This window comes from Athene noctua, chromosome 7, assembly GCF_965140245.1.
Source record: "Athene noctua chromosome 7, bAthNoc1.hap1.1, whole genome shotgun sequence".
NCBI classification, from domain to species: domain Eukaryota; kingdom Metazoa; phylum Chordata; class Aves; order Strigiformes; family Strigidae; genus Athene; species Athene noctua.
Window position 1 is genome coordinate 2,634,900 of NC_134043.1, and position 142,775 is coordinate 2,777,674.

The 142,775-nt window shown below is 44.3% G+C and overlaps 2 protein-coding genes across 8 annotated transcripts; one reads left to right on the plus strand and one right to left on the minus strand.

Moving 5' to 3' along the window:
- The first annotated feature begins 55,823 nt into the window (after positions 1 to 55,823).
- Positions 55,824 to 69,589, plus strand: MMADHC (metabolism of cobalamin associated D). The gene is made up of 8 exons (XM_074911057.1): positions 55,824 to 55,855; positions 56,122 to 56,171; positions 58,711 to 58,855; positions 59,101 to 59,318; positions 61,753 to 61,858; positions 62,379 to 62,509; positions 65,545 to 65,631; positions 66,966 to 69,589. Exons 2-8 carry the CDS (start codon positions 56,163 to 56,165, stop codon positions 67,158 to 67,160), a joined length of 891 nt encoding a protein of 296 aa, XP_074767158.1. The 5' UTR covers positions 55,824 to 55,855; positions 56,122 to 56,162; the 3' UTR covers positions 67,161 to 69,589.
- Positions 69,590 to 78,906: 9,317 nt separating this feature from the next.
- Positions 78,907 to 120,457, minus strand: LYPD6 (LY6/PLAUR domain containing 6). Of its 7 annotated transcripts, none has more exons than XM_074911375.1 (5): positions 120,369 to 120,457; positions 92,511 to 92,671; positions 90,922 to 91,020; positions 83,728 to 83,858; positions 78,907 to 82,238 (listed from the first exon to the last, which is right to left on the minus strand). In XM_074911375.1, the coding sequence occupies exons 2-5, from the start codon at positions 92,626 to 92,628 to the stop codon at positions 82,053 to 82,055; spliced, it is 534 nt and encodes a 177-aa protein (XP_074767476.1). In that variant the 5' UTR covers positions 92,629 to 92,671; positions 120,369 to 120,457; the 3' UTR covers positions 78,907 to 82,052. The 7 variants fall into 7 exon arrangements, with proteins under 7 accessions (XP_074767476.1, XP_074767472.1, XP_074767478.1 ...); XM_074911371.1 differs by lacking the exon at positions 120,369 to 120,457 and adding an exon at positions 119,811 to 120,072; XM_074911377.1 differs by lacking the exon at positions 120,369 to 120,457 and adding an exon at positions 119,415 to 119,505.
- Between the last annotated feature and the right edge of the window lie 22,318 nt (positions 120,458 to 142,775).

Here is a 142,775-nt window from a genome sequence, read left to right on the forward strand (position 1 = left end):
TTCATTGTATAAAACAGAGAAAGTTTAGAGCTGGAAAGTCAGTAAGAAGCAGGATGGAGACCACCCCCTAGACTGTTGAAAAAAAAGGGCAGCAAGGCTATCCTTGGCAGTTGGAGGCTCTCAAATTGCTTGTTTGGAGGTGGCAGAGTGGCCTCGTGATTCTGCCACGGTCACCACTGCCATGAGCTGAATATATTCCCTTTAGGGAAGAATATAACAGACAAGGCCAAGACTTAGTTGAGGCATTCAAAAGACCAAATCCATTGAAGTCTGAACCCAGCAGAGAGTTGCAGAGGTCATTGCTGGGCTTTCAGTGCAGCCTACGCTGTGGTGAGCCCGAGGTTTGCTGCTCTGCGGGGAGACCCACATGGGCACCTGCTATTTCCAGACCTGCTCATGATTTTCCACTTAAAAATGGCTTCTCTGGAAAAATAATCCTCTTTTTTTTTTTTTTTTCTTCCTTCCTTAATGGGAAAATGTCAACTGTGATTTTAAAAACGCAGTTGTTTTATTGCATGGGAAATTTTGCAATCAGTATGTTTGCCTCCATTTAAAGCATTGTCTCTCAGCCTTCAGTTTAAACAACTTCAAGTTGAAATATCAGTCATAAAAATGACTTCCTGATATGTTTCAAGATATTTTTTTAACTATAAAAAATATTAAGTCAAAGCAAACCGACTATTCCAAAACCATTTTGACATATAGCTTCAAAATACAGCGAAGGAGTACAGTGAAAATTTAGAGTGCTATTTTTAAATGGAATTCAACGCATTTTTAAAACGTTTGAAATGTATTGCATACAGTTGGGCTTTTGCTAAGAAGAGAAGTGAATGGAGAGCTGTTTCACTTCAGGTTTTGAGGTGCTTGCCTTGGTTTTGCTCAGGAATGGTGGGCTTCTATCTAGGTGCCACCAGCATGTCCTGGGGAGACCGCATTCCTAAGTGACCTCAGGAAATACATTTAGAGACTGATTTATTTTTAAAAACCCACAACAAACCACACACAAAACCCCAGCAGCCACTGTTTTAAGTACTTTTTTCCCATTACCTATTTTTGGGGGTAATAGTTGTCTCTCTGTGTCTCTCTTAGTCACTCATATCCTTTGGAAATCTCTTCACCACCCTGTTTCCCTGGTTAAAAGGGTGATAAGCTATTTCCAGTAATTTGTGCTGGGAGAGGCGGGGATGGGTCTTTAAGGGTCAGGTTCATTTCCATGAAACCCCTTCCAAGCCCTCTGCAGGAGTGAATGGCTGGCCCCAGGATATCAGCCACAGCACTGCCCCAGCCTCTGGCTTCGCCTTTAAGCTGTCTTTTATATATATATATATATATATATATATATATTGATATATATACATAAAGTAATTCTGATTAGCAAGAACTTCCCATTTTTTCTATATTTCCTGGGGGTCTTTTATAAAAGGAATGAAGCAAAAATTATTTCAGCAAGGGTTTTGCAGTAAGAGTGGCTTTGCTCCAGATTTTGTACTTTATGAATTCTGGCTTGGAGCAGGACTTGGTGCTACAAAGACACAGTTGTGCATGTAGAAACCTCAGCAGATAATCCCAGTCAGGACACACTCATTCAATTGTGTTTAGTATCATTGGTTCTATAGATAATTAATAAAGCAATCAGCTGGAAGAACCCATACGAGGTATGGATGGTATAATATAAAAAAACTCTCCCACACGACTGGCTGAGTTGGGGTTTCAGTGCTAGAAAGGTATGAGAAAGCCATAAATGCCTCTTATTTATGCAGAAAGCAGACAGCCAACCTTCAATAAAGAAAAAACTCAACTGACTCATGAGGGCCCCAATATGCTGCAGCCTAGACCCAAAAGAAACCCCTCCAAAGGGACACCAATGTCTTTGGTGATCACGGCACATGTCCATGGAGACCAGCCTCCCATCTCGACTGGGCTACAGCGGAAACCTCCACAAATGAGGCGGCACAGAGGCAGCAGCATCCATCAACAGCCAATTCATTATACTAAGTCCAGAGAGGATAATGAAACCCGTTGAAATATGGGACTAAAGGCCAAGGTTGGGTTTCCCTGGAAACCATAGCATTGTATTTGCAAACTTTTGTTATTCGCAAATGTTGCCCACGGTATTTTGGCGTCTCTGGTCTGCCAAGAGAAATGTCAGAGTCTGCGCCTGCATTTCCCCCCCTCCTCCATTCCAGCCTCATGTGAAGACTACCGTAGCTTCAGTAATTTTTTACTAAAAGGATAATAAAGGTGGTTGGTTTTTTTTTTTAATCTTTGCCAAAGTTTCCCTTTTATCTTAATAAAGACACTGTTATATATTTCTCATAAATATCTTGGCCCAGATAATATCTCCTTGGCTCTTGCTGATCACCAGGAGAAAATAAGTGACCTCAGTGGGGCTGTGATTGATAACGTTGGTATTTATCAAGAGAAACTCCTACGAGTCTTATTTTCATTTTTACTGCAGCCCAGCTGGGGTATAAATCAAATAGATATCAGGACTGTTCATCCATCGTGATGGATCTTAGTGCTGCTGTCATCACAGGGAAGGACATCCGCGCGGGGAGATTTGTGGGGATCTGTCTACTTCTGCTCTGCTGACAAGCGAGTTGTGTCATCCCTGATGGAAATGTTAGCATGCAGTGGGGATATCTGGAAAAAAAGTGGTTTTGCTCACAGTAATAAATTACTTAGCCAGACTATTCATATTGTCTAGTCATAATTTTCAGTCTTTTATCTTCGTGTCTTTAAATGGCAAGGGAATTTCAGGGCTTTTTTACACATGGTTCTTTAAACAAGACAAACTATTTTTAGCGACTGAGCTTTACAAGAGGGAGCAGAGTGAAAACGAGATGAGCTTCCCAGCACAGACTCGGCAGCATTTTTAATGTTCAGCAACACTTATTCTTCCTCATGAGGACACACAGCCCCCCAAAGTGGCACCAGCCAGCCGAGTATACAGAAGATGCCTCTGCAACCTCTGTTCTATCAAACCCACCGTGTGTGCCGCCTCATCTCCCTTCGGTGGAAAGTAAAGGTGATTTTTGCTGTATTGTGTAGATAAAGAACCGCCTTGGGCTCAGGGATGTGCTCTAACAACAAGCAGCCCCAGCCCTATGTGCAGTGGGAGTGGTGGCCGCCTGCTAAAGAATGGAAAATGAAGATAGAACTATGTAAACATTAAGCAACGGGTTAAAATATTGTCACCTTTTATGAGAATGTACCTAAATATCTTCCAGAAGTTCTCCTGAGCTGCTTTATTTAACATGTTTTGGCTGCTAGCTCTCCCCCTTGACCACAAAGGCAGCTGTCAAACCAGCCACAAACAGGCTGGCTGTGGGGTGAATGACTTCTCTGCTAGCACTCAGAAATGCAGAAAATATTTAGCATTCATTACCAATGCCTGCCCCTTCTTAACGGGAAGGAAATTCCCTGTTTCTTCTTCTGCCACATCTCTCCATGCCACGGTAAGGACACTGCCTTGCTATGAGATGCACCAGCCCCTTAACAGGCCTCTGCAGCATGCGAAAGTTTAGCAACATTAAGATGGAACCCCATGGCAGGCAAGTTGTTTCTGTGTCTATTTGGTTTTATTTTCAAGCTTTTTTCCTCCACCCTCTTTTTCAGTGTGGGAAAAATGGGGCTGTTTCCATGCCCATAGCTCCCACTAGCACCCTGCCAGCCAGCCTCACTCCATGGGGCACAGATAATCCCTCCACGCAGCCTCACCCTGCAGGGATGAGCTTATTTTTGAAAACAAAGGAGAAAAAATAAGGGTTTTTGCAGATTCCCACACTGTTCGTATTTTCTTTGACCCATCGTGTTCTCATTTTTGTCTTCCAGCAGGTCCCACCAGCCATAGCAGCCCATTGCCAGTTCTCAGACTGGTTTTGCTTTACAGGAATCACCAAGGAGCTCAGCAGCACGTGTCCTGGGAGACTTTCTGGTCCTCGTTTTTAGGTTTGGATTGCAAGCAGTTGTCTGGAAACCTGAAGCTGTCCTCTCTGGGCTTTGGGCTCTAACCCTCTATGCACGTCACTCCCGCGTGCGTGGGTAGCTCCTCTCAGCCAGGGGTGTAAAACTGGTTGGAGGGAAGATGGTGGCTGTGCTGCAGCTCCAAGAAGAATTTCCTGGGACACTCTCACCGCCCAGAATCCTTCCAGCTCCTCCAGGATGGGGAAAATCATTTCAGCTCTGCTCCAGGACTTGGGCAGGGTGTTGAGGATGCAGTTTAGAGTCCTCCTCTCCAGCCCCAAGGGTAAGGGAGCAAGAGGTGTAAAATGACCACACTGGGGCCATAATATCCCAAATTTTGGCACTGGAGAGCTTCTAACCTCTGTACACACACACATACCCCTTGCCCCACCAGGGCTGCTGGGGCATCTCAGCCTGAGGAGGTTTGGTCCCCCCCAACCAAGCAGTCACTCCGTGTGCCAGATTCTACCAGGGAAAACTGGAAGACTGCTGATGGAAAAGGAAGCACCCAGGCTGGCATGGAGAGGGATGTGTGGCAGAGTTGTGCTCAGCTGGCCACGCTCCGTGCAGAATTCCACATGGATCAGGTGCCTCTGCAGTTGCGATCCCCACCCTTTGGGGGACACAGCAAAATCCTTACAAAGAGCAGGGGGTGCTGCTGGCCCAGGAGGGATGGGTTCTCCCTCCGAGGCCAGGACATGGGCTCACCAGTTTCTGTAGGCACGGATGGAGGAGGGGGGGGCCCTTCGAGACAGCATCTGCCTTTAATTGCCTTGTTCCCTTTCTTATCTCTGTGCCCGTTTTCTCTTTTATGCTTCCCTGTTGTCTCATCCCACTGTTCATCTTCCTCCCTCACTCCTCGCATCTCCCTAGGCTTGCATCCCCTCTTTCTTTCATCGCCATTTCAAATGCCCCAAAGGGGTTTGGCTTTTATTTCACCGTGCCTCTTGCTTTCCTGAATGCCCTCCCCTGGGAGTAACACCGGGGTCTCCTCTTTCATTCACTTCTGAGCTGAGTTAAAAGAAACGGGACATTAAACCCTCACAAAGCCACTAACACCCGGATTTCTTTTTGATCTTGACATCCGCAAGTCATAATAGAACCAGAATCAAAACAGTCCAGAAATTTGGCACAGAGAGGACTTGGAAGGAGCAGTTGAAAGGAAGATTTCCAGGATTTTTTTTTTTTTTTCAAATGAAGGTTTTGGGGAAATTTTGCTTTGAAACAATGTCTTGCATATAAAGCCATTCTACCCTGTCAAATGATTTCCAGTTTCTTGTAAGAAGGCTTTGGACTGGGAAAGAAAAAAGAGTAAAGGAGATGCTGAGCCTTATTTACCATCACTGCATTCATGTAAATACACACAAAGCCAAACCACCTTTTCACTGTGCATACAGCCCATTTCTGTGGTCCCTACTCCGGGTCCCCCCTGGGTTTAACCCAGCAAGACGGTGGGAGACCGTGGGTCCCGTTCCCCTTCCAAGAACAGGGAATTTTATTTTGGTTTTAATGCATCTAACAAGAGGTTCTTGGCACGGGTGGCCCGCATGGCTTTCATTCCTGTGGTCTATGAACATATACACTCACCGAGCTGTTTACACTCTCTGTCCAAAGATATTTTTCTGATTAACCACCAGCAGTTATTGGGATTTATGTTTGCCCACATGCACAGCTGGGAAGAGCAAACAGCAAACGCTGGAGGGAGGCGGACGGGCACCCTCTGTGTCTCTGCTGTAGGATGCACAATTCGAGGTGAAGTGGCTCCTTGCTGCCACTTGCACTGTCTGAAGACACGACAATGATCTTTTTAGTTGTGTTTCACCACTGGTTTATTGGTCCCATAAATTCCCGGAAGAGGGTAAATTTGTATCCATGTGGATAATGCACCTATCTGATTCAAAACAGTAATTGCTGGGTATTTTCCTCAGCGCAATCAAGTATTTATCAGGAGTGGGTGCTTCTGCACTGAAAATTAGATATTAAAGGGCATCGCATTTACAAAAATCAGCACGCATTAAATAACTTTTACTTCGAGCCTGAATATCTGCTGTTACATCTGCCTCCAAAGCGTGTATATTTAAGGGTGCACACACATCACCTTAATTAGAGCTATCAGTAGGAGAAACGAGGCTATGTGGTAGAGTCCCCAGCAACCATTAACATTTCATTTTCATTTAAAGCACATCGCTTTGTAATAAGAAAATTAGATAATGATCAAAAGTCCAGCTCTTCTTTCAATAAAACCTCGCTTGTTTTAATTTCAACACCTGCCCCCCTCTTGGCGGAGCTGACCTAAGGGGAAGGGCTGGGTGCATCCCCCAAACCTCATGTTCCATCTTCATCCACCTCCCTGGTTTTGGGACATTTTTGGGAGCCTGCACTCCCACAAAGCCAGAAATCCCTTTCACATAATAAATATTATAATTTTATATTAAAATATTTATATCAGCTATTAAGCACTCACCAGACTCCAGCACTAATTTGCGTACCAATGTCTTTATCACATCTCTCCCACCCTTTGCCCCTGTGCCAACACTCATCAGGGTGAGAGCAGCAGCTCTGATCTCTGCTGCCATTCACAGTCGAGTCATTTCTTGCTCTTCCTTCATTTAACGCAAAGCCTTGTCATCAGGAGCAGGGTAACAAATCGCTTGAGTTCTGGGTGCGCGTGCCCACGAAATGAGCCATGCATCAGTCCTGAAGTCCGAGCAGAGCTCACCGTGGTCATTGGCTTGTCCTTGCTCTAAAATCACTCTGCGTGAACTTGATCAATATTATCAGCCAGTTTCCTACTTACCTGTTTTACCTAAATCACCAAGCCAACTTTTTTGATACGCAAGTTCCCCGACCAGAAAAAACACTCCTGTAGTTACAGCTGATTTATTCTTTCAGGGGAGGTGCCATACCCAGTGAGAGCAGAAAGAAAAAGCAGGCTCTGACTAGTTATATCTCATTACTTGTAACTAATTCAATGCTTTTCCAGCTGTAACAACTACCTCCAAATTATTGCAATGCATTTTCCAAAACTTTAATCTTGTACGCAGCTCCCTGCACTGCCAGAGACTTTGCAAAGCTTTGGTGCTTGGGCAGAGTTCGACCTGCAATAAGGATTAGATATAGAAAAACAATAATGAACCTAGTTCTTCCCACTGACACCAACGTACGTTTTCCTGTGCGAGTGATTAATAAATACAGGATACATTTGCCTTTGATGTGTCCGTTGTACATGTCTGGGCACCTCAGGATGGAAGCTGTTGTCTCTGCTGCTGGATGATATGCAGCCTTTTGTCCCATTTGCCATGTTTTCATTGATGAAAGACCAAAGCGTGCAGAAATCAACGGCCTCATGCATAATACAGAGAGCAGCGATTAACTCTTCGCTGCGATCCTCTGTCTCCCACCGCCGCGATGCTGACTGACTACAAATGGCTCTCTGCTGGGGCCGAACTCTGCCAATTCTCATCATCGATCAGGCATCCTACACCCGTTCAGTTTTCAAAGCTGCTCAAGGTGTCTCTTGCTGTTTTCCCCCTCGCTTGGCTGACAGACACGCATGGAAGTAACTACGTGTCCGATCGCATTACATTCCCCAACCACGCTGCTTATTATTCTAGCTGGGTTTGCAAATCTGATCCGTGGTGCACAGGTCTGGAAGTTCAATCTTGTAAAATTTGATTTTATGAGACCAAGCCTCATCTCAGTTTATTCCCCATCGTTGACAGACACGGCTCGAGGAGGCAGGGAATTCGTCAGGGTCACCACACTCTCCAAACTCCTTCAGAGCATCCGTGTGGTCATCCCAGCCTCTCACTGTCAGCCTCCTTGTTCCCACACCATCCTCCTACCACTGATCTTGGCAATGCTGGAGTTGGGTTCACCATGGTGCAGCGAGGGTAGGGGCTCCCCTTGGGAGCTGTCTCTGAGCAGGCAATGCCCACGGTCTCTGTGAGCAAAGCTGTCCCTAAATCATCCCTATAGTGGTTGATCAAAGCAATAAAAATAATTGCCTCTGTGAAGCTGTCTTCTATCATGTGCTAGACAGAAGAAGGGATGACTGTTTAGGTGTTTTGCTTGTATTGCTGGTAGTTAAATGGAGAAAATGTTAATAATAATAAAGGCAGTAATGACCAGTAGCAGCATCCTTTGGCATGAGAATTTCTCCGAGCCAGGTGAAGCCTTTATCAAACTGGACCCAAAGGCCCCAGCAAGAGGAGGGCTTTGCAGCACTCCTTGAGAAGAAATCCACAGAGGAAATGGATCCGGGACCCAAATTCTTCTCTCTGATGCCTCATGATGAAGTTTCGTAGCTAATGACTGAGCTACTGCTAGTGGTGGGATACACCCCTGAGCTCCTGCTCTGGTGGGCTGCACGTTTAACGTCCATAGGCATGTAACCCTCAGCCCAGTACTCATAGAGTCCTGTCCAAGCACAGCTACTTCACAGCTTGTTAAAGATATGATCTTCACCAGGCTCAGGAGGAAAAATTGAGAATCTCTAATGCTTTTAAAAAAACTCACATGTCAGTTTGTTCAGTGAAAGGATGCAGGGATGGTGAGCAGGAAGGCGATGGGGCCCCTCGCTCTAGATTAGACCCAGATGGCCTGCAGAGGTGAGGGAATAGCCTTTGCCTTCTTAATGATGAATGCACAAACCCCTTCTGCAGCTATCTGAACCGTCGTGTTGTGAAATGTATGGTGATTGATTAGGAGAGTATTAACCTTGTCATTTGTAATAGGTCATCTGGTGATTTTATCACGTTTTAATCCGTATATTTTTTTTCATACCAAGTTCCTTCCTAAGGAAAGCATGTAGATGGGAGAGCTGGGGATGGATGGGGGTCGGTGTTCAGAGAGTTTGATGATAATTTTTTTAATGCTTGCCTTTTCTGAGATGTTTTTTTGGTAGCTCTGATGATGGGGCAAGATGACCATTTTCCAAGATTTATGTGACCAAATTAGTGATGCATATTTACTGATGACTGTGAATTCCCTGTGTCCTTGAGGTGCTGCAGGTTTAAGGGAACAGACCATAAGCAATAAGTTTTTAGGCTCTTGCTCTACCCAAATCCATGAAGTTACGAGTTTGCTGTGCCTATCTGAGGGTAAAATCAATTGTAGATTTATTTTGTGGCCCGTGAGTACAGTAAACTTTTCTGGTTTATTCACTGTCTTATTTAAAGAAGGTGACGAGCTGTGAATACCCAAGTTAGACAGTTACTTAGTTAAGTAAAAAAACATTTTTTCTTTGGAATAGATTCGTGAGCCCAATCTTACAGGCACCTGGTGAGACTTTTGAAAGCACCAAACACCAAATTTCCCATTAATAGATCTTCAGGAAAATTCCTTCTTACATCTCCACTGGAAACACTCCAGACCACCTCTGTTTCCCGCTTCTTTTTTCCTTCTCTGTGCTGGATTTTGCTTGTTTTCTCAGACCTGAGACTGAGCAGTTTTCATACGGCTATACACCCTGACATGATGCTCAGTTTGAAGGAAGGATGTTGTTTAGGTTATTTATACCCTTTTTCCTTGACTGTGTTGTCTAGAAGGGATGACTGTGGTCTCAAGCCCAGTTTTGGTCCAGGAAGCAATGTCTTGGCTGGAACAAGACCTAAAATGGGCTAAAATGGGGATAATTTAGTGGGTTGGCAACTGTGGCTGCAGAGTCAGACTGTGCCAACAGACAAGGCATGCTCTGCTTGGCTGGAATGAGGGGTGCAGCGAGAAGAGGGTGAATTGGGGCAACCATCAAGTCCCACCTACATTTCTGTGTCCCTTAGTGATGTCCTGATGTTCAGGTTAGCAGGTTTCTTAGATGGAACGACCACTCCAGGAAAGTGCTTAGAAAGGTGCCAAGCACAATGCTTGGGTTTTGATGAAAGTAGATTAAAAAACATGAAGAAATTCTCTTTCTAAGAGAAAAAAATGAAAAAGAGGGAGTATCCCAGCCCTGGGAAAAGAGAGGGGTCGCACCCTGAGCTGCCTAAGAGGCACTGGCTCTCTGCAGGCACATCAGGCGGTCAGAGGCGCTCACAGGGTTGTTGCTGTTATCTGCTGCGTGTCTCTCCATCTGCATTACAAAGTGAAATGAGCTGAAATGCTCCCAGAAGGTTACATCTGTAATTACTGGTATCTGCAGGCCTGTGCCCATGGGGACAGTCCCGTTATAGTCCAGCATCCTGTGCAAGAGGAGCACTGGACACTATTGCCCTCAGATGGTGCTTTCTGGGCACTGATCTCAAAGCACGGTGCAATTTTTTAATGCCTTTGGCATCAGACAGAAAAGCAGGGCACATCTGTTCCATGCTTGCACCTTGGAAAGTCGAGACATTTTTAGATTAAACAAATTTCTCAAGGCCAGTGAGGAAATTTGTGGGAATGATGATGCACTGAGACGCCACATGTCTCAGGAGTGAACTTTCTGGGATTTAGGGCATCCACTCCCTAGAGTGGTGCTCCATGTACTGTATTGCTTGCTGTACAGTGACTGCAGCCTCTCTTCATTCTGTGGAGCAGCTAAATTTACCTTTGGGGGAAAAGCCAACACCAGCCTCTTGTCCCAGAAGAAATCATCTTGGGTAACTACATTTAACCCAGGCTTTCCCTTTGTTTCAGTTCAAGCATCACTGAGAAAAATATGTCTGTATAAATGGGAGGTATTCACATAGTGTTAATTTTTAGATTTAACAATAGTGGAACGGGAACAAAATAAACCAAACAAAAAACAAGGGGAAAGATGAAAACGTATTTCTAAGACATGCCTGAACCGGCTGCACCTCTTAATAAGATTCAGTGAAATCAATACATTTAAACAATATTCTCTGGCCTTGCCTGAACAAATATTCAGAGAGGAAAGTGGGGCAAGGACGGCTGCGGGCTTTTCTTGTCTTCAGATCACTGCTGCAGAATTAGCAGAAATTTCCATTCTGAAAAAAAAAAAAAAAAATCGAGCTTAGGCTTTTAGTTGATAAAAACCTGCCACATTCAGGAATTTCACATCCTTGTCAGGATAATAAACTTGAAATTCCCTCTCTGTGATGCAGCATTTGCTCTTTCTAAGGGATTATTCTCATTTTTCTGGGTTTGATTTCAGTGAGATCAGGATCAGGCACCTTTGACTTGAATCATCGCTACGGTGGTGGCTCAAGGTCTGGTGTGGGCTGGAAAGGTTAAACACCAGAAAGGGTGGGTGTTCCCCAAAATTGTCCAGAGAATTCCAGTGCCAAAGCCATCCTGCCACCGCTACAGCAACTGAAAGAAGAATTCAAACCAGAAAGCAACACTCTTCTTGGATTCTTAGCAACGTTCTTTGTTGAGCATATACACTTGGAAAAATCCCTCCAAAATATTTACTTTCAAATATTTTTAACTACGCTACAGTGTTTTATAAAAAAAAGCTAAATTTATCCCTTCGTGGTTGTTTTGCAGTACAGACTGACTCAGAGTTTGCTAGTACAAGCTGAGTCTGAACTGCTGCTGGGTTGTGGTTTATGAAGACTTAGCTCTTACCTGATCTGTTGCTCCTATTGAAGATGGAGGCTTTATTAGCTACTGCTGAAAATGTGTTGGGTTTTTTTTTTTCAAATGCATTTCATTAAAATAATTTTAGACACAATAAATAAGGTAATTTACATGAAATTTGATTAAAAAAACACCATTTTTGGAGTCTGGGAGAACACAGGACCGGAGGGTGCTGCTGATGTTGCACATTTGTTATTATTGTTGCTACTTACAGGCTGGATTGTGAAAAACAGATTTTTAACTGGGATAATAGAGGCTCAGCCCCAGACAGAGCAATGCCTCTGCCTTTCCCAGGAGCCTGCTGCTGCGCCGCCTCCCAAGCCCCTTGCTCAGTTCTTCTGACCTAGTAGAAATAATTGCTCTCACAAGAGAATACAGGCGCTTACAAAGCATGCTGGAAAGTTTAGGACTGGAAATACCAGGAGAAAATACATCATTTACTCTGCTACCCGCTTTAATGTGGAGATATGATAATTCAACCAATCGCACTCCTTTTGACAACAGATGTATTTTGTCAAGCTAAAAGAAATAGTCATAAAAATATACCTGGTTTTTGCTGTCGGCCAAACATAATCTCAACACTAGGGGAGATTAAAAGCCAGAGAGCAGTAAGAGCGAGGTCCAAAAAGCATGAGTTCTCTGCTAGTGGTACAAGTGATCAGCCTTGCTGGGAGTCAGTTGAAATGGAGTTTGTTTGATCACACAGTCTCTGTGCACTTGTTAGGGCATTATTTGCACCTCTCTGCCCATACCATCATGCTGTGAGAGGCCATGACCCGCACCTGATTCAGCCTCCTGACAGAAAATGAGTGAAACTTCATTTTTTCTTAAGTTGGAGCCTATGCCTGTAAGCAATCAAAAGAGAAAACCCAATCCAGGCACTCCTGTCCAAAACTAAGATCTGAATCTCAACCCTTCTGCAGTCTGTGGCTTCAGTCCCTTCACATTTCTTGTAACAAAAACTGTTAAAAAAAAAAAAAAACAAAAAAAAAAAACAAACCCAAAACCAAATAAACCTGTTAAAAGAGATGTCTGGGGTCACTGCACGAGCTGTCACACCCAGTCAGCTCCGACATGTTACAGCAATGCTTATTCATGGTCCAGCATGGACCAGCCCAAAGGCTGGGACAAGGTACTTTGCCAGGAGTGATTGATCCTTCCAGTTTTTCTTGTACCTAAATCCAGACTAAGTTCAGCAGAACTTAAAGAAACACAGCTACAATGAAGAAAAGGATACGGGAAACATCTAAAGCAGAAATCTAGTTTTAAAAAAGGATATAAGAGAGAAAAAGGTATATTGCCCACCACCAGACTGTTGTCTGGCCAAGGGCTAAGTCAGCACCATGTTAGCGTAATAAGACCATGCAGGGGCTAACGCCCACAGAGGTGTCACAGCTTTTATGCCACCATCCCTTTTTCAGTTCATCCTTTCTCATCTGGAACTGGCCTTTTTCATAGTGAGGCTCAGAGCCAGAGGCTCCCCCATGGCAACCCAGCAGTCCCCGGGGCAGTGGGACAGAAAGCAGCATCATGGCATCAACCTACGATAACGAGAACAACCTCCAGGGAGATGGCAGTGGAAAGCAGAGCAGAAACCCATGACTTCTCTAGTGCTCTCACATCAATTACTTTTTACTCAACTTTATGAAGCCATTGCATTTTTCCCCTTTATTTTCTCCTCTTGATTAGCCCACATCCCACCACTGGTCCCGTCTCCAGTTGCCATCTGTGAGCAATCTACATTCCCAGCCTCATCATTAATTTGTGTCATTTCTTGAAAGCAGTGCAATTGTATACTCATGGTAAGTATTTCATTCTGATTCAGGAGAGCTTAAAATGCCTCCATGTGTGCCTGTCTGCGCCGCCCGGCTCACACGGCCAAGTGCCACCAGACCACAGCCCTGGCTTCTTTTTATGGCTTATATGAAAAAACCTCTGCCGCACTCTCCCCACGAGCCACAGGCCTTTTGGAAGCTCCCAAGCTATGCCCAATTTTTCGCTGTTCTCTCCCTCCCCCATACAGTACTAGTTTTTCATGAAAAAAAGATGTCAATGACATTTTTTTACAGAACAACAACAACAACAAAAGAAATAATTTTCTTTGGGAAGTTCTCATTTTGGAAAGAAAACAACGCTTTCGAAACTTTTATTTTAAAGACTTTCATTGCTCATGTAACTCTGAAAATATTTGGCTTTATTTCAAATGCAATGAAAACAGTTTTTGAAACATCCAGACTTACAGTAAAACAGACATTCCAGCCTTCAGACAGCTCTGGATCCAGAAGGTCCTTAGAAACATTGGGACAATCCACTCCAGAGACACTAAGCCACTGGTTTACCATTTCAGTGGCAAAATAAGGACATTTTTTGGACATCTCTTTGCCCCCAGACCATGGGGTTTGCTATATGCATGCAAACAATTGATCCATCAAATACAAACCCCACCTCTACATCAGGATCTTGGACCCCAGTGCTCCTCTGTGCCTGGAAAACGAATGCAGGGTAAAGTCTATCCTCAGCATATAACTTGAAGAATCGGTTGTTAGACGGGTTTTACTGAAGAGTCATTTCTGTAGTGGGATTTCAGTCCCCACGTACACAACGGGACATGGGACAATGTCTAAGGAAGAAGACCTCGTTCAAAGAGCACTCAATATTCACTTGCTGTGACAGGTACCACCGGCTTCTCTGCCTCCTGCTTAAGAAATTCACGTAAAATAAGAGACAAAGGGCTGCGCTGCTGCCTTTGACACACATCCATATGTGCCACATGCCGCTCGCGTTAACGTAATTAAGTTAATTTGACAAACTGCATCAAGCAACAAGCGCAGTTGTCTCAGAGCCTATTCACTCTGTACGGTGACGACTCCCCAAACCATCAACATGACAGAAGAACTGTGTCTAATTAACACTTCCTTAATACCTCAACAAATAACAAACCTGCTGTTGGGAAAAATAGTTTCACACTTCCTTATCAAATTAGGGCAAAATCACTCCTAATGAGCTAAAATCAATTAGTGCGACACCAAAATGAATGTATTTATGCTGTCAGCAAGAGCTATTTGCATAACAGTTTGCAAGGGCAGGGAAGATGCTATAGCTTCTCAGTGCTGCTAATGAGGAGCTGCTGCGGGAAGGTGCTACCAGAGAGAAAATAGTTTTATGCAACTTCCATAGAGCACCGGCTGGCACCCAGGGCCAGAAGGATCACAGGGGATGGGCAGGATTTTGTGCTTCTAAAACCCCAAAATCGCACATAAATGGGGTCCAGGGGTGTGTCCTCCCGGGGATGTCCCTGCTGCTCCTCTCTGTCGTCACAGCATGCACCGCCCGTGCCGGTGACGGGGATGGGATTTCTGGCACCGCCAGCATCTTCTCCACGTGCTGACGGCGGACCTGGTTCTTCCCTCATTTAGCCAGAGAGGTAAACGCCTCTTCAGTGCCTCTTCTGCCCACACAGAGAAAAACAAACGGCTGAAAATGATACATAACAAGACAAAAATGCCGTCATGAAAATCATCCTTAGTTGTCGTTAATCAAATTAGAGGACTGGTTCACGAACAAATGGAACAGAGATAGAGAGCAATTGATTTTAATCATATTTATTTTTTTTTATAGCTACTTAAAACATCTCGTTGCAGTTCCGGCAAATACAAATGTATTCTTGACCTTGGAGTTAATTGCTTCTAAGCTGTGCCTGTGACTAATGCATATGTGCTCATGTGTCTCTGCCTCTTTCTATCTCAATGCCATTATAGTCATGCACGTAGAAATATATAAGAGGAAGAATGACACAATATGGGCTGAAATAACTGCATGTAAGCTAGTACAGCTGAAATCTTTAACTGTAGCAAATTATGTCATCTTTTTCTGAATTTAGGCTATCATCTAGACAATAGTTGGATGGTTGAATGACATCCTGCAGAATCACAGAATCATCGACGTTGGAAAAGACCTTGCAGATCCTCTCGTCCAACCATTAACTTCACACTGACTGTTCTCAGCTCCACCAGATCCCTCAGCGCTATCCCCGTCAGAAGAAAGGATGCACGAGTGGAACACAGGCCCACAGACATAAACAGAAAGAAAGAAAAGGCAGGCAGGGACCAGGAGGAGAGTAGGAGTGAGTGTGTTTTAGGAAAGGGAGCTGAAAGGTGATGGCACACCTGGCTGGGCAGAGCAGGGATAGGGAAGGGACACGGTGCGTGAAGCCATCAGAGCACAACTTCCCCTTGCAAAGACTCTACGAGGATGGAGTTGCCCTAAGTCCTTCTGGTCTTCTGCTGAAAGACCTTCAGTGGAAGTGAGATGAGGACAGATCTGGTCAGGTCTCTGCAAGAATGGCCATAGGGGAGGTCTGACGCAATGTGCCATGGGCAAGGAAGAACAAGGTTCATCTGGAATTGCTTTTAGTATGTACATGCACATGTTAACAGCTATGAGATCTACTTATTTTTCAACATATTTTCTTCTTTAACATAGAAATGGTCACATCTATAGCTTGGGAAAATTTAGTCAATACAAGGCAGGATGTTTTCTTCATAAAATAAAAACAAATTTTCAAACACGTGGGCAGGGCGATGCTCTGTGGTGATCCTGAACTTTTCATTTTCTCAATATTTTCCTAGGACAAAAATATTGTTATGAATGCAAACCCATTATGTACTTTATTTCCCACACTTACAGAATGACTTTTCATTGCTGGTTTCATTTTACTCGGTCAGTTAAAAAGGTGTGTGCACTGGGGAGTGTTTTAATCTCAAAAAAATGAACCAAACAATCCCCATTTATTTAATGTCCTTGGAAAACGTCCGTATCAAACATGAAAAGTAAGCCAAGCTCCTCAGCAGGGGACACATCCACATGGGCAGCTTTGGAAAAACACTGGGATTCTTGCTGAACCCACACCCAAAGAAGGAGTATTAACCGGGTTGGGGTAAAGCCTCTGGCTGCTGCCAGGTGCTGGTGGGTCCTGCCCATCGCCTCCAGGCTGGGAGGGGATTGGGAGTAACCCGGTGTCAGCCAGAGCCCTCCTGCTCTGGCCGTGGCAAAGCAGACACAGGAATTCCTGTCCTTACAACTGTGCAAAGCTCTGCCCAAAGTATACACAGGTCACCACGCTGATTAACTGCTGATTAATTGACATGGGGCTGCAGCATCGCTACTGAGTTGACATTGCAGCATCCCTAAAAAAACACATTGGAGGTCACAACAGAGACATTTTCCCAGGAAATCCTTCTTGACCCCCTCCCATCTTTTAGGAATACACTTTTTACTCCATTTTCTGTACTTTTCTCTGCAAACAGAGCAAAGACTTCATTCTCCCCACCGTAGGGTTTCCATGAGCGCGGCTGCTGCCGTGGGGTCTGCCCAGGAGCACCCAAGCCCCGGGCGTTCCACACGTGCTGGGACTGCAGCCCGTAAGCTTCACATAGCTTCACGCGCTCTCCGGCATCATACATCACCCCCCGCCACCCCCCCAGCAATTTCAGCTGCCTTGTGGGAGCCCCACCGCCAAAGATGGCAAATCCTCTCCACATGCAGAGAGCACATCCATCATGTGGGAAGCACACAGGTAATGGGCAGCATGGGATGGGTCCCTGGCTCTCACCCAGCAAACCGCAAACGAAAAAAAAAGCCATAATATTTTAACTTTCTGCTCTAGATGCACTCTGTTAGGGTTTGAGGCATTAAGCATGAATCTATTTCTTATCTTTGCTTTTTATCTGGCAGCCACAGGGAAAGCATTTACTAATGCAAGCAATGCACTCAGAAAAGTTTTAAACAGACTTTCTGAGGAAAACGAAGACTTTGTCATGTGTTAGCATTAGGGATTATTGTCATTAGAAATTTTTGGACAGAGAGGAGTGTATCTGTGACTGGGATATTTTGGCCAGAGCCGCACCAGAAAACCCACACTGGAAAAGGTGGACACCCCAGTCCATGACGCATCCAAAGACTCTTGTACAAGTATAGAAAACTCCCCAGATCTTCACAGATAAAATTTCCAGATGGAAAAGGAGACATTATTTGTCCAAGAAAACAAAAATCAATGGTAGCTTATTGTAGAATTTTATGCAAAATAAAATCTGATGAAACAGATCTTACCTCTCATATCACTCCCTGCTCTCTTTGAAAGCTGTTTTCCACTTGAAAAAAAAAAAAAAAAAAAAAAAAGTTCTTATATTATAACTCGGCCTAATGTATAATTTTTACATTACAACCAGGATATTTGAAAGATCATCTGAAATAAGGTTGCAATGTAATCGCCCAGAAAGGATGGGAGTTTGCAAGGTCAGTGAGTAAATGAGATGTGAGCATAAAAGCAGCTAATGAAGCAAGCAACTACTAGTGAAAAAGGGAAGAAAAATCCCTGAAGGACTGAAACCGGAGTGTTGCCCAGCCACATGGGGTCTGTAAAAGCAGGGAGAAAATGTGGGTACAAGGTGGACCCTGGGAGCTTCTCTCTGGAGCGAGGCACCCCCAGGCCATGGAGAGCATCCCCCACACCTGGGACATGCCTGTCTCTTGGGGCAGCCTGGTGAACTGCTGGGGTTTCAACCCCAACCCCAGATTCAGGCTGACACGTGGGTGATTCCCCCAGCCCTTCCCAAGGGGGGTGAGTTTCCCTTCAGGCTCCCCCCAGGGTGGGCCGGCCTGGCAGCCAGAGCCATGGGGTAAAGGAGCCCCAGGGGTCCCGCAGTGAGTAACCCAAGGTCAGGTGTCCCACGCAGGGATCACAGCTGGGACCATTGCAGGAGGGGCAGTGTCTGTGTGTGAGGGGGATGCCCTGGGCAGAGTTCCCTGCTGGGGAAGGACCTCCCGCCTCCCTGGGACTGGGCTCCAGGCAGGTCTGGCTTTGGTAAACGCGGGCTCTGTGGGGATTCAGTGTGTGGCTTCCTTGGTCTGATGTGTTTGGCTGGTTGACTCAGTTGTCTCCCATCCCTTCTATGGGAGACTGCATGTCACCATTTATCCCACCTATTGTTGGTTGTGTGGTGTCGTTGTTGGGGTCAGGGGGATTGACGTCAATTATGTATAATTTGATTGACTTGTTTGTACCCCCAGCGCTCACCCATGTACTGACCCTTTTGTGTCCAGTACAATTTGGTTATTGGTTCATCTTTATGCTGGCTGTGTCCTTTATGCTAGGCCTGATAACTGGCAAAGCACCTGGAAAAAAACATCAGCTACCTCTCAGTAGCTTTTAAACACCAAAATTATTTTACTTTATACATGGAAAAATTAGCAAGGGGCAGCTCCTTTGCTTGTGCAAATGAGCTCCCAGGGACCCACCCCCAAGGCAGGACCCACTCGCAGGGTAAATACCTGGGAAAGATGGTGCTGCTGGCATTAATGACACTGAGCATCTCCTGCCATAGTAATTAACACAGGACAAGCATGTTGTGTGCCTGTAGGTGCAGCCATTCTTCAAGTGAGTAATTTATACAGGCAGGTTCAAGTATATTGTGTGTATTTTCTCACCTATCACCTCCTGAGGGGAGCACACAAGCCTGGTTTATAAGGAAGTGCTACACAGACACCATGCGGTGGGCAGAGAATAATAGAGTATTTTTTTAGCTTTCCAGCCTTTAAATAGTTCTATGGGGCAGTGAAAGCACCCTTGCAAAACTAAATCCCCTGTGCATCACACCCTCATAGTGCGTGGGGATACAGGAGTTCTGCTGGAAGATGCTTGGCAGCTGCTGCTGCTCAAAGGTGCTTTGCAAAACCTTGCAGATGTTTTGCTACATGCTTGCCTGGCACTGAGTGAGGACTTGCTGAATGATTCACTGTGGCATTTTGCAGAAATTTTATGCTTTCACATGCATCTTCTCCCCCAGGAATGCTCCCGGAGTACTCCTGGACCTGTTGTATCAGGCTTATCTGACAGTTAATTCTGTATTTATTGTCCCACCTTCCAGTCATTCTTATGGTTTTTCCAAAAAATCTGAATCTCTGATGCATGATGCACAAATCTGATCATCAAGTTTGAACCTCAGATATAGATCTTGTTGTGAGGCTGAGATGTACAGTGGCAGCTGTGGCTATGGTGGAAAGGGACCTAGAACTCATACAGTGTCCAGAAATTAATATGATGTGACTAGTCTCAGCCCTAGAGGGTAGAAGGAGGAAAAACAAACACTATTGCAACTCTACACTCCAATCATCTCAATTATAGGGGGAGGACTGCTCTTCTTGCCAATTCAGAAGGAAAAACGAGACAGTACAAATGCCACAGCCAAGAGCAGGACATGGAGAGCCCGAGTCAGAAGCCAAGTCACAGTAACTAGTCTATATGTTTAAAATTCCCCAGTAAAATCCACTTGCCATCACGATAGCCTCAGAGGTGTTGCGTTTTTTATATTGATGCATGTTCAGCACGGGACCAACAGAACAAAGCAAAATGTTTCTTTTGACGAGCTTTCTGCTTTTCCAACCTCTTGGGAAATACCACAACAAAGCTGCTTGAAGACATTGCGATCTTGCATTACGTTGAAATGTCATGGACTACCACAAGACAAATATATCTTTTGTGCAATTTAAATGGCAATCAGGGAGCTATTTTTTCTGATTAATATACAGAAAGTTGGCGGTCACAGCAGGGGATTGATGAGGCTAATCCGTCAATGTCCTTGATAGTGGTATGCTTGATTGCTCCAAGCCAGTGGAAGTGCATAATGACGAGGCAAGGTGGTGATCAGAACCAGGGTACGTCGTCCCTCCTGCTCGAGTCATTTGGATGTTTGCACCTCAGCTGATGCTACATGAGCTATTTGGATGGGCTCTCAAGAGGGCATTGCTAATGAAATTAGGAGCAGGAGAGGATCTCTACGTTTGTGGGAGATCAGACACAGTCCGGAAAGACAAGAGATGAAATTTAGGATACTTGTGTGTCTTTGGTAAGAGATATATCTAAAAACACTAATAGCTCTTAGATTAACTTGTCCTTTCAGTGCTTCTGCAGCAGGTACATGCCACAGGCAAGTAACCATAATTAAATGTATAAACAGCTGCCTCCGTTGTCCTTTTATCAGGGAATTTGCACCCTCAGTGGGGAGCAGGAGAGGGAGGTTGAAGGGTTGCCACTGGCCACCCTTCCCTCTTACACTCTGTGGGACCAGATGCTCATGTTCCCAGGAGGGTCCTGCCAGGAGCAGCCAAAGCTCTGCAGTTTGCTGGCTCAGCAAATAGCTGTCACAAGAGAGTTTAAACACCAACTGAGGGCCAAGCCTGCATTTTGTTCTCCATCCTTTGAAGCCAGGTGCAGCTCTGCCTGGGTTTCTCAGTGCTTGTAAAGGTACCGACAGCGTGAGCTATGGGTGTTTCACGCGCGCAGCTGGGGAGCACGCAATGCATCACACTGCAGTCGCCCACTGCATCCCTGCTGAGAAATGGGAAATTTCATGGCTTATTGAACACTGCAAATAGTCACAGCAGATAAGACACAGCCCCAAATTATTTTTTTTCAGTTGTTGCACATTGAGAAATTCCTGTTGTGCCTCAGCCTATGAGCCATACTTGTTTTCCTTCTCTCGAAAGGCAGCTGGCTCGGTGCTCTGAGCTGAGTTGAAGAGCGAAGCCCCCCATGACCACGGAGAGGACTGCGGCACAGCCCTCCACCTCCTGGAGCTCTCCTCACCTTCCGAAAGCCAAGGGCCTCTGCACTGGCAGCAATTCAACAGCCCCATGTTTGATAGCTGACCGCGTACCGTTAGTGGGGGTTGTACCACTAATTGTGGCATCTCCCGCTGAGGGCAGCTGGCGGAGGGTCTTCCCATTTAGCATTTCATTTTGAAAGCTGTGCACATCTCTGCAGCACTCGCAGGCTTGTCTGCCTGCTGGGGGGCTTCTCTGGGTGCAGCACAAGGATTGGACCTGGAGTTTCCTGAAGGCAGAATTTACTGTCACAATACCAGTGATATGTACAATGGACACATCCGTGTTTCTTCCCATAGGGTGAAGAGAAGGAGTCGTAACTAAAATAGAGCTGTTTGTAATTTTTGCTCTTTATGGCACAAAACTTTTCTTGATGAATAGCCCCAGTTCTGCTTTACCTTCTGACTCCAAAGGGTGGCTCAGGCATGTCCAGATGATGCTCTCTTTTGTAATCTCAAGAGAAGCAGCTGACCTTGAACCATCTTCTCCATACGTTGGTGTGACTCTGCCCTCCTCCGGAGGCAGATCACCTCCAAAGTACAGACAGCAAAAGCTCCACCAAAGCGCCAAGGATTATTTCCCACTGTGTTAATTTTTATTCTAAATGCTGTAAACAAACCAATGCAGGAAGTTTTAGACCTAGATAATGAACCGAAATGGCTTCAGCCATGCTGGGTAGAATTTATTTGAAATAATATGTAGCCAGTGATAGCAACAGTGCAACTAACACTTGTGCAATTCCATCTCATTTTTTCTTCAGGAAACAAAAAGTTCCTAGATTCAGACATCCTTCCTGCTCCAGCAGCACATGGGAGGGTGGGAAGGGGTCACCAGCCACCCCAGCATGTTACACAGCTCGGCTGCCATTTCAAGCTAGTTTTTCAGTGTTGCAATGAAACCATGAAATTTGACTCGGTTTTCCAGCAACTAAATTGCATGAATGCTATCAGGCATCGCATACTTTCCTCCACCCCTTAGGGCCATTGATTTTGTGGCATGTTTGGTCATAATGGACACTGCCAAGGAAGGGAAGGTGCAGTCGTGTCCCACAAGTGCTGGGGAAGCCGTGGGGTGGCACAGGGTCTGCGGTGGCACCCAGCCCAGCACGGGGCATGCATCCAGCACCGGTTTGCACAGGCAGGGTGGGACGCCGGCTGTAGAAGATCACTCACCATCTGCTCATTTGCTGGCATAGAGCAATTCAAAGGGAGCTACAAATTTGTAATGACCTGAATATTTCAATGCCGGCACAATTCTAATTAGTATGGGCTAAATTGCTTTCAGATCTTTTTCTCCCCTGTAAAGCTCAGCCTTCTTTACAAGACAAATGACCATTTTTCTGAAATACCTTTCTTCCCCTTGGATTGCAAACCAACCAGCCCTAGGGCTCAGCCTCCAGCAGACTGCAACCCTGCCACCTTAAGATAGTTTCGGAAAACTGCAGGCTCCTGCTGGCAGAACCAACCCTAAACCCCGGTGTGCACTCCTCCGTCCTCTATCCTCCACCCTCTCTCCTTCTTCCATCTTCCACTCTCCAGCCCCCATTCTACACCCTCCGTCTTCCATCCTCCACCCTCCATCTTTCAGCCTCCATCCTTCACCTTCCATCCTTCATCCTCCATCTTCCACCCTCTGTCTTCCATCTTCCACCCTTTATCTTTCAATCTCCATTTTCCACCCCTCATCTTTCACCCTCAATCCTCCACCCTTCATCCTCCATCCTTTACCTTCCACCCTCACCAGCCTCCACTCTCCATCCTCCCAGCTTTCCCAAAGCACAGAGCAGGAGGGCAAACCACATGTGGGGGATGCCTCCTTCACACACGTGACACTGCACACCCCTGACCTGTTACCTGCTGCAGATCCTGGCACAGGGTTTTCAGACCTGACTTTCTGCTGGTGGAGAGGGATCTTTCCAAAAACAGCCCAAACAGAAGAGTTTCGCTTCGTGCTAGAGGAGCATCCCTCCCAAATACACCCAGCCCCTGTTCCTGCACATCTTGCTGATGGCAGGCACTTTTCCTCCAGGACTATCAGTGGTAGCTGAGCTCAGTGGAGGGGACATGGTCCTCTCGGTGCCATACTGGTAGCGGCAGTGGGTGACACTGCCTGTAACCACACTGCAAATCAAAACTTGATGGGACAGACCCAGTACATGCACTCAGTCAGCTCAGATGCTGGGAGAGGAAAAATGCAATTCCAGTGGCCCCACGGTCAGACATGTGCCTTGTCCCAGACCCCCCAGGGCTGCAAGAAATCCATCTCCCTTCAGACACTGCTGAGAGCAGATAAAATGGATGGCTTTTACCCACAAGTATGCACAGGCTGCTTCAGTGGCTGGGTGGGCAGTCAGGAACTTGCTCAGCTGTTGTCATCAGTGTTTCTAAGCCCTTTGATAAATTAATGCAGTGATCTTGATTATCAGCTGAATATCTAGCCTTATTTTCACTTATTTTGCAGGGGGAATAATAGTTCAAAGACAAGAAACAGTGTAGGACACAAGTGAATGAAACCGCTGCCCCAACTTTTCTCTGTGGGCAGGAGGAGGGAGATGTCCCCACAGCACAGAGCTCCTCATGGCCAGCATGGTCCTTGCTCCAGGTTCAACAAACATGGGAATTACCAAACATCCCACGCTGAGTCCCAGGAGGGACCCTGGGCTGAGCACTCAGCCTCAGAAATATTGGTATGAAAATCAGAAATATAGGCAGAGCCACTAGGAAAAGCACGTGGGCCACATCCCAGGCAGCCCTAGGGAGGCTTGTGCTGCAGAGATACCGAAATCCTTTCCAGACCTTCCTGCAGAGGCATTTCTCAGTGCTGCTTTTTTCCTCCTGTGCAGCGTGGAAGCACAATCCTCCTTGTATGAGTATTCCTGTACCAGGAGAAATCATCCGCCGGCAGCATGGGAAGGAAAGCTTTCCCCCAAAAAACCCCGCTCGTGTGTCCCCAGGCAGCTCACCTCCACAGCTGGCAGTGTCCTCAGAGTTTAAAGCTGTAATATAAGAAACAGCCGTAACAGCCCCATAGACCATAAATATGATCCTACAGAGCCACAATTAAGCACATGACCGATCAGAAAAATATTTAATGCTTGCAACAGGTTTTCCTTCTCAGCTCTATTAGATAAAGAGATACTGGTGGGAAAATCCAGGGAGGCTGTTGCTGGAGTTCAGCAAAAGGGCTAACGAGACAGCAAACAATGTTCCTTTTAGGCCCTAGGCTTCAGGAGTCCCAAATTCCCAACATTAGAGCTAACACATTTTCAATTACTTCCCAAGTCCCAGCCCTGAAGTCTGTTTACATTTTGGAGAGCAGCCAAGAGGTAGCTTAACTTCAGTAACGAATCCGTGCCGAAACAGGACGCCCTCCCGGAGGGGCTGTCCCTGGGTTATCGCTGGGGCTCCAGCCCTTGTCCTTGAGCTAATGGGGGACACACTCGGCTCTTCCAACACCCAAACCTGGTGGTGATAAATGCATGTACAGCCATGTAGCCCCTACCCCAGCCACCAAGTGTGGTGGTAGGAAGGATGCTGGGCACAAGGAAGCAGTGCAGCCAGTCCTTCAGATCAAGCCATGTACCAGGGCAAGCAAGGGCGGACTGATGCCAAAATGTAGCCATGATCCTTGGAAGTTCCTGCCTCTGCAGGGGAAAATTTAATACAAGTTTTGGGTTGGGTTGGTTGGCTCTTTTTCTGTGAGGGTGGTGAAATATGACTTCATTGAGAGCGAAGTTAGATGACCTTCACAATCACATCTACCTGAAAGGAGGTTGTACCAAGGTGGGTGTTGGTCTCTTTTCCAAAGTAACAAGTGATAGGATGAGAGAAAATGGCCTCAAGTTGCACCAGGGTGGGGTTAGATTGGCTATTAGGAAAAATTTCTTCACCAAAGGGATTGTCAAGCACTGGAACAGGCTGCCCCGGGAATTAAGCGGTTGAGTCGCCATCCCTGGAGGTATTGAAGAGACGTGGACTTGGTGCTTAGGGACATGGCTTAGGTTTACAGTTGGACTCGATGACCTTAAAGGTATTTTTCAACCTAAGTGATTCTCTGATTCTCATATAAGGAAGAGGATGGAGATACTTCGGAAACAGAGGAAGAGAAAATCCAGTTTAAAAAAGAAAAAACAGAAAAGAGCTTCAGCCATCTCACAATTCAAGCTGATGGAGTTCCTTCCAGTTCTTGCAATTTTCTTTCACGTTAGAGGGAGCAGAGCTGTTTCTCACAAATCTTACCAGATCCTCCAGACTTAAGTAACGGTCACGACCAATTGGTTTTCTCCATAAGTTTTCATGCCTCTGCAATTCATACTACCTTCTGATATATGGAGGTTTATGTGTTTTCAACAAAAAAATTTACGCATTATCTTTGTGCAGAAGCAGTTCTCCAGCATTTATGTCCCATGGCAACACGGGGTCTAGCCAGTCATCCAGTGTTTTCCCCTGGGATCTGGAGCCATGTTCCCCATTGTTTTTTATACTTCACTGTATCCTTGGCTGACTTCGGTGCTGAAGTTTAAATATTTGCCAGTTTGTAGGGAAATTCAAAGTTTGTACCTCTGTAGTGACTATGAGTTTGCATCCCTATGTTTGCATGGACGTACTACTTGTCAGGGTACTTGCCATGTAAAAAAGAGGTTTCTTCCAGACCTGGGTTATGTTTCAGCCTTTTCACTTACGTATTTTGCATGTATTAAATAAAGTATTTATTTGCTTTGTCAGATGCTCTTATCTTACTCATTCTCCATCAGTGTTGCTCTGGGTGCTTTAATCTGTTTATAAATGAGAGGACTGAAAGGCTTATACATTTGTTGCTCAAGGTGCTCATCTAAGATGTCAAGATATCTTCTCAGGTGTATTTTAAAAAGTTTCAGTGTACAGGAAGTATACAGGTACCTTTCCAGAGTCTCAGGTGAAATTTTGACAGAAAAAGGTGTGTGTAGGCAGCCAAACACAATGCTGGGGCTGGATAACCCAGAGTATGATGAGGTGCAGTATGAAATACCCTAGAGGAGGGAGCTGATACAGCAATCTGAAATCTCATACTTTAGAGACCTAGGTCATCTAATTAATCCCTGCTGTCAGTGCAGAATTGCTCCTTATATTTTCGGGTCCATCCTCCAATGTACCGTCAAATAATACAATTAATTGGGGCTGTACACAAAGGTATCAGGAAGGCTGTTTTGGGATATCCAGAAGCAAGAACGATTTCTTCCTTCCCTCATGTTTATTGATACGAGACCAGTTTCTAATGAGTGGATTGAAGGGTGCTGTCTGTCCCACCAGCTCACCATCAGCAGAGATGGACACTATCCCGTTTACAGCCCAGAACTGCATTTAGGCCCCAGCTCATTTCAGATGTAAGGCTTTTTTGGGGACCAAATCCTGCAAACAAGAAAAAGATTCCTGTTGTGATTCTTTCTTCCGGCATCAATTTATACCCATCCACAATGTCTAAGATGACCTTCAGTCTCTCTGAAGTTTTCCCTGAGGAGCAAGATGAAGAGACATTTGCATGCCCGACCCTTTTTTCCTGACATTTGCTGGCATGTAGATAGAGCTTCGTTAGTTCTACGTTATGCATTTGATCTTACGATTTTTATCCTTGGCTTTGATTGCCCAATAACACTGGAAATTATTTTGAAGGCTACAAGGGGGTTCTTCATAAATAAGAAGCCTGCCACCTGACCCTCATTATTCTCCTGCTCCTTCTGCAGCGCTTCATTTTACATACGCAGAGCATGAGTGAAAATATAAAGGGAAAAAAAACAGGAGAAACGATGTCATGCAGACAAACGCACACACCTGCTTCAGCTTTCATGTACGGGGACGCTGGTAGCCCTCAGATGTCTACAGCAGCTTTGCACGCCTAGTTGTTACAGCACGCTGGCGTGATCAATAGCACCATTAATCTTTTATGCGCTGCCTTCTTTCATGCCCACTCCACAATTAAAAACTCAGAGAAAAAAAAATAAAGACCTACCAAAAAAAAAAAAATAATCCCCCAAACCAAGCCAGTGGTGGGTGCATTTGGGAAGGTTTTGGTGGAGCTGGCAGCAGCCCTGCCTGCGACCGCGCCAGGCACAGCACAGCCCGAGCTTGAGCAAACGACACATTAGTGCACTAACGGCAGCAATTATTGTGTATCACGCTCTTTAAGTATTATTATAAGTGTTATTTAAGAGACATGCTGTCCTCAGATAGATCCCCATCTCCCTGCGGAGACCGCTGGAAGCTGAGGGGAAATGCACTGAGTAGAAATGACTTTATTAAATAATCTTAAGATTTAATAGCAAAGCACAGTATGTGGAAGAAGGAAGAAAAGGGCAGGGTCATGACACTAAAGGCAAAAAGGATACGAGTAAACAAGACTGAGATCTTGTGGGAGAAACAAAGCCAAGGAAATATGGGATGTTTTGATGGGAACATTTTCCAAATAAAATAAATCAAATGCTAAGTTCCTTCTTAAAAGCAAAGCTCTCATCTGACAACTTCCAAATCAAAAGTAAACTGGAAAATAAAATAACCATTCATGTTTTTAAAATTGAAATGTCCCCGAATTACAGGTATGACACGCAGATGCTTGCAAGCCCCATACAGACAGCGAGCCCTCCTGGGGCACTGAACCAGCAGGGATGCTCTACGCGTGAGCAGCATTTCCAACAAGTAGTAACGAGAGAGAAAAGCAGAGTGAATGCACTTTAGTAAAATTCAAAATCTGTGAAGGCTTAAATTATTGCCACGCTAAAGCCGGGTAGGGGTAACACCTCGCGTGGGGCTGCGGCTGTGATTTACGTTCCCTGATGCTGCCCCAGATGGAGCTTTGGGAAGAGCTGGGATTTTGTTTTCCTGCTAGTCTGAAAAACCAGGAGGGAAAAATTATTTCAAGTTCATTCACTCCTTCATTGTCGATTTTAAATTACATTTTTTTTCCCCATGAAAATGAAATAGTTCCATCACAGCTCCTTGTTGGCATTTTAGGATTAAAACAGGTAAATGAAATGCTGTCTTGAAATCAAATATCAGAATGATGGACTTGGGAAATGCTGCAGTGATCTTGACAGGCTTTTCTTTTTTTTCAGCCCGCAAGAATATCTTGGTAAGTTACAGAAGACTTGGCAAATAACATTGATGGATCTGATTTTACATTTTCTCTGAGGAGGAAGTATTTGACCAACAAATTGCATACAGCTCCACTCGGGAAGATGCAAAGACCATGGTTCAAAGCTGGGTGAAAGTGTTCCGTCTTGCTGCAGAGAGGCTTCCTACACCTGCAAGGCAATAAAAGGGGAAAAAAATGTCACATATAGGGAAAACCAAACATAACAAACAACACAATTCAGCCTCATTTTTTTTTTTTTTTTAGTAGAAATGGTTATGGCAACACTACCTGAGCTGCTGTATGGATTTGCTTCAGAATGGAGAGGAGATGCTCCTGTGGACCAGAGGAGGTCCGTGCCTGATGTTGTCCCCACCACGCACACTGGCCTCTGCATCCCCACAACCTTTCCCAAAACACCTGCAGAGACATTCATTCGGCATATATGCAAACAACAATCAGTATTTTCCCTGCAGGAAACACCAGCTGCCTTGGTCTCTGCTGCCCTCGGTGATAAAAGTTTGGAAATATTGGAAGCTGCAATAAGACGAACATCGTATGTACAGCAACGTTTTATAGTGAAGAATTAGACATCGGGACTTTTGAGAAATTTGCATTAATTTATTTGAAACACGGTACAAAAAGATAATGAAGGCAGTGTGCTGCTATGAGCCAAGATGGGCTGGTTTGCAGGATGGAGTAACACCACTCGGAGTAATAAAAGCGAGGGAGGGAGAGAGCCTTGTTTACAAATATAGCAAAGGTTGGATGGTTTTTCACGGACCTGTGATTTTACTGTCGCTCTTAGGTTAGGAAAAGACTAACAACATCCAAGGGCACTATTTCCAGCTCAGGGCTTCAGCTAAACTGTTAAAACAGGAGCAAGAGGAGCAATTTTATCTCCTGCTAAAATTATCATTATTTGCAATTGGTTGCATTCAGCATGGAGCTTTTAAACCTTATTTCCTGTTGTCGTGAGGTCCCTGGCTGGGCTCATTTCAGATGCATGGCTGTATCGATCCCCCCATACCGACCCCCTCCTGCGGCTCTGCTGGACAAAAGGGCTCATTTCATGCCCAGCTGCGTCTGCTTTAAGGAGGACATTCCTAAAGGGGCTCCCTGGGGTCAGCCACGCACCACTCGAACTGGTGTTTCTGGGGAAAATGAAATAATTCGCAATATATTTAGTGATTAAACCTGGGAAATAGCTATAATCTATCTCGGGCTTTTATTTTAGAAGGGGGATTAAGAAGTGTTGTCAACCCTGTTGGAAAACCCTACAGCAGTATTTAACAGGGGGATAACTCCCACCCTCAGCCAGCCAGAGCAAACTGGAGGTCGGATGGGAGAAATTTGGATCAGGTTTCTTTGTCCATGTGAGCCACGTTGGGCAAGACACCTGTGGGTCTGAGTGGAGCGAGTCCACCTTTGGGCACTGCAGCCGCCAGCACGTTTTTGTCTCTTGTCTTCAGCCAGGCTCGACGTGCACTGCTGGAAATTTTAATAAATTCACAGCCCTAAGGAAAGGTCTCAGGTTCAGGCGCATCGTTTCTGCTCCAACACCTTCTGCCTCAGCCACAGGGCACACGCTTGGCACTGAACCCGCTTCTCCGTGCCCATGCCAGGGCTGAAAACCCTTCTGCTCCCAGAAACGCCTGTCCCCCATGGGCAGAGGCTGCAGGTACATCCCAGCACCCCCCCAAAGCCTGGCTCCATCCCCACCGCCTCTGCTCCCGGGGGGGTGACTTGGAAATACATGGGCTTGAGACAAGCCCAGACATCTCTGCAATAAAAATATATTTGTGATACAAACATACCCTGGCCAATGCAGGATAATGGTGCTCTCCAAAAAAAAAGGTTGCATTTTTTTTGCTTCAGACACAAAGCCCCTGTGTTAATTAAGCAAAGCTGTGAGTGACCACGGTGGGCTTAGCAGTGTCCATCCTTCGCAGCAGCCCCCACGGCCCCCACGTCCTCCACCATCCAAGGTCAACTCACGGCGTTCGGTCGAGTGAAATGAAAACTCCTGCAAATGTCAACAGAAAAATCAAAGCGGGGAAGACGTTATCAGCACTGGCACAAATGAGAGATTATCGCATTTCTGCGGCAATAACCTAAAGATAAAGGCAAAATTCAAAGCAAGCTGATAGTTTCTGTTGCTGTAGGAGAACCAGTGCTGAATAAATTCATCTCCGGCAATGACACATGAAGTGAGGCATGACCTCCAGACTATCTGAGTGCTTACAACAACACAAGGACACTGATGAATTTGAAGCAGACGTCACTTTGACATATGAGAAAATCCAAAGGATTCTGATTACAATATCCCGTGAAGCCATAATTAAGGCCTTTACGGCAACAAAGAAAATTGGATTACATTATTTCAGTGCTAAACAGCCAGAAGATTGCAGGAAAGCCAAGAGTATAAAGCGTAACAAGCCATAGATGTCTCTGACAGAAAACAAAGACATGAGCAATTGCAGGATAGTTTTAAGCAGTCTCGTGTTATATGAAATGATACAGGACAAACCCGTGAGTGGCAGAAGAGGAAATCACACCTTCATTTTCTCCTGGTCTCTTCATACTCCATTTTTCATAAGTAATGTGCATTATGCAAATCAGAGGAACTCTTAAATGCAATCCACACGTATTCTCATTCCCTTCGATGCCTGCGCAGTAAGAACCGAGTTTTCCATCACTGCTTTATTTAAATGAATACATCATCTATACCACAATGCAGGGGAGGAATGCTGAAAATCCCCGGTACGTACTGCAACCGCCTCAACTCTCCATCCTTTAAAATGCCAAACCAACTCTGTAAGAACCAGAATCACCTGAATTAAACTCACAAGTGAGAAGCAGGCATGGGGCAGCTCTGCCAAACTTTGTCTTAGTTTAAAACCCTTTTCTTCACGCTAATAATAAATGGAATCCACGTGACAGGGAGGAGCTTTTGAGAACCCGCCATGTCTCCTCTTCATTGCTTTTGTCCATCGAGCACAGCAATATCTCTGCTCCCTCCTCTCCATCGTTTCAAAGACGGTGGTTCATGGTTAGCAGTTCTCATTTTTAGGTTTGCAGCAGTCCAAAAGAGAAGTGATTTGGATCTTACCAAAACGTCCTTGTCTATGTGTGTCCTTGCTCTGAATGCAAATCCAAAACTCAGAGCAAAGCTCAGCCAAAACCGCTGATTTTCCTTGGTTCTTTGTCAAAGCCTTGTCAAACTTCACCAACATTTTGTCAAAAATTCCTCCCAACCCTTGTCAAAATGTTGGCTGACTTCAGCACAAGACGCTAAATTACAAAATGATCTCAAAAGTAGGCAAACTGTGTAAAACCATACCGAGGCACCCTTTTTTACAACAAACCACCCGAGTGAGAGTTACGTTTTATGTACCACGTTGCTACCGCAGTTCTAACTGGCTTTAAACCCCCCACATTTTATTTTTCCACCATGGTCCCTCAGCCCAGGTGACCACCTTATCGCTTGGCCCCCACATACTGCATCCTGCTGTGCCTCCAGCTGTGTCCACTGAGGAACATGGATATTGGAGGCATTACGACATGTCCTCACCACAGTTCAGCTACAAATCTCGGATACCTAAAGTAAATAAAACTATCTATTCTTGAGCCAGAGAATAAAAATCATATTGCCTTCAGTTATACAATAGATTTACTGTGCACTTCATAAAACATGAATATCATTTGTTTTAATAAAAGGAAACCCGCCGGGGAGTTGGCTTCATCCCGGCTCTCAATCCATCGTATGCGGGTCATGTTTTGCTAGATTTCTCAGCTGATGGTACATCAGTCACATCCCATCAGATCACAGACACAGGTGTCAACATTCTGTTATATTGTTTTTTCTAGTATTCTCCATACTCTCACACTCTTTCATAAAAAATATGAATGTGTCAAAGACTTTCCAGATCTATATTGATTTGCGACAGATCATAAACATTTCATCTCCTTCACTTCTCCTCACTGAGCAAAAAGAGCTGTGAAAAATTTCATTCCTACTGTGTTTTTTTCTCAACAGAATTAGTGAATATCCAGGTTGGAAATAACATCTGAAACACCCTATCAAAAAGACATTAATTTTATCAGGCTATTTCTAGTCTGATGGCCCCATTACCGTTCAGATTTCCAGACTTTATGTTACTGGGTTTTTATTTTGTTTGCTTTTCTAAATGGGACTTAGATGAAGCACGAGGTTGTATCCGTGTGGGGTAGGGGGAGAAGGTGTACAAAACCCCTCTGAGACCCCCAAGGTGCCATCTTCTGTGCTCCCACAGGCCAGCACTGCATCTCTCAGGTCTCAGCAAAAATTAATTGAAAGTCTGTTCTTCCCACTTGTTTCCTTCTGTGGAGCATCAATTCAGAGATTAATTAAAAATCAGCAGAAGAACAGTGTTTTGGGAGGAATGAAATGGTATATGAATTCTGGCTGAATTTAGCAAATTCAGAAATGGCAGAATGTTTCCTCCTGACGCTTCATTTCAAAATGGCAAGATTGATTCACTTGAAAAAGAAAAGAGGTTAAACAGCAAGATTAACTAACCCCAAAATACCCCTCCCCGATTTAATCTAGGATATAATGAGATGTTTGGGGCTGACCCTAAAGAAAAAAATATTTTATTCCACTTGAATCTACTTTCTCTCAATTTGGCTATTAATTTTTAAAAAAAATCCATTATCTATCCCGCTTTACTTTGCTTTCTGTATGAGAAAACTTGAGTTACCTGGAAATCTAATTTCTTTAAACATTCGCAAGTCATGAATTTTTATGGTGTAGAAAATTTTGAGGGATATAAACCCCACCCCCAAAACCACCAACGACAGAAAAACAAAGCATAGCCAGAAGTGCTGATTTGGAAGTCAAATAGCTTTGAGAAAATTGCATATGACATTAAATCAGAAGTAATGTCAGGATATCAAATGTTAACCTCAAGCTATATTGGAGTCAATTAAAAAAACCCAATCTACTCTGGGTTTATTGGATTGCTGAAAAATGTCAGAGCTGAAGCCGTTGGATCCATTCACAGTAAAGTATGTTGAACAAAACAGCCTTGTGTGTTGATGAGCCATAAAAGTATCTTCTTTAATATCTATAAATATGAAATAACAGGAATTTTTCTCTTTTCCTCTTCCAGTATGTAGCCCGTTCGGGCCTGCCCCTGCAGGAGCTTCCTGCCTGGGAGCAGGGATGCAGCATCAGCTGCCAAGGCTCATTCCCAGTTTTGGCGAGGTCAGTGTTTGGGACAATGAGCAGTGGCCATCAGCAGCATTTCCACCCTCTCAGGGCATGGGGTTGTTGCCTAGTTCAAAGTACAAGAGCCCCAGGTGAGCAGCAGACCCACAGCCTCTGGGAAGCCTTCTGGTCACTGACCACCACCAGATGCGGGGACATCTCGGGCACTCAGCATCTCGGAGAAAAACTCTTCCAGGGACCTAGTACCACCAGAGGTTTCCCTAACACCAATTCTCTCCTCCATTAGATATTTAACCTGGCCTTTAATCCCTGACTCAGCCCATTTTGGTTACTGGTTAATTGTTTGTTTGTGGTCACCATCATTAAGCACATCCCTCCATGGCAGCCACACTGGCCACACGGTGCACAGGGACCAGAAGATCTGACAAAACAGATTTCTTCTACCGCTCTATGCCTTAATTTTCCATCCAAAATTCATCCCTGCTTTTAGATCCCATCCCATTTACCTTCCACCCTGCACCCCAACGCGATGTGCAGAGCAGCGCCACACGCACAACGCCCCCCTCCAGAATCACCAGCCTCCCGCAGGACCTGCCCAAGCCCAGATAAGGGTCTCCCAAGGAGAAGGAAGGTAATTGCCATCGCTTTATGATTCATTTAATTACCTCATGTTATGAGGATGATTATATTTGATTCACACAAAAGTGACTCAGATTACACACAAAATTATTAACCGATAAAAAGATAATATATTCTCTGTAATTATTTTGTTCTCAACCTATATTCTGCTCTCGGGAAGAACTGCAGTGAGCTAAATCTTAACAACAGTCATTCTGGGCAGGAAAACTGGGACTGTCGCATTCCCTTTTACACAGACCCAAGATGAAGGTCTCCAAAATCCTGAACAATAGGGCTAGGAATGATTCGAAGCAAAGAGCAGCCTTCTCCCACGTTTCCATGAAGCTTTCAGTGCAAGGGCACTGCAGGGAGGAGGATGCTCAGAGATGGGGTGGTCGCACTCTTTTGGCAGATTTTTTTTTTTTTTTCTATCTCAGAAGCACTTTCAGGAATCCTTCTGTGTATAGCTGAAACTCTTTCAAGCTAGTAAAAGATCAGTTTGACTTTTATTGCTTCAGTTCATCAGTGTGGTTATTCCCCACCCCCGGATGGCATTTCTAACCTCTGCCTTTCAGCGCTGTATCCGAGAGCTCTGCTGCGCAGCAGTGTTTGCCTGCACGTGTGCAAGGAGCCAGCAGCCTGACAGTGGGGAAGAGCAGGCCACAGCAATTGGACTCCTCTTTTCTTTTCTTTCCTTTTCTTTTCTTTTCTTTTCTTTTCTTTTCTTTTCTTTTCTTTTCTTTTCTTTTCTTTTCTTTTCTTTTCTTTTCTTTTCTTTTCTTTTCTTTTCTTTTCTTTTCTTTTCTTCTCTTTTCTTTTCTTTTCTTTTCTTTTCTTTTCTTTTCTTTTCTTCTTTTCTTTTCTTTTCTTTTCTTCTTCTCTTCTCTTCTCTTCTCTTCTCTTCTCTTCTCTTCTCTTCTCTTCTCTTCTCTTCTCTTCTCTTCTCTTCTCTTCTCTTCTCTTCTCTTCTCTTCTCTTCTCTTCTCTTCTCTTCTCTTCTCTTCTCTTCTCTTCTCTCTTCCCTTCCCTTCCCTTCCCTTCCCTTCCCTTCCCTTCCCTTCCCTTCCCTTCCCTTCCCTTCCCCTTCCCCTTCCCCTTCCCCTCCTCTCCTCTCCTTATTCTATTCTATTCTGTTCTATTCTATTCTATTCTATTCTATTCTATTCTATTCTATTCTATTCATTTCCACTGTTATTTTCTTAGTCCCAAGCAGATGTGAGATGTACCCAATCACACCAGTGCATCCAGGGACGGCACATAGGCTTCAGCTGTGGTTTTTGCAAGGAGACACCCCTGAACACCAGTGAGCTGAGAGAAACAAGCACCTGGCACAGCTCAGCTGGGAAACCTGGAACAAAAGGAGGGCTTTAGTACTTTACAGCTAAACAGGAAGGTGGGGAGTTTCCCCTGACAGTTTCCCCTGGGGCACACTGCCTTCGCCCATGGTCCTAAGGATGTCTGATAGGATGTCTGATAGGGCCGGGGCACACTATCCTGGGCTAGCGGAAGGTGACCCTGCACATGGCAGGGGGGTTGGAACTAGATGATATTTAAGGTCCCTTCTAACCCAAACCAGTCTAGGCTTCTATGATCCTCATGGGTGGGGACTGTGAGGAGTGTGGGCTGCATGGCACCTCTAGGGATACCCCCTGGGCACCCCAAAAATGCCTCTGTGGAGCACCAGCTGTGCCAGGCACTAGATAAAATTGTAGCCAGTCCCAAGGTGACAAGTGAGGATGACACTCGCAGACCTGTTCCCCCCAACAAAGAAAGGATACATGAGGGAATAAGGATGATAACGTGGTGCAAATTATATGCCAGAAAGACAGAAGATGATGTAAAATCAAGAGTTTTAAGCTTTTTCATAACATAAGTTACATCTTAAGAGAGCTTCTATTTTATATTCTATTCTCCACCCCTCTGGCAGGTGAATAACATTCCACCAGCAGCCGGAGCAATTGCTTCCATGGAAGAGCAATTTTAGGAAAGTACTGCTGCATTTTATCAACTTGCAAAAGTTTGGCCCAAGTGAGAGAAGTTGACAAGAGGTCACCAAATGTGTTGCATTAGCACAGGCCGCAGAAATCTCCTGTAAATGAAAGAAAGGTTCATCTTTTTAGATCTACGCCCTTCACATCATGTGTCAGCACCAGCACTGTATGCATGAGAACGGACCCAAAAATGTGCATGACAGATCATGACATGAGAGGGGAAAAGGGGTTGATGGAATTTAAAATGAGATAACATGACTATGGAAATGGAAAAAAATTAAGCTAAAAATTACCTTGTAGGTTTATTAAACTTCCTCGTGATTTTGGCCCGCAAAAGGATTTGGATAAAGAGGTTTTGGCCCCCAAAAGGATTTGGATTCAATTTAAAGAAGCTGATGGAATTCACCAGTGGTATAAACAACAGTATGGACTTACCCTGCTATATTCCCACCAAATATCTACCCTAAGATGTTTATATTTTAAATTTTAGATATTTTTCCCTTTTTTTCTCTAAAAATTATTTATACATTAATTTTATATTATAAACAAATTTACATTTTGTTTCCAAATCCCAATATACAGCATGCAGCAATTCCTGGCTCGTGCTTGTAGCAAGAGATACAGGGCAGCAATTGCACTCCCTTAATCTGCCAAATGACAAAAGAGTTCCTCTGCAAGAGTATACCGAGAAATATGGGCAGATCACAGGCTTTAGGCAGCAACATGGGTTTAATTTGATGCACTGTTGTGCAATCATGGTACTGGCATAAAAAGACATCTGTATTGCTCAGGTGTACCTCACTGGGAAGCAAATGACATCATTTTCTCTTCCCTGCCAGTGCACACGCTTTGCCCAAGCATGACTTGCCTCACTTAGAGGGGAGAGCCACCCGCCTGCCAGCTAAAAAGGGAAAATGAGAAAAGAAAACCTGAGCAGACATTACCTGGCGTGACAGCAGCACGTTGTGCCCACATCCCGGTGAGAGGATGCAGGGACCGGCCATCAGACCTGTGCAGCTGAGTCGTGGTACACAGCAGCAGCATCAAAATTCAATTTTATAAAAATACAAAATATGAAAGCCACTTAAACACTACTATAATATTGGCATGCTTACCAAAAAACACAATTCATTCCAGTTTCCAAAGCCTCTAGGCAGGACATCAGGCCAGAGGGCTGTGAGATTTTCCCTGACGTTCAGCTCCAAAGCCAAGCCAGCAAGTCGGGCTGTCTGCAGGACTTAAGGTCGGGAACAAATTGAAAAGCACTAATGGAATATTGTGCAGTTTGTTCATATTAGGAGCAGTCAAAAATCATACATAATGTAACAATGTACATGCAACAGCAGGCTCACACGAGATAATTTAACCATGAGGAAATGGTCTTTGAAGTGGTCCCTGATGAGATTTTGCTTGTTCCTAAGAGAATCCAGATGTATTCCAGAACAGCATTTTAAAACCACTTTCTAAAATTACACCCCCTCCCAGTCATTACAGTGCATTATGGTGACACTCTGCAGTTGGGGTTTTATGAGGAAAATTACTTCCGAGTCATATTTTTCTGTTAAATGCTCCCCCTCCAGTACCTGAACCCCCACTTTGACGACTGCAGACATTTCATTACCCGACGTACACATTCTCCTGGCTTTGAGTTTTGCAGAAGATACATCTTGGGCCAAATTCTGCCTTCTGTTATCCCTGGAAAGCTCATTAAAGCTATTAATCTTGACTTCATTGGGCTTATGGCACTGTAACTGAGAGTAGAAGTTGGCCTGAACAGTCATGGTTTCACCCCAAAATGTCAACTCATGGTTTCTACGGCTGCAGAGCGAAGCAAACCAAAGGGTACCAGGCACCCTTCCTCTCTCCACCGCTCCATGAGAAGGGAAATTAGGTGCGTTATTAAAAGGGCTCCCTAATTTTGCACTTTGCTGGGGATCTCCATGTGAAAACACAGAGCAGACAGCCCAGGAGGTTTGCAAGCCAGGAATTTTAAGATTTGTTCTTTACATTGCTTTGACTCAAACGCGATAGAAGCAATGGGTTGGATGTACCAGCTGGCTTGGACTGCTAGGTCAAGGATGCTGCAGTTAAACAGAGAGATACCCAAACAGCCACAGAGGCCAGATTACTCCAGCCCAGGCTATGGCTGTGTTTCTTATTGGTATTTTAAGGAAGACACAAACAGATTCCTTGTACATATGTGGTGTGTTAACTCTGTCTGGATGCCAGGTCCCACCAAAGCTGCTCTATCGCTCCCCTCCTCAGCTGGACAGGGGAGAGAAAATACAATGAAAGGCTCGTGGGTCGAGATAAGGACAGGGAGATCACTCATCAGTTGCCATTGTGGGCAAAACAGACTTGACTTGGGGAAATTAGTTTAATTTATTACCAATCATATCAGAGCAGGATAATGAGAAATAAAACCAAATCTTAAAAACCACCTTACCCCAACCCATCCCTTCGTCCCGGGCTCAGCCTCACTCCCCGTTTCTCTCCCCGCTCCCGCCAGCAGCGCAGGGGCCGGGGAATGGGGGCTGTGGTCAGTTCCTCACCCGCTGTCTCTGCCGCTCCTCCCTCCTCAGGGGAGGACTCCTCACCCTCTGCCCGCGGGGTCACAGCCTCCTGGGGCACATCCCCCTGCTCCGGCGTGGGGTCCCCCCGGGCTGCAGGTGGGTCTCTGCTCCCCCGTGGCCTCCCTGGGTGCGGGCACAGCTGCCTCCCCGTGGGCTTCCCCCGGGGCTGCAGGGGAACCTCTGCTCCGGGCCTGGAGCCCCTCCTGCCCCTCTGCCCCACCGCCCCTGGGCTCTGCACAGCTGCTGCTCTCTCAGGCTCTCGCTCCTCTCTCCGCTACAGTTGCACAGGGGGTTTTTTACCCCTTTCTTAAACATGTTCTCCCAGAGGCGCTACCACCGTGGCTGATGGTTGGCCTTGGCTCCACCGGGCATGGGGGGACCTTCTAGAAGCTTCTCACAGAAGCCATCCCTGTAGCCTCCCACTACTAAAACCTCACCACACAAACCCAGTATAACATATAATTAAGACCTGCAACCTTGCCCTACCATGGGAGAGTCAAGAGAGAGCGTTGCTGTCACCCCCGTGACTGCAATGACAGCTCAACCAACCCTGTCCCCACCACAGCAGTGGTGGCAGGACCTTCCCATGGGATCTGCAAGAGAAGAGATGTGCCGGGAGTCCGTATTTCCCATCAGGATAGGGGTCACAAGACCTCCTTGCCTTTCCTTTTTTTTTTTTTATATAAAGATTTGACCTTCAGAAGGAAATTCATGGGCAACCCTAACAATAACCAACTTCCCCCATCTGTGTTAAGTGCCAGGGAAAGCTATCAGGCAAAGAAAATTGATTCCCTTTCAGAGACAGAAACAGACTCAGAGAGGGATTTTATTTCCCTGTAAGGTTATTATATTCAATGTTAACATTATTTAAAGGGTTTTGAATGGAGCTGTACTCTGCAACATCTCATTATGGAGTAAAATCATCTTAATGATTACGCTCCGCCAATACCCACTGCTTTATGGGGTGCTCTCATCACCATTAGAGATGCTCTCTGTCCTGGAGTGACGTACATCTATCACAGCAGCCTTGCAAAGACAGGGAAGAAAAGGAGACAGTCACTGTGCATTAATTGTTAGCGTTTCTGTCTGCAAAATCCCCCAAAATGGTAACGATTCTGTTCAAACACGTGGGATTTTGCATTTTCCTGCAGTGCTTTTTAGCACTAGGAGCCTTGAGAGAATTTCATACATTAAACATAGGTTCTGTGCTTAATCTATTTGTACTGGCTGTTTCCTCTCCATACGGAACCTGTCAGGAGTTTAAAATAATCTGAAATGTGGTCATTTATTTCCACACTGCATTACTAAGTGTATGAACAGCACTTATCACCCAGTAACACACCTGCAGTGCCGGCACCTTTGCATTTGTGGAACTAAACACATTTATACAAGTGAATAAGTAACACGGACTCATACAGCTTTTCTTAGGCTTAACCAGGAGAGCTGTTCCAATATTTTTTTTCCCCCAGAAAAAGTCTTCCAAGAAACGAAATAACTTTGGATTTTATAAAAATATGTCTGGATATGTCTGCATTCACAGTGAAAACTCCAAATCCTCTGACAAAACGATGCAAATAACCAAAATGTAAGAGACTGGGAAAAAATGCTTTGACAAAATGCAATATTCTTTATTAAATGTGGTGTCTGACCAAAAGCACCCGCAGCAATATGTCTCCTTGGGAGGAAGGTGTGAAGGGGTATTTACTTTTGCACTCACACTTTGTAAAACTGTTAAGAGGAGAAATTATCTCCCACTTCTGGAGCCAAGAATACAAGGTGCTGGTAGGTTGAAAAGGTTCGCTGTTCACTCAAAGAACAACGTTAAATACATTTTTATAGTGAAAGACGTAAACTCAATAGATTAATCTTCTCATGAAGGAAAAGATTAACAGATGACTTGGCCACGGTATCAAATGTATCTAATACCCACTGCTCTGCAGTCTAACAGGAGAGTGCTCTGCAGCCTAGCAGGCAACGTTATCAAAAGTTACTGTAGCTGGAAGTCAAAATTTAGTCTGGTATGACTTAAATTAGACGGATTCATTTCCGACCTTAAGTGCACTTAATAAAGGGAGCGATTTCCCCAGGATCGTGGTGCATCCCGTGCAGCATGAATCAGGCATTAAGTCTGGGTCAGCCTTCCCAAGGGCTCGCACCAGGGGCCTCTTGCCTCCCCAGCCCTTTTAAAAGCAAAGAAGTCCTGGCTTTCTCAGCTTTTTCCTGTTAATTCAATCCTTTTTAATGCAAGCACGCCTATATTTACAATGAACAGGGGAAACATTTCTGCACAGGCGTTGGTACTCAGTGGAAACACAGTTCTGCGTCGCATTGCAACTCCCTTTCAAAGATGGTTTACAGCCCTCAGCAGGAATACATCCAGTGCTCCGTGACGCTACAGCAGCCTTGGCAGGTCACACCTCTCCACAGACACCCAGCAGTGGGGGATCCCCCATCCCCAGACCCCAACACCCAGTGTTTTCCCTCCCCCTTAGGCTTTGCGTCCCCACCAGCGGGGGTGGAAAGAAATGGCTCCAATTCTGATGCGTTCCTACAGACAAACAGATCTTTAACTTTTTTTTTTTTTTTTTTTTTTTCTTTTCCCCCCAGTCTGCTATTAGTGTGATTAATGGAAGGAGAGAAAAACTGGGTAAGGAGAGGAGAGGAGAGGAGAGAGGTGTCCTGCTCCTCTGAGCCGCGGCTGTTCGGCCAGCAGCCCACCCCTCCAGCTTGGAGATGGATGAGGCTGCTGCATGCTGGGAAGAGAAGCCAACTGGCCAAGCTGAAATCCCATCCCAAAACCGTGTTTAATAATTATAGCTGGGTTAGAGCACCAGGAGGCTAAATCACACATGGGTTTTGAATTACTTGTGAGTTTTCCCCACTCTGTCCTCCTCATCTCCATCAGCAGCAGCAGTACCTCCGTGTGGAAGCATCCCAGCTACTCACCCAGCCAGCTCTGCAGACAGAAAGCAATTTGCCAGTCAACATATGCATTAACCAGAAAATCCCCGCGGGCAAAATTCCTACATGAGGCTCAATGAGCCGCAGATACCTTAGTGGAGTCCCCAAGCCCTCCAACAACTGTATTTTAATAACTTTAATAACCCCAAAAGTGTGAGCTAAAGTTAAAGATTAGGTTTGCAGTTTTTATTGTACTTATTTGGGTGCAGGAGTGTTTTGAATAGCTTGCGATTGGCTTTAGTTGTTTTCCTTGTCAGCATGTTGGCCCCAGGTTTGCAGTTCGATGCTCAACTCAATCGCTTCAGTTTAACAACTTTTCCTTCTCCTAACTGCTTAGTTTTCAAAACAGTCCTAAATTGCAAACTGGAAGAAAGAGAAACATAGGGGTTTAATGGGCATTTAAAGTTCAGAAGGAGGGGGTCCCTTCTGATGACCACTAGCAGGCATGGGCAGATAGTCATTTGCCATATCTCCTTTCGCAGTGGTCCCCATCGCCCTGCACTGCTCTGAGGGAGGCAGCCTCCAAACACCCAGCACTCACCGAAACCTCAGCCACATTTATGAACTGCTGCCAGCCTCCTCCACGCTTGCCAATGCCTCTTCGTTTGCAAATCAAACAGCCCCTTGCGTATGGGAGATGCAGGACTTTGGACCCATCGCAGATGGAAGATGCCCAACCATGTTGGCACGGAGCAGCCAGCTCAGCACTGGTATTTTGTGCTGGAGGAACAGAGAGGCATGGCCAAGCACACTGCTGCACGTCACCATCCCCAGCCGTGCTTCCTCCGGTGTAGTTCCACTTGTGCAAGAAACTTGGTGCTTACAAAAGACCTTTTCCTTCCAAGCCTGTTTCTAGCACACCAGCACTGCCGTTATCACTACAAACAGAATCACAGAATGGTTTGGGTTGGAAGGGACCTTTAAAGGCCACCTAGTCCAACCCCCCTGCAATAGCAGGGGCATCTCCAACTAGATCAAGTTGCTCAGAGCCTCGTCCAACCTGGCCTTGAATGCTCCCAGGGATAGGGCACCTACAAACTCATTTAACCTACAAATGTTACCAGCTTCTAAGGAATTCTATCACGTGTCCATGTGGCACGCAGAAACAGGCAAAGCAGAAGTAAAACTGTAAATTATCTCTTTTCTAACGTGAACATGTTGAGTCACAAGTTAATTAACGGTACGTTACATGAGAAAACTCCATAATGAGTCTCCAGCTCTCTGAGTCAGACACCCACAGGTTGGAGGAGGGAAGAAAGAGGGGGAGAACGGCTTGCAAAAGGATGCCCTGAGGAGCAGGACCAGGAATGAGCGGCCATCCACCCATCATATAATTCCCAAGAGTTATATACAGCATGATGAGAGATGTCAATGCTTAAAAAAAAAAAAAAAAGAAAAAAGAAAGAAAATGCCAGAACTCTAAAAGCAACAATTTGCCAGAAAAAGCAAAACAGCTGAGAAGGAGTAATCTGATCCACATTTTTTTCTCATTATCTTCATTAATTTTAAATACCAAAACTTACAGGAAGGCAAGCACTAAAAAAAGAAAGATTAACTCTTTCTTTTCTGTATGAGTAAAGAAGTATAGATTTTCCTAGGGATGTTTCCCTTTCACTTGAGAGGATGGGACCAGAGACAGCAGGCTGCTGAAGAAGAAGACACCCATGACAAGGTGTCTGAATCTGAGAGCTATGCCAGCTCAGATCCCATCGTGGGCTCTGGCCCAACACAGGCACATGCCTCTGGATGGGGAGATTTGGGAAAAGCCTCACTATCATTGGACAGTTCTTGTTTCCTTTCATAGGGTGGTTAAGAGGGAGGATTGAGTGCAGAATCTGTCCTTCATCCATTCACCATCCTCCTTTCCTTTTCCCTGTCTCTCCTCTATACCTAGCCAGAGGGTCACTGCAGTTTGATTAATATCATAAATTATTGGGGTTTATTCCGTTCTGCATTTCTGACAGGTGCTGGGACAGCTGATCCTGAAGGATTTGCCACCTTTTGCAGACTGGTATAAAACAAGGATGCCATCCGTTAGTGGAAACACCTTGCAATAAAGATAAGGACACTTGGACCACAGTGGAACCTGTCACCTTTCTGTGGCACCAAGTGATAGGTGTCAGGAGTCAATGCCTCAAAAGCACCAAATCCACTGGGTGCACCAAGTCCTGCAGCCTCCACCCCACAGACGGCGGCTCCAGGTCCCTCACCAGCCAAGCAGACGTGCAATGTCCAGACTTACAAGTATATCACCAAAGGGAAAAAAAAAATTCCTGAAATTCTTATTGCCAAGAAGCTGCTTCACTGGCAATTTGTAGAGGCATTTCTCTTTCCAGCTTTAATCCCAACACACACCTCCTTACCCTGTACTTCTTGTGATGAAGATGAGGCCCAAATGTCTCAGACAGCAGAAAGCAGCTGACTTTCATCTCCCCAGCAAGCACTGGCCTGCCCCTGTGTCTCCAAATTTTCATCAGATTTCTCTTTGAGCTGGGTGACCACTGTATTTCTGTAAATGTACAGGGCTCAGAGCCCACCTCAGTTTCTTTTCCAGCTGAAAGCCAAACCAGAGGAGCTCCATGTCAGACTGCTTACAAGTCTGGACAACCAGAGTCCTCACCCTGCAGCCTCCCTCCTTTCCAGCTGGTGGCAACGTCCTGATCAAAGCCACGGTCACACAAGTCACTTTTTGCTTAAAATTCAGAAATTATTTCCCAATTATGAACCGAAGCTTTTTGAGTCCCTGTTTCCATGTCCCTCGATTTGTAAGTGAAGAGCGTGGGGTGAGCAGCAAGGACCCGGTCCTGCTCTCACTGAAACACCTACTCCTGGGTGCTCTGGCTTTCAGCTGAAGTTTCACTTTTTCCCACCAACAAAACCATGATGAGTAAAAGGCAAGAAAGAACAATTCCCGTTCAGTATCTGTTTCCATAGAAACACCAAAATTAAGAGAAAGGGAAGAATTCTAACATCACCCAGTCCACGCACCTGCCAGTGCAGCAGTGAGCACCAGTTCCAGAGTTTCGAGACCCGCTCACACCTGAGCTGACAAAATGCACCTCTGTGGAAATTTTACTGATTTACTGACGACACTGACTTGAAAGCTATCCCAACCAGAGTTACGTGTGGCTGAGATCTAATCAGGGATCAAACGCTTCATGTGACCATCTCCCAGGGGTACTCCTCCGGCTGTGAGGAAGCAGTGACGAGCACAAGGCACCCTCATGCTCAGCTCTTGCCTTCGGAGCTCACGTATATATTTAACTGACAAGATGCATAAAAATCACTCACTGAGCAAGGCAAACATGGGAGTTATTTGGACAGGGTTAGCAGGTTTGCAGTATCCAGATGGAACACACAACTCCTCCAAGAATGTGAATATCTTCTCTCTCTTTTTTTTTTTTTGAGTAAATTAATTTGGGCCACGAGCCAGACTGTGTCAAGAGGAACGCTCACATAAGGGAAGCAATCACACTGCGGCCCTTTGTCCTAATAAACCATCATCGTATTTCCCATTGCCGCTGGTTTTAGAGCTAGAGCAAACAGAAAAAGCAGGTTACGGCCTGCTATCCGACACCAAGGTCCAAGGATCCCTCTGGTTGTGACAAGATGTGTGCTCCATCGATGGCTAGGAAGGAGGAATTTCATCTTCTCCTTTGCCTCTCATGTGAACGCTTGGAAACGAAAACATATGCGCCAAGAAATCCCTGAAGCATTAATGAAAACTGGATGCTACTTCTTGTTACTTTCTAAATTTGATATATAACAGGAACACCAAAAAATGTGCAAAGGAATGTTCTTCCCCCCTCCACTAAACGACAACAAGCTTTTCCCTGGTAGTTTGCAATGCTGTCTCCATTCCATAAAAACACAATAAAAATCACAGTGAGAAACACTAGAAGAGATTGACAGAGTAAAATAGGAACAAAGTATAAAGCCGAAAGCATCAGGGGTAAGCTCTTAAGTCTCTTCTTCCTAATCTTCCCAATGATCTTCTCCGCTGTTCTGTTTTATTACCTCTTAGAAGGGTTTTAGCTTTAATATATATTGGAATTACTGGGGAAAGGAAACATTTTAAACATTTAGGCATCCTAACTCTTTCAAGAGAGGTTTCTTAACCTTTAATCCTCCTTCCTCCACCCGCAGGCCATGCAATATGCAAGGCAAAAGGTCAGTAATGTGGACAAAGGCAAAAGTCTGAGTCTAACCCACTTTTCTTCTACTCAGGCTATCTGCAGTCAGTGCACAAACACACATCACTGACTTTTATTACTGCTAAGGGCTGATGTGCTCAGTTTAAATACTGGTAAGTATTTAAATCACTCGACATCCATGCACGGCCAAGCAGAAGAGCTTGTGGGCTTACCTGGGTTAGCTAGAAGGGATGGAGAGGGGCACGGCCGGCTGACTGCAGAGCTGGATCCTCTCCCCAGGAGCTCACCGTTGGCCAGGCAGGTCCTCAGCTGATGTTGCCTCCACCTGCACCCTGGGGTCTTTTGGGGGTGACCAGTCTGTGAGCAGCTCTGCCCTGCTGTCCCCACCCCCAGAGCTCTCGGCCAGGCTCATTAGGGGCAACGACTGTCACAAACCTAACGATGGATGTGGGGTCTTTGCTGAGATGCCTGCCACTGTCCCCTGTCACTGTGGTGCACTGAAACATTTGATCTGTGTTTTGGGATGGTTCCTGGCATGCATTTTTTAAAGTAAACATCAGCAAAATCAGCTCCAGATCCTTAAAGGCTGGGCAGCTCGATAGGAATGCTTAGCACTGCCACGATAAATATCCACAAGGCGCTCCAGGGAGCAGTGCTTTCATTTCCTCTGCCCTCTCGCTGATGGGTGACAGTCCTGCCCTGCACGACCTACGGACACTCTCCTACATCATCGGAAAGACCGGAGGGACAGGCAAGCTTGAAACGAGACTGCCAGGCAATAATGTGCTACAAAAGAGACAGGCATACACTACAGCCACCCTGCCTCAGTGACCTTTCAAAATACATTCGCTTTATCAGTTCTATAATGTCATCCCCTTGTGCCCATACCTACAAGAAATTTCATTTTCTCCACAAGTCATTTCACTCCCAAAAAGCTCTCAAAGGAGCAGCACAGACATGTGAAATAGGTGCAGCCGCTGGTGTAAACAGGGACAGAGCAGCACAACCCACCAGCTGAAGGCAGCTTGCCAAAAAGCTGCTTCTTGGTGAAAAAGTGAACACAACAGAAAAAGAAAAAGCTTTAAAAGAGATTCAGCCTTTCTGCTGGTTTTCCACACCAAACCGATTTACTCAATTAAATATCTGGCCCCAAATCATTCTTCCCCCAAACTGATTCACTCAAAAACTTGTTTATTTAAGGCAGAAAGGATGGATGAAGGCTGGCAATTGGGAGCACAAGCCTCTCTTCTCCTCTCTCTCTCTCGCTATACATTGCTATATAGGTTGATCAGAACAGGCTGTGAGCAGCTGAGCTGGGTTTGCTCCCAGGGGATGCTGCAGATGAGTTTCAGCATGATGAAATGATGATCTTACCATGACCTAATGGGACTTCTTCGTCCATCTATGGAGAAACCTCTAATGAGCTCATAGCTCATATGGTTTATCACCATAGTTGGTGCTGAGCAGCTTTGGAACTGTTGTAAGATGAATAAAGATGCGAGTTTGAATATTCAAGTACACAGAGATATGCTTGATGATGCCTTTTGTTAGACACCCCAGCCACTGATTTATACTCACTGTCAAATGGAAGCTAAAGATAGCGTTTGGAAGACAGCATAAAATGTTGGGTCTGCTGTACGGAGCTTAAATAAAACTATATGTTCAAGAAAATTGTACACACATAGCTGTATCTCTGGGTCTCTCACGGTTCATCTACAGGTTTGGAACAAATATTAATTCAACTCCAACTAAATGGTACTTCAGTCAAAGCTGTGGCTGTTCAAAGTTGTGTGTTGACAGTGGCCTTAGCCTGTTTGGGAAGTAACTGGAGAGGCAACTAAAGATTCAGCAGGGAATCAGTAACACGCAGCACCAAAGATGCTTCCAAAGTAGCCCTGCAGTTTGTCCCAACGAGACCCATTTGTTCTGATCAGTATTCAGCCAAGAGGAAAACAGGATCAACTGATCATTTACACGACTGGTTTTCTTTTTTTTTTTTTTTTCAGTAGTTTTAAAGATCCCGACAAATAAAAATGCAAAACGATCTGTACTAAGCAAGCTTTCAGCTATGCTTTGCAGGCTTAAATTTGAAGCGCAGCATGTGAACAAGTAGCATTTTATGGTTTCATCATACGAGCAGGGCATTTCAGCTAACTTTAGTCTCCCTTTGATCATCTTACATGTCTCATCTGTTCATATTATAACTTTTGAAGAGGATGTCTGATGTTTTCTTCTGAAGTTCATGTAAGAAAGTGAAGAGCCTTTATTTTAGGTTACCTTCAGAAAGGAGGTCAACATATGCAAAATGTAGGTATTGGTAATTTATTTTAGTGATTTCAACGTGAGAAAAGGAATCTGTCAGTGACAAGTTAGTAAGTTGTTTGTTATTCCTAAACTGGTTAAAAAGAGTATTAAACCTATCAGAAAAGCGTTCTGGAAATTTCACTGTTTCTTATTCTTTCTAAAGAATAAATAGGTGCTGTGCTGTGGAATTAGGCCAAAAATGCATTAGCAAACCAGCAAAGTAGGAACAAGAGTTTGGTGACAGAAATATGTAATAGCACCTAACCAGATTTGTCAGCAGGAGCATTTTGCAACAATAAAGATGCTCTTCATGTTAATAGAAAATGCAATAACTCGAATGATTATTAATTCCTCTTGTTGTCTCTACCCAAGGCTGCTCTACAGTAACAATTTTACCCCCAAAGCACCAGACTGATGCTGGGGAGCCTGGACAGAGAGAGTTCACACATGGATTCTGTCTCTCTCAGTCACTCATGGTAAGAAATATTTGGGGAATTACTAGTATGCAACATATTGTTTATGTTTTATCCCAGTTTTCACTAAAAGCATCGGGAGGTCTTCTATTGACTTTAACGGGCTCTGAATGTGGGTAATGAAAATCCTGATGAGCCTTTGCAAGGTTTTCTGGACTGATCCATGAAGCTCTGGGCACTATTTACCTCCCTCTCTGCAGAGGTTGTGGATTTGCTCAACACACAGGACAAAAGCGGGCAGGATTTTAAGCATCACATGGCAGCAGCATGCTTCACAGTGACTGATTTCCTCAAGCTTCCAGCCAGGAGGTTTGGTTAAGCTCTCCAAATTTTTATAGAAAGGGCCTCCAACTCTCCTGACTTACATGTCAAAAGAGATACTTTATCGCAGCATCCATCATCCATAGCATCTCCTCAAAGTGGGAAGTTTTGTGATATCTGGTTTTACATACTGCCAGATGCTGGGCTGTTTCATTCCCTGCCAGACAGGAACAGAGTCTCATAACTCACAGGCAACACACGATGCCATAAACCTTTTTGCGAGACATACTTCATAACCATGAGGGTTAAAAAGTATGACCCCATATATTTAAAAAACAATAAATGAGGAATCTAGTGGAGTAAGTAGCCCATTAGGCATGGCACTATGTTTAAGCATGAATTTTGACTTCTCAGATTTTCTAAGAGAACCTTTTCCAGATGGAAAAATAGATTTATCAAAAAAGAAACACCCTATAAAAAGACAGATTTTGACACAGTTCTGATGGGAACCTGTCTCCTTACCTGCCACCTAACACATCTGACATGCAGACCCAGAGCCAAGCACCTGAAAGACCATGTTTCGGAGCAGATCCATGGCTGAGGACCACCACGGCCAAGCGCTGGGACTCGGAGTGCTGCCAGCCTGCTGAGCCTGCTGTCTTTCCCACCAGGAGATGGAGGGGGAGAGCTCCATCTCCTCCTCCTCCTCCTCCTCCTTCTTGCAGATCTCTCCATCCAAGATGTGGGACCTTGGTCAAACAATGCTCTGGTGTAGTCCCGATGTAAAACAGCCCCTTTTCAAGATCAAGTTCAATGTGGAACAAATTCAGGTCACACTAAGGTTTGTCCAGGCTACTTCTGGCCTCCAACCTTGGTGACAGTCTCAGCACCAAACATTTGATGTCTAAATTCTGTATCTGCTCTCACAAAGGGGCAGATTCAGTGTGGGAGCAACACTTCCCTGTCGTAAATGCAAATATCTCCCAAAACACCCAACCTGCAAACACTCCCCGTTCCACTTTCCGGGCCGCCCAGGTATGCTGGATGCAGCAGCATCCCAGAGGTGCTGGTGGAAGTGATCCCTGGAGAGAAAGGAGATGGGAATCCCTCCGCTCCCCCCATGTGTGTGTGGAGGGCTGAAAGCGCGAGCAGCTCATGCTGCCACCCCAGGAAAAATATGCCTGTTTAATCTCTAGCAAGCAAATTATAGAGGTTTTAAAGCTCAACCTCTCCCTCTTCAAACCAAACATTAAATGCTACAGTAAGAATTGAGATGAATTAATATCGGCCCTACAGCCTCAGCTCCATTTGGGCAACCACACATCAGGGCTCCTATTTGAAGGGGGTCGCCACATCTGGAAATGGCACATCCCAGTTTAGTATGGTTGATAAATTTCTGTCTTTGGTAAAAATGTAAACTGGTAGTTTACAGATACAGGGGAAGTTATGCTAGTAAAGGATTTCCCCTAAAGCTCCCTAAGCTCGAGCAGAGCGAGCCCCAGCCAGTTATCGGGGAAATGCTCACTTCCTCTGTCTGTTCATTCGGATGCACATTCAAACGGGCAGGGGAGCTGGATGAGACACAGAGTAACGCCCTGAGATAAAGGAGGAAATCCCTTTCAGGTTCACAGAAACAGATCTGGGGGGGATGTCTTTCCAAAAAGAAAACAAACCTTGCTAAGACTTAGCTTGTGCATTTGCACCACTTAGTAAAAAAACCTCTTTTCCCAGTGGTAGTGAACAAATCTCCCAGCCTAGTATCTGGAAATGCCAGAAGAAAGAGATTGTTCGTATAAACACATACATTTCCAGGGGAAGTTTACTCTTCCTATAGCCAGAGGATGTTTACTTTGCTAGAAAAAGAGTATGTTAAAACCTTTCTTCCCTTCTACTTCATCACCATTCCACTGGCACTTAGGAACAGACATTCCTCATTTCAAACACAAGGTTTAGCAGGTCAAGTGAAGGGGGAGCCACGGTTGTATATGCAAGAAAAAATAAATACAGGGAATGAAATGAATAAACAAAGAGGCTGAGTTAGAGCTTAGGGACCAAAAGTTCCCCGACCGGGGCAGTGACACAGGCAGGCAATGTGATGGCTGAAGACTGTCAACTCAAAGAGCACGAGCTCAGGGCTAAGCTCTGCAGGTCAGACCCACGGCGTTCCTAAATGTCACAGGGACCACAGGCTGAGACCCTCCTCCCTCCCTTCCTCCCTCCCTCCCTCTGCCATTGCTCATAAAACGTTTCTGAACCACCGGGAATGTGACCAGCATTCTAGGAGAGTCGGCTGGCTTTTGGTATGCTCAGTTACTGATTCGCTGCGAGCAGGTTTTAGAGACCAAAAATCAATGGCAACGATTTTAACTTTGGTTTAACAAAGTCCTAATGAAGTTTAATGGGTGCCATTAGGTAAATTGCAAGCGCCAGCACTATCCATCATTGCACAGAAATGGAGATACTTTAAAACGCATTTTAAAGTTTCTTATATAAGTACAATGAGGATAAAGAATATCTCGTTATTTTTATGACCACTTAACAAGCTCCTGCAGTATTCAGATAAGCACCTACAAACGAAAAAACGCCGCTCTCATAATCAAGTACAATTCCACTGCCTCCAGATTAATCACATCTGATTAACTACAGGGTGAACTGGGCCATGAAAGCAGCAAAGACCCACGTTTAAGGATGAAACCCTGGTTTGGGGAAAATAGGTAAAAGATGCAACTCTAATGATTATGGAAGTATTCCAAAAGCCTCTGCTTGGATAGGCTTAAGAAAATTCTGCCTTTCAGCTAATGAATAACTGTGAAGACAAAGAGGTTTTGATTAAGTTCTTGTTCCTGCAACAAGTGAAGAGGACAGGAGAACTGTCTCAAGGTTGGGCTTTATATAGCAGCATCCGTGCTTCAGGAAAAGTACAGGGTTCTCTGCAGAAATCAAGACAAACTTCCCTCATACTGAACAGGACAGGAATCCAGGTCCATCACTCATAACTCAAGTAAACAGATTACAACAGCAGTGCCACGGAGCTGAGCAGATACAGGAGATGCCACGTCTATCTGTACCAGTGCAGGTGCTGGCTGACAAGCAAGGAACTCTCCAGGAGCATTGGATGCTTGGGTGAGAGGAACCCTCTGATTTTCATGAACTCCCGGTCACAGGAGAAGTCACATTTCCATGCTGGATCTCTGGAGGTCTCCAGCCCAACCCCAGGACCTCATCCCATTGACTTTTGAAGGCCTCCAAGGATGGCATTTCCACAACTTCTCTTGGCCCTGGAAGAGCAGAGTGGGGAACGGTTGAAAATTCACTCTTTTTTTGTCTTTAGGCACCAAAACAGCTTCCCAGAGGCACCTTTGACTTCTCTGCTTGCAGACCAAGAAATCCAGCAAGTCTGGGGATGGGGAAGAAGAACGACAACTAGGGCTTAGAGTTCAGTTTTCCGGCAGAAGGTGGTGGCGACTGGGAAAGTTCCCTTTCACATCCCTCTCATTCTGAAGTTGCTGCTGCTGCTGAGACTCTTCCCCACGCTGCACCCTATTCAAACTGCCAAGAGGAAGCCACTGTCACCCCAAAAAAAAAGACAGATAAGGAAAAAGAGCATCTCAGTAACACAACAGGAAAAGCCAGTCATGCACTTCAGGTTTCACTGCTGAAATTGCTGCAGGTTCCTGGACAGAGTGTGAGTTTCTTCCATCTTCATGGAAAGAAGTGTCCAGTTAACTGAACCTATGTGTATTTTTCAGAAAAGACTTTAAAATAAGGAATTAGGTATCATCTTGTATGCATTCCTTCCTCTCCCCCAAACTGAGAAAAGTAATCTCTGAGGGAAGAATTTAATCAAAGCCAGCTGCTAATTACTTTCCTGACACCAGGGGAGAAGAATGTTGGCATCAGAAGGATCTGGAAGATTTTCATGATTAATATTTGATAAATCTGTAATTGGATTGTTTGATTTTGCAGTCTCCTTTGAATAGAGGTAGAAACTTTATTGAAACTAATCTTTATGAATTCAGGCCACAAACTTCAGGGGATGATAACTCATTGATTGATTTGAGTATCTTGAAGTGCTAACCCTGGAGAGAAGATGAACTGGGATTGCTTAAGGACAAGTCAATACAGACTGAATATAATCCAGAGTGCTTTCCCATTAAAGGAAATAAATTACATTCTGTAAAGAGTTAAAGCTGAATTTCTCCAGCTTTTTTTTTTTTTTCTGAAGTTCAGAGATTTGACATGAATATTTAATTTAAAAGCAAATGAGAATTGTGTTAACATTGAATTAATAAAATAGTTGAGTAGCATGCAATGTGAGCAAAGGTTCTTATGAAAAAATACAGATATCAAAATTGCAACATTATATCAATCTAATATATCATAGTTTAGAACTGGATATAAGAATTTTCTCTTGATCCTAATAAAATAAAGCACTAAGGACATTGTAGGGGTGAATATTATTACTATGAACAACAAAGCCAATTTCTTGCTCTGATTTTTAGCTACTGAGTTACGTATTGAAACCTTTAGAACTGGTTTATGCTAATAAACCAGCAGCAAAGAAAATAAAATAAAATTGTCCAGAAACATGTGGTCTATAACTAAAGTAAATTAAAGGCCATGTGCACATTCAGAGGGATCTGAATGCCAAATCTTTTATTTTGAAGGCGAGAGATTAAAGTTCCCTTTGCTTAACCAGCATCGCTGCTTTGAACAGACAGCAAAGAAATGGCAAAAAATAAAAAAGAAGAGTCTTAATCCTAGTATTCCAACATGGCTTGTGTGCGTTTCCCCTCTACTGCAGAAGCAAACAGCAATACAGCTCTTTTATATTAGCTTTAAAGAGGATTTGGGTTTGGGCACCTCTCCCCTGATATTTTTAATTCAGCATTTAAATAGTTGCATTAGTATGCACAGCACTTTCCACATATGCAAGTAGGGAGGTTTTTGCCTCAAAGAACTCATGATCTAAATTCAACCACAATATTGAAAAAATGACAAAAAAGCTACCTGAAAACAATACTGAGTCTTAAGCTAGCTACAAAGCTTTCTCCCTTCCCCTTTCCATCGCTGCCAAGATGTATGAGAAGGCAAGATACAGAGGGTGATCGCCTCTGTAAGGCAAACAAAAAAGGCTGAACTTGGAGACAAAGATGATGAGGTTGTTCAGCACAGTGCCTGTGGAAAGCTATTCCAGACCCAGAAAATTGATAAAGATAGCTTTGTTAGAAAAGCTAAAAAGACATAGCTTATGAGAAGTCCTGGATTTGGTAGACATGGCATGATGGCTAACGTGTTTGAAGCGGATGAGGAAAAAGACAAATACAAAGATGAAAAAGAAGGAGCTAAGATGATGCTTCCTACAAATACACTTCAGGCCAGAGGGGGACAAAAGTGCCGTGTTCCAGGTGACGTTAAAAAAAAGAGGATGGCAATTTGAACGCATATTATGGACTGGAAAACCAGGACCATTCTGCAAATGAAGAGGGAGGATGAGCAGGAGCTCTACACCTGCACAGGAACATGGCTTTGGAATCAGTGCTCCAGCTGAGCCTCACTGACTTGGGGGATACATTCAACACACGTTCTGGGGGTTAGCGAGCGATTCAGCACAACCCACACAGCCAGTACGGCTCAACACCAAACACAAACTGGCTTTGTATTGCTCGTTCTTCTTGGAGCGACAAAGACTTGTCCCCAAACACATCTTGGAGCACCTTCAGCCGCGGACGGTGAGTAGAGTGGAGTAGCACCATGACCCCTTCTCTTTGCTGCGGGCACTGGAGAGTTTTTCAGCGCGGGGCTTCCAACCCACTCCTACCGCCAAGCCGCTCCGACGCCACACAAAGGAGAACGTGTCAACGCGTACATATGCAATTGCGTTAATAACTTCTGCAGTTAATTAACTTTATATAGCAGCGAGTACAGAAATTAACAGATATTTAAGAGCTCTGCCCATGGAATTACCTCAATCGAGCTCATAATGGAAAAGTTTATTTGAAATAAAAGCTGCCTTTGTAAGCAAACCTCACCCAATAACCAGGCCCAAGGAGAAAAGGTGGAGAAACGAAGCCCTTTCTCACTGAAGCAGCAAAAAAACAACAACAACCAAAAAAAAAAACAACAAAAAAAAGAGAGAGAAGTCTTTAGTTTATTGAAGAAGGACTTTATTTTTATTTTGTAAAACAGTTATTTTTGTAGAACAAGGGTACGGGGGTGGCTGTCAACCCGCCCCTGTGGCTCGACCCGATGAGAAGGCAAAGCGAACACCGTCGAAGGAGAGCACTAACCCATTACATAGGACACTTGGCATTTTATTTCCCTTTTAAAGCTGTCTTTAAATCACTGTGTTTAGGGGGGAGTCACTGATAAAAACCTCAGTTCTACCAAGGCACGTTTTTATTAATTATTTGAGGGAACTACCTATCGCCCCTGAAAACCGGGTTTGTTAGAAGCGGCATTATGTTCCAGTTCTGACGGACTTTCCAAGAAATCGCCGGGCCCAGCGGCCTTTCGGTGGCTGAGCAGCTCCCCCTGCATTTTTTTTCCAATAACAACACTCCTTTTTTTATTCACTTTCGACTTTACTGTACTCTCCGGCCCCAGCAAGCCCCAGCCGAGCGCTGGAGCAGGGGGGGTGTGTACCGGCAGCCCGGTTTACACTCCGTGACTGACTCCTGGCGCACCCAACGGGTACTGCGCCGCCGGTGACGGGCGCCCCGGTGCTGACACCACGATCCTGAGGAACCCGCGCGGCGGCCTTTGCGGGAGAAACACCCGCTCGGGTGCGGCGGCACAGCCCGGCGCTGCCCGGCCCGGCCGCCCTGAGGAGCCGCCTCACGCTGCCCCCGGCCCCTGCCGCTCGCCGCCGGCCCGCGCCACCGCCGCATCCCCGGCCCTAAGCAATCGACCGCCGAACGACTCGGCCCGCCCGCTCGCTGCCCGCTCCCTCGAGGCGCTTAATCGAGGTGTCGGTGGATCGGCTCGCTCGGCTTGGGGGCGGGCGCCCGTCGCGCGGGTGCGCCGGGGGACGGCGGCCGGCGCCATTTTGCAGGAAGAGGTGAGGGGGTGCGGCGGCTCTGCGGTCTCCGGTGCTCCCGCTGGGTTTCTCGCTCCCGTCTCGTCCATTCGCCTGGTGGTGGCGGCTTTAACCGCCGGGCTTGTAGCGAGCGGGGTAGCGCCGCGGTGCTTTGCGGGACTGTTGTCGGGGAAACGGCCGTGAGGGGCGATCGGCCCCGGCGGGCGGTGTGAGGGGCGGGCGGTGTGAGGGGCGGGCGGGAGGTGAGGCCGGTGCCTCGGAGGCGAGTGCTTTCGCTTCTCTTGCAGGGGCAGCCGGGCCTGCCGCCGAAGGGAGCCCGCCGTCTGCGATGGCCAGTGTGAGTATTGCGGATCGCCGGCCCCCGGGCTTCAGCGCCGTCGCGGCTCCCTTCGCCGGCGGTTCGCGGTAGGGGGGTGGCCGTCAGCCCGCCCCTGCGGCTCGACCCGATGAGAAGGCAAAGGAGAGCACTTCCCCCTGTCATCCGCGACGCTTGCGTTTTATTCACCCTTTAAAGCTGTCTTTAAGTCACCGCACTTAGGGGGGAGTCATTGATAAAAACCTCAGTTATACCAAGGTACATCTTTATTAGAAGGCAGCGGTATCGTTATCCTTCCATCAAAGTTTTGGAAGCCAATTTCCGTGGATATTGTGGAATAATCGAATTGAGGATTAAGTAGGATCTGGTTTGTTTGGGTTTTGTTAATGTCATGAGTTAAGATGAAACGCACAGGTTCACCAGGGTACTTCCAGACTGAAGAATGAAACAGGCTTTATTGATTTAGTCTTCCTACGGAGACATGAATAATTTATTGATTTCAGCGGTGTTTTTTCACTTGTGTAATGCTAGGTACGTAAATATTGGCATAAGTGAGCTCAGTCAACATACCTGTAATTAGCACTAACATCTGCATGTTAAGTGATCCTGATTATAAGAAAACGCTCTTTTCTTGTAATTATGTGTCAGCTGTAATTGTTTACATCTGGTTTATCTGTAACTCAATCATTATGCAAAAATTAATTTCATTTACTGGTTTTACATAATAGAGGAAAAAAACATTCAAGTGGAATCAGAAGACTTTTGTTGTTGTTACAGGCACCTTTTAAACATAGAGGTGTTTTAGAACAGACAGCTTAAGGCCTTACCTGTAAATGTTTTAAGTCAGAAAATCAAATATGCTTTTATGCTTTTGAGTTGGTAGAACTTATTGTATGTTTACACAGAGGTGGTGTGTGAGAAAGTGATGCTTACTGGCTTAGGTCCTGATACTCCAAATAGAGTTCTTATCTTAAACATACCATTTTCTCACTTTTTTTTAAGTAACCTTTTTGCACACATATTTTGTGGTGAACACGCGTAAACTTTTATAGAATCAGACATACAGCACTTAAGGAAAAGCCCTTTCTGTCAGGTTTCTCAAAAGAATTTCTTTTCCTTACCTGGAAAATAAGGTGCTTCAGTGAAAGCACACGTGCCATAGCAGGTGGGATTTATATTTTCCAGTAATGCATGCTTTTGTGCAGCTGTAATCAAGAGTATTAGTAGTTTTTTTGCTGGATTTAAGTAGACTTTAATTTTTTTAAAATTATACTTCTGTCTCTACGTTTTGAGATATTTTTCTGTTATGCGTGTGTAAATGTGTTGTGAAAGTTGTCAGTCTATTTTTACAGAATAAAAAAATTAGATCAGGCTTTCTAGTTTAATCACTTCACCTGGATATTTCATGTTTAAAAAAAAAAACCAAAAAAAACCAAACCCCAGTAACAGTTGCTCATATTACTACTTAAGATACTGTCACTGGGTCTCACAGTTAATAATCCTCGTGGTGAGGAGCCGTTTGGTTCTGTGGAGCCCCGTTGCGGCGACCATTGCGTGCTCAGGGAGATAGCATTGCATCATTTTCTGTTTACTGTGTGGCTGAATCAGTTTGATAGAATCATCAACAGTTGAAGGTTATGTTGACAGTACAACTCTGTGGTGTGAAGCAGATTTTCTGGTGTATTCCGAGACTACAGAATTCATAAAGTCTTTATGGCTTATTGGCATTCTGACAACCATACTGATCTGTTTGCAGTAAGGTTTGTTTGTAAATATATCAGTGTACAGAGTTTGCGAATCTAAATAACACTGGCTGTGCTAACTTCAGTTTTGCATTTGTTAGATGTCTAGGATTTTGAGAGCAAAGGAAAGAGGCTGAAATTACCACCCTTGCCTGTTTTGATAGGCGTATCCCTGCATAGCTCAGATCTGTTGAGCTGTGTCCTTTGAGGGTGGAGAAGTATGTGTAAGCACACACGTGTGCGTGCTTCTAGATGAGGGTATCATTCCGGACTCATCTTGTAGCTACCTTGTGTCTTCCTCCAGCCTTTTAAGATGTAGAAATATGAGCTGGCTAATCTCTGTGCTAGCCTTCAAGGCAAATGTCGTGGATATCAGCATTTACTTAATTAACCATATTTCTAGATATTTCTGATAATCAAACCCATGGTTGAATTGTGACAATCATGGAAATAATGACATGCATGGAAATAATCATGGGACCAGTCCTCATCCGTAACTTAGTTTAGGTTGTGGGGTTTCAGTGGTGCTCTTTAAACTTCCCAGGGTTTCTTCCTCACATGAGGAGGCCTTTCAGTAAGTGTTTTTGAGGCTTTTCCTTTAAAATACTGTTAATAGTATAAATGTTAAAGTAATAATAAAATACTCTTAAAACTTGATTTTACAGAAACACTGTTGATCATAACTAAAATTGTAATTTAATTATCAAAATTGTAATTTAATTATCAAGTGAGGATTTCTCTTGTGGCCCACAAAGCTATACTTAAACTAATACTTTTTCTATCAGTATGTAATACTTATTTTGTTTTTGTCTTCTCAGGTGCTCTGTAACAGAGCAAGATTGGTCGCCTACCTCCCAGGATTTTATTCCTTAGTCAAGAGAGTTGTAAATCCCAAGGCTTTTTCTACAGCAGGTTCCTCTGGCTCAGATGAGCCTCATGTTGCTGCTACACCTCCTGATTTATGTAAGAAAAAGCAAATTAATTTTCTTTGGATTCGTGTGCTCTCAACTTTGCACCCCATATAAATTTGGGAATTCTGAAGTGTGCTTTTTATGTCAGGGCCCTTTTACTTGTGCGTTGTGGTTACTTTGGTTATATATGATTATGATCAAATACAGACATTTATATGGGAGAGGGTTTGTTTGTTTGGGTTTTTTTCTTCTTTCTTTATAGATGTGATGACTATAGCATGGCCTTGACTTTTGCAGGTCCAAGAACTGTGTGGCCAGATGAAGTAATGGGTCCGTTTGGTCCTCAGGACCAGAGATTTCAGTTGCCTGGTAATATTGGTTTTGACTGTCACCTAAATGGCACTGCTTCTCAGAAGAAAAGCCAAGTTTCAACAAGTCTGCCTGATATATTAGCAGAGCCTTCAGCAAGTGAAAGGCATGAATTTGTAATGGCACAATATGTAAATGAATTTCAGGTAAGAACAGGCTTCTTCTGTGTGAAACTGATATTTCTTGTCTAAGAAAAACAACTAATCTCTCTCCTTCCTGAAAAAAGATAGTGTTGATTTTCTACATGGTTTTGAAAGATGGACTTCAGCTGGGGTGAGTGAGAGATTACACAGAACCTGGGTGAAGTTTTTTCTTTTAGGAGAAGGAAATATTTCAGGGGGTGTTTTTTTGAATAAGCAGTGCTTAGTGAAAAAAAACCATTTTAGTAGTGACTTAATTATATGGATATGGGAAAAGAAAACTTCTGTTTCAGAACTTGCTGTTTACCAAGTCTTACCACCTTTTATCAAATGGAACTGGTAGTTTCTTCCATATTTCATTTAATGGATCTGGACTTAAGTAGTTTGGACAGTGTTTAAATCTGCCTGCGTAGTTCTGACAGCCACTGAAGTCACACAGGAGAAGCAGATGAAGGTACCTGAACCTCAGGTCTCACCATGAGACTGCGTTTTGGCAATGGCAGAGCTTGCAGCGAGTCAGATGCATTATTAACAAGAAGCACCTTGATAATTGCTAGCGTGATCACAGCATTTCAACAAATGTTTAGTGCTACTGGCTGCTGACTCAACTTTGCAGGCTCTTGGAGTTCATGACATGCTCAGACTTCAGAAGTCAACTAGCACATCTCCATTGTAAAAATGCTGTATAGTGTTTTTTTGTAAATGTAGCATCGTATTCCAAAGTGTTCAGAAAACATAAGTTTCTGGTGAGCTCCCCAGGTTCTGTTTTCAGCTTGTGTGGATCATACTTTCCGTAAAAAGCCCAACAGAAAATTCTAGTCCAGGTAGGCTGCTTTCTAGCAAGATTTCTTGTATAATAAAATGCCTGGTGTAGCTGTTCCTGCCCAAAATGGAAAGGTGAAACTGGAAAGAGTATAGACAGGTTTTGCAACTGGTATTCAGAAAGCAGTCAACAAGAGTCAGCTCTGCTTCATACCAGCGGTGTTTAGGAGAATCCATGCACAGTGTTTAGTGAACAAAAATGCTTAAACTACTTTAGGAGAGGACCCGCATTTGAACGATGGGATCAGCTGAATACAAGAACCTCCCGTAGGTTGCTGCAGCAAGCAGGAGAAAAGCTCAATGCTGGTGAAGCTCACTCCAGCCCTTGAACTGGTCAGAGAAATGGTACACTGTGTGCCTGAGATTCATATACTGGTTTTATCTGGGCAGACTAAGTGGGCCTGCCGACCTGTCAATATCAGAAAGTGGTATTGATCTTTGGAAAATGGCCGTAGTCTCTTGATGGTAGGATGTCTGGTAAGCGTATGGACTATGTAAGTGGTGTTTAGCCTGCTAGAATGGAAGTAGTAGGCAAGAAATCACGATGAACTAGCTTAGTAAGAGAAGCATCCTATAGTTAGGAAGAAGGGATTTCCCAGCATAATGCATGGCTTGTTGGGCTTAAAGCAGCAACTGATCAGTCCCCATGCCTGAGATCATAATGCAACGCATGGAAACATGTATTGAAACTGCAGTTACTCTCTCTAGTTTGTCTATTGTTATGTTTAGTTGCTGATTATTTGGTTTTGTTTTTTATTTTCTGTTCTTGATTGTCAACTTCTAGAATAAAAACGGTAGCCACGCTGTGTTTTCAGTGTAATAGATTTCTCTAGGGACAACTTTCAGATGCAGACTGTTAGGTGGGACTTCGTGTATTACTCAACATTGTACTATCAGTCTTAGAGAAGCTTATTGAAATTCCTTGTAAATTTTGGCATAGTTAGAGCTAGGAAAACTGATTTAAGGCGTTCTGTGCCTATTTCTATTCCAAAGGAGGCAGCTCTTGTTACTGCCTTCTTAAGGGCATTTTAAGCTTAAATGTTATATATCTAACATACTTTGTAGTGTACCCATAAGAATCTGGGATTGCTTTTGGTTTGGGGTGTGGTTTGTTGTGGGTTGTTTGTTTTTTTTTTTTAAAGAAACTATAGAACTAAAAAACTGTTGTGAATAACAACGCTATTATTGGAAAACTCTGCTTTTCAAGGCGCAACAGCTAAAGCTAAAAATACTGATAGTTCACAGCTCTAGAACTCTTGTGTAACTAAATTCTGGCTTGGGTAATGTGTCTGAAATCTACCAATTGCTTTTGTGTTGAGTAATTAAGGCCATAGTTTCAGAAGATATTTTTCAAAGGTTTCTGTATTGCTTAAGGCTTTGAGATAATACAGTTACAATAAAATAAAAAACTTAGTATTTCTGTTTAGCTTTGATAGATAATACCTGTATCTGTTTCACTTTTAATATTTGAAAGATGTTAAGTCTCATTGCAAATCATCTTTCTGTGAATCTGCTTGAGTGTATCGGTGGACATTTAGTCACAAAAACAGTCTGGTGTACAAAGTTATTCCTGTTGTATATTAACAAATTAGAAAGTCATAATTTTCATTTTTCTCAGGGGGCTGATGTTCCACAGAAACAGCAAATAAATAACGCTGAAACTTACTTTGAAAATGCAAAGGTAGAATGTGCAGTACAAGCTTGTCCAGAGCTGTTACGAAAAGGTATATTTTCACTTTTAATGACAGCTAAGAAGTTATAACTTTTAAAATGTAAAAAATATGTAAGTAGACACTTTGATGTAATAGATGCCACAGGATGTGTAGTAGAAAAGGGTAATCCGGAATTAATGTTTTACAAAAGAAAAATACATACTGTAAAATGAAAACTGAAACTTTACTGTTGACATTACTTAGTATTTCATATAAAATTCAATGCCATTTAAATTGAAGGTCAGCTCGGGCGGGGAGTAACTTTCAGCTGCTTCTTTAGTGTCAGGTAGACTCTGGAGCTAATTCCCTATCCAAAAACCAGTTTGTGACAAAATCATTTTTTTTGGCACTGCTTCTTAGTAAAATAGCAAATTGAAATTAAGAAACTTCTGAAACCATTGGGTTTGTATCTTTCTTTAATTTGTTCAAGAAGGAAATAATTGGATAGGGTCAATAATTTGTCTAAAACTGAGAAAGCCATAAGTAAAATGTAAGAGCAAGCCGTAACATGATGGTTTAACTTTTTTTTTAGACTTTGAGTCAATATTTCCAGAGGTGAATGCCAACCGCTTAACAGTATTAACTGTCACCCAGAAGACTGAAAATGATATGACTGTATGGAGTCAAGAAGTGGAGGATGAGAGAGAAATGCTCTTAGAAAATGTAAGTAGCTGACAGTAGCATCACTTTATTTTTGTTTATAGATTAATCTTTTGTGATCTACCTGTGTATTTCAGTCCATTTCTAGCTCTGGTAGTGACATACTGTGTTACTTTTTTGAGCTAATCCTCTGTTCTCTTACTGCTAAAACGGAGATAACTTTTTTTCCAGCTTTGTAGCTTTTTGACTACTCTATATGTCTCATAGAACTATTAAATTCTGTATAGTGGAGTGAGTCAAGAATATGTTGAAGTGTTGTAAAATGCTACAATAAATTATTAAAGACACTTGAATCTTGTCCTGTTTCAGCTGAAGGCAGCTACTGTTTTTTCACCTCATTTCAGATTTAGTATGTTGCATTTTGTAGGATTTCATTGCTTGCTTTGTTTTTCTGTGACCTAGCTGAGATTCCAGTACAGTCTGTCCACAAGCATGTCCTTACTGGTAAAAAGTGGTTGCTCTGTTTTTTTGGTGTGTCTTTTGGTTGTTTTTTTTTTTTTTTCCTCTGTTTTGATGATGTATATTTAATGCTTTAGGACTGGGTATCAGTTATATGTATTACATCTTAACCATCCTCATGAACTTTGTCTTCTTGATCATTTGCCACTAGAGGTCTCTGAAAATCACTTTATTTCACATTTTTCAGATTTTTTTCTGTGTGTACTCCAGCAGGTGTCAGTGTTCACCACCATTGGCTGTCTTTTCTTAGCACCTCAAAATACAGTGTTTCTGTATATTTGTATAATCTTTCTAAAACTAGCAAAAATCATCCTGTGGGATTTTCATCTGTATAGCAAGGCTCATATTTATGTTTGGAAATAGCCTGGTAATGTCTTTTTTCAATCCTGTAAATTGCAAATGTGGCCTTGGTAAAGCAGTGTAAGGGTTATCACAAAAAAAAAAAAGGAAGAAGCATTCTGAAGAATCAGCGTAAAGATTACATAGAAATTAAAATTCCCTTCATTTTAGTGTGTTCTTCTCTTTGAATTATTTATGGTCTGTTGGTCTTTGGCATTGTAATCTGGTCTAATTATATGTTAATTGGCATCTTTCTTCCTTGTGCACCTCCCTGTCAAGTCTAATAGAGTCACTGTAGGGGTGTTACGATGTTGGATGTAACCTCCTGGCCTAAAGGTTACTAACAGCAAATTCACAAGAAAATGGTCTGTTTGTTTGCTTCATACATGGTTAGAAGTAACCTTAAAAATACTAATTTAATGTGAGAGGCTTGTGCAAAAGTAATGAGGGTTATGTACAGCCAAATCTAAGTGTTTACAGTAGTGAATCTCAAGTGTTTATTAACCACACTCTAAGTCATTGCTGAGGAGTTGTTACAACACTGGATCAAAAGATGTACTGTTTTCAGAAATGTAATGCCTAAAATGGCTTATTTATATTTGTGAGTTAACTGTATTTCAACTGTAAATTAAATTAATCATCACAGGCATCAAACCCCAAAGTACAGAACAGATTACTGTAAAGGATAAAAACCTCATTTATTTTGGACTGTTAAGGGCCTGAAGCTGAATAACTGTAATAACATTTCTGTAAATTTGAAATCTTGAGCTCCTAAGAACACTAATCACAGAGAACAATCCAATTTTTAAGTAAATAAAGTATTACATTTATTCTGAAGTTAGAAATACTTATTTTTTATGACAGGGAAATTTCATAATTTTGAGGAAGCGGTGTGAATTCTGTTTGTGCTCAGTGCATTCAGCTGTTTCGATTTTTGCACATGGACATGTTTTTCTCAGTGCATGGATGGTTTTAGAACCATCATGTATCTTGACTTTTGTGGGTTTTGTTGTTTGTTTGTGTTTTTTTTTCTCACTCACCTTTGCATGTTTCTTCTGCAATTTTCTATGGGCCCTGCTGGCCCTCATAACATAAATTGAAAACTGCTAGTCAAGGTGATTAAAAGAACATAACTGAGGTCTCCTGTTCTTGCTGATTTATCTGTGGAAAAAATGTGCTGTGTAATCTGTATGTCATGTAATTATTTTGTGCCCTGTGTTGTGATGTCAGAATACAGGAGCACAGCTTTAAATCTACCTGGCTGAATTTTCTTCTGTATCTGACAGACAGATAACTTCAACTCAAGACCAAAGATTTAAAAAAAAAAAAAAAAAAAAACCAACAACCAAAACCAAAAGCTTAATTTCTCAAATTAGCTGATGTGAGAAGTTTCCTACAAAAAAAAAAAAAAAAAAGATTCTGTAAGAGAAGGGAGGTTTTGGATGATGCGTTACAGAGCTTCTTGGCATGTTGCTTCATTAAAAATAGTGTTTTCAGGAACATCAGCTGGTGTCCCCCAGCGTAACTGAAACATGACCTACAACTTTGATTGTCAAACAGTGGGAGCATTTGAAGTCGTGATTCATCCTGACCACCAGTTCATTACAACAAGAGAATTGGTGTAGACGGTGTAAAAGTCATGTGCTTATGGAACTGTTTGCTATCATGATGCAAAACTATTATAAAACTTTCTTTAAAATCATTTGCAGTTAAACATTTGTAGTGCAGAAAGAATTGCCTGATACTGTCCTGTTGGCTGAGATAAGACCTTACAGCAAAACTCTGGTTTTCGTATATTTGTAAAAATATATTTTAATGCTACAGTTAGTGTCAAACTTGTGGAGTTACTCGGGGAAATAACACAGAAATACCTGAAGTAATGGTTGACTTCTTAAAGAGGATAACAGGTATGACTGCAAGCTGCATGAATAATCAAAGCAATTACGTTATTCCTTGCACAAGCTGTTAATCCATTACTGACTGGCACAAGGAACACTTGTAAATCTCACACGATTGGAGTAGCCTAATGTGTGCCATTAATTCTAATCCTCTTAATGTTATTAATATTTTTATTGAAAGTATGCTGAATTTCTCATTTATTAGTAGGGGCCCAAAGAAATCTGTGCTTGTTCATTTTCAGAATATGTGTGTGTGTGTGTATATATATATATATATATATATATATATATATATAACAAAAATCTAATTTGATACCCTTCTTTCCTTTTATTTTCTTTAAGTTCATTAATGGTGCCAAGGAAATTTGCTATGCAATTTGTTCTGAAGGCTACTGGGCTGACTTCATTGATCCATCCTCAGGACTGGCAGTAAGTTATGTGCGGGTTGGAATATGCAATAGATGCTGTTGTGTTCTAACTAGCAGTGGGATCTGTATTCTTTATGGGTTGAATCCAACTTCTTCATATTTCCCAAAAGCTGTTACCATAGGATAATTCCTTTTATAAATTAAGATTGGATATTAACCCTGAGCCAGTTCCCATACTGTGTCAGCTGTCATTGCAGTTGGCACTTTGGAGAACATTGTTCAGCAATGAAGTTGAATTTTAAATAACTGTAGGAGTTTTATGCCCAAGAGCTCTTAGTCGCTGCACAGGAGGCTGGGGTTGCCTTCCAAAGGTAACTTGGGATTCCTGACACCCATCTCTCTAGATGGATGTTTTTAAAAATTCTCCTTGCCCTAGTTAATATGTTATGTAATAGAAAAATGAAAAGCATGTTTCTGTTAGAGTTGGCATTCATTTTCAGATTACACCAGTTCTCTGAAGGAGCTGACCATTTCTTACCAAGACATCTGTGAAACATAATCTTCATACTTAGAATTGAGACAGTTTCCATCAAAGTATGAGTGTATGTGCATTTTTGTCTGAGAACTAAGCATTAAAACCATACCATAGTCGAACAGAATCATGGCAAAGCTCAGTTTATTGGGTTTTTATTTTAAAGCTCTAAAAGGCAGTGATTTATTGTGTCAACAGAGGCAAATAGGTTTAACAGAGGATGTTTATAAGGTGAACAGGCAGTTGAAAGGTGTGTGTACTGCTTAAAAACTTCCCAGAAATTCCATGCATTTAAGGAATAGTTACAGATTGATGAAAGTAGGGTTCTATCTTTGAGCTCTACTTCAGTAGTAACGTCCTTACTGATACCCTGTTTAGTCAAAAGCCTTCTCCTGAGGTAAAGCAACTGGAATACCCGTTTCCAATTTACACAGTTTTTTTTGCTCTTCAAAGCATCTTTATAAGGGACTCATTGGAAAGGTTCTGCTACTTCTACAGGCATTAAGGATAGAACCATTCTGTGAAATAGCAAAAATAAGACACGTATCTTTTCAAAGCCCTTGCCCTTGAGATATTTTTTTTTTGTAGGTATGGTTGATTAGACAGTCCCTGATACATCTTCAGCTCTCTGACAGTGGCAAAAGAACATCTTTAAACATGGGGTACCAGTATAACCAGAGGTGCTCTACTTAGTTTCCTGTGTAGATTTCATGAATAAAACTATACGTAAAATTTCCTCCAACAGATGTACCTGGCACTTCTGGGCTTAGGTTTTGTTTTAAAAAGGGGTAGTTCTGACATTTTAAATGCTCTTGGAAATGTTCACGTGAAAAATTCCTTTTTTTTTTTTTTTTTCCACCTAGTTTTTTGGACCTTACACAAACAGCACTCTGTTCGAAACAGATGAACGCTACCGCCACTTGGGATTTTCCGTTGATGATCTTGGCTGCTGCAAAGTTATTCGTCATAACATCTGGGGTACTCATGTGGTTGTAGGAAGTATTTTCACTAATGCTGAACCTGACAGCCCTATCATGAGAAAACTAAGTGGAAACTAACAGTCATTGGGGCTTCACAAGTTCTTATGACCTTTGCATTCTTTTACTTGATGATTCTCTCTAAGCTTTGTCAGGAAATGCCACACTTAAAAGTATTCTTAGATAATAAAATAGCTGTTATTTATTTTAGTCTTTGTGAATGTGTGTTCACCACAAGTGACTTAGAATATTAATTGACAACATTCAAACAGATACCTTTGTGCCACATGAAGCTGTGAGTTTCCTTCATCTTGAATGAGTTTGAACATACATGTACATAGTTCTCTGCATATCCTTTTTTAATACTATCTTAAAAGCCACACTTCTTAACCGTTTTGTCTTTCAGCATCTGACAAATCTGTGCTCTTAGTATTAAAAATCCTGGTACCACTGAAGTTTCTAGGAATTTTGCTGCTTACCAGAATAAGTGGCAAAAAAAGTGGAATAAGTAACAAAACTGTTCTCCCAGAATATAGAACTTAATAAAAACTGCAGAAGTTAATGCTGGACTAATCACTCATTTGCTGTTCTAAAATGAGAATAATGAGATAAGCTTTCAGTGGTCTCTACCTACAAGTAATACTTCAGTAGGGAAGTGTTCACTTGATTGCTACACCCAAAGACTCAGTAAAGACTCTTAAATTACTCTAGAATCAGTCATCTCAGTGTGTTTTGTCTTCATGTTGCTAGGGGTTTTATTTTCTCAGTGTTAGCTAAATATATTTAATTAGTTTATATATGTAAATAATTTAAAGCTGCTTTTGTAACTTAGGTCATTAAATACATTGGGGGGAAAAAATGATAACAGGGAAATGCTTCAATATCATCATTGTTTTCCTGTACTTGGATGCAATTTAGACTTGTCTGCGTGGAATTTTGAAATGCCTGCACAAAGAGCAATTATGATCAATTATTGCAATTATGATCAATTATAAAAATATTTCAACAGGAAGATTTCAGTAAACTAGTCAGTCTCTTCAGGTATCATAAAAACAATCAGGTCATTGAAGTTACTGGAGGGAGAATAGTGATGAAAATCCGAGGCACCTGAAATAGCAACAGTGTCAGCTGCCTCCCTACAGAGACAGACTAACTAACTAGATTTTAATCTCAGCGCAGTCAGTTATCGGGGCCATTTGTTAAGACACCCCTGCAGTAGCTGCGCCACTTCGTGCATCAATGGGAATCCTTCAGCCTCGACTCCATCAAAACGTAGTGCAGCTTTTGTCTGGACAACAGCTGCACAAGGTGACGATCCGAGAGGTTTAGCTTCCTCTCAGATAGCTAGGGATCGTAATCATTTTGTCATTTTCCAATGTGAACTAACAATTCTGGATTTAAAACTTGTTCTGAGTTTGTATACTACTTCTATTCCTTACTCAGGGTCTAAGCCAGTTACCACCAAAGTCTTTTCATTTGCTTTGATGAGTTTAGAACCAGATCCTTTACCAAGTGCCTGTACCCATCCTTGTTAATGATTGCTGCAAGCCCAAAACTTTGCCGGATCACGGAGGTGGGAGGAAGACTTTCCACTGGAGAAGTGAGTGTGGTCTCCCCTAAATTCACTCACAGAACCAGCAATTCGGAGGTTATTTTGCTTGCCTGCTGTCACTGTCATCGCTGGTGGCTCTAGCCTGTGCACATTCCGAGGCTGAAGTAGGACTTGTTCGTCGCTTTGTCATGGAATTTGTGCTGCATTGCCAGAGCCCAAGTTCTTGACCTCTGCTCTGCTATCCAAGAAGGCTGTATTACTTCAGAGTCTTTTATTGATTTTTTTTTTTTTCTCATTCTCATCAAGAGGATTAAAAAAGCTTGAGAAGCTGCACTGTGTCTTGTCTGTTTGCAAAATAGAATTATTTTGCAGAACAGAAATTAGCTCATTTGATGAGAGGATTAGTGTCTCGCTGGACAGTGGAGTTCACTCCTGGAGAACTTTGGATAAACATTAGAAAAATAAATTCTGTGAAATGGTTCACATATATTTTAACTATCTTGAAGACTCTTGATGCTATCTTTTCTTCAGATGACTTTGCTGCACTTATCTTTCTGTGTTTTTAGAAAGGGTGGGAGCTGTCAGGCAGCTATTCAAATGCTAGTTTTTGAGTTCATGTTTCTTCAAGTTTCATCCTGTAAAAGGCTTTTATAGTGGCTTTTCAAATGGCTTCAACCTGAGGCAAAAATCTCACTGAAAATAGTGGGAGTTTTGCCTTGACTTCACTAATACTGATGTTTCGTGCTAGAATTTGAGAGGAGGTACGATATTTCCCGATATTTTTCTAAATAAAATCTCATACACATTGCTTCTCAGCAGACTAGAACTGTTCCAGTTCTGTTTCCCTCACATCAGAAGAGCTATACTGTGTATTAATTAACTTGCTACTATGAAATAAAAGTTCTTGAATACAGTGTAACTGTACTTCTGATAATAAAAACCAAAACAACTTCCAGTGTTACAGCATTAATTCCTTTCTAGGGTAAGGAAGCAAACAGATGAGAAGAGCTGTTGTATGTAAGGTCCCATCTGCCTCCTTAGCAAAGATTGCTGCTGTGGGAGGAGTGCTGTTTTTCTTAAACCAGGAAAAATAAGCCAGGTAGTCAAATGGCTCTTGTTTAGAAGAGCAGCAGTAGTGAAGAACTCTATTCTCCTTCCACCAGCAGCCACCTGGCTGGAAAAAACATCCTCAAAACAATCCTAAGGGTCAGAGATACCTCCTGGGGGAAGAGGGCCCCTTTTCTGTGCTCGCCATCTTGGCTGCAGGCTTGATGCCCTTTTTTGCTAATTGTGGTGTCATTCAGCAAGAGATACTCTGGTTCCTAAACCTGCAGGAAAGCGTGGCTGTAACTTTAGACAGCCCCGAGCAGCTGATCCAGAAAGGTGAGACCACAGGACTTTGTCAGGGTAACGTGCATAAAACTTGGGCCATGAGCTTGTCTTACTCTAAAAGCTTCTGCCCAGTCAGGCTAAACTAGTTGCAGAAATCTGGATATATAGTGGAAAAACCACATGAATTTGGAAGAACTGAGCCTGTGTTGATGCTATTGCTCAAGCCATTTGAAGTAAGTACAGTGTGGTGATACGATTTTTGTGATTTGTATGATCCAAGACTTCAGAACACGCTTGCTAAACTGTTTTGTTGGGTTTTTTTCTCCCCTCAGGCAGCGGTAGAGCAGCTCTCGGTGCAGTTTGCCTGCAGGGTGGCAAGAAATGGGAAAGCTGCTGACTCAAAACACGCGTGGAGTTGATTGTCGTGGATGCGTGGTCTAAAATGTCTGAGAGATAAGGAGGTTATTATGTTGTGCTACAAGACACTCAGCATATATATTTCTGAAATCAGGCACTTCAGATAACTTATTAAACCATAGTGTTACCACTTAAAAGCTGCCCCTGTGACTACATGCATTAATTCCCTCCCTTTGAGCTAATACTGGGTGGACACTGATAACAACCCTTGCATCTGATGGCCAATGACTGTCAGAGGTGCCTTGTTGGTATCGGGGCAGAGGTGTGGAAGGCTGGCTGAGGGACGAAAATAAACCAGATCTGTGTGAATTAACCGGCGAGTGGATAACTTGAGGGCTGAAATGCCTCACTGCATCCAAAGCAAAACATCCTGTGTATGGATAGCTTTGCCTAATCATTCTTCTAGCAAAAATAAGAGAATTTCACACAAAATGTCCACACATTTCTGGATTTTTTAAAAGAATCTTTTTCTTGCACAAAGCCAAAATCCATACACAATTGTTAAATTGGATAGCTGTTTTTACCACATCAGTATTTATTTTTTCAGTTGACCTGTCCCTGTGCACATAAAGGGTCAGGAAAACACTCTGGTTTAAACTTCCCTTTTTAAACAGCCCAATTATACACTGATTTGTCAGGACCCACTAGGAAATCTATAGAGACAACCCAGAGCTCGAAAAGTTGCATTTTCCCAGCTTGTGGCTCCTGACCAAGTCTTGCTGTGTAGGTCCGGAGCACAAATTCAACCAGTATGCTTGAGTTTACCAACTCCTGCTGAAACTGAGGTATCTGCCCGTTATCAGAGCGCTTTGATTAGCTCCAAACTCAGACTAACACAAAATAATGTCAGAGTGAATTACTTGCTACAGAAGACCAGGCAGAGTGCAATAGTTCAGCTGCTCTGGGCCAGACTTGTGTGTGCTATCGGGGGGGAAAACCCCTCACTAGCATATCCTCAGGTGGTCTGTATTGTTTTGCTTTTTAGCATCAATACTTCATTGTACATCACTGTTCTAACTGGATGCAATTCTATGTTTTTAATTTATTTTTTTTTTTAGCATGAGGTGGAAGCTGCTGTGTTTAGCTAGGCATGCCTTGAAAGGGAACGTGATGGTTGGTCTGGAAAAGTATCCTCTATGCAACTGCTATGTCAGGAACGAGCACTAAGGTTAGTCAGAATTTCCAGCAGAGGAAACTAATTACAGATAAGATATTAATACAGAATTCCTGCCATTTATTTTTAAGTGATCACCTCCCCTTTTCAAGCATAACTTTAGCAAGGCTAATTTTAATTGCAGTTAGCATGGTGAAGTACTAAAGTTTTGACCCTGCTATTAATGGCCAGAGAACTTCCATCAGCCATCAAGACCTCAGCTACACCTGAGTACTAATTACTGCCACTGATATGACCTGGCTTTTTGTTTTTTTTTTTTTTACTTTTTGGGGCAGTTGGCCAGCTGTTTTAAATTATTTCATTGAAGCCAGCAGGCCTGCTGTAATTTCCACCATTTTAATGCATCAAGGAAGGTTAAACATTGCCATGCATGTGTGCTTTCTGCTTGCTGTTCCAAGCAGGTTGGTTGGAGCCTTTTGTGCCCTAAAGTTTTCGTGCAGGCTGGCACTGGTGTAGGGGAGCTTTTCCCTGAATCTGGAAGTTGTCCAGGAGCTACATGCCCATATGCACACACACACCCGAGGCTCACAGCAGCTGCTTGATGACAACAATAACAGCTTGTATCAGCTGCAAGAATAAGTTATGTGTTGGATTTTTCAGAGGATCCTGCTCTGTTATAATTCTCTTTGTTTCCAGGGGAATAATGGCATCTGACAGCCTTTGTCAGGAGCAGATCTTTGCTGGCAGATGCATGATATATTCCCCCTTAAGTCTGTTTTGGGGCTGCAAGTTTATTTTTGTCGTGTGAGGGTTTTCTGTGCCCTGTTAACATGTAGGGTTTAACCTTAGAGTACATACACCAACATGTGCCCCAACCAGGTGACTGACTGAATCATTTGCTCATGATCCCAACCTAAACATTACACTTAAACACAGAAACTTAAAGTAACAAATTCTAGCAGCAATACAGCAAAACTGGATTTGCTGCAAGACACCAACCAAACCCCATTTTCTAGTTAAACAGGAAACCCACTCCTTAAGGGGGAGGCAGGTTTTTAGCAGGTGGGTAATCGGGGCTCAATGTGCTGCAGCTGGTTCCCCCCAGCCCTGCCTGGGCTGTCCTCCTGTAGCACAGCCCTGCAGTGGGGCCTCTGCTGAGCTGCCGAACTCATCCTGCCTCTTCTGAGAGGATTTGGTCCATGATGTATTGCCTCGACGTGGGTAAGTTGTGTCTGAGATGCTCTTGGCCTTTCAGCTCAGAATACTGTGAAAATAATGTAAATTGTTGTATGAGCGCTTGGGTCTCAAGACAGTGAAGATCTTATAAATGTCCTACAGGTTTTGGAGAGGCTTTTTCAGGGCTTGTGCTGGGGAGGGGGGAGGACATGGCTCAGGAGAAAGGCAGTCGAGTGTGGTTACATGAATTCTGGCTTGGTTTGCAGGCGGCTGCAAACCTGCTCTCCCTCTGAGCAGCAGTTTGAGAAAGGAGACCCAAGTGTGACATCTGATGCAGGCTTTGCTGAGAATGTGGTGTGATGATAGGAGAAAAAGCCTCGAGATATTTAGTGAACTCAAGGGTTGCTAAAATACTTGGGTGGGTTTGTACCAGCTGGGGTTTCCCCGAAGGCTGACTTCGCTGCGGAGACCACACGGCTGCTGCTCAGCGCCAGAGCCTCCAGCTGATAGGCCAGAGTGGTGTCTTAGCTCAAGAAAACCTGAAGTTAAGAAACCTTGAACTGAGTAATTTACTAATTTGAACAGAACTGAAATGCTGGAATGGAGCTCATGAGCTCAATATAAATGTGGTTATTTATTTTCCAGGACTGCTTTGTTTACTTGCAGGAGTTAGATATATTTTTATTTTGTCCAGAGATCTTTGCTCCCTCTAAAGGGGAGTGTTGTGTGGCAAGTGTGTTTTAAATCCAGAAGTACATAAAAGTTCAAGAATATTGAAAAATAGAGGTTGGTCATGAATAGTGGGATGAGAAGATGCAGAGGTGCAGGAGTGAAGTATATTTGTGTAGAGGTGTGGAAAACAAATTTAGTATGTGAGGGGAGAGGGCAGGATTGTTGCTGACTTGGTGCTTTGGAGTCTGGGAGAGATCAGAAAAGTTTGGGATTTAGAGACAAAAGCATAGATAATAATATTAGTAATTCTTACTTGCAGGAATCAGAGTAGGAATCAAAGGAACCCTGGGTATTCAACTCCCTCCTGTTATTTATGACAGTCGTCCAGGGCAGTGCATGACTTTCAGCTCAGGGATTTCCCTACCAGCCAACATCCTCCTGGTTGTGCCCACAGAGTCTGGGTGATGGGAGCCCTGTTCCTGCCCCTTGTGCTCCTGCTACTCCTCTCATCCCCACTACCAACACAAAATGTGACTATATCCTTCCTAAAGGCGCTCAGCAGAGCACTGTTTGTGCAGCTGTGACTCTCTGCCACCATCTTGTCCCTTCCCAAGGTGACATGTCCCATTTAATGACCCAAATATTCCACAGAATGGGAAGGAGGCCCACCAGCATGTGGGGTTTGATCTTTGCAGCCCTCCAAGGCTGCTGCTCTTCCAACTAATCTCATTAAAGACATGAGAGCCACACACCTCCTGTTGCTTTTGCCAGTTTTCTTTTTTTTTTTTTTTTTTTTTTTTTTACCAAAAACCTCAATAATCACTACCTAGATAGTGAGTTGTTCTATTTGGAAAACTATTTATATTAGGCACTTAAGTGCAGGGATCCTGGGCTGTGTGGACTGTAGCCTTTCGTTACAGACCATGCATGTTCAGCAGTGGTCTGTGACCAACTCCTTCTCCACACTCATGTCCTGTCCTCATTTTTCTGAAGATAGATATATATATATATATAGGTGCATGACATATGCTGTATATAAATATCTATGGTACTTATAGACAGATGGAGAGTAGTGTGCTTGCCTGATTCTTACAGAGTTGAAGTTTTACATGCATGCACAGAGTCAGAGTTGCTGAAAAAAATCTATCTTTGAATGTAGAAATCCTTTATAGAGGAGGATTTTCACAAACAAAACTAATAGATCAGGTTCACTGTTAAGCCACTTTGGCAATTTTAGGATAATTCCTTTCTCCACCAGCTTTTTCTTACTGTTCAGGTTTTCTGCTGGGTCTGATGCTGGAAAATTGCTGTAGACTCCCTGAATATTTGGTGTTGGAAGGGGCCTCGGGAGGCTGCCAGGTCCATCCCCTGCACCCTGCAGGGTCAGCTAGGAAATCTGGGAGTCTGGAAAGACCCTGAAATGTTCATGAGCAAAATGTCAATAAAATTAACCTCTTCCATCCCTGCTCCTGCCTACCCACTGGAAAACAAGGTTCTGAAAAAACTGTTGAAAGTGTCTTAGTTAAAGTTTAAGTGAAAAAGCATCTATTATCCTCAGAATTCTAGTGGAATGAATGAGGTTTTCTGCTACACACTAACAGTGACAATAAGAAATAGATGGTGTTTTTTCTCTTGACAAGTGTTGCTGCCATCATCCATCAAGGAAAGAAACTGGTTTCACCTGGAGAAAAGCCAAAGGCAGGTGGTGGAGCTTTGAGCCTGGCACCCAAACCCACAATCCACATAAAAACCAAGACTAAATAATAGTTGCAAACTGACCGTGGCTTTTATCTTCTGCAGGTTGCTACGGTGCCTTTAAAATAGTAGCCCTTCACCTTGGCAATGGCAATTCTTGCTTTAATGTTTTTTTTTTCAGCAAGGCTCAGGCTGCTATTTCAGGAGCTGCACAAACACAAAGGTCTCATCGGTGTGGAGTCTGACAGGGGAAAACCTAACAGGATTATGAGACTGAAATTTCATGCAGCTGGGTGTTATGCTTCACTGAGAAACTAATCTCTACTGCTAAAACTGCAGTGTCTGGCAGATTGGAAAAGCTTTAAGAAAAGCAAATGTAGTCTGAAGGTTGGACTTTGGGGAGGGGTTTATGTCTAAAAGACCCACAGCGCTATCCCATAGAGACTAAGGGATGACTGGTAGAAAATGTTGTGAAGTGAACTTCCTGGAATACATTTCCCCTGGAGAAAACTCGAAATTTTGGTTAGTGGGATGTTTTCTGGTGTCATTTCGGTTGTGAAAAAGCCATGTATGGGCACACATGTTGTACCCTACCTGTGCTTAGGGTTGAGAAGTCATGAGTTGGGTGTGAACAGTAAGAAATATCTGTTCCAGGTGGTCAGCATGGAGTCAGTAAAATCAGCCCTGTGGTGTTCTGCTCGCTGCGACACCTGCCATGGGCTTTAGGTGCAGCTCTTTTATTTGGCTGTCCAGATACAGCACTGCATGGCACACAGTCTCACAGCAGGAGCATTATTTACTTTTTTTTTTTTACAGGAAAAGCCTGAGCAAGTTAGCTCTTAAAAATAGTTACCTACTTAAAATATTCTTCTTCCAGCACCCAGCAGCGGAAAGGACTTGGCTGGCAGCCCCTTGCTGCTGTCCCAAATCAATGCTTTTTGGGTAGGAGGTTGGGGTTAGCCAGTTCTAACACAAGCCGAGGTTTAGCCTGTCTTTAGGAAAGCTTGAAGCATCTGCAGCACAACTAAAACCTAATTTCACATTGGTGAGTAGTGAAATGGTTATAGACATCAGCAAAGCTGCCTTGCTCAGGTTGCTTCTTGGCATAGAAGAACTCGGGGAGGTTTGGGGGGTTTTTTTGACAGCTTGTTATCACTTTCTTTGCTTTTCCAGTATCACTAGGCCCATGTTGGGTTTTTTTGCCTTTATTGTGAATAGGGTCCAGCATCTTGAAGATACTCTGCTCTTTTTTTAGCCTGACTTTTGTATGGTTGAGCTCAGTGAGAGGAAATGCATAACTGTGATGTGTCTAAAACCTGGGGAATCTTAAGGGATAGGAAACCTTGAACCCTGGAACTGTGTATAAGGTGAAACAGAAATATTTAAAATGCTTTCAAATATACCTGGCTTCTGTCAGCACTGGCGTGGCCAGCAGGGACAGGGAAGGGATCTGAGCCCTGGGCTCGGCACTGGGGAGGCCGCCCCTCGCTGAGGGGGTTCAGTGTTGGGCCCCTCACCCCAAAAAGGCCGTTGAATGACTCGAGCGTGGCCAGAGAAGGGCAACGGAGCTGGGGCAGGGTCTGGAGCACAGGTCTGCTGGGGAGCGGCTGGGGGAACTGGGGGGGTTCAGTCTGGAGAAGAGGAGGCTGAGGGGAGACCTCCTGGCCCTCTGCAACTCCCTGCCAGGAGGGGGCAGAGAGGGGGGATGAGTCTCTGGAGCCAAGGCCCCAGCGCCAGGCCCCGAGGGAATGGCCTCAAGCTGCCCAGGGCAGGGTCAGGCTGGCTCTGAGGAAGGATTTCTGTGCAGAAGGGGCTGTTGGGCGTTGGAATGGGCTGCCCAGGGCAGGGGGGAGTCCCCGGGATCCCTGGAGGGGTTGAAGAGTCGGGCTGAGCCAGCGCTGAGGGATCTGGGGGAGTTGGGAACGGTCAGGGGGAGGGTCATGGCTGGGCTGGAGGAGCTTCAGGGGCTTTTCCAACCTCAATGATTCTGTGTGATTCTGTGCTAAAGGAATGACATTATTAGCTAAGGCTGGGTAATGTCTGGTTGATGGTTGGCCAAGGAGGACTCCAAGTGGATGTCGGGGTTAATGTCAAGGGGAATCCCATCCAGAGACGAGCAAAGAGCATTTGATAAGTGAACCAAATATCTAATGAGGTTGGCATCATAAAACATGTATTAGGAAGATGCAGCAAAAATTGGAAGCCTGTTTAGACACGTGGCAGGGAGTGTGATGCCACGAGGTGTGCAAGGACTGACTGATTCAGAGGGCTGGTTCCAATCTTGGTTTTTAAAGTCAGACTTGCTGCTGTTTGGGCATTGCCGTTTCCAAGGTTTCCACCTTCAGATCACGAGGCTTAACTTACTGTTGCCCTTGATTCTGTAATATCTGTATTATAAGAACATTTGCCATTTCCTTTACAGCTACATACGTATAGGTATGGCGATACCATTTACCAGACTGAGTTCAAATTGTTGGCAGTTTCTGGTGGGAAGAGCACATCGTGATGCAGAGTCCTGTCCCCAGCCTTGAACAGGAATATACAGGAATCTCTGGGCATTAGTGAGACACTTAGTCGGGGCATAACCTTTGCTGGTTGCTTGAGCCTCTTTAAGGAGGAAAAATTCTCTCAAAAGCTTTGCTTGGGCAATTCAAACTGGTTTTTGTGGGACTCTGCTGGATTTTGGCTGGTAATGGAGAAGAGGTTGTAGGTGTCAAAAAAAAAAAAGAAAAGAAAAGAAAAGAAAAAAAGGTATAGGGGGGTTACAGCTCCTGCACTCAGGAGGTTCAGCATCACTTTGGCTGCCTTGGTGCTGGGTGGGTTTTGCCCTGAGTTGCTGAAAGCTGGGCTGGGCTGCTTGACCTTTGCCCAAGAACGCAGGCAAAGGCTGGGGCTGGTTGAGGGGAGAAGAGCTACGCAGTCGAGATGAGTTGTTTTTACTGACAGTGAATTCAACTGCTTTCCAGAAATTAAAGCAAAGTGTTGTTAACTAACAAACATGTGCCTTTGGCTCACTGCGCTGAAAATCAGTAATTCTAGAGAAACTCTGCAGGGCTTTGTGCCCTGGGGTTATCCCCTTCCTGATCCTCAGGACCGGTGCTTCCAGAGGCGCCTCTTGAAAAGCAATAACAAAGTCTCGTCCTTCAAGGCATGTTTGTAAGCTCCAAACACCAAACCACCACCTATTTTAGGAAGGGTAAGTTCAGGAGTCAATACACTGTAGTTAATGGTGCTACTGTGAATTGTGTTTATTCAACGTAAAGATGTGGGAATTGGGTCTGTGCAGAAACACTGTGGGCTGGCCCCAGCTCCACATTATCCACACGTAACTTTGAAACCTTTCACTAGCTACGTGCAGTTGTTTATGTCCAAGTAATTGTTGGTTTCAGGAGTGGAAGTTAGAAATAACTGCATGAAAACTCCCAGAACATCCTGGGACTAAATTAGTGGGACAGCAAAATTATGGAAAACTTAAAAGCTTTCCCAGAGTGGGCGAGGGAAAGGAGGATCCCGGGCTCACAAACTAAACAGGAACCTCCTCAGACTTGTTTTATTAAATGCCCAATATAAAACAATTTGTAACGAAGAACCATGGGAGCTCAACAGGAGGAAACCATGGGGAAGATTCATTAGCTACAGGGGAAGTTAAAACAAAATGCTCTAAGTACAGCTCAGCTTTATTTGTTTGGGGTTTTTTTGCTACTAGGACATCAGAGAAAGGAAGAGGGGACAGGGAAGCACACAGCAGTGTCTCAGCACCGGGGGTGACCCCACACCAAAGAGCAGGGCTGTGATGGCAAGTGTGCAGTTATCAGCCACCTCACACGTGTGAATATTTAAAACATTTATTTATACAAAGGTATGGCATTTACAAGAGTTAAAAAATTAGACATTTAAAAGCAATATCACTGTATATAGAGCCTAAAAATAAATAGGGTGCAGCTCAGCATTTATGTGCTTTAAAAAAAAAAAAAAAACAAACCAAAACCCCAACAGCTCCACAGGCAGCTGGGGCACAGAGACCTGCTCCAGGGAGGATCCTGTGCGGGTTCCCTGCTTGGTCTCAGTCACCTTAATTTGCTTTTTTAAGCTCAGTGTCCATAATCCTTGAGTAAAGCTGGAGGCTCCATTTGAAGAGCACAACTGTGGCACTGCGGTGGGGGAGAGGGACCAGCCCGGCACAAAAACTGGGACTTTCTCCAGCTGCAGCAGCGTCACGGTCAGAGCAAAGCTGGTGTCGTGCTTAGGAGCAGCTCCTACTCGGGTATTTGCAAAGCGCTGGTCTTGGCCTAACAGCGTGGCTGCAGCTGGATACCCTCCCTGGGATGTGGTACTTACTTTTCCTAGGCACGGCCATCGTGTGTCTGAGCTGAGACAATTTAACCATCCACCTCAGCATACCCTGAAATACCACTTTTTCCTCCCTGGACGACCAAGGGAGTAGAAGTAACGGGTTTAATACCTCTCCAACACTGATAACTAGATTTGATCAGCGACATCCCCGGCTTGGTGGGCAGAGCGTGCTACCAGGTACCCAAAAAGGTCTCTGCTCTGTCTGAGGTCCCCCTAAACAGAGTGTGAAGATCATTTCTGTTAGTGAATCGGAGCCAGCAAGCACTGGCACCAGGGTCATCTCACTGCAGGCACCTTCATGTGGTGGGAGTGGTCCTAAAAGTCCAACACCTTGTGAAGAAATCCGGCCATTCCTGCAGGTGGTTATACATATCTAGCTCAGAGTTACCTACCACAGGTTAGGTTTGTTAAATAACAAAGAAACTGCAAAATAGATGGGAAATAGAGGGAGACAACAGATGGAGAAGCCAGAAAATCCAGCCAGAAACCCGACCAGGGCAGCCAGCTCAGGTCAGGAGGTAACATCTGCTTCTTGCTGCTGGGTGGGAATCTTATGGAGTGACTCCTAAAGGCACGTGCTTCGCTGCAAAAGCCCGAAGTAAAAATGTAAAGCCTTAAAAATGTCCAGTTGAGCTGCTACCACCAGCGTGTGAGCCCTGAGACAATATGGCTCGAGCTCACCTCAGTTGACCCCATAAGCAAGATGGTTGTGGGTATTCCCAGATTTCCCACGCGTCGCGCTGGCTTCCCACCACCTCTTCTCAAAGTGCATGTCCTGGATCCGGCCCAAAAGTGCTGCCAAAACGCTCAGCCAGTGCAGGAAACCTGTTTAACCCCCACCACAGGAGAGTAGCAAGATCCTTCCAGACTTGAACTCTTCCATTTCACAGAATAATAATAATAATAAATATTGCTGTTGTAGAAGTCATAACCCCTCCCACCTCATTCTCCCCCAACCTGTAAGCACCTCTCCCAGCTCTGCTGGAGGGAGCTTGCAGAGGAGGGGGACAGGCTGTATAAAGACTGCAAGGTTGATTTTTTTTTCAAGGTGTCCAGAGATAGGTTTAACTTGCATAATATAACAGATTGCAACTACCCTCTTAATACTGCGAGCAAGTCACAGAAGATCTCAAAGGACAGCAAAATGTGAGTTGAGGTCAGCTAAGCCTTTCCTCAAAAGTGTTGTTTGATATAAAAAGCTAAAAATAGGCAAGAAACAGTGCTTGGAGTTCAGTTTTCACAATGACGTATATATAATTTTTTAAAACACATCACCCAGCAAAGCACACCAAAGCACAGCCTGCTTTCCTTCCCCAGAGGAATCGTCTGAAACTGAACTGGGAGCAGGTGCTGCTCTTGGTCCTCCTTTGCCTCCAGTAAAGCAGAGGCCACGACGCTCAGGACAGCCCCCTGCATGCTCCGAGCTGCAGATTTCTCACTGTTAATGGTGTCTGACAGGGATGCTGCTAGGCCAGGGCTTGCCTCTCTCTCAGAGCATCTACAAAGCACCTGGATTCCAGCGTTGGGTTCCTTCAGCTGCCTTGCACTGTATAACTCACTGGAAAAAACGCTTCAGAGCCTAAACTTACTGTAACTTGATAAAGCACAAGTTACCTCTGAGCTCGAGTAGCCAAAAATTAGCTCATAAAAGAACAATTTAGGACTATAGTTTAAAAAAAAAAAACCACCCAATATATTAAAAACGTTTGGTTTAACTTTAAAGCAAGTCCATGATACCCTGCTTTTATTACTGACCTTGCAAACCAAAGTTGATTCACTTTTAAAAGTGATGCAAAACATTACATATATATATATTTATGATAATTTATATATTACAGGCTTACCCACTTGCAAAACAACCATTTTGCCTGGCAATAATCAGCATTAAGAATCTTTTAAACGCTTTAGAACCTACTCAACATACAAAAATAAATATTGCATACATGATTTCTGAGCAAAACAAGCAGCACAAGTCACCAAAATACAGCTGCAGCTAGTAACAGTCCATACTCGTGGTGGGAGCACATCAAACCAAGTAACAGAAGCTCTTCACGGGATTAATGCTCCCTCACGCCGTAGGACTGGGGGCCAAAATGTGAAAATACGCAAAGCCCCAAACCACTGGGGCCTTGCTGGGCACCAGCCTCTCAACCCTGACACCCCCAGTTCTCCGTCCACCTCCAGGGGGGGCAGGGAGCACCCGGCCCCCTCCCACTCCAGCCACGCTTACAGGAACAGACGTTTTTTGAGTTTTTCTGGTTTGGTTTCTAAACTAAAGTGATTTTCTGCCCCACCCCGATGACCCCTTCCAGCTACTGCTGCCCCGCTGCACCCTCCGGCCCTCTCCGAGAGGAGCAGGAGATGGGGGGAGCCTCAAGACTCCCTGACTCTCTATTATTTACCTTCTCAAGACAGGTTAATGAGACACCAGAGTTAGTGCTCTGACAGATCACGATGAAGTTTCAAACGTTTAAGTGATGATAACAGCAGCTGGCACCGATACAGTACTTTCAAATAACATGCTTGCACGGAGACGGGCACTGGGAGTCCGTACCGGTCTCAGCCGCGGATTCTGGGACGGTTTTGGTGCGAGTTCCTTCAGAAAACGGAGAAGCACGTGACGGTCTCCCCCCTGCGGCCAGGTGGCCACCGCAGGGTGGCTTTAGCCGGTCGCCGCCAGCAGCAGGCCGGGGGCCAGCCCCAGGCACAGGCAGGCGGCGGTGAGCAGCGCCGCGGCGGAGAGGCGCGGGCCGCGGCTGGGCGGCGAGAGCGTGGCGAACACGGCCTCGGAGCGGTTCCTCGGCACGGGCAGGTTGCAGATGCTGCCCTCGCAGCAGGAGGTGCAGAGCTGCGGGAACAGGCTCCACTCGGTTACTGGAGACACACCGGCACCCTGGCTAACGGCGGGGCGGGAAGAACTCGGCAGAGGAGACCCGTGCCCGCTCCGGTTTTACCCCACACCTTTCATTTTCCTTTTTTTTTTTTTTTTTTTCCCTTCTCCCCACCTTTTATTTTCCTTTCTTTTCCTTTTTTCCCCTTTTATTTTCATTTCTTGTTTTGCTTTCCCCCCTTTTATTTTCCTTTCTCCCCCTTTTATTTTCCTTTTCCCCCTCTTTTATTTTCTTTTCCCTTTTCCCCCCTTTTATTTTCCTTTTTTTCCTTTCTCCCCCTTTTTATTTTCCTTTCTTTTTTCCTTTCCCCCTTTTATTTTCCCTGCTTTTATTCTAATTTTTTCCTTTTCTCCCCTTTTATTTTCAATTATTTCCCCTGCTTTTATTTTATTTTTTTCCTTTACCGCCTTTTATTTTCATTTTCTTTCTTCCCCCTTTTATTTTCCTTTATTTCCCCTGCTTTTATTTTAATTTTTTTCCTTTCCCCCCCTTTTATTTTCCTTTTTTTTTCTTTCCCCTTTTTCTTTTCTTTTTCTTCCCCCCCCCTTTATTTTCCTTTTTTCTTCTCACGCCTTTTCCTTCCCCCCCCCTTTTATTTTCTTTTCCTTTTTTCCTCCCTTTTATTTTCCTTTCTTTTTTACCCCCCAGTTTTCTAATTCCATCTCTTTGAAGAACAATTTCACCTGTACAGGAACAGTACATTGACTATCACAAGGATGACACACCCCTCTTGAAGAGCTTATTTTCTATTCTACCCCAAAAAAGCAAACTGATGAAAACCTGTGTCACATGCCAGAACTCAAAAACCCCCCCAAATCATTATTCATAGAGGGGCTTTTTATTGCCTATGACCTCGTGTGCAGGCACTGGAGCGCCAGCCGGCCCCTGTGCCAGCCCATAATGACACACGGCTCTGCCTCCTCGGGCGGGGAAGGGCCCGGCCCAGCGGGTTTAGAGAACACGTAACACGGAGCTGGGGCTGCAGCGTGCCTGGCCGCTCAAAAAGCTATTTTAACCCAAAGGTCAACCATTCAGAAAAAACCTTTCTAAATAACTGTTTGATTCAGACATAAAACATTTGCTCCCAAGGTTTCGGGGCGCTCTCCCACTCGGTTCAGCAAGAAAACCACGAGCTGGTCGTGAGAATCCTTTGCAGAGCAGAGGGGACACAACATGGTGCAGGTCTGGAGGCAAAGCACTCCTCAGCCAGGACGGAGTGGTTTGCTCCCCTGAGCTGCTGGCACGAGAGTTATTTAAAGGGATTAGTCTTTTCTTCTGGGAAAGATTATTCCTTTGTTTCTGTAACAAATGGAAATGAGCTGGAGCTCGTTAAGAAGAGAAACTTCAATTTTGACGATGTTGATTTACCCACTGAACCAGTCAGACTTCTGGTGGAAGGATTCTGCCTGGTTTTCATATGGGAAAAGGCAATTTTTTATCCTATACCTTGTATTCTTCATGCTTTACATATGTGCATCCTGTAGACAGACAGTCCTCTAACGGTACGCAGCGTTTGGTGACGGATATGCTCTCCCCAGTAACTTTCATCGTGTGTTGGCTAAAGCAGTATCTTGTACCTAGAAAGACAGAAAAATGTGTTTATCTGTCAAATTCAAGTTTTGTGATAGTCTACAAGTAAGAGGAAATAGGAAAGAAGTCTTAGATTTTTTCCAAAATCTTGGGAATTAAAAAAAAAATAAAATTGGATGTATTTATTGCAATGTAAGAATGTCACTAAATAATACCCCCAAGCTCTGGCACAGACCTGAGGTTTCAAAGCACTCTGGAACACGGAGATTTGTTCCCAATGCTAACGTGGGTCTCTCGGTTACCGATAAACACACACACACGTTGGATCATCAACTTACAGAGGGAGGTTCAGATAAACACCCCAAATCTTGTGCACCATTAGTTTTATAGGAATCATCTTCAAAAGAAGAAACCATTCACAATACCTGTTTATGTCTGAAGCTAACTTCCATTTGTGTAGGTTTAATTTTTATTTTTAATTTTAATTAATTAATTCTGTAGAACTACCTCAAGCATTACACATTGGAGACGCCTTCCCCTCTCTCCTAGCAGCCCCTGGAAGCTCTCCGCGCCGCACACGCTCTGACCCTGGCTCTCCCACAGCTCCTGCCCAGCCCGGAGAAGATCCTTCACCCTCCCCATCCCTCAGTTTTATCATCTATAAAATAATGTCAAAGTACCAGCAGAACAATTAGAGGGATTTATGTATTTCTCACTTTTTCAGTCTTTGGAAAAAGCACCGTGAAAGGGACTGTGTCCCCGGTATTCCCAGCCCATCTTCTGCCTGCTTCCCCTGGGGGCTCCCTCATCCCCAAGGGAGACCATCCTCCTCCTCCTCCTCTTTTAAGCTACTTCTCTAGTGACACTTGTAAAACACACAGAAACTTCACAGCAGGATAACTGACTAATGCTGTGGTTATCCTCAGGCACAAAGGAATTTGGGTTTATTTCATGCTTTAGTTGTCAGAGGGAAGTTGAAGGTGCTGTTCCTCTTCCTGGCACTCCAAGATGAAAACACTGGATTTTCAATGCAGGAAACACACCATTATGTATTTCTTCTCTAAATTATACCTTGCTTCTTATTAATCAACCATATTATTAATAAAATTGTTGCTTTCACAGGAGGGAAAAAAGGAGTGTAATTAATTTAAAGTGAACATTCCTGTTCTCCGATGGGCAAAGCCCTGCATTCTTCTCATGTTTGAGACATTTGGCAACAGCCGAGCGAGACTGCTGACCAAACACGTTACTCATTAGGCAGTAAAACCCCTCAGACATCCGCCATACCTTTGATCTGCTCTTAACTCAAGTGTGATAGCCACAGCAAACAGACTTAACTCATCGCCAAAGCTGGAGACGCTCGTGGTGCTGCCTCCCTTCAAACCGGCCAGAGCTGCACCACGCACCTTCCCGTGTGTTCTCCAGGCTCTCCTGCCCCAAGGGGTGAAGCTCCCCGTTTCTCCCCAGCACTCTCCACACCACAACTTCGAGCTCCTCCCAGGACCCTGCCGGGAAGGGCCATTCCCCAGCAAATCCATGCGAGCATCACCGGAGCTTTACTTTTGCCCCAGTGGCTCCATCCAAGCAGCGGTGCTTGCCCTTGACAGGTCCCAGATGGAACCAATAAAGCTTCCAGCACCCCATAACTCTTTTAAAGCTGTTTCACTCCTTCTTCCAAATGTGTTGTTAGGAAATAATGTGCAATCACCTTGGAGATATGTATTTTCCCCTCATGGGGGGACCGAGCATGCCTCTCCTCACGCAACCATCACTGCTAGATGTCACCCCCTGCAAGGTGAGGCTGTGCCTACAGAATTCCACAATAAACCACAAAATCCACTCAAATGAATATCGACTTTTTCCTCTTCTCAGAGCGGGTTGAGCATCCTGAGGACAGACACTATAAAAGGATTAGGCCAGAGAGCACGGGGAGAGGCCTGGGCAGAGCAGAGGTAGGGAACACCACCACGTCTAACCCATCACGACTGCTCTGCAGGTAGGGAGGCTGCTGCAGGAATGGGGGAGGAACTCCTAGCTCAGCCCGTGAAGAACACAAGCCCAACGCTATAAAAAATACCTAGCAAAAATAACAGAGAAATTTAGACCAATTAAAATAAAATTGCAGCATAAAAGTTGATGCTTCTAAGTAACGTGGTGCCTGAGCCAGGCAGCAGTACGGCCGTGGGTCGTGGTGGTATCATACCAGAAAAGCATGGATTTATGTTTCCTAAATTTTGCAGTTCCAGAGTGTCCTAAAGGCACCCGAGAGCCAGGCTGACTGTGGTGTAATAGGCTGTTCAGCAACACCTCCCATTACAAAAACATTTGAAAATGAGATTGTTGCTCTGCGTGATTAACCGGGATATTTCAGGGCTGTTGATTTACACCAAACCTTAGTGGGACAGGTGACACTGTCATCTCTTCTTCTGCATTTTTCCTTCCTCTGGAGGAACTGTCTTGCAAACATGGCACAAAGTGCTTCAGCTATGAGGGGTCTCCAAACACCTGTACACAACAGCCTGCCCCAGCCTCGACCTGCCGGGAGCAGTGGCTGGAGAGCTGCCGGTCAGAGAGGGACTGGGGGGGCTGAGAATGAGCCGCAGTGTGCCCAGGGGGCCAAGGAGGGCAACGGCATCCTGGCTTGTGTCAGCACTGGCGTGGCCAGCAGGGACAGGGAAGGGATCTGAGCCCTGGGCTCGGCACTGGGGAGGCCGCCCCTCGCTGAGGGGTTCAGTGTTGGGCCCCTCACCCCAAAAAGGCCATTGAATGACTCGAGCGTGGCCAGAGAAGGGCAACGGAGCTGGGGCAGGGTCTGGAGCACAGGTCTGCTGGGGAGCGGCTGGGGGAACTGGGGGGGTTCAGTCTGGAGAAGAGGAGGCTGAGGGGAGACCTCCTGGCCCTCTGCAACTCCCTGCCAGGAGGGGGCAGAGAGGGGGGATGAGTCTCTGGAGCCAAGGCCCCAGCGCCAGGCCCCGAGGGAATGGCCTCAAGCTGCCCAGGGCAGGGTCAGGCTGGCTCTGAGGAAGGATTTCTGTGCAGAAGGGGCTGTTGGGCCTTGGAATGGGCTGCCCAGGGCAGGGGGGAGTCCCCGGGATCCCTGGAGGGGCTGAAGAGTCGGGCTGAGCCAGCGCTGAGGGATCTGGGGGAGTTGGGAACGGTCAGGGGGAGGGTCATGGCTGGGCTGGAGGAGCTTCAGGGGCTTTTCCAACCTCGGTGATTCTGTGATGTGGACATCAGCAGCATCACCCAACGGCTAAAACGCATGTTCCTCATGGGGTTCCCCTCACGGGCACCCTCATAGACCATTAAAAGGAGCACAAATGAGGAAACCAGCTACTGAAACCAGAAGTCATGGTGAAGGACTAAGACCCAGACTAAACGTAAGCAAACCAGCCCTTTGTGTCAGTACCCAGCAAGGCTGGTGTGTATCTCCTGGAGGAGAAACTGGAGCTCTCTCCTTTAAACCAAGCAGGGAAACACCAAATCGGGTATTTCAAAGTGCCAGGAGTCACACATTGACTTTTGAGAGCCCGCTCCCCAAACTACAGCCTCCAGCAGCACTGGAACATCACCTCGGGGGTTGTGGCCACCATCCCCTTCCCGAGCTGTCAGCCCGCCCACAGGCCGTCCAAAAGTAGAGTACTGGGAGTATTTTGAGTGCAGTTATTTCCATACAAAATGGATCACTACCACAGTTTCTGCTTGAGCTGAAGCCAATAAATAACAGAAAACAAGGCTAATGCATAGCAGGAGGCCTGCCTTATAGGAAATGCTTTTTCTAATCTCTGTTTTATACAGGGATTAATGTATAATTAGTTTTGTTATACACAAAATGTGGTTCCCTCCAAGTCCTACATATAGTTAACGAAAATATTTTCTTTTGCTTGGTTTTAATAGCATTCTCTCTTAAAAAAAAAAAAAAAATAACAACAGCTGCTTTCTTGTTTTCTCCCACCACTTAACCCAAGCATAACAAGCAAGGGTTTGGATGACTGCAGCGAGGGAGGCCACACCATAAGCATCCTCCTCTGGCTCCCAGAGATAAGGTAATTACCTGAGCAGATAACCCCAGAGCATGCCTGGAGTCACGCCTCAAACCCCAGGCTTGCATTTCTGCGGCTTCCTTACCCAGACTCAAGATTATATTTGAAAACTAAAGCAACAAAAGTAAAAAGCCACCTTAACAAAAGCTTTGGGACGTGGAGGCGTGTCGGATGTGAAGCTAAGAGATGCCAGCAAAAGGTGATGATTTCTGCAGCGTGGGGAGCACTATCAGCTCTGCTTCTGGCTTCGCTCCCCCTTTCCCCAAGGCCCTGCTCCTCTCAAACACAGGAACAGCAGTTACTTCTTCCTGGCTGCACTGGGGGGGGGTCCCTGGTCTCGCCCCAAAACCATCAGCTTTTGGTCCAAACCCTGCTCCTGGATGAAAATGTTATCGGATCCCTCCAGTTTAAGGAGATGAAAAGTCCTCAGTGCTGAAGATTAAAGACAGACTCAGATTTCCGGGTAGCCCCAGCTCATGGCTAAACCCCCATCTTACCTCATGAAGGTCCAGCGGGCGTTTGTACCAGCAGGCAGGAGGGCTGGTGACCATAACCAGCAGCTCTAATCTGGGTGAACGCAGCCAACGAGTTAGAGACACACCAAAGCACGGCTTTCCCCTCCCCTAAACAACCATTATGTACTAACGTCGCCTTCCAGATTAGTTGGTTTTTTTGGTCCAGTCATTTCACAGAATCATCGAGGTTGGAAAAGCCCCTGAAGCTCCTCCAGCCCAGCCATGACCCTCCCCCTGACCGTTCCCAACTCCCCCAGATCCCTCAGCGCTGGCTCAGCCCGACTCTTCAACCCCTCCAGGGATCCCGGGGACTCCCCCCTGCCCTGGGCAGCCCATTCCAAGGCCCAACAGCCCCTTCTGCACAGAAATCCTTCCTCAGAGCCAGCCTGACCCTGCCCTGGGCAGCTTGAGGCCATTCCCTCGGGGCCTGGCGCTGGGGCCTTGGCTCCAGAGACTCATCCCCCCTCTCTGCCCCCTCCTGGCAGGGAGTTGCAGAGGGCCAGGAGGTCTCCCCTCAGCCTCCTCTTCTCCAGACTGAACCCCCCCAGTTCCCCCAGCCGCTCCCCAGCAGACCTGTGCTCCAGACCCTGCCCCAGCTCCGTTGCCCTTCTCTGGCCACGCTCGAGTCATTCAATGGCCTTTTTGGGGTGAGGGGCCCAACACTGCACATAGGGGTTTTTTTTCTGCTGGTTGCTACTAAAGGCAGACCTTGGTGTCATGCCTCTGTCCTTGCACAGCGATCTGCAGGTAGCTGTTTAAATACCACCTACTCCTGTCAAAACAGGGAGTGTCCGTGAGGACTGGGCTCATCTGGTGCCACATCGCCTGATCTCTTTTATTGTGGACGTTGTGTGAATTTCAGCTCAAAAGCAAATAAACTCTCGGAGAGATAACGCGCTCGACACAGGCTGCAAACACAGCTGGCTTGTCCCTGCAGTGCAGGTCACTGTCTGTCTCTGTCCAAAATAAATATTTTGGCCCTTGTAACATCCCACAACAGACCACAGACATCCTGGAGCTGAACAGGGCTGCTGAGCCCAGCAAAAGCACCAAAGGAGCAGCAAGCCCCGGCAGCATCCCCCTGCCCACACACAGCCCCCACACCAGGAGGACACAGCCCGTGTCCCACCCAGCTAACGGGGCTGCGGACAACTTAACACCTTGTGAGTGTCTCAAAAAGAGAAGTGGTGAGGGAGGGGGAGACCTGGGGATCTCACTGACACCTGGATCTGACATCTGGGTGCCTGTATGCCAAAGCCCTTTCTGAGCTGTTACCAACTTCAGATTCCAGTGGGAGTTTTGAGCTCAAATACTGAAAACGTCTCGATGCCAGATGAAAAAGGCAGCCTCAGCTGCCCCGAAGTGTGGCTTGTACCATAGGGAAGGGAACAAAGCAAGAACCAGTCCTGCACTCACCAGTGTAAGGAACTGAAGGAAGAAATTCCTCAAACATGCATGGACACAGAGAACCCCAAGGACAAGCTGTGGCCTTTGGATGAGGCTAAGGAGCGTCCCCCAAGGAAGGGGGAGTGTGTGGAAGGATGCACCCCCCACCCCCTTGCAGTTGCATTGTCAGACTCCTTAGATAAGCCTCTGAGGGGAGACATGGACTGAGTGAAAATAAAATGTTTCCCCTCAAGCACAAGTACCACTGATCTCTGGCTCTACCTTTGCCATTGAAGAGGTGACAAGAACTGACAAGAGGGGAGCATTTCTGCCCCAAGAGTGGGATGACTGCTCAAGAAGCACGAATTCAGCAAAAATCTGTGGGAACAGAGCAAAAAACCAAAGGTGGGCAGGGTGAGTACGACCACCGACTTGATGCATGTGCAGAACCCATGCTCCGTATTTTCCTTCGTCTCTCATGGAAATAAGTTTGTGGAATTCCTGCCTCTCCTCATCTCATGTGCAAATCAGTTGATAAGATGAACCTGAAAGGGCAACAGAAACTTTGCTGGGTGTGCACCCACCACCCGGGATTACCAGACCTGAGACAACACTGGATCCAGGGATGTTAATCAGGATTTCTTTGACTCTTTCTCTCCTTTTTTTTTTCTTCCCTTTCTTTTCTTTCTTAAAGATTTGTAAGAGACCACATTGCTTATTATCCTTTTCCAAGTTTAAATTCTATTTCACCGCAAGTAAAACATTTTAACCATTGTTTGGTGTTGTTTCACCTTAATTTAATCCCAGGGGATCACAGAACCCTTGTGACTCTCTGAGCTTCCAGTCCAGGTCGTGACAACCAGTAAGAGAAATACAACCCCTAAATAACCACCACCCTGATTTAATTTCCAGCTGAGCTAGAGGAGTATAGGGAGTAGATGAAAGTCCTAAACTTCACCCACTGCAGAGACAGAAAAGCTTAAAGGATTACTCATATCACTTACACATCTTTCTTGTTGAGGAGGCTTACAAGCAGGAGCAGCAATCCCCAGCGTCCGGGTACGCTCAGGGAATAATGGGGGCTCAGTGCTGTCCCGTGGAGGGGGGGACAGCGAGCAGTTGTTGTAAGGTGGATTTAAATTAAATGCTCGCATGCGGTTGGTTACCTCTTGGACAATAGACATCCGGAGCCCATCGGTTGCACTCGTAATTATCTGCTGCCTTCTCGCAGGTGAAACACTTAAATCCGTGAGGATACGGTGTGGCTGAAAGGAATAGAAAAGATGCAGTTAAAATGAGCCAATTAATCCGGTTCTACTATGCTTTTTGAGGCACACAGCAACATTTGTTCTCTTTAGACACATCTTTCTACAAGTATAGCTGTCAACTTCATCAAGTCGGTCTCGATTTATAAAAATCCTATCGCCAACAGCGATGCAGGAAAGGCACGTACAATACAATAATGACTCAGTTCAGCTGTATTTATCTAAAAAAAGTGCCCACTGCTGACTTCAAAGGGAGTTAATGTGAGCAAGGAGTACTTACTGCCTTGGTATCAGAGCTCACATCCAATACTGCTACTTTATCAGTGCTGATAACAAAATATCAGATGGATTAAAATACTTCTGGAAACTGTCCCACCGAGGAAGCGAGCTGCCCCCTTTGAAGGCAGGCTGATGTCCCCAAAGGACAGAAAAATCAGTTTGCTGAACGTCCAGTTTTTAACAGCAGACTCTGTCCTAATTTATCTTGCCAAACAAAGAGTGTAACTTCTTAAGTGGTCTCCTGGCAGGGCTTCTGTCGCACATTCAATACATCTTGAAGATGCTGCCACCTTCTCAGAAGCCAAATGGTGAATGAGTCACGTTTATCTCCATGGGGCGAAGTAAGATGAACCCCCGCAGGCCACATCCCACCTCTCCCTCTCCTCCTCTTGCACACCAGCTCCAGGCCAGACCCCGTTTGGGTACGAGAGGTGAAGCAACAGGCATTTGCTGCTTGTTTCCCCAGGCTCCTCTAGGTAAGGGCCAACAAGTCACCTGGAAGCATCTCTGGTGGGACTGGTGCTGCCCTCAAGGAGCAGCTTGGGGTGGGACAACACAACAGCACTAATTAAATCCACCCCTCTCACCCCAGACCTCTAGCAGGTTGTGATTATGGCATAAAACGGGAATTTCAGTTCGCTTGTGCAAAATGCAAATTTTTCAGCCAAATTTGGAAAGGTGGCGAGTTTTCACTGGGAACAGATGGCAGGCACAGTGCTCTGCTGCTGGAATTAAGCAAGTTTGTATCTGATGAAGTGAACAGACTAAAGGAGAGTCCATGGAAGACCCAAACATGCACAACTTTGCTGTAGCAATGCTTCAGGGAGTTACTGAAGTAACACCAGGAGGAGCGGGTACCACGGCTGTAACGGTCGCGTTCGGCCCCTGCTCGCAGCCATCAACGTGCTTGGGGAAGCCACGTGGCCACGGAGCTCGTTCTCATGGCCAGAGAGGTTCTTGAGGAACAGAAAATAGAGAACAAAAAGTTCCTGACACACTCAGTGACTGCCTGTAACCCCAACCATCCCTTAATCCCGTGGGGAAACAACAGTCTGGTTTTACATCAACTTGGTTCTACGAGCGCTGGGGATGTTTATTTAATTTCTGGCTCAGCGCTCAGATGTTTCTGCTGCCTTAAGGCTCATTCACCCTCGCCCTTACCCCCGCGCCACGGCCGGCCGTGGCTTTGCAGCCAGCAGGAAGGTGCTTACTGGAAGGGTGGAGGTAGACGATGTCCTTCACGGTGAAGTCCCGGGGCTGGGCGGCCGGCAGGCAGCCGGTCAGCAGGCTGAGCAGCAGCACCCACCCCGGCGTGGGCTGCGAGGCCATCGCCGGGCGAGGACGTACTCATGCGGCGGCCAAAAAATCTCACCTGGGCAACAGCAGAGAGTAAAGAGTGAGGAGAGCGAACCCGTGAGGAGCCTGGCCACCACCTCAGCCCCCAGCAACCCGACCTCACCCAAACCAGGATGCTCCTGTGAACCTTCAGCTGCCCTCCCGTGGGGGCAGTCAGCCGTGTGGTTATTTGGGCTCAGCTTCAGGGACATTCCTGGCACCACCCGGAAAACGACTCGGGCATGTGATCCTGTGGTTTAGACTGGCTCTGAGGAAGGATTTCTGTGCAGAAGGGGCTGTTGGGCGTTGGAATGGGCTGCCCAGGGCAGGGGGGAGTCCCCGGGATCCCTGGAGGGGTTGAAGAGTCGGGCTGAGCCAGCGCTGAGGGATCTGGGGGAGTTGGGAACGGTCAGGGGGAGGGTCATGGCTGGGCTGGAGGAGCTTCAGGGGCTTTTCCAACCTACTTGATTCTGTGAAACCTTTTCCTGAGGCAGACAGCTGCAAACAGGAGCTGAAGGGAAGGGCAGTCGGGTTTGTCACCATTTACAATTTAACCAATCAGTGACTGGTTTACAAAAACCTCAGTAGGATGTTGATAAAGTCACTGGAGACTACACTGCCACAGGATTTAATCTGCTTCATTTAGAGAATGCTGGAAAATCGCAGAATTGGACAGGGAAGAATGGAAATGGGGTAGCTGGAGAGCCCTTGGGATGTCCAGGAGAGCAGCGATGGGTCTGCCACACTCCAACACAGGCTCTCACCCTGCAAAAATGCACCTTTTTGGCAAACCAGAAGCTCCACTTTACTTTCCACATATCTCAGGAAAGGTGAGGAGCTCCAGCTGCTCCAGGTTGTCTCTATCTTCAGCTGGCTGCTCTTAATAACATAAAGCGACTACTGCATTTTCCTCATCCATGCTCCAAAGGGTCTTATTCCCTCTGTGAGGCTGTTAACAAACCATGCAGCGTGTTCTTCACACGTCCCTGAACTAAGGAAACTAATTTAAGCAGAAAGAAATACCCGCTGCGGTACCACCCATGAAGCCATCCCCAAACCAGCAGCTTTCAGGAGTGTCCCAAACCCTGCACCCAGGCTGTGGGGAGCCAACCAGGAACAGACAACACTAGTACATCGTTAAATATAGCTGATATTATTACAATTCCTTAAAAATTATGAAAATGTGCCTCAAAAAACTGAGTGGGACAGGAAATCCCTGAGAGGACGCGGCTGCTGAGCCAGGCAGGAGCCACCGGTTTCCCCTGGCCACTGGCGTTCATCCAGCACACACAGGGCTGGGTTTGGTTTTTTTTTTCCACTCGGACTGACCAAGAAATCTGCAATATCCAGATATATCCTAAGCGACTTCAGAAGCATGGTAGCTATTATTTAATAAATCCATTTTTTGTTTTTTTGTTTTGGTTTTTTTTTCCCAGGAAAAAAATGTTCCAAGGGTGGAGATGCAACCTTCCACCTCTGGGTGCAAATGTTTGTCTTGCAGTCGAGCCCCACACAGGACCAGCAGCACCACGGCCATGACAGGGGCTGTCATTATGCTTGGCTCTTATCTGAAAACAGGCTTTTTATTAAAACAGCATGAAATCCATTAAAATAGTGAGGGAAATAGATAACATGTTGCATGGTGCATTAAACTTTGTTGTTTTAACGTTACGAAGGGGGAAATGCCAGTTTCCATTGGGTTTACTCCACAGATGCGTAACAGCCAGGGGAAAATTAAATCCTGATTAGAAGCAGAAAGGAAATAAAACAAACCTCTCCCAGCCACATGAAAGATGAAAGAAATGGGACCAGCGGCTCTCTGTGGGGTCTGGAGGAAGAGCCCCCAGCAAAGCCAGCTGGAGGCCACCCCGGTGAGGGAGCCAGCTACACACGTGGATTCAGGACTATTCACATTTTTTAGTTCCTCACGGCTAAATACAGAATCACAGAATCGTCTAGGTTGGAAAAGACCTTGAAGATCATCCAGTCCAACAGTTGACCTAGCACTGACAGTTCCCAACTACACCAGATCCCTCAGCGCTATGTCAACCTGACTCTTAAACCCCTCCAGGGATGGGGACTCCACCACCTCCCTGGGCAGCCCCTTCCACCGCCCAACAACCCCTTCTGCAAAGAAATGCTTCTAATATCTAGGAACCTTCCTAATATCTACACACCAACCCAGAGCTGAGCGGGCCAAATGCCAGCGCTGATGGTCCCGAGCTGAGGCCAACCGGAGCCATCAGCTGCACAAGCAACAGCACTGTGTAGACACACTCCAATCCCGGTGAGTTTGGTTTCAGGGCACATCTCTGTATGTAACACGAGTCACAGGTGATGTTCAGCACGAGCAAACAAGACATGTTGGGGTGCCTGAGCTCCTCTGCTAGGCAGGAGAAGAGCGGTCCATCACCCCACATGCATCAGGCTCTCTGCTCTCCGCCTGACCAGAGCCACTCACAGGTTTTTACCTGTGGAAAGTTGCTCAATATTTGTACTGTTAAGATAATGAAGGTTTGGAGGAGAGAGGGATTTTTGGACTATTGTTTTATCCCAAACAAAAGAAGGCAGATTTTACAAGCCCCGTTATTCATTTCAAGAAATCGGTTTGCAGTGAAACTGTGGGTTCATGTGGTCTCAGCAGCAATCCTGTGTAATAGTACAAAAAAATTCGTATTCCCCCATCCCAAAGAGGGGAGCTCAGCACTAACTCACAGCAGCAACCTATGATTAACTTCTGTTACCAACATAAAGGACAAATAGCAATATTTTAAGTTAAAACACAGCAAGATTAAGATAACAGCAAGAATTCCTCCCAAGTATAATAAGAACAGAATTTGTTGGGTTTTCTTATCACAATCACAAAAAAGCTTTTGTATTTACTGTCCTGATCAAAGCCTTCCAGTTGAAGACACGTTTTCCCTCTATCCTACACGCTCCCTTTTATGGGACCGAGCGCTTATTCAGCCCAGCTCCAAATGTCTGTGCGTAGCTGTTAGTACTTGCCTAGTCATCAGATTCAGAAGACAAGTGGCTGTTAGTCCTGCCTGAAATCCTCCAGCTGCACGCTAAAAATACTCACATCATGCCTCTTGTAATTACCAAGTAGCTTAATTACCCACACCACTTCCCATGAGTTGCAAGAACTACAAATGAATATATAGAATTCACTTCCCCACCTCTATTTTATATGTTGGAAACAGATTTATTTATAGGCAAGGAATTAAAATTAAAACCCCCCTCTGTGTTACAGAACAATCCTGAGCAGACAGCAAGGCCAGCCTGGCCACTGCTTTCAACTACAGCAGTTACTGAAGTAGAAAACACTTATTATTGAACAAAACACCTGCCACTGTTAGAGTCACTGCTCTTCGCAGCCGGCGTGTTCTGCCTGGTCATTTCATACACACACTGGCAGTATAAAAATATATTCAGAAACCTGAATGCTCAATATTTCACAAATATTTTGAGTATGTATGGTGTGGGTATGTATAATCCTGTCTTACACCGGGGACAAAATGTACAAACATACTACGTGTACGAATATACTACATCCAATTGAGAAAAATGTTTGTGGATGTTTAAGGTAATGGAATCCCAGACTTGTTTGGGTTGGAAAAGACCTTAAAGCCCATCCAGTGCCACCCCCTGCCCCGGGCAGGGCCACCTTCCACCAGCCCAGGTTGCCCAAAGCCCCGTCCAACCTGGCCTTGAACCCTTCCAGGGAGGGGGCAGCCACAGCTTCTCTGGGCAGCCTGTGCCAGGGCCTCACCCCCCTCACAGGGAACAATTTCTGCCTTAGATCTCATCTAAGTCTCCCGTCTTTCAGCTTAAACCGGTTCCCCCTCGTCCTATCTCTACACCCCTGATGCCGAGTCCCTCCCCCCTTTCCTGCAGCCCCTTTCAGCCCTGGGGGGCCGCTCTAAGCTCTCCCCGGAGCCTTCTCTTCTCCAGCTGAATCCCCCAACTCTCCCAGCCTGTCCTCACACAATTCTTTTCCCCAAATCATCCAAACTGATATTTTCCTGCAAAGATGGTTTCCCTTCATTCCCCTATAAGCCCTAAGAAGCTTCATCAAAGGCACGAAGGCTTTTTCTTTTGCTCACGAGCCCCTTCCAGTTCACAGTTCTCAGCCAAACCCACCAAACATTGTACAAAAACGTTTTTTCCAAGAGTTATTGCTGACGTATTGGCTACTGCAGTGCTAAACCTCTGCTTGCAGAGCAGACTTGTCCTCCAGCATATGGGCACACATTTTTTCCCTCTGAATTAACTCATCCCCTTTCCAGATGTAGTAGCCTCTCGTGCATAGTAGGACGCCTGCAGAATGCACTAATAGAAGATGGCATGGCCCACTCTGAGTTTGATACCGGATTGCAGTTAGGGGAAATAGTCACACGGTATTTAGATCATACAGTCTGTTTATAAAAGGTCTTGGGTGCTGACACAGAAATTCTAGTTAACTCAATCTTTCTAGCTTCACCAGCACCTTTCAGACAGAAAGGCATCCGCATCCCCGCTCTGCAGCAGGATTACTTCTTCCTGCCCTTTGCCCTGACACGGCGCTATGAAAATTAACCATTAAATTCCCTAAGCAGCAGCCCAATTGCCCATTTGTCAGGTCGCATTAGGGCGGCGACATGTCATCCTCGCTGTCACCAGCGCTGGGGACAATGGAAGGTCCCCATCCTCCAGCAGAGGTGTTGCTGAACATCAGAGCTCCGGTTCTGCAGGAGACATGTTGTTGGAGGTGACGGTTATTTGTGGGGACATATTTGTCCCTCCTGCCCCTCTCGCAAGCCCAGTAGAAATCTGCTAGTTGGCCTTGACTGAAGGCCACCAGCTGGGTTGCTGCCAGGTACGAGACATCCTTGGAGGATTGAGGCACCCTCAGCAAGTTTCTGGATGACACCGAGCTGGGTGGTGTGGTTGATACTCTAAAGGGAAGGGATGGGCCATCCAGAGGGACCTGGACAGGCTGCTTTCAGGAGGGGGGCGGGGGGGAAGCGCCAAACACCAAATCTTCCTATATAACCCTTTAGCCAAAGCCAGGCATGAAGGAATTCTTGGTTTGTGGACATTTCTGTGGTTCTCCTCCTCGTATGAGCATATGCCACGGCACTCAGTGCCCCTCCACCTCCCTCCTGTGGGAGATGAAGCCTTGCCCTGCTCTCCCTGATGCAGACAGAGCTTGTCTACTCTCACAAGAGGTTGACGCTTCTGCTGACATCTCAGCTCCACCTTCCTCCTACATCTCCAAGTTTTATAGGTTACTACCTCATTGCACCTTGAAGACATTTGCTATCTTTTCACTTGGAAGAGCGTCCATCTCAGAGCACCTAAAGCAACATTTCATCCAGATAAATAAAATTGTGAAAGTAAAGCAAAGTTCCCTTTCAGACATTTCAGCCCTAAAGCATCAAGCCTGGCATGCCAAAGCGACACCAATCTGTGAGAAACAGCCAAAACCAGAGCATGAGTAATTTGCTCTTGCGAGTTCCACTGTGTGAGGTCAGCTGGACCATCCTTCGACTAAGTGAGGATAATGATTCATCAGCGACACGATAAATGAAGTCGAAGGAGCTACAACCAGTGTGACAATGCTGGAAGATTTGTTCCTGGATGCAAAATCTACCTCACTAATTCCTCCTTACGCACATCACCAGTGTGACTTTCCCAACTAACGTTAAGAATTAATTCACTGCTCTTTACATTTCCTACCTGCCTTTCTTCCAGTTCACATAAAGCTATAAGATTGGAGCTTGCACTACTGAACCTACGATATGTGTATTCATGGGCATCTCTCTGTAGCTTCAAAAACTCAACCCCAAATCTGTGCAATGTTATCGCTGTCCAAAACCAAATCCAAATGGCAATGCAAATTTTCCCATCTACCAGCTGTGCAGGATGCCAGACAGCAATCCCAGAGACTATTTGCAACTCTGCCAGCTCTCATTGCAATTTTCTCCCTCCATCTCTATCTTGATGAAATATTAACTTTTTTTTTTTTTTGGTCTGTTTATTTCCTGCCTTTTAGTTCCTACCACACATGTCACAATTTTTGACCAAAAATTGAAATTAATTTGAATCACCTTCAAATCTAGCTTCCTTCCACTTGCCATTGAGAGAATTTTCTTTGCAGTTTGGTCCTGGGAATGGTTAAATATACGTTACACTCCTGATAATACAGGATGTAGTGAAGCACATGCAACTTCTGTCTAAGGAACCTGTAGGAGCTCTTGCAAAGGGGTTCACTACCTCTCCTCAATTACAGTAAACAAGAGTAATTAAACAATCAAACACAATTAGTGCACAAATTACTCTCCGAAATGTGGATGACCTAATCGCCTTGCTGCTAATTACAAAGCCTGTAGTTCATTGAGCTAAAAGCCCTCGTCCTGGGGAAGTGAAGCAGGGGACAATATGTTTCCTCTCACGCCGTCTTCCCTCGGATGCAATTTAATCTTCAACAAGATGGGATTTCAAGATTATTTTAGAAGTCCCACATTGCTTCGATTTTCAACTTGTATTATTTATATTTTCAGTCCAACCAGCAAAAGCTAAACTTTTTTTAGGATCTGTACAAACTCCTTATCTTTTAATGAGTTGTAGTAAAATATCACTTCTATTCACGCATCCCCAGGGGATAGTTCAGCTTCAGATAAGCACAGAAGAGAGATGAAACAGATTTATTTCACTTGAGTATTTCAGATGCTTAGTATTTGGCCTAAATGACAGAGAAAATTTCGCTTAAAAATCAGGCAGGCCATGATGTTCGTATGACACAATTTATGCAAATTAACTGTCAAACCAAGAAGGAGAGATATTCAGACATAATTCATTCCCATTTCACTCCAGCACATATAACACACAGTGGCACAGGGCCTTGACATTTTGATTTTTTTTTAAATTAGACCTAATATTCAAGAGTGTGACTATGAACACTTCTGAATTAGCAGGAAGATGGACACGGGTGATCTGATAAATCATTTCACGACCTTTCCCTCAGGTTTTTGCACGGTGTGCAAAGGAGGCAGCAGGGGCAGCGAGCCCTGAGCTCAACAGGATGTGGAAGATCAGGACTCAGCTCAGTTTGGGAAGTTCAGAAGCCGGCGCTCAACCCTCCCGTGTCCCACAGCAGATGGGCTGACCTCGATGCATAGGGGGCCCCCGGACAGCCCGGCTCCATGCAGACAGAGGATAAGGAAGCCATGTGTAAGCACAGAAATCCTGAGGTTTTCCTGCTAATAAGGAGCAAAAAAACCAGTCACTGGGTTCCAGTGGGCAGGCCCCTCTTGCAAAGGGGAAGGGGGTTTTTAAAATTATTTCCTAAATAAACATTTAAGTTCACTGGGGCAACAGAAAGGGCTTCTCTCTTCAAGGTGGGGATGCTATTGGTGTGGATCACGTGTTACATACAGCTCCTTTCTGCTCTTGGTGAAAGTTTTGTAGAAAAAGGAGGTGCTAGGCTCTGCGCAGTCAGCCCTGGGGTGCCAGGAGAAGGGCGTTTCGGGGCTGGGAGGCTGCGACTGCTGGTCCAGGGTTGGTGGCCACACCATGAAATGGCACTGGCAGTGGGCAGGGTGGTGGTGCTCTCCCAGGGGAAAGGAAAATGAGGTCCTGGGCTTATGCAGTTAGTTAAATTTGGGTGAGGCTCTGTACGGCAACAGCAATTGGGATCATCCTGGATCATCTTTCCTACTTACATTTAACCCACTAAGCAAGAATATTCCAGTTAAAACACAGGGGAGCACTGACAATATGACTGTGCAATGCATCTGCTAGGGAAAAGGGAAAAATACTGCAGCATGTTACCAAATAAAATGTAGCCAAAGAGTAAGAGATGCCAAAAAGACAAGGGAACCAAACAAAACAAGAGAACGTATTGCACGCTTATGAAGAGACAGCGGGTAAATGATCTAATCTGCAACCAAGACATGAAACTCTTCAATAAAATATTTTCCTACTGTGTGTACCAGGCTAGCAGATATATATACACAGCAGTTTTAGAAGAATGAGATCATTCCACTGAGCTTTTAAGGTTCCATTTTTATAAAGTCTAGAAAATTGAGACAGTCTAGAGTCCAGGAAGATCATCAGCACAAACTCAGTATTTCTAAAGGATCAAAGGAATGACTGCTCAGCCTAAGGTCAGTCCTGGGTAAACTCACAGCACAGTTTATTTGTGCTACAGCAACAAGTTGTACAAATTTACAAAAAAGCGTTTGGTAGGATTTTGCGGAAAATAGGTCTCTAAACAAACCTGTCATTTTCGAATGATTATGGCTCTGACTGTGAAAGGAGACTGTTACACAGAATAATTGGGGAGAGACCAAAGCAGAGAGCCAAAGCACCAAACCCTTCTGATTACAAAAATGTGTTCTACCCAATTAACCAAGGACGCTTGGGCCAAATTAAAAAAACAGCTTAGTGACAATTCAAAATCTAATCGGTGAAAAGGGCATCTTCAAATGAAAATACCTTTTTTTTTTCCTCCGCTTTCCTTCAAGGTTAAGTTCAGCATTTTTGTACCAAAAGTATCGACAACAAGAAACTTCTTGTATGAAACGCCACAGAAGACGTTAAAGCGTAAGCCAAAACGCTTGTCCGTCATGCAACAAACTGTGCTTTAATAAAACCATACATCAATCTGCACCATTGTGTCCTCGCTCTGCTGATGCCTTCCCCCTCAGCTCTCCAGAGCGATTTGTGACAGTTCTTCTCGGACATCACCCCACACATTTGACATGCTAGATTAAGCACCGAGTCGCAGACTGCTCGGCATCGACCCAAAGCCAGCTTTGCAGGAGTTCAGAGATCAGCCCTGAAAACATGATATTGTGAAAATGAGATTTTATGATGATGAATTAATTCAAAACTTGAGCTTTTCCCCAACTGAAGAAAGTTTTGTCACTGAAATCAACGTAAACCAGATTGGGACGTTACTATTCCTCATGACGGGCGAAATATTAATGAACTCCCTTGCTTTGCCCGTTCACACTGTAGCACCATGTTTTTTCCCCAAACAATTTAACATATTTTTGTAGTAGTTAATGAACACCAGGTGGTATTGCTTCAGCCGCGAGCCTGCACAGATTAGGCTGCAGAAGGGCTCCGTTCCCCTGGCAGTTCACCCAGAGTTCATGCTACTTTTTATTTCCCGACCCGCACGTGAATTCCCGTTGGCACAAGATATCAAAAATACTGGTAAGCCACAAAGGGAGGGGGACACGTACGAGGACAACACGGCTGCTTTTGCTCAATTCCAACGAGCACGTCTCAAACTGGGCTGCAGAAGACATCGTGCTGATGTTGGCAGCTAACCCTCAGGGAAACAATTGGGAATGGCTTGGCCGTTTCAGCACCTACACAAAATTTAATGCCCAACGACCCGAGCCTTGCACAACGATCCTTTCGATAAGTATCTCGTCGTCATTTTTCCTCTCAGTAGAAAAAAAAGTAGCTCATGTTTATGTGTGTCCACATGTAGCTGAGTCAGAGGTGGCATCCAAAGCTTGGTTTGTGCATCAAAATAAATAAGACCTTTCTCTTGCTCTATTTTATTATTTGCATAGCCACCCTTTGCTCCACAAAGACTAGAACAGACTTTGTAGGAAATCCCTCTTTGCAGACATTTCCATAATTAGTTGTATTAAAAGAGCAGAACTAGTCTGATTTCCTATTTTCTATGATGTGATACTGAGATTCAAATACTTTTCTCATAAAGCTTTACTCAAAGTTATTCCACTACCATCCCTCTGATTTTAGTACATTTGGTATAAACATTAGAAAAGCTACGTATCAGTGAAGTCATGTAAAAGAAACCCAGATTAGAACTGACCGATTAGTGTTCTTTCAGTTGTCTAGTTAATCCGTGGAGTAAACAAACACTACCATCAATTTATTCAGATTTTCAATGGCTTTTCCAGAAAAACAAAACCCAGCATAAGGCAAAACAAACAACCCCCTCTTTGCTTCGTAAGACTTCCAAGTGTCACTTGAATTGAATGGCCAATTAATTATATGGCACTTGTCCTCCCAGAAAAAGCCATGTAATTCCTTTATTTTTCTAACTTGTTGGGGGAAAAAAAAAAAAAACAATAATTAAAAGAAAATCATCATCTCCACCATGATGGGAAGCTATAAATTGCAATCCTCGTTTTAGCCATCCCTCCTGTGAGCATTTCAAGCTTCCAGCATGGTGACCAATAGGTTTGAGCGGGATTCTGAGATGGAGACCTCCGTGTTCTCCCTGGTACGCACCCTGCAGAAAGTCCTTTAGCCTTGGCTTGTACAGAAAGCTTCTCTGCAACAGTCACCCCCTCTTGCTAATGCCATTCCGATTTAGCCAGACAAGCCTTGGTACGCATCCACTGAACAGCCGAATTAATGCTAGTTTTAATTTGTCTTTCTCAAACTGAAGTGATCTGGAACCGCTCTGCTGTTCGGACTTCAGTTTGGAGGCAACTGCTTATGAAATGAATTAACTGTAGGCAGAAAAATCCAGGACTAAAGCAGAGACATATTCATTCCCCCTTGTACCTGTTTCCTTGTGCATTTAATTTTTCATTCCGTTTTCAGACAAGCTCTGCACCCTCCCTACATTTCACTTTTATCTAATCACTGTCAATCATTCCTCCATTTTACTGTGTACAAATCACACAAGCAAAGGTATGGGCATAATGCAATATTCTCATCAAAAATACTGTTGTTAATACTGTTGTTAAACAGAAAAACATTGCCGTGATCATTACTTGTCTGCTAATACGTCACAAAGCTAATGCGTATATTTACACTCGTTCTTTTTTTTAATAACAGTAAATCAAGATACTGCTGCCCCAGTCACTGCAAGCACCAAAGCAACCTCTCATCCTTCTGGATTTCTCACAAAACCAGACCTGCTCATTTGTAGGCAATGTCAGAAAAGGATGATTTTTTTTGTTGTTCTTTTTGCTGTTATTTTGCTTATTTTTCTTCCAATTACTACTTTAACACACCCACCCACCCCCCCCACTCACCCCCAAATAATTACCTGAAACTCGCTGATTTTTTACTGTGTCAATTCATGGTTAGCTTCAAATTACGACAGTGCACAAGGATAGAAAAAGTGAATCTCCCTAAAACTGTGGTGCCTGGCTGGCTGATATTTTCCCCAAATTAAAAAAAAAAAAAAAAAATTATACTTGACTTTTGTCTCATGGCAGAAATAATGGATACATGAATAATGCTATCTAAAAAAGGGCTGAGAGGAAAGGGAAGAGCACTGAGAACCTTACAGGGAGACTCTGCGGGCTCGATCCTGAGAGTCATGGGACCACCACCCAGGTAAACCCTGGTTCTGGTAATAAAACCAGAGCAAACTAAAAATCAGGAGAGTGAAGCACAGTAAAGCCAGAGCCTGGGAGCCAGGACACTGGGGTGGACGCTTCCCGAGATCAGCAGAGAAAAGGAAGAGATGGGATTGTCCGGTGGAGAGAAAAACCACATTTGTTGAACACTTTTACCATGTCTCTCTACATTTCACTCCCCAGGAAAACGAGGCAAACGCAGAAGCTAGTGGGCCCGCTCTCCTGCCTCTGGCCCCACGTGTACGAACAGATATGGATCGTGCTGGACTTGCTTCACTGGGGTAAATGCCTCCACAGATCATTTTGCAGCTGGTCACATGGGGACAGTAGGTATTGCTGGGCAACTTTACCCATCTCCGGTACACAAATTAAAAAATAACCCCTACTTGGTATTAGTTAAGCTTTAAAGTTCAAAAAATAATTTCTCCCTCCATCCTGGAACATCTCTGCAACGTAAGAGTTGTCACCCCTTTGGTCTTGAGCTTCTGATGGGCCTAGCCTGGGGATGCTCCGGGTTCTGACATCCTCATCCCCACTTTGTCTTCAGCTGTAGCAGCCCCCCAGCCTGAGATCTCGTGTGTCTGCTCTAACACCATTGTTAACACCTTCCACCCACCACCTTTCCATGCACTGTCATCTCTGCCACCATCCACTTCATTCAATTGGGATGCTTTAATATCATTAGTTCACAGGATGGAAAGTACTATAGATGACATTATTTAATGTATTTGATAACAGTAACTGGGAGTTCAGGCAGATTTCCTCCTGCTCCATCAAACCTCTCACCTCCCAGAGACTGAGCTTCACTGCAGACTCCTCTGTTCCCCCGTTTATCTCTTCATCTGCTGTGCCTGTTGCTAGATCCAAATGCCTCATCATCTTGGCATTAGAAAGTCCACTTTCCCAAGGTACAGAGTGTTTATGGAGTATCATCAGCAATTCCAGTGTCTGCCAGCTAAGAGATGTTATCTCCAGCATAGCTGAAGAATACCTCAAAATCATGCTTCAACTCATCTGCCTTAAACGCTCACATACAGAACATGCTAAAAGCAGATGCAGTTTTCTAAATGTGTCGTGTTCCCCCCCCCAACTTAACCAGTTGCTTAGTTTTCACACATGAATCATCTGGCATTCCACAGGCCACGATATATAGCTTTCAGTATGTCACCGCTGACATTTTCACTGCTGGAAAACCATGATTTACTGGTTTTCATTAGACCTGATCTCCACAATGAGTGCTACCCCCAACTCGTTGAGGGATCCACATCTGATCAGTGAAATGTTGGTCTGACTTTAAAATACACTGCTCTTCATTTACTAATTTCTCTAAAATTGACAATTTCTTTTCTGACAATTACTTCCAATGCTAACAGTAAGCACATACCGCTATAAATAACGAGCCCGAGAGGACATCTCTTCCTCCAGCCTTGGGAGAAAACAGGCTTCTACAAAAGACACTCCACAATCATAGCCACAACACTGCTGTATTTTTACCACAACAATTACAGAGGGATACTTTAAGAGGAAATAAAACCATTTTCTTTAAACATTTGAACTGAAACTTTGCACAGTTTTGTTTTCCAATTTAAGCACTAGGCCAATATTATATTTTATACTTCTCTCCTAGCAAATACCTCCCCTAAGCACTGAGAAACCACCTCCAAAGGGCTGAAGACTCCTTTGCGTTAACAAAGCATTGCCCATGGCTCAGCACAGCCAGTACTGCTGTGCCAGATACGGAGCTGACAGCACAACCAGGCCAGCAAATGTGGCCCACACCATTATTTGAAAAGAAAGGAAAAAAAAACCCCACAACCACCCAGACAATAAGCCAAGCTCTAGTAAGAACTTCTTATCTGAATGATGTTACAGATTATTGAAAAGCTGAAAAAAAAAGTTTACTCCCTAAAGCCAACAGAAAGGCTAAATATCAAATGGGCTGAAAATGAAAAAAAAAAACATCTTACTGGTCCAAAGGATAGATGAGAACATGTCTGATGAGAGGAATTCCAAACTGCTTTGTATGGCACTATTTCAGTTAACTTCTCTTTTATATGTAGCTGAGACCTCATAAGAAAATTAAATCAGGCCAAGATTCTTACAGGGAATGATGGCGTTTCCCAGAATATCACAGATAAAAGACAGATTATTCAACAACATCTATCATCATCCCCACCATACTCACCAAGAGACACACATTTTGGGACTGAAAGGCTCATTTAATTTTCATAATGTCTGATTATGTCACTGGTCACTGGCTGTAAAACCATCTATGTGCTTAAATCCATGTTGGGTTCTAACTGAAGAAAAATGGCACTTCTTTTTTTTAAGTAAAACATGCACTAGCTGTAAATATCTCAAACTACCAATGCAAGACAGACATTAAAAAAATAACGATTAAAAAAAAGAGACTATATTATGGAGCAAACCAGCAATTATAAATACCAAATTATCTGATGAAATTGCCAGTATAATGGCAATCTATTATGCCCAGGGAAGAGCCCCCAGTTTCTGCAGCACTGCAGGGAAAATTACAGCACTGGGGACCCTTCCACAAGCTCCAGGCACTGACCATTCCCACCCAACTCATGACAAAGTCAACTCTGATGACACTCAAAAATGAAGGCCTGGCATTAGCACGTGCTAGCCTGTCATTGCTGGTGGCAATGATTATCTTATAACCCTGGGCAGGGGCCACAGGAACAAGGAGGAACAGTGCCCAGGCAGGGAGGCTCACCATCGGCTGCCCATTCACCCCAACATCTGTCACCTCCAAACGGACTAGAGAACCTTCCCCTTCAGTAACTTCAATCTTTTCATACCATTTTTGAAGAGCCATCCCACTCCTGCTCCCCTTTCCTATTTTTTTTCCTTCTTTTTTTCCTATGAAAAGCAGCTCATTATCCACAATTCCTTGAGGGGTAGATCCCATTTCCAGTAATTATTCTCCCTAAAGTACCATCAGCGGGGTTAAGAGTTCTGGACTAAAAAAAAAAAAAAAAAAAGACATACTGCTTATTTAGAGATGTAAATAGAGCAGTCTCTCATGTGTTTCTACACTTTCAACAGTCAGCACCTGTGCAGTAAATAAACTCCCTTTAAGCTTATGTGAAGCATATTGTCCAAGATCTATACATATATCTGTACTGTTGTGTCAACAGACAACTTTTCCTGTGGATTCTGCGCTCTACACGGGGGCTAGACCTACGCCCCATGGGTGAAGTGGGCCAAGAGAAGGCCAAGAAGGGGTGGCCACGCACCAAGCACCCCCAGTTAGTGTGTGGCCCCCCTCCGCCCCAGCATCGTGCCCGCTCATCGTCTGGGAGAGCCACGGGCGCAAACGGCGGCCAAGACTGCGCCGTGCAAGGATGTTCACGGCCTGGGCACTCGTGTGCACACACAGCTCCTGCTCCAGCCTGGCATTTGCACGCAGGGATCACTGGCAGCAGTACACAAGCTAAAAAAAGGGTGGTTATCTCAGTGATGACACCCTCAACGCTCCTCTCGGTGGAACTCTGAAGGGTTTGCTTCTCTATTTCAGCGTAAAGCCTTGCTAACTCCAAAAACGTGAAGAAACCATAAATTCTCAGGAGAAGGCATTTCATCTGCTCTGTTTTCCTCCAGTATTCTGGCCCTCAGCGCAATGGCATTTGGGGCAGCAGAAAACCTTCCCTTGAGCTCAAATACCAGCTCCATAGGGCCACTGTGGCTCTGCAGGGTGAGAGGAGCATCCTCCTGCAAAGCCCGAGCGAAGGCGGGTGCCAGCCCAGCCCTGCTCCCGCAGAGAAACTGCAGCACCCACCCGGACCCGGCACTTCCTCCACCCACACCAGCTTTACACATAAGGTCCTAATTACAACCGCAGCTCCAAGCACCACAATTATCAACACGCAATAAAAATAAGTTTGCTCACACGCCACTCATCCAAGCACCGGAGCCAAAACAGTGCCGTCGGGTCTGGCACCGAGAAATCATCGCATTCTCACCCACCAGCAGCCAGGTCCCTTGTCTGCAGCATAGAAAACCCCACACAATACAAGTGCTTTTAAAAATATACCTTTCTGCAGAGAAGAGACAGGTAACCGAAGAAATCTAGGCCTGCTGAGATGTGGCAGGATAAGGCGTGCAGTAACCAAGCCTCCTGAACCAGGGGAACAGTATCTCTCTGAACTCCTTATAAAGTTATACAGCAGCGTGAGAAGCATCAGGAATTAATTAGAAAACAGGTTTCCACGTCTGATCAGGTGTCTGCTCTTTCTGCTACAGCTTTGTTTACAAGGAAGACGGGCACCAGACCTGACTCCTCGAGAACAAGCTGACACCTATTGCTCTATGTACACTCCTGCAGAGGGAAAAAAAAAAAAAAAAAAAAAGCATTGCTCAGGATAAAAATGTTAAATAAAGAAGAAAAAAAAAAAGATTAAAAGTTTGTAGAGTTTGGTCTTAAATTTATTCTCTGTACACATCTGTGCTTCCCTCTCATGCAATAAAATTAACAGGAAAGCTGAAAAGGTCTCACCCCTCCAACAGTGATTTGTTTCTTCCAGGGTCACACGCTATAAACCCTAAAACTTTGCACATCGTAGCCATGAAAATTATTCACCTGAGAAAGCAAAGTAAATGGCAGTTTAAGTTTTTGCTTTATATTCTTTCAGCTAAAAAAAAAATTAAAAATCAGCTTCAGCTTTACAGCAGAAACAAAGTAGCTACAACTCTTGCAAGATAAACCGCCATCTGTTCTTATCTGCCAGCGTAGATTTATCTTTTTTTTTTGCGTAAGTGGAAACACGTGCAGCCTTCACGATGACCATTCTGCAATAAGTGTGCAGACCCAGGCCAAAGCAGAGGCACCACGCTGGTGAACTCTCAGCCCCACCAGCAGCAGCGGGGGACAGAGCAGGTCCCCATCCCCAGAACACAAACCCCGTAACTCCATCCCCTGCGCTTGCTTATGCTCCGGTAGCCAGGTCACTGCAACAGTTCAGAAAATTTTATCTGTCTTCTCAAAGCAGAAGAGATTAAAAAATGCACCATACAACCTTCTCGTGTTATGACAGACTTGCACAGATATTTCAGGTTTTGATTTATTCTCAGGGGGGTTGGTTTCTGTGAAGCTCCAAGCCATGCTGCTGTGCCAGAGATATGATGTCATGTAACTAAATTTCTGATTCCCTGCCAGTTTGAGCAGTAACATTAAATGAAGCCAAAATTAGCTTCCTGTGCTAAACTGGAAACAAAAGAGCACTTTTACAACGCTACCCTCAGGGTTAATAGGAATACATATGTCCAACTCAAGGCACGGTTACCATCTTATCACACTATCAGCTTCTACAGGCACAGAACAGAAATACAATGTGGGCTCTTACATAATGTGACTATATTTAAGTCAGTGCAGACAGACGGGGAGAGACTTCAAACCAGCGGCAGGCAGCAAGCCACCAGCTCAGATCTGCCCACCACAGGACAGTCTTGCCCAGCTGCTCACTCCCCAGACGGGGAGCACGGGGTAGAAGACGTAATCTCAAACCCCAACAGGAGACAGAGGAGTCACTATTTGTTCTGAATCACCAGAAATCATTTGGATCTTAATTTAACGTCACTGCCAAGCAGTCCTGATAGCTGTAGATACCCAGGAGTTATAACCAAGAGTATGATAATGGGTCAGATTTGGAGAGAATCTGCAAAATATATGTTACAACTCACGCCAAGGCCAATGGCTGCTTAACTTGACCAGCATTTTACCTGCAAAAACACTCCGTTGTTGCCCAAGTGGCCCCAGGCATTGGCCATGGAGCATGCCACCCCTGAGGGGCTGGGCTCTGTAGGTTTATCTCCCAACCCTGAGCTGGGCTCAGCAACACCAGCAAATGATGGCCAAAGATCTAGTCATGCTTTCTTTAAGCAACCTTAATGTGTCATTTTAAGTGTCAGAGGACCAAAAAAATGTCAGGAAGTGGTGTATTATACAGTCAAGCCTCATGTCTTGCAAGGTCTGTCCGTGGGACATGACTTTTCTAGTACTTCAGTGGCACCTGGCTGCTCTTCCAGGCCACCCAGCAGCAACAAGGGAACTGCTGCGTGCACAATCATGCTTTGGACCCCAGATATGTCCCATGTTCAAAGAATTTGACAAGATGGACCTGAATCCCAGGAGATGGGGCAACCAACTGACAAAATACAGATACTTACACCTCCTGGAGGTACAAGGAGACTTAGTGCCCCACTGGAGGCCACAGTTACAGCCTCACTCCTCATCAGTGAGCCAATTTTAATGGAACTGTTGTGCAACACTGTGCCCTGAGAAATACCACACAGATCTGCAGGTATTTTGGATTTGGAAAGAACAGATATTAAAGTCTTGATTGAAACACTTGAGAATAATGCAAAAAAATCCAACAAATGAACGGTGCTCAGACAGATCTAGTTAAGACTGCTAACTGGTGGTCCAGCCCTGCCAGATGCTGTTGACAGTTGCTAAAAGCACATATAATCATTTCAAGACAAATCACCTTGAAAATAATCCTCCCTCAAGAAAGCTTATGATATCCAACAAATGTAAACTGTTTTCAGACACCCACAGAAAGAAGAGGATTGCAAATATCTTGGAAAAGCAATTATATAGTATGGGAGCTGATCGGAGAGAAAAACGGAGTGAAGACAAAGGCTGGCATCAACAAACACAGGACCGAACAGGACAGAACTCAACCAAATGCCTTGAAAGTGCTATCTGTTTCTGAAGATGCTGGAGCCAAGCTAGCAGGCAGGTCTGGGATTAGCCTCGGAAATGCGAGCGTCCACTGCCAAATCCATCAAACCGTCACAAATGCCGGAGTGAATTTGGAGATCCAGCGCACATCATTTTTCCATCATCCAAAGCTGTCTTAGAGCTTATGAAATGCAAGAGTCTTTCCTGCCTATAAATCAAGCTACACTTTACTGAAAGTTCCTCTATTTAAAAAAAATTCTGCAGATAATGTGTGCATGAAAGACATCACCAGAACTTGCCCTGGTGGGTGACAGCAACCACTCACTTCTCTCCTTGACTCAGTAACCGCCTACAGTTGATCAGTAAGATGTGCTGGTGCCCACAGAAGCTCCGTGTAGCTTCCACAGCTCTATACAACAGAGGTACCAGCACATTTGTACAACGACCTTTTTCCATTCCTAAAAGCAACACAGAAGTGTCACTGCAAGACTTGAAAAGCCCTTCCCATAACACATCCTGTGAATGGATACCAGATTCAACCTACTAAACATACAACGGTCTTGAATCGGAACCAGAGTCAGAATTATCACAGCAATAAGTGTCTCTGTAACAAAGCAGTCATTATAAAGTTGATCCTATTTTTTAGAACTTCAGTATAAATTTCATTCATCATAGCATCATGGACAGAGCCCCTCATGTTTATTTTGACTGCCAAGCCAGACAAACAACCTCACAGCACAAGAATTAAAAGAGGAAAAAAAAAAAAAGTGATGGGTGTACAGTGCTACACACCTCGCATGGCAACAATTCAGTGCAGGGTCCAAAGTACCAAACACCTGTACTAATCACCTTGAGCTCATTAATTTACCAAGCTTTGGCCCAACTCTAGCGGCTGGCAGATGATCAAGCTCTTAGTTGATGTGATTCAAACTAATCCACTAAAAGGCATTTAAGAGCCAGCTAGGAAAGAAGTATTTTTCTATTATTAGGAGTGCTAAAAAGTTGTAATGACATCAGCCTCTCTAGGTGAGGAAAACACCCCCCACAGGTCCACATGGGAGGATTTCCCACCTCAAATCCCACCACCAGCCAATGCACTCATGGAGTAACCCAACAGTTACCCTACTACTCCCATACCCTTTCACTGGAGATGGGCTAAAAAGCAATCTGATGCAGCCTATTGCTTCTCTCTCTCTTTTTCATCCTTCTCTTGATCAAGTCTTCAGCATGATTTCCAAGGGAAAGGAGGATTTTTTTGCCATCATACAGCAGTGTGTTTCATGATGTACCTTTCTGTTCCCTCCCCCATCCAAAGCATCGCTCAGACCCATCGGTGGCATTTGGCCAGGCTGGACATGAAGGTAGAGGCTGGGAAATTAGTGAACACACACTGGGAACATCCTTCAAGTGCCTCAAGTTAAGGAAACACTGCAGCTTGAATTAGTTACATCATTAGACACAAAAAAAAAACATAATCCAAAAAAATCTCACTCCCCAAAACAAAAAAAAACACCACAACAATCAAACACAGCAGAGAACTGAAGAGAGAAAACTTGTAGATGGTCTGATCACGGAAAAAAATTGAATTACAACCAGCATAAGACACAAAGCTGTAAGAAAACAGGCTTCATCAGACTTGGGGCTCATGGTCTGCTTGGAGCAAGGCACATCACTGGCTTGTTTGCTGTCAAACTGAGTCATACTCAGAGATTTTTATTTCATCAGTTCCAGAACACCGGAGGCTTGTTGTCTGAACACCAAACCAACTAACACCAAATGTTATTCCCAGATAAAATGTTTTAGTGTACATAAAATTCTACCCTTGTTAAGCAGGTAGATACTCACTGGTTTAACAATGTTCTTGGTTGCCTCCACTGAAATTTGCTCAATAAAGCAGTGTTACAGAAAAACACTCATGACAACAAAAAACAATGAGAAAGTTTTCTTTTTGCCACTTGAATATCAGATCTAGAACCAAGGTATACTGAGGTAGAAGCTGTTTAAAACCTCTTTTATTTGTGAAAAAGAAAAAAAAATATTATATGAATTTTAAAAAACACTTTAAAAGCCCCTAAACCCCTCTGTACTCTATTATATGTTAATGTATAGTTTGATATATGCAAGCTAAACTCTTGTTGAAAACAACTTAATAGCAGCGAAGCTTTCACACTTACGTAACAGCTTGCCTGTTGCTGATAAATTAACTTCAAAATCTCTTCAATCCTTGAAGACCAACTAACAAATATACATTTTTTTTATAAATATATACACACGTAAGCATCCATACACATATATAAGCATGCAGACAGCTGATAAAATAACTTTAAAATCTTTTCAACCCTTGAAGACCAACTAACAAATATACTTTTTTTTAATAAATATATACACGAACACACACACATGTAAGCATGCAGACACACTTACTCAGCAGAGACGGGAGGAAAAACAAGGAATACAAGGACACTTAATCCTTTCTTGTGCTGGGGGAACGAATAAAGTTTTCACTCCCCCCAAACTACTTCTTGTTGACTTCCTTGGATGCTCTGAAACACCACAATTAATTATTAAACCAAATTAACTTGTTTAGAAGCTGAATTAAACCTACCCAAAGTCACAGCTGTTATCGCAGTGTCCCAGGGTCTGAGTTCAACATTTAGAGTTGTCTCCGACAGACGTACCCGTAAACCGCGACTGAAGGCGCCGGCCACCGCCCTCGCCAGCCCCTCTGAGCTCACTGACGGCTGGAAGCTCCTTAAGAGAATGAACACATCTCAAGAGATATTAACTCTTAATATCTGCAGACTGGCATCTGCTTCCTCGGCAGTTTAGCCCCAAATGTTTGTCTGGGAAGAGCGTTCTAAAACCAGTAGGGATTTCTAATGAAATCCAGCCCTGTACTGCTTCAGCTTTAGACTCTTGTTATATTAACACAAGAAGCCCAGGGAAACAAACTCCCTTGGCTAAATATTTAAGGCCAGAAAAGTCTGAGAATGCTTTTGATCATCAGCATCCACAAAACCAAAGAGCTCAATAGATGTAGTAAAAATAAAATATGTAAAAATAACTTAAACGCCATTAAATATTGAAACATACACAATACCACAGTAACTGTATCAGCCAAACTGGTCATGAAAACCCACTAGTGCTCACGTCAAAACCATCTTTATGTGAAGGCTTGCCTTGTTTATGAAAATACAAATTATCTGTTTTATTTCATGTATTTAGACCTACAGAAGTGCCATAAAACTTACATGGTGACACTCAAGCAAATACCACGAGATGGGTATTTATACAACATGTATGAATCAAGTCTGAATCAACCACACATACACATCCGAACTATCAAACTGATTATCCTAAACACACTTTACCAATCAACTCAAACCAGGTGAGCACCGCCGTGACTCAGGGAAGCATTTCCAAACTAAACACGTTTCATCCCTGACAACACGCCTGAGAAAAAGGGTTAAACATATCACAACATATCAGTGGCCACCCAATCAGACATGGTTTCTGCTTATTGCGTTTAAATAAAGCACATGCGCTCACCGGAAGGAGACCGTCAGGTGAAAAGGTTCAAATTTATTTTGGGATGCTGAAATTAAACTGCTGCTCCTTGGGATTTTGGTGGGTGGAAGCTCACGAGACCGTATGACTTGAGCAACAGATGCACAGAGAGAAATCTTAAGATGTTAACATTTTATCAAGGGCTTCCATTATTCTGGAGACAAGAGCTATTGTCTCCACTCACATCAGCGCTATTCTGGGAAACTGGTCATACACACAGTTGCCTAAATTAGTTTGTACTCAATTATTCAAAACTAACATCTGAAAAGTAACCTAACTGAATCTACTTCATTTACTTCAAAAATCACCCACATCACTACAAAACGACAAACAAATGAAAATCTTGGAGCTGGCAAACAGAAACCCAGTGGTTTAAGTGAAGAATATTTTGGCTTGATTGTCCTTCACCCTCCTACCAACCTTATTTTCAGGTGACTGAAATCTTTATGGCATACCTGTACCTTATCTTCCAAACCACAACTGTAGACGTGTTATTTACTTTTAAAAAACCCCATCCTATGGCTGGTTAAACTGCAGAAATGAGCTTGTCAGGCCCCTCCCTCCGCCACCCAGACAAAAAACCTTTTGATTTTCATAACAGCAATGTGAATATCATGGCATAAAAGGACAAGCTGCAATCACCCCAACTGTGCTTCAGTACGAGTGCTGGAAAACAGCGTGGACTCACGCTGAAAAGTTATTTCATCTGAAAATCTCTGCATGAATAAAGAAATGATAACAGTGAAAGACAATGGGGACTGGAGTCAGAAATTTCCAGCTATATAGGGGGGATTAAAAAAACCACAACACTAACACAGCAGCAGTTGATGCAAGTTCCTGTGAAAAGCTGTTGGGTTTTTTTTAGGAACTTTTTTTTAATTGCCCTTAGGCACTTAATAGCCATATCTAATAAGGTCAAAACTAGGGAAGGTCATGAATATGCAGTATTTCTGAATATAAAATACCAGGAAAATATCCTGTTTGTGTGACTTCCAGTTTCCCAGAATCATTTCATTCACTGCACTATAAACTGATTTTCTAAACCCCAGTAACTTGGTCTGTTAATCTGTTTACACACTCTTCTTTTGCACAGCAAATCCCTCAGTATAGAAACACCCTTGTCAATACAAACCCCGGTAATTTTTGTAACCTGCCTAATGCTGAAATATTTACGTTAACATTTTGCCAGCCAAATACCTTAAGTATACAAAGGAATCATCCGACAGCTCGTCAGTCAACTACCTACAGGTCATAATTCGTCTGTACAACAGCTAATGAGATGAGAGCAGATACACACAAAAGCAGTAGGTTGACTGATACAAAGTAATTGCAGGCAGAATTTGATGACAGTAATTTATGTAATTCTATTAAAGGAAAGGCAGTTGTATAGGGAGAGAATGAAAGGTCAGATAAAACCCTCAGAATTCAAATAGTACGCACAAGGAATTTTATATACTATATGAACGTATAAAAGGATACAGTAAAACTTTTAATTATAATTGGCTCTACTCCTCCCACCCCTTCGTATCACGCTTAGCAGTTTATACAGCATGTTTAGCTGTTGATATAAAGCCAGGCAAGGCAGCAAGGTGAGCCCCCACAACAGCTTACTCCGAAATACACGCCGATGGAAGAGCACGCAGGATACTTTATGTCCTCACCCTAAGTACATCCCGGTATTTAACTTTAAGGTTTCCACGAAGAATTTTCTGCGTATCGCAGCAAAGGGAAGTCCTGGCACGAGGCTCAGCTCCTGCTGTGCGCATCTGCAGCGTCCCTTTGGAGAGAGACCCGAGTCTCAGCACCCTGCCTTGGCGCTGCTGTGAGTCAAATAAATAGCAATATTGTGGATTCAGACCCAATCACGCCCTGCAGCACTAAAGAAGGTTCTGAACTGGGGCTCACGTAGGCGCAAAGCCGGGCAGTGTACAAATGGCAGCGCCATTTATAGGAAACTTTTCCCTTTTTTTATGTGTGCCAAGTGATAAACTGTGATTTTATCTGGTATACAAAAGTATTTAAGTTAACAATGATCTATGGTCCTGCCTACACACATACATCTCTCCCTGTGAAAGCCCCAATTTCTACAGCAGCTTTATAAAAATTGGATCAGAAACAATAAAATACTGTCTGTGCACAACAGACCAAATACTGGCACTTAGGGAAAACGATGATTATTGCTGTGAACACATGGTGACTGAGGGCTAAGAACCACACTCCTCTCCGAGCAGGTCACACCACACAACAAAGAGCACAGGTAAATTCACCGGGGAAAAAAGGGCATCTAAGGTCTGCTACAGTTATAATACTTGACTACAAGGAAAACTATGAAGAATTAGTCACTTTATAAGAGAAAAAAGGCTGAACAACAAGCAAGACGTCTTGTTGTTCAGAGTAACCTGTCCTCCCCAACAAAATCATGGAATCCAAAATTATTTTTAAAAAAAGATGGAATAAGCATGGGATATATTTGTATTTGTGTCCGTCCTCACCAATTGTATCACAAGAAGGTATTGTCGTATTGTCTAATGTAAAAAAATATTCAGAGTGGTGAAGAAGTACCAGCAATTCTACCTTACCCCCTACTTTGTGCCACTCTGAGTAAATATCTTCTCAGGAAAGGAAGATACCCATCAGCAATCGAGACACACCATCTTTTACCCAGGGACCACGTCAACCACCCTAAGATTAAAATAAGAGTTTGTTTTCAAGGCAAATGAGTTCATTTTAACTAAATAAGTTTTCTTGAGCTTTACTGAACCAAACCACCAGACACAAAATCCACACTTCAGTCTCTCCTGCAGCGCTCGCCGCCGCCCGAGCTCGGCTGTCGTACCACTTGACCCCGTGTGTTGTCCTGCCTATTCCATCACATCAGTTTGACAAACACTACGTGCAATGTGGGGGCCAGGAAAAGGAGGGGGTTTATAGATTACTGTGGTCCAGTTCATACATGACTAAACGGCATCTTGAAGGATGTACAGCAATTATTTAAGCACTCCTTGAACCTCTATACTTGCCCATCAATACATTTTCTAATGGTAGCGGGAAGCCGGGACAATTCAAGGGATTCAGACTTGGGTTTCCAATGGAAAATCCCAGCCCTGCTCACGAGCAAAAACTGAAAAAATAATTTATTCTGTTTCCAAACTACATTGTAACTTATACTTCACCTTTTACACCAGAGAGTCAGAGGAAATCAGACTCAAGATCAGACAGGCAAATGCCAGATAATTAAACAAGCAGATCACTGATGCATAAATAAATTTTTCGATTTGCAGCGAACAAGTCTTCTACTGTAATACAACCAGGATGACTTTTCAAACGTTTTTGTGTTAGTACTAGCCTAAAAAAAAATCCAGTGGAAACTGTAAGGGTCAGATTCCCTCCCTGCTGGCACCTGCCAGGGTTGTATGGGAGGCAGCAGGGTTAGACCCAAGGACCAGCCTGATTAAAAGCCTCTCCTCAGTGTTTGCATAACTAATCAGTTGAGTGTTGAGAATCATTTTATCTGAGCAGTACTAATGAGCTAAATCACTATTATTATTGCAGTGATCACCCACCCATAAGCACCTCACCGATGATTTATTTTTACTTGGATCCACAGCAAAGCAAACACGGATCTAGTGGAGAAACCTCATCCCGGTACCTCTCTACCAATGCATGGAGCCTGCAAGCTCATCCCTTAGTAAAACAGAAATATTTATATTTTTTATTTCACTTATCCTTCCTCAAGGGCTTGTTACACAGCGGACAATCATTCCATTTCCACACCAAGCACACAGGTCTGAAATCCTCGTGGCTCCGCAGCCGTGAAGCCGAAGCGGGACGCAGGAGCCAGTCTGACCTCCCGACACCACCATCCAGCAGCAGCCCTGAGCTCTGATGCATCGAGATAGTCGTATCTCCTTGCAAAACGGGGTTTCCACAGCAATAAAAGCAAAAAAAAAATTCAACAGAAATCATTCTAAAGGTATGTTAATGGCCACCCTGGGGATCTCCACCCAGTTCACACTGAGATCTTTTCTTATTTACCACTAATTTCCACAGAACGAGCTCTGTGAAGCTACATAATTTAATTTTTTGAGAGAGAATATATACAGTGCCAGCTCTGCCCACTGGAAGCTCACAAGCCATAATAACCACCAGCCCTGTGCTCTGGTGTGGCCTTACAAGGAATCTCAAACAGACTGAAAAGACAAACCGCAGCCCTTCGGCACAGCCTGGGCTTCTGCTGCTAAAAAAAAAAAAAAAAAAAAAAAAAAAAAAAAAATCAACAAATATATACCTCACAACGTGCCACGTTAAACACAGCAGATACTCTGCAGGTAGTTCCACAATTTGGGCAGGCTTTCATACCTGTCAACATCCATTACCAAGGAAGAGCTTCCAAAATATAAAAGATATCATGTGGGCATATGAAAGAATTATACGGGTTGCCTATTTTATTGGCAAATGATGTAATTTAATGTTTTCCAGCACATTAGCTATAGACTGTCATTATAATTAAGAAACTGCTGATATTTCCCTCCAAAGAAAGCATATTTTAGCAGAAAAGAGCGCACATACCGGCTACTATTGGAAACACAACCATTTCTGCCTCAGAAATTAATTTTTTATATAGTAATTTTTTTTTTAATAACAAGTTAGAGTGGGAAGCTCTTTTGTGTCAGTGATGTGGTGTTCTTTTGCAGCCTGACAACATACAGAATTATTTAATTCGCTTTTATTTGGAAAGCAATTTGTAAAGCCCTGCTTTTTCAGAAGCAGGCTCTCAAAAGAAAAAAAAAAAAAAAAAAAAATCACATCCACGGTCTCCTGCCAAAATCCCAGTGATCCCACTGAGGAGCAGGGCAGGAGCTGCCAGGCTTAGAACCGCGCCTTGCTCGCCCCATCACCCCCCCTTTCTGGCAAAAAGTGCCCCCCCCCCCCTCAATTTTATTAAAAATAAGAAAAAAAAAAACCAAAACAAACCAAAAAACTCCAAAGCAACACACATCTCTGCCCTGAAGTGCTGCCTCACCATAGGTTGAGCCTGGCTTCCCCCCGGGTCGCGCTCCCACCCAGAAAAACCCCTCGATTCCGTACCAAACCACACCACCCCCCCCCCAAAAAAAAAAAAAACACAACAAAACAAAAAACCAAAACACCCCAAAAACCTGAGGCAGCGGAAAGGGCGGGTGTTTCGTGGGAAGGGGGGGGGCTCCACCCCAAAACGGGTGGGCAGGAGAGGCTCGCCGGGACCCCCCCTAGTCCCTGCCGCAGCTCCGGGGTGCGGGTCTGCTCCTTTCGCGGAGCAACTAAGCCCGATGTGGAGCTTAAATACCCCGGCTGATAGTTGAGGGGACTGAAAACGTTCAGGTTCAGCTTCCCCCTCCCACAGCACACGGTACGGTTTGCTAAACATGTGTCCACCGAAGTGACTTTTAGAATACCGTTTTGGGGTTTTTTTGTTTGGTTGTTTGTTTTTTTTTTTTTTTTTTTTTCCTGTAACAGAGAAAAAGGTTAGAAAGAAGTTAATTTATTTTTTTTTTTTAGGTAAGAGAGAGATGTACCTTGGCAGCACGGATTTTCTGGCTCGTCGATCAGGGGGTTTCCATCGCACCCTCAGCAGAGCCGGTGGGGGGAGCCCGGTGTCCCCCGGCGCCCCCCGGCCGGGTGCTGCTCTCTACCGAGACCCGGCTCCCCGGGCCCGGCGGTGGGAGCCCCGGCTGCCGGCTCGGTCGCCCTCCCGGGGCATGGGACCAGCGTGCCTGCCCCTGGCTCTCCTCGGGTGGCAAGGGGAGATTAGGATCTTCGCCGGGCACGCATTGTGCTGAGCTCTAGTTTTCTTTCATGCTTCATTAAAAATTAGATGCTGGATTATTTCAAGCGTATATAGACAAATCAAACAACTATGTTGTTATTCTACTCTCTTATACAAGTCGTCTTTGTTTCGGGGAGAAAAAACAAAACAAAACAAAACGAAAACAACAAAACAACTACGGATAATAAAGAATAAATTCAAAAGCACGGGGAAGAGGAAGGGCATCCCTCCGGAGCGGAGAGCAAGCCGAGCGCCTCGCCAGCACTCCTCGCCGAGGAAACAGAAACGCTCCTGGCTGCGGGGTTACCTTATTCCCAGCAGCTTTTCCGCTCGGAGGGGCTGACGCCGCTCTTCGCAAGGGGCAACAGCGAGTGATTTCTATCTGCTCCAGCTGGGAGTGTCTTTCCAGCGATGAATCACGCCGGTTTATCCCAGCATAATGTTACAGAACGCTTTACTCAAGCAAAACTCCCTATATGAAGCTGCGGGTTTTCATCTCTTGCCAATTTCAAGTGGGTTTTGTTATCATTAAAAGAACGTAATTACGTATATCTCACTATATTCAAGCCTGTTTCTCAACAGACTGAGCATAAATACCTACATGTATTTCGAGAAGCATGACATCACGTTTTAGCTCAGTTAAGTGGCTTTTAGATAACAAGCAATGCCCCGGCCCCGAGAATGTAAAGATTAGATAAAATATTGAAGAAAAGCTGTGACTTCCAGCCGTTTGTTTGCACGTACCAGCGTCAAGTTGAACACCACAACTTAATTCCTTTTGGTACGTTAATTAGTCATGCAGAAAGTATTCAAAACAGACTAAAGCAACAATTCATCAAAAAAGCATTAGTATTAAATCAGCGTTGGCTGCCAGTTGAAAGCTGCTAATAAAGCCAGGAATGCTCTTTGCTGATGGGAGAAGCTACACAACCTGTCCCCCGCTCCCAGCACACAAATCAGGGGCAGGGGCTCTGCCGGGAGCCCGGCACAGCATCACCGGTCTTTCCTGCTCCACGCTGCTCCCATTTCCTCTTGAAATGTTTATGGGAATATCATCTGCAAAATATAGGCTCAGTTCTCCGGCACAGCCAAAGATATTTTTGTCCTCTGGGTTTTGAGTGCTGCCACGTGTATGCTCCCATGTATAAATTCATTTTTTAAGAGTCACTGTGTTGATGTAACCCTTGTTCACTGTCTGGAAAGGCTGCAAAGTCAGACCCAGCTCTTGAAGTAATTGCTTATTATTTACCTACATGGCATCTTGGAGAGGTCCACGTTTTCTTCTGAGAGTTACCATAGTATAATTATTAATTTTATACAGTTCCTAGAGTTTTGCAGGAAAAATACTGCATGATGGAGCCTGACTCAGGGTCAAGGGCAGACCTTAGACCACTGTATCTCCCAAGTCAGATGAAGGCTGGAGGAGGATGTGAAGAAGTAGTGGAGTCCCCATCCCTGGGTGTGTTTAAGGGTCGTTTAAATGAGATATTGGGGGATGTGGTGTAGGGGAGAACTTTGCAGAGTAGGGCTGACGGTTGGACTCGACAATCTCAAGGGTCTTTTCCAACCTGAATGATTCTGTGAAGTGACTGGGAAAGAGGAAAATGGTCTAGCAGAACAGTCAATGAATACAGACATCCAGAGAGGACCAAACGTTTGTGTGGGCAGGGTAAGATCCCCATCCTTGCCGTGCTGCAGGACCAGAGCTGCTGGGCGTTTCTGGACGATGAGCTGCTCAGACAGGTGATTTGAAAGGCAAATATGCCAGCTCTGGGTGTAAGGCCTTAGTCAGGGCTGGGCGTGGAGGCAGGGAGCTTGGTGCTGAGCAGGCAGCGCTTGGATGGAGAGGCCAGGAGCCAGAAAGCCCACGAGGAAGCTAGGGCAGCCCCAGTTAGACCCAGGGCACTGCTTAGACCAAGGAAGGGCATCTGACCGGGTTTACTCACTGGGTTCGCAGACCGCATCAGGGGGTGGCTGGAAAACTGGCTGGGGCACAGCAAGTATTCAATGGTCCTCTGTGGACTGAGGTGGCAGCCAGCCTTACCCCCCAAAAAATCAATGGGTAGGGAAAGAAGTCTCCTTTTCAGAGCAGCTAATGAGAAAACAAGGTTAAAAGAGTGGAACAGACACTGAGGCAGACACCCTGGGACCGAGTTCCTGACTCAGCTCAAAGATCATCCATCAGACTGAAAAACCCTAGCCTGATACACAGGATTTAATAATACATTAAGTAATTATTTTCATATTTATTCCCACGAATACCATTAATAGGAACAGAGTCATCTGGCTGGAGCTTTTGGTGCTTGTGAATCATCCCAATGAATCAATGGTAACACAGACAAGACAAAAGGAGCAGCAAGGCTACGAGACAGCATCGGGAAAATGAAAAGTTTAGGACAGGCAAGAAATCCCACAACAGTATCAGGGTTATAAGGGCTGTAAGTCTTGTGAAGGTTATAAAAGCCTGGTGTTTCTGTAGGGAGATTATAAGGTCAAAACATCTAATTGAAAAGGGTTTTATAGGAATCAATTTATTTCAGCTTCCCGCATCAGTATCCGTTGAAGGTGTATCTACGTGACTGTATGTGCACATATAGACTTATTTCAAACAGCCTGGAAACTTTGTATACAAAACCATTGTTAAAATAATCCATAAAATTATGCAAGTTATGAAATAAATCGTAAAATATTTTAAGTGTGCCATACGGACTTGAGGGTTAAATAAATAATTGATGTTAACCACAAAAAACACCTAAGTAATTTCTTATGAAAGACAGATACCTATTTCTTCTCTAAAGGAGGATTGCTCACTACAGCCAAGCATCACACACATCCCTTTGGTGAGAGTTTGAGCACTAACATGTGATATTTAAGGCAGGTTCGTGAGCAGCAATTAAGCACAACAGTCCAAGTAAGTGCTATGGTGTCTCACGCTAAGTTAGACCCAGGAATCCTGAAGTATCAAAGGCCAGTTATTAATAGCCATTATTAATTCATTAATTTAAAAGATTACATGGAAGAATTAACAATCGTAGACAAAACTGCCTCACAACATTAGTTCTGTTGATAGCAAATCCTGCATTTGTTCTTATGGTCAATGAATGGGTGACATTTGTTCCTTCAGAAATGGGGGGAGGGTTTGGGGGCCTTAAGTGCTGCGTCTCTGCCTTTGTGCGCTATGTAAAAATAGATTTAAATTTTCACATACCTTCAGACACTTCCTAATTGGCCAGGCAGGAAAAAACATTACTATTTAACAGTAGCTTCAGTGCAGCCCTTAGTCTCTGTGCCAACACATTCAATGCTTTTTATTCATCCCCTTGCCTGTGATGGTTTATGAATGATCACTTCATAGCTGGGGAGCATGAAAGCCGTTTCTTTAGCTTGCACATAACTTAAACAAGCAGCAGTGTGCATCTGCAGCTCTTAGCACTGCTAGATCGGATTCCTCAAATTCCCCACAAACACTGGGAAAATAGATAAGCTGGGACTATTATCGTTTCATTCTCTGTGTCTGTTGTGACCTAGTCTAGTTTAGGCACAAGGCTGAACTTCTTTGCATCTGTGTCTCAGAACAGTAACTCTCCTATTAAGTGTATGTTATTACTACTATTTATAGTTCTCCGCTACTAGCATCAGATATAGCACATCTGCTTAAATGAAATTTTGCTATATCCTTTTTAAAAGCCTACCAGTTTTAATCACTTCTATATCTTTGCTGAAGCTTTCCCAAGAGGACCCACCATTTGGTGTTTCAGAAAGAACAGTTCAGTTACTGCAGTGGCAGATAGCCCCCCAGAAGGCCAAATGTCTATTTTCTATAACCTCCTGGATTTAGACTCAAGACTTTAGAAGACTAACCGTAAGCAAATCATTAACCTTGGGGCTCGGTGGAATTAGGGCTGGACATCCATGATCTTGCTGTACAAAAGCCAGGGCATGACTGAGATGCTTGCATGCTTCACACCTCTGAGCAGCTCTTCCAGCCCACCTTCTCCCGGCTCTTCACCATCTGGGGCAAAAAATTATAAAGAGATGATGAAACATGACAGTGCTTCCAGGTATTCCAAGTCTGGATACACTGTCATCATAATTTTGCTTGTTTCTGCGAACTGAACCTCCACATCTTCAGAGATACGGGAGAGGGTCTTGTCCAAATTATAACCCTCCAGCTGTCTGTCTTCTGCTTCCTACAAACCTCAGAGAACCAAAGTGCTTGTGTGCTGACCCCAAAAACCAGCATCTCAGCAAGAAAGTTCAAAATCAGTGACAAGGATATTAAAGTTTAGATCAAAGGGACACGACTGAAAGTAATTGTCTTATTTGGTAGAAGATTCAAGGACGATACCTTGGAGACATGTTCCAAGCTATTGGTGTTTTTTAGTCATATTACAAATGTAAGGATTAGGTTCCTGCATGCCCAAACAGTCCTTAGCTTCATGTGGAATTAGTGACATAATTAACAACATTTAATAATGTTCAACAGATACTCAGAGCCAGAAGACTGAACGAGCAGTCTAAGTGGGCGCCTTTCTATGATATCAGCAACACTGAATTTTCCAGTCCTACAAAAGGAATTAAGGTGAATATCTATGATGTTGCTGGTCTCTAGCATTTGGAAGTTACTTTCCCAGTAGTAAAACTGGGAACACACTATTAAAACCACAGCATTTTATGAAGAACGGGACACACTGGGCATTCATGTATCCTTTGTTTGACTTCAGACTTCCTGGTTTAAATAACACTCGAAGAGAGAGAAAAATCTGATCAGTTATTTGTCCTAATTGTACCCAGTCTAACACTCCAATCAGCAAAGCAATCTCAAAATGAAAAGAATTTCATACCAGCCCAGCATCCCTTCATTTTCAGTGGTAACTCTCAAATATGATGCCTTTTGGACATTCCTTTGAAAGAGCATGGCTTAATAGAACAAAACATAACACCTACCTGGTGTAATAAAGAAAAAAACTCAATATTTCAAATAAACTAGAAAATATTACAGGAAAGGATGAGGTGAGGTTTACAGAATGATAGGCAGGTAAAGAAATGTTGGAGCGAAAAGAAGATAGGAGTGCTTCAAGAGCAAGTGAGTAATATAACATGGAGAAATAAGTGTGATGGAAAGGGGAACAGCAGATTGAAGACAATCCATGGTTGGGTGACAGGGGAAATCCCTAGATCCTCAGGGACCTGCTGTCCTTTGCCTGACGAGAAACTAGATTAATTAGCCAGTGCAGGGTTCTGGGCCACAGCAGAAACACGGACATGCCCAAAATCATCTTGTAAGGTTTTAGCCCATGGACAACATGAGTTGTGTTAAAAAAAAAAAAAAAACCAAAAGAAGGTGGCCAAGTCACTAAGGAACACAAGGCAGAAGCTCCAGCCAAGTAGCAAGCACCAAAATACTCGTACGTTGCTACGTAATGTTGTATTTCCCAGCAGAAGGCATTGGAGGTGTGTGGCATGTTTTAACAACACGCTCTGCAACTTATAAACTACAGTTTCAGCGTGCCCGTGCTACCCACCAAAAACAACACTTCAGCAACCGACTTACAGCGTGGTTTTCCTTCCCTGCCAGGAAGGCAGTTCCAGAGGCAGGTATCAACTGTGGAAACTACAGCCAGGAGCCTTTCTGCCAGATGAAGGATGCTTCAAAGAAAGTGCACTTCTGGATCAGCAGCAGCCCTAAGAAGCATGGAACCATGAAATAAAGGACTTAGGGGGAAAAGAAAAAAAAACCAAACAGTTAGTGGAATAAAAAGGGGGTTAATGTTTTTTGGGGTTTTTTTCACATGCTGTTTTTTTTGCAAAGAGCAGGGAGAAAAGCGACAGCCATGAAAGAGAACCCGATTGCCTATTATTAAGTACTAGTAGCACCATTAGTTTATTTACTAGAGTGAAAACTAATAAGGAGACTAATGAGAGGTTTGGTTTGAGGCATTGTGGCATTTCATTACAGTCTGATGGAAAATTGGAATTGAACCTGATAGCTCTGTACTCCATTAACTCTTTCTCTCAGATCTGTGTGAAAATGCAAACACACATGCCTGTATTCAGCCATACCTGCCAGGAGAGCTCCTAATGATTTTTTGACAGCTTTAATCCCCCCAGTAGAAAATTTCTTTCTATTTTTCCTCTTTACATTTAGCATCACGGTATTACAACATTAAAATGAATTTACCATCAACATAATAATAGTTTATATGCCTGTTGTGCCTTTGATCGGGGTCTGTCAAAGCAGGGGACAAAATGTAATTAATGAAGCCTCCCAACACTTCTGGGGTCAGTGGTGGGATACAGCAGCATCACTTCACCTCCCCAGCATGGTGCAAGGAAACATTAATTCCTTCAGTAACCTGCTTGGTAAAGATAAGCACTACCTCCAGCTGAAGAGATGGGGAGAAGATAGAAAGCAAAATGCAATACCTTGCTGGGACTGGGTAAGGAAATTAAATTCATCACCTTTGTTTGATAAATATCTTAGAAGCTCCAGCATAGGCGAACACAGCAACAGCACCGCACAAAGTTAAAAGATTTTGAAAAGTTTTAATGGATGGGTAGAGAAACAGGAAGCAAACAGGTAAGATTTTGTACCATTTAGGGTGATGCAAACAACAAAGCTGTTTTAAGAGGTTGGATAATAACAAGGCCATTTCTTTTGCGAGGAGCTCCACATTTACAGATGACTGACGCATCATCTACCTCCTTCCCCACACGCCGTGTCCCTGCGTGTATGTCATCTCTGAGAGCACTGCCCGCTCTTTTCATTTCTGGGGGGGGGGGGGGTGTGGGTGTTGGTAAATAAAAACCCCACAAGTCTGTTCTGGGAATTAATACCTACTTGAAGCATTGTTAAAACAGCAGTCTCTATCCCACCAACCCATGTATTTCTGTTTCTTCCCTGCATTTAAAAAAGAGTGGATGGGCTAGAGTAACTCACTGCAGATCCCATCTATCCGAGCGTGTGTACCTATACCACACACCAGGGAGCATCTTGGTTGGGTGATAAATAATCTCCCAATTTCACAAACTTACCCAACTATATCTTTTTGCTTGGTTGGTTTTTCACCATCCCTTCTAGAGGAGTGAGCAAAACCACTATCAAGTACAACCTCTCCAAATAAAAAGTTACGCGAGGAGCATCTCTCCATTTGCAAATAAGCCAAAACATTCAGAAATGAAACAGCTGAGCTTTCTGGAGATGATCCTTTTGGTTTCATGGGAAGAGAAAAGATCATCTGAAGAAGATTCCCAACAATTTCTGATATTCATAGCTGGTATAACAGTTGGATACTTGATTAAGTACAAGGGAAATACCTGTATTTATTCTCAGCTCTCCAGCATAACTAGGTATAGAGCACAACCAAGACAAAATTAAAAAAAAAAAAAAAAAAAGAAAAAAAAGAAAAAAGAAGATGGATTTAAAAGAAAATACCAAAGGGGGATAAACTGACAAGTTTTATATTCTTCCCTCAGGGAAAAAGTCTTTAAGCAGGTGCAGAGATAAGCAGCAGAAGGCACAACAAAGTGGTGCAAACATGACATGGAAGAAATAGCAAAAATACATGTACATGCAATTACACCTCCTTCCCATGGAAATGGTGTCAGACTGCATAAACGGCCGGCGCAAAGAAAGCAGCTCTAGCACTGTAAAATACCATGCAAGCTGAACTCCAGCCTCTTCCTTTCACCACTTGTATGTGTTACTAAAGAAGATCATTTAATTATTTCACTGATCCCATGACAGAAAGCTGTTAAAGGAGTGTATGTACACACATTTACTTCAACTCTTCCTCTCAGACTCCAAAATACCCTAATGTGCTATTTTTTTTTTTCCCTAAAGGATTTTGAAAGGCTCTGGAAATGGGAGAAATCTCCTGAAACCTGTCCCCTTTGCCAGCATCACACGCGTGACCTTTTAGTTTGGAGAGAGTTCCAGCCTTCATTAGGACCATTTGATCTGCACAGTGCCCCAAAGCAAAGAGCCCTTGTTCCAACTGAAGCCAGGCACCTAACTTTATTAAACACCTGAAGCTGGATTAATGCAAGGCTCCCACCAACTTCAGTCTTGATTAGGCTGTTATAAAAAAAATAAATTACAAATATCTCCATTTTCTTCCTGTAGCTAAATTCCATCAATGGATTAGTTGTTTCTTTTTTTTTTTTTTAAATCAAGAACATCTTGGGTTTTGCCTCTTGCTTTTAGGTCAAACTTACTGGATATCCAATGTCAGCAATCTAACCATACTGTCTGTTGCCTTTGTTTTCTAGATGGAGTTGACTTTTCAGCTAGATGCCTTCTTTGGGCTTATAAATTAAAGAGATAAAATGTGAAATGGTGGAATGACAAACACGTTAAAAAAAAAAGTAAAATATTCAGCAGTCATTGTTCAGACTACACTGGCAACTTGGCAGAACTGTGATGTGATCTTGCCATGTTTAATACACAGGATGAAAAAAACCTTGAGTTTAATAAGAAAATAAACAAAAGAAGGGGGTAAAGCCACTGGGAAATACTTTACATGTCTTTATAGTTAAGATGCTAATGGTCCAAAATAACATCTGTGTTCTTCCTACCTTCTTAAAAATTTTTTTAAAAAATCACTTGCTGATTATGTTAGCCTGCTTTGAAAGCCCACAGCAGATTTATTATTTCCTTTGGAAAAAAATGTACTTTGTTCTTCCTACAATATCATTCCCATCAACTGCAGCATGCCAAAAGAAGCTGCTTTGGGAATAAGCCAAAAAGATTGAGACAATGTGGTATACTCTAAGTACAGACTATTTATGGGCTATGAGAGAAAAATCCTTTTGTAATTTTTGAAGTCTGCATTTGGTGCAAGTTAATGAGAAAGTTTGAGAGACTGAAAGGTCTCATTATGATATGTCACTCCAAGATTGCATCTTTGTTTCCTTAATTTTCTTTCAAGCTGCTCCCAAGCTGGCTAAAAAGAATCTTTATGAGAGAGGGCGAGATAAACTTGGAGAATTTGAACGCAAAGATGGCCAGTCCCGATGTGATCCACTTATTTTGCTCTTGCAGTGAGCTGGAGTGAATGAGCCTACGAATCACTGAGAAGACAACTGCTGACAGAGCTATAAAGCCCCAGCTGTATTTTTCTCCCACTCTGCTGGCATCTTTCGGGGCTGAGGAGAGAGTTTTTGGTTATTTACAACACTGTGCGCATTGATACCAATTCAGTCCTCTCTCCTGTTTGGGAATCTCTCATTTTTTCCCAGGATCTCAATCATTTTTCCCAATTACTAGGTGACCCTGAGCAAGAGCTGTAGTTGTGTGGGTTATCTGCAAGAGCATGCTCACCCTGCAGACCCAGCCACCTTTTTCCTAAATGGAAGACTGAAATAAGTTGACATAGTTTGAAAAGATCACTTCATGGCTAGTAATGGGTTATTTCTCCTCATTAATCTTCTCATGTGATGAAGTAAAATGCTTTGAAGAGAAGCCATTTCCTAAGTGGGAAAAGAAAAACCTGACACATGAAAAATCAAGAACATGGTCAAGAAGTAGAGTTTTGGCACACGATGGGAAGCGACTGCTGCAGTTACTGACCAGCTCCAAGACCTTTGTGGTAGGTCTGTAACCTATGCAACCTTGAATATTTATGAAATAGTTCACCCAGTGGCTTCATGAGAGCGCTGGCTCCACTCTTGCAACCCTCACTATCTGCACTGGGCTGCTAGTTTATTTGTTTCACCCCTCACCTTGCAATTTATTGCATGCTGTGATGTTCAAGCAGGCAAAAACAAAGAGTAACTAAACTACCAGCTGGCACATTGACTACAGAGGTGATCAGAAAGAAGGATATATGTCCCCTTGTGACACAGGGGACCTACATCACATCCTTCGGCGTGATGGTTTTGTGAACATACCCAGCTCGACAGCAGTCCTCGACTTTAACATGATTTGTTCCCATGAAATGTTTTTTCTTTTGAACAAAATACTGAGAAAGAAACAAGAAGCAGAAGTCAGGTACTAGAGAGAACCTCCTTCACCTGCAAACCTCATCCTCAGCCACTGCAAATGGCTCTGTCACAAAATCTCTTTCACAAAGAGATCAACGTCCATGTCAAACATGCAGCTCCTCCAACCGGATGGCTATTCCTGAGTCTCACTGATCTGAAACACCCCCCTCCACCCCAGGTAGCCACGGCAGTGCCGTGTGCTGTACTGGGTTAGCTCAGATCACTCCCAGCAGCGAGGAAGGTCAGGCTTTTCAACCCAGGCCTGCTCTTTTTAGCTCAGCATATTTGCAGAGGAATTTATCAAGAAGAAACCCCCGAGGTTATTTCTTACACCTCTTCCCAAAGAGTAAGGCAGCACACCTTTGCCTCTGCACAACTCCAGTAGGTCCCATTTGTTACAGAATCATCAGAAAAGCCCCTGCAGCTCCTCCAGCCCAACCATGACCCTCCCCCTGACCGTTCCCAACTCCCCCAGATCCCTCAGCGCTGGCTCAGCCCGACTCTTCAACCCCTCCAGGGATCCCGGGGACTCCCCCCTGCCCTGGGCAGCCCATTCCAAGGCCCAACAGCCCCTTCTGCACAGAAATCCTTCCTCAGAGCCAGCCTGACCCTGCCCTGGGCAGCTTGAGGCCATTCCCTCGGGGCCTGGCGCTGGGGCCTTGGCTCCAGAGACTCATCCCCCCTCTCTGCCCCCTCCTGGCAGGGAGTTGCAGAGGGCCAGGAGGTCTCCCCTCAGCCTCCTCTTCTCCAGGCTGAACCCCCCCAGTTCCCCCAGCCGCTCCCCAGCAGACCTGTGCCAACTTGTCCTTTCAACAGAGCAGCTCGGTCCTGCTCCCCTGAGTGCTCCCAACACGCAGGACTTGCTCTATGCCCTTCCCCTCCCCTCAGTCTCCAAACCACTTACACAGCAGGAAAACATGTCCCCAGAGAGGGAACAGTTGCTGGAAGGGATGTAGTCAAGGTTGAGGAGGAGCTGAGTTACCTGCCATGGACCTCACCAGCACAGTTACAGCCCTCAGTCATCCCCTTTTCTTCACTCAGCCCCCAGGGACCCACGAGCATCATGCCCTACGTGTGCATTACGTGTAGAATTAAAAATGGTAGAGTTCAACCTACTCCTTGTTGAAAGCCCAAGTCTGACAGCATTTCTGAATACTTGCTGCAGAACTCAGTTTCTAATCAAACACTCGGATTTAGTGATTTTCAGGCAGAATGAAGGACCCGGTGTCAGCTACCTCAATGTGCTCACACACATTTTGACTGCTTTTGAAACACACGTGTTCATGGAGGACGACTGGAAGAGGTCCAGAGTGGTTTACTTTTTCAGTTCAACAAGAGAAAAACATGATCGATACATTTACTTCTAAATATAAGGACACAAAATGAAAAACCATCCAAAAATATTACCAGATGCCACCTATCAGTCATTAAATAACTTTGCTTTTTTGTGCTAAATTAATATTAGCAAGTTCTAAGGAATCTTAAGTCATGGGATTAGAACTGTACCTAGGAATCTTATCTAATGGGTGCACAGGCAATATTTTCAAGGATTTATAATGAACCCAACAAATAAACAAAACTTCTCCTATCTGTTTACTTCTCAGTAACCAGTTTATGCTAACAGCCGTGGAGCCAAGCAGTCTGCTTCTCCCCAGAAATCAGAGGAGCCATAAAATTGCATCAGCATAAAGATAAATGCCCTCACCTGGGAGAGACAGGGATCCACAGCCAGCAGAAAAGAATGTAAGATGAGATCTACCACAAACCCCACAACGATAATAGCCGGGTAACACGCAAACACTCCCCAAACTGAAAAACTCAGGAAACACAACTGAAATCCAGCCCCTTCGCCATCGCTGGGCAAAATGGCTGCAATCAGGCTGCTTTCCAAATACTTTCAATTCATTGGAATACACGGGTATCTTTTAATATATTAAAATGTGTTTGTGTGTTTCTTCCTGGAGTACTGACGATCCAAATACTTTTTTCTTCAAATCTTGGTTATGAATATTAAATACGATGTATTGCTTTAGTGTAAGAGAAACCAGTGAGAGGTTAAACCCTTTTTGCACTTTTTTCTGTTTTATTTTTTACATATTCTTCAAGTTCATTAGCTGCCACTTCAATAATTCTTTTCTTGAAATAGCATAATGACAATCTCCAGCCTATTCTCACCACAGAAGTTTTCATCACTGAGATTACTTAGTTTCACACAAAACATAACCGCTACAGAACTCCCTGTTCAAGAATAATTAATACTCTGGCAAACAGCAGCAACCATGGCTCAGCACTGGGAAAGCCAAGCACATTAATCAAGAAGGTATGTGAACAAGGACAGGAATGCTTCATTCATGGCCACAAAGCTCTCCAGCTCTTCTACCATGGCCCAGCCCCAAAATGTGAATTGAATTCAGTTGGGCTACTCACATGTTTAAATTTACATGTAAGCTTAAAATAGTTTTAGATTGGGAACCAGTCCAGCTGGCAACTGGAACAGACTCTTTAGAGGGTTATCTGGATATACAGCTAGAAGGGGAGAAAGGCTCTTGTGGGGCTTGTAGCTTGTGTAAGAAATGGAGGACTTGGGCACCCTGGAAGGTTGGAAAGTGCTGAGGATCTACAGCTACAACAACTGGGCTAGCACACACCACACCCCAGGCAGCAACAAAAAACCCAACACTCACAGTTAGCACTTCCACATCAGGAGGTTAACGTCAAACAAAGTCCGTCATGGCTTAAAGATAGATGAGAACTGAGCTGATGATAAAATACTAAAAATTCTGTAAAGTCATATACTGCGAGAGACGCGGGATGTGCCTGAGCTCGACGGCAGCACCAGGGTCTGCAAGAATTACCACAGCACCACCTCTAGCAAAAACAAAGGCAACGAGGGAAGAAAAACCACACCAGCATTTTGAAAGGTAAGAGGGTTAACTCTTGCTTCTTCCAAACATGAGGAGCTGCACAACTCAACACGTTCTCAGCTTGGCCCCGCTGGCCTGCACACGTGGGCACCCCCAGATACCCCCATCTCTCCTTTGACGAGGCAGCTACTGCTGCTGAACTGACCCACGGGCTTCCTCGAAGGAAACCTGCTGAGGGGGCGTTGTTCTCCAGGAAAGCAGGCATTGCTGCAGAGCAAAGGAATTCACAAAGCAGAAGCAGAGCATGGACTGAACAGGGCTTTCTGGTGCTTTCCCGTTGGCTTCAGCCCCCCCCACACACGCTCCTTCTCTCTCCTGCCTTCTTCCCCTACTCCTTTCTCAGCTCTGCCCACCCTGTTCTGCTCCTCAGAGCCTCTTGCCCTGAAGGCACTCGCATCCTCCCATGTCATCATAGCTTTAGGACTGGGCAGGACAGGGACAGGAGAGGAAGAGAAAGGGAGGCTTAACCATCAAAGTGTCAAAACGAGCAACAAAAAAGAACAGAGCTCTACAACCCATGACCTACAGAGGAAGGTATCATGAGTGGGAGCTATTCAAGCTACAGACATTTTCTGACAGAATAAAAGGGCAAGTTCATTAAAGATCACCAAGGGACAGACTATTCAGTCTGTTCATGATAGAAGCAAACACATCTACTACAGCCAAAACTGCTTAAGCTAGACAGGAACAAAAACCTAACCGTAAGAGTGGTGCAGGGTCTGGAGCACAGGAGGGGAGCTGGGTAGCGGCTGGGGGAACTGGGGGGGTTCAGTCTGGAGAAGAGGAGGCTGAGGGGAGACCTCCTGGCCCTCTGCAACTCCCTGCCAGGAGGGGGCAGAGAGGGGGGATGAGTCTCTGGAGCCAAGGCCCCAGCGCCAGGCCCCGAGGGAATGGCCTCAAGCTGCCCAGGGCAGGGTCAGGCTGGCTCTGAGGAAGGATTTCTGTGCAGAAGGGGCTGTTGGGCGTTGGAATGGGCTGCCCAGGGCAGGGGGGAGTCCCCGGGATCCCTGGGGGGGTTGAAGAGTCAGGCTGAGCCAGCGCTGAGGGATCTGGGGGAGTTGGGAACGGTCAGGGGGAGGGTCATGGTGGGGCTGGAGGAGCTTCAGGGGCTTTTCCAACCCAGATGATTCTGTGAAGCACAGGAAAAGCTTTCCTTGCCCTCAGTGAAGGGCTTCCAGTCCAGGTTAGACAAAGACCACAGAGGAGCACAGGGAACAGAGCTGCCTCTGCACCTACCTAGCTGAGAGTTCTTGAGGTCCCTAACAGCAGTTACATCCTGTGGGCACAAGGACATTGCTGGAACAGACAGTGGACAACACTAAACTTTATGACAAGCAGTTGTCCCAGCCCCTTTCCAGAAACACAGGACACTCCAAATAGTGTTTGAGAGCTCTAGCTTCTTTTTCCAATTCATTAATGAACACTTTATCTTGTAAATCTGAAAAGCTGGAAAAGGATAACTGTCTTCAAGATTAATAGCAGAAACTGGGGGGGGAAGGAGGGGAACGTGAAAAAAAATTCCTTCAAAGTCAAGAGCGTATTTTGCTAATGCAATATGATTAATGACAAGGGTGAGATTATATTAATGGTGAAATTTATTAAAGTACACTTTCAAGATTTCACAATTAATCCCATTCTCTCAGACTACAAACTAATGAACATTTTCCCAGACTTCAACAAGAGCAAAGTACAAATCCCACAAGAGAGAGACAGGCTGTCCTATAACCAAACACATCACTGCTAATGTCACATTGACCTCATGCTTACAGGCCAATTGCATATGTTTGTATATGCAAATTGAAAAAGCTTTTTATCAGTCTGCTAGTGCCTAAACTGATTTATAACTGAAGGTTTTGATGAGTGCTGAAAAGACTGAATTCCAAAAATATGCTGATAAAGATTACTGCCAATGAGCTATCAAAGAGATCAAAGAGGGGGTTTTTTCTTCCCTTTGTATTATAAATAGGGCTATGCCCAAAACACAGTTCTGTTAAGCTAGATCATGTGCAAACCTGGTCTTAAGAAAACATGAACATCAGCCCCTGCGGCCAGGTAGTGTATGGAGATCCACTGAACCCCCTCAGCGAGGGGCGGCCTCCCCAGTGCCGAGCCCAGGGCTCAGATCCCTTCCCTGGCCCTGCTGGCCACGCCAGTGCTGACACAAGCCAGGATGCCGTTGCCCTCCTTGGCCCCCTGGGCACACTCTGGCTCATTCTCAGCCCCCCCAGTCCCTCTCTGACCGGCAGCTCTCCAGCCACTCCTCCCCAGGCCTGTAGCCCTGCTGGGGGTTGTTGTGGCCCAAGGGCAGCCCCCGGCATTTGCCCTCAGTGAAACTCCCCCAGTTGGGCTCAGCCCATCGCTCCAGCCTGGCCAGATTTGACAGTCTGTGCAAGTGCAAAATAGCCGAGGCATTGTGATGGGTCAGAACAGTGTCCTCTCCTATGGGCTGCATGGATAGATTTTGATCTTATTTTTTCCAAGTGGTGTAGTGAAAACGAGAGGGTTCACCATGTTTTCTCAGCAGTAGCAAGACACACATCAGTGCTTCAGTTTGTACTTAGAACATTAACTTAGGATCTCAGCTCCTATCAGAAATGGTATTTTACCGCTCCATCCCAGATTACCAGATCTTCCCTTCTCCAGGCACAACTCATACAAGAGCTGCAGTTTCCAGTTGTGCTGACTCCAATTTGGGGAGCCTTGTGACAGTGCTGTGCCCTCCAGCAGTGTTTGGACGATGTTTCTGTGGACTCTGACTCTTTGCTTCCAGTCTGCCAAACTTTATTCCTCTAAGCACAGATTTTTCTCTTCAGTTACTGTTTTCCAAAAGCTAGTTTGCTGCTAAAGACACTGGATCTGGTTTATTCAAAATCTTCATGGTGCAGTTCTTCCACAGTGGTTCATAATGTTCTTCGTTCAATACTCTCCTGAAAACCCAAGCCTGTATTTCTTTTGCTCTTTCTTTTCCTGCAGTGCTGGTTATGTTTAACTCACACATGCCGTATATACTCGCACCAGCTCAGTGCCTTTGCTCTTCTGCATCTCTGTAAATAGGTTTTCTGAATGTATCTTCATCCTTTTGCCTTCACAAGTCAGCAAACTCTCTCTCACACAGGCTATATTGTCACCTGCCATAGCCAGGTCTACTTGGGCTGAAGCCCAAAGTGCTTCTTTACAGATTTTAAATGGTGAATACAGCAATCCACAAGTTTTCCTAAAAACAAAAGCCTATTTTTAAATAGGAAGGGGGGGGGAAAAAGGCACAAGTGACAAATGCCTGCTTTTCATTTCAAACTTTACACAGCCTGTTGTAGATTTGTCCTGCGTTATTCTGTCTGTAAAACAGGGAATCATTCATACCCAGAGAGGTATTTTGGAGGGATATACTTATAAAACCTATATTCTCAGTAACAGAAGATCAGTAAGGGAATTTTTCCTCTTTCATATACATGAGGTTGTAGCATTTCCAGATTAGTAACACGTGAACAGGAGCAAAATCAAAGACGACAAAGTTAAACCCATCAGGTGTGTACACATAGGCCTGGGCAGGTATATACCCTACGAGGAGCACGGGGAAACTATGCACAAAGAGCAGAGTCTGAAGGCAATATGAGCAAACGTCAGGCAGGACCAAACCAAACCGAACATGCCGAATGCCGTTTGAGATGGCTCAAAGCCACAAGGAATCGGAGATGGAGGTTTTAGCCACAGACAGATGCAAAGGATAAACTGTAAATCTCAACATCAGTATTTTCAGTGAGAGTTTTCCTACAGTATCAGCTCTAAATGCTTCTGCAAAACCTACTTGAAGGCTGCGCAAGCTGACTTTGGCCATCTCTCTCTAGTAAATGAAGTACATTTTTTGAGGAAGGATATCTTGGTTTGTGATGTTACCCTCACTTGTTGAATTTTGGGTTACAGAGATGGGTCATTTCATACATTCAAGAGTCAGCCTGAATTTCAAACCCACAGTGTGAGAGAAGTCAAACACGGTGTCCTAACATTCAGACTTCATCCAGAGTGAAATCATCAGTTTTAGCTTTGACATCTCAGAGAATAAGATCTTAAACAGTAAGGGGGTGAGGTGGGGGGAGGAAGAAAGCTGTTTGGTAGCAGAAAAGATTAACACCAATACACAGCTGAGATAAGATCAGCAGAAACAGTATTTTGGTCCAGCATATTATTAGATACATTAGATACAGGCTCTGTATCTCATTTCCAGTATTCCCAGCACTTAGAAAATTGAATGGGGATTGAAAAACGCTATCTGTTTTTTTTTTTCCCCCAATACCTTTTCCTGTATAAATGTGGAAAAGAGCACAGTCCTGATTTTCTCAAAACCAGAAGGGTAGCCTATTTAATCACTCATTTTCAATCTTTGAAGACCAGCATGAATAACACCATTGTTGCACACATATCAGTGCCCAATGCTAGGGTTACACTACTCTTGGAAATAAGTAGCCTTTGGATTGCCCCTCCTAACAAGTATCATGTTTGGTTTTTTTAAAAGGCATAACAGCATACTAAATAAACACTGGAAACTTAATGTTGCATCACTTCAGTTTATATTCAGAATCAAAAATATGAGTTTTGACTAGCTAGCAAACAGCTAAACCACTATCTTTCCTCCACATTAAAAAAAAAAAAAAAAAAAAAAGGCCCAGCCTTCCATTTGCACTATCTCCTTGCATTTATCAAGTTTAAACTAACAATGGGAATACTGAAGAAATCCAGTGAGGAAACACAGAGCTATTGAGCTGCTATGGCCTATCGAGGATTCTATCAATCTTAATGTCTAATGCCACATTCTTCCTCGCTTAGATTTCAACAGATACGACAAAGAGTTGAGCAAATTTTATGTAATTGCTGTGCACTTAAGAGCTTCAGAGGAGACTGCATTTCACATTTAGTTACTTTACAAGGCACAGACCCAACGTATAGTGTGCTAACAGTCACTTGCATCCACCTTATCTAACTGTCAGGATGATCTTAGTGCTTCCATATCAGTCACGCAGCACAATTTGACCTTCAGTTATAATATCCAGAAAAGAAAAAAAGAAGGGTGAAGAAAAAAAAAAAAAAGTCCACAGAGAGAACCTTACCAGCACATTTTACTGGATCTTTAGGCAAAACTCATGTTACTGCATTATGGCCGGTGACAACCAGCTCGGAGGGAGGAGTACAAAAACTAGCAAAGCTGCTTTTCACATGAGACAAATTACTCAGTCTTTATTTGCACTGAGAAATGCATGTTCATGCTAGTTCTCCTATTTGAATTCAGCCAGGATTAGTCATATGATTAAAACACTCAAAAATCTGTTCCTTAATGCATTTCTGGCAGCTTTAGCAGTAAAACCACAGGGATTTATTAGCAATGGAAATGATTATGATTTTTATTCTCTGTGGATAAAATTTTCAAGTGCGCTGACTTACAGCCTATTGACTAGTCTGAAAATTTGGTTTTGGAATTTTTGGCCAGGTTTTTAAGAGTATTGTAAAATTCCTTAGGAATATAGATGGTTTTTAAACTGCTGCCAAGTAGCAACTTTAAAATCCGACCCCGAGAAGCCTGTTTTTTACTGGAAGTGAGAAGAACTTTAGCCATCGCCTCCCTTCTCTGGTTTGGAAAGGTCACTTTGGTGTCCCAAAAGTTCAATTTTTAACATTAGGGGTGGCCTTGTTTGCACAGTGACACAAAGCTGGCTGGGATGAGAAGCCTGTCCAGCTAATTATACACCCTGGAAAGGATTCTCTCCACAGTTTCTGGTGGTCAAAAACTCAGGTCAAGGCCATTTACACAGCTGATGTTAAAGCCTTCAGCAGACTAGGTGCCTTCTAATATATCCTCGTAACACCTCTGACACACACGAATTGTGTACTTTACAGAAGAGCAAAGACAGAAAGAATTACACACTGTAATTGTGGAAAAAAATCAGAATTACCCAAGCATTCAGAACACTTGGTTCTGTGTTTGGTTTTTTCCCCCCCTCGAAATCTTTGTGAAGGGCAAACCTTTTTCCGTGTTACTTTATTAGTCCCAGACAGAGGTCTAATTATTAGTTAATCCTAGGGAGTATTGGGGGTTTAAACAGCTGCTAAAGCATAGTTCTGAGGGGTATTGGTGCAAGATGAGGGTATATACAATCAGCTCTGGTGCACATATACTGTGTAATCTGGCTAAAGTGACTAGTAAGTAACTAATAAGGTCTCATAAAAGTCAGTAGCACAAATATGATCCTATGATCTGCAGCTTGGAGAAGCAAGTGGGATACAAAGATTATTCCTATTTTAGTGAGACCACACACAGTTGTGTTCTGCAGGGGCACTTCTTGATTAAAAATGAAAGCCAGTCATGAGAATAAAACAAAAATGGATTCTTTTTCTGCAAAGGGATTTTCCTGCACAACACATCTAGAGTTTATTTTCTGAAGGTTTTTGTCAGATGAACCCTTTTACTTCACTATACAACTGACAGGGAAACCTGAGCATTTCTAGCCTAAGGCCCCACATAAATTCTTCCCTTCTTGACAGATGTTTACCTCCAGCTTTTGGAAAGGAAAAAAAACCCAGAATAAAGTCCGCATGTTCAATGCTCCATGTTGTCACATATGGCCTATGAGGTAGAGGCCATGAAAATAGTGCCCACAGAGCCTGAAGTCAACATCCTTACAAACCTGCTGAGTTTCAATTAAAGTTTAAGCAGACAGGGGCCACAAGGTCCCTCAAGGTTCATCACAAGGGATAAAAAAGAAAAGAAAAAAATCTCAATACCTGTAAACAAGGTAAAGAAGTGAAGAGCAATAATTCTGCCTCCCTGTGCCAGTTCTGGAGCCCTATATCTGAGATAAGCCCAGGATGCTGGATGGGTACCACAGCTTGATGCTGCAGTTTCTCTGCTGCCGGGGCCAACTCACAACATGTAGGGTGGAGGCAGCACGCAGCTGGTCTGGAATAAGGCAACAAGACAGTGCAGACAGGTCAGATGAAAAAAAGAGATATTCTGAATGGTATTTGGGCTCCATTTCGGTCAGCAGCAGTCTGGCTGTTAATGGGAGCTTCTTCTCTGAGGAAAGACTAATAACATGTCTCAAAAACACCCAAGGGAGTTTGTGACAAAGTAAAAAGCCTCTGCTCTGAGCTGCTGAAAAGGAAGATGTTATGAGGGAAATGTTAGATACATACTTTCAACACACACAGAGCCTCTGCTCTGAGCACACAATTACTCCATAAAGGTTAAGATTAACATATAATAATTATTAAGTTAATAAAGTAGGACCCAAATGCCTTTTGCAAGATCAAAACCCAAAGGGAGCGTGTTCTTATGGCTGTTAAAACCAGACAGGTTTTGCCCCCCGAACTCCGGGCAGAGCAAAGCAGGGGTGTGAAGAAGAGTTTTATCTCTACTTTGCAGAAAGGGCACAGGCAGATGAAGTCACATAAGGAACAGGCACAGGTATTTCTCACATCCTAGTAGTGTGCCTAGTCACAAGCCTTTCATGTTCTCAAAAAAAGCACAAGAGTCTGTAGGGACCACGTAAACATTCTGTACCTTTGTTTTCTGGCTCTGACTGGTGACCAAGTTAGCTCACCTTAATATCTTGATTATAAGGTGTGAAAAAAAATTATTCTATTAGCTTCCGAATCGATCACACACTTTAATCTATCAGACTATTCTTTTATCAATACAACTACCACCTTTCCTCAAAGATCACTCCCTCATCTTTTTTTTGGAATCAAAATAACAAAAAACAACCCTCCACTGTAATCCAGTCACTATTACTATCTCCAAAATTATCTACCTCTGCTGGATTCATACCAGAGAGATTTACAGGACTTAATGGCAGCAAGGGTTGGGGGTCAGTTAAGGAAGCTCTGAAATTACTTGCCTTAGGATAGCAAATTCCACAGCAGTTGCAGTAAAGCACAGGCATAATGACTGCTCTGAATGCACCGATGACAGATGGGAAAAAGTTCTGTGACATGTGTAGTGCCAATGTCCTTGAGAATGGTACAATTTTCCTCTTGATAACTTACTTTCTTGAATCAAAGTGTCTCAAGAAGCATCACTAACTGCACTCTCCATCCGAGTTAAATGTGCAGTGGCAGTGCAACCACTGCTGCAACTGGGACGTACAAACTCACACCTTAACACAAGTGGTATCTCTCTGCCCCAGCCAAACGGTTTTAGGTTTCAAATCAAATTTACACCCTCCAGTTATATGATGAATTGCTGAGCTACCGCATTTTCAGTAACCAAGATTGTTCTTTCATCCTTCTCTATACAGATTTCCGTAAATCAAGTTTCCTCATGCTGTTACTGCTTTTTGCCTTTCCTTCCCCATATTAACCCTCAAATTGCTTTGTAACTGGCTTTTCAAGAGAGCGTGGCTACCCACTGCTTCCCCCCCAGCAGGCTGTGCAGGAATAGCTCAGCAGCTGCTGTCTCACCACACGTCCTGTCTAGTTCTCTCCTAATTCTTGTACTCTCCTAATCCACGTACTTCAGCAGGACTTCTCTTTTTCTCCATGCTTACTCCAGATTATTTTTCAGTGAGGAAATCAGTGAAACAAAACTTCCCAGCAAAAGATCGAGCCAGCTGTCCTGATGATCCAGGAGACGATTAGGCTCAGGGGGATACCTGACACTTATTCTATGATGCACCATTGATTACTGACCTCACTGAACATCACACTCCCACACAGCACACTTAGCTCCCCTCAGTGACTTTTGCCATTTTTGCATCAATGCATATAGAGATGAAGGACAAGTGGGAAGGATTTAATGCTGAGGTTTTTTGTTTTTAAAAATCAAACCCACATTTTCTATAGAACCACATAACCTTCTTGTATTTCCAACCTACACAAGAATCACAGACTGTGTTGGAAGGGAACTTAAAGCCCATCCACTCCCACCCCCCTGCCCCAGGCAGGGCCACCTTCCACTAGCCCAGGTTGCCCAAAGCCCCGTCCAACCTGGCCTTGAGCCCTTCCAGGGAGGGGGCAGCCACAGCTGCTCTGGGCAGCCTGTGCCAGGGCCTCACCCCCCTCACAGGGGAGAATTTCTTCCTTACATCTAACCTACATCTCCCCTCTGCCAGTTTAACCCCGTTCCCCCTTGTCCTATCCCCACACCCCTGATGACGAGTCCCCCCCCTTTCCCACAGCCCCTTTCAGCCCTGGGGGGCCGCTCTAAGGTCTCCCCAGAGCCTTCTCTTCTCCAGCTGAACCCCCCAACTCTCCCAGCCTGTCCTCACAGGGGGGCTCCAGCCCCCCCAGCATCTCCGTGGCCTCCTCTGGCCCCGCTGGAGCAGGTCCGTGTCCTTCTGCTGTTGGTGCCCCAGAGCTGGACCCAGCCCTGCAGGGGGGTCTCCCAGAGTGGAGCAGAGGGGGAGAATCCCCCCCTTGCCCTGTGCCCACCCTGCTCTGGGTGCAGCCCAGAGCATGGTTGGCTTTCTGGGCTGTGAGCACACATTGCTTACAGAATATTTTAAAGATAGCTTACTATAAGTTTAATAAGCTTATACTGAGCCTTTCTGGAAGCGTTTATTCTAACATGTCTAGCACAATAAACTGCTGTGTCCTCTTTAATTTGCCTTTGGCTTTTATAAGCAAGATGATGAATCTTTTCAACAGAACAGTATTCTCAGTAGCTTTCCTTTGCCCACAGCCACCTACAAATTCTTAACAACTAAGGCTACTGGTTACTTAAAAAGTAATAGGCTAAACATGCAGAATACAGATTACAGCAAAAAATGTTATAGGCTATAATGAGAAAGGCCTGTTATGCTCAGAAGGGAATGCAAAGG

Excerpts from the sequence above, each read along its gene's own strand:
- MMADHC (XM_074911057.1), top strand. Across the intron at positions 59,319-61,752 it reads AATATGTAAATGAATTTCAG|GGGGCTGATGTTCCACAGAA; the intron begins GTAAGAACAGGC and ends CATTTTTCTCAG. Across the intron at positions 61,859-62,378 it reads TCCAGAGCTGTTACGAAAAG|ACTTTGAGTCAATATTTCCA; the intron begins GTATATTTTCAC and ends CTTTTTTTTTAG.
- LYPD6 (XM_074911375.1), bottom strand. The coding sequence starts at position 92,628 with ATGGCCTCGCAGCCCACGCCGGGGTGGGTGCTGCTGCTCAGCCTGCTG. Across the intron at positions 91,021-92,510 it reads CGTCTACCTCCACCCTTCCA|CCACACCGTATCCTCACGGA; the intron begins GTAAGCACCTTC and ends TATTCCTTTCAG. Across the intron at positions 83,859-90,921 it reads GGATGTCTATTGTCCAAGAG|GTACAAGATACTGCTTTAGC; the intron begins GTAACCAACCGC and ends CTGTCTTTCTAG.